This window comes from Haliotis cracherodii, unplaced genomic scaffold (genome assembly GCF_022045235.1).
Source record: "Haliotis cracherodii isolate W230 unplaced genomic scaffold, xgHalCrac1.p SCAF_1, whole genome shotgun sequence".
In the NCBI taxonomy this organism is placed as follows: Eukaryota; Metazoa; Mollusca; class Gastropoda; order Lepetellida; family Haliotidae; genus Haliotis; species Haliotis cracherodii.
In genome coordinates, this window is record NW_027266264.1 from 17,742,218 (window position 1) to 17,866,947 (window position 124,730).

Here is a 124,730-nt window from a genome sequence, read left to right on the forward strand (position 1 = left end):
TGTCCAGGGATTATAACATGTTCCTGATTATACATATTCCCCAAGTGAATCAGACATTCCACATGTTCCCTATAATGTCCAGGGATTATAACATGTTCCTGATTATACATATTCCCCAAGTGAATCAGACATTCCACATGTTGTCTGTAATGTCCAGGGATTATAACAAGTTCCTGATTATACATATCCCCCAAGTGAATCAGACATTCCACATGTTCCCTGTAACGCCAGGGATTATAACATGTTCCTGATTATACATATTCCCCAAGTGAATCAGACATTCCACATGTTCCCTATAATGTCCAGGGATTATAACATGTTCCTGATTATACAAATTCCCCAAGTGAATCAGGCATTCCACATGTTCCCTGTAATGTCCAGTGATTATAACATGTTCCTGATTATACATATTCCCCCAAGTGAATCAGACATTCCACATGTTCCCTGTAACGCCAGGGATTATAACATGTTCCTGATTATACATATCCCCCAAGTGAATCAGACATTCCACATGTTCCCTGTAACGCCAGGGATTATAATATGTTCCTGATTATACATATTCCCCCAAGTGAATCAGACATTCCACATGTTCCCTATAATGTTTAGGGGTTATATCAAGTTCCTGATTATACATATTCCCCAAGTGAATCAGACATTCCACATGTTCCCTATAATGTCCAGGGATTTAAACATGTTCCTGATTATACATATTCCCCCAAGTGAATCAGGCATTCCACATGTTCCCTGTAACGTCCAGGGATTACAACAAGTTCCTGATTACATATATTATCTGTTAAAAACACATTCGTTCTTTAAAACCCATATTAAATCTGAGTGAAGAACGTAAGACAAAAATAATTCAGATTTATTTGGTCTAAATTGTTTATTTGTTAAAGCTTGAATACATTACATATTACGGAATACATTTCATGTTATATGTACAAAGTATTGAAATATTGACACGTTGTAAAGCTAAATGTTTTCTGTAAAAAAGACACGTATTTACACCATTGACATATTACGTCGTTATATTTGATCAACAGCAAAAGTAAATGATTAATTTATGGAATATACAGAATATCATAATCCAATCTCATCAAATCAGATCTTAGTTCTGGCTATCGCTGAGCTTTGTTTAGCGGCAGGGAGAACTTAGATCTGATTTTAATGAGATTGATTATAATCAATAACAATAGAATCAACATTTTATATTTCTGTACATGATGAAACATCTATTATAGTTGCAGCAGCCAAGACTTCACAGTTAGGATACAATACACGATAACATTATCGTTTTCAGCCTACATTTGGTAAATTAGCAGCTACATATCATCCGTGGGCAGTGTGTGGCTGTTATTAATGTTATTCTTCATGTATGTGATCAAATGACAGTGGAACAATTAATTCTCTTCAGTGCTGTAAGGCGTGATTCAAGCCTTTGTAACAGATATTTTTGTGACACTTGATTGCCTTATATGTTGCTAATACATGTCCATGCAATTACGTGTCATGGTAAAACAGACCCAAAAGCATTCAGACTCTCAGACTTACAGACACACGGGCACTCAGACATACTGTCTCTCAAACTTTCAAACTCAAAGACACTCAGACATTCACATAACAAGACTCATAAATTCAGACTTTAATATACACAAACACTTAGATACACAAACTCCCCGAAAGTCAGAGATGCATACTCTCTAAAAGTCTTTAAAAGTCCAGTTTCCACCCTTGCCGAACTAGGCTGGAATTACTGGGCTCGATCGTAGCGCCACCAGTGGCTATTACCAGTTATGTCCCTTCTAAGCCTCCCATATGGACCAATCAGATTCCACCTCTCATATCACTTGCTTTTGTTTCAAACAAAACGGCTGCGCCTAGTCAAGACGATCTGATTGATAATCAAGATCTATATTGTGATAAAACGGGTCTTACATCGCAAAATGCATCAAATCAGGTGAGCACCTTGATTAAAAACATGAAAAGATTTGGAAAATATCTGCTGACAACGAGTTGGCGGTGCACATGCTTTGCAAATCCTGCAATCGACAGAAATCTGCACGACAGTTTATGAACAGGATTTTGATTTCGGTGCGCTATTTTGATTGGACTATGCATAGACTCGTTAGTCCAGCCAAAATGTAACTCCATAATACCAGCCTAGTTCGGCAAGGGCGGAAACTGGACTTTTATAGTCAGTTAACTCTCTTGCCTCGGTAAGATGACTCTCTCATAAACCAAGACACTCTCTACCCAGACACTCTGGGTATGTTTTAGGGTCGACTGATTGTCGCTCAAACGGTCTATGTAAAGATAAAAATATTATATACAACTGTACAGGAGCTTAAATCTAATGTAAGTGTTCAACAAATTACATGCATATGTTTTGTTCGGAAAAACAAAGTGGAGACGAAATATCTGTAAGTGACATCACATAAGCTGACATGCATTTCAACTTCTATATTACTTGAACTGTTCATAGTTGAAATCCACAAGACATCCCTGTCGTCATTGTAATTATAGTGTTATGTACTCAACCCCCTTCATGACCTTGTATTCACAGGTATCCTCTTGTCGATCTCATTCTGTCACACGTAGGAAGGGCTTCCATTAAGGCATCGTGTAGATATATGTACTGAGCCTACAAATAGATAGTAGTCACCTTTAAAAATCGTTATTATTATCCGTAACATTAATTCTAAAAGCGCATGCACATCTCTTCCGGTTCCTATGCACAGTCTTAGAGTTTGTCAGTCGCACTGGTTCAACCTCCGCGGTAGAATGACAAGTACATACTATACGTAGCCAGTATATGGGCGCCACCAGCCTCAGGCCCGTATTTACGATGGTGCAATACCCGCAACGGGTCGACTGTACATCTGTCTACCCGGCTACTTCTAATGGATGAGACCCATGACGATCCGGGGTGAATAGGCCTTCAGCAACCCATGCTTACTGTAAAAGGCGACTAACGGGATCGGTGGTCAGGCTCGTTGACTTGGTTGATGCATGTCATCGATTCCAATTGTGTGGATCGATGCTCATGACGTCAATCACTGGATTGTCTGGTCCAGACTCAATTATTAACAGACCGCTGTCATATAGCTGGAATATAGCTGAGTTAATGGCGGCGTCAAAACAACAAACAATCAAATCCTAATTGATTGACCACTGGTACCAACGCTGACCAGCAGTCGGCTTGACCACTGGTACCAACGCAGACCAGCACTCGGCTTGACCACTGGTACCAACGCTGACCAGCATTCGGCTTGACCATTAGTGCCAATGCTGACCAGCAGTCGGCTTGACCATTGGTACCAACGCAGACCAGCACTCGGCTTGACCAGTGAGCATCTCCAAAACAGAAATGAGCCAACTCATTGCACAATTGTCTGCTTGGAATTCATATCGTGGATTATGAGCCATGTTTTGCATCATACTTTCAGTTTGTGTGGAGGGAGAGAAAATACGTCTAGAAATCACAACAAAGTGATTTAGATTGATTACAAATACGACACTACTCCTCTCACAGAAAAGTTTATCTCCAGGACCTCTCACCTCTGTCTGTATGAGATCCATACGCTGGTGTCGGAGCTTGACAATGCACTCACAGACATCTACCGCGCCTTCCGCCTTGGCTTGTGCAATCAAATAATCCAGAGCAATAAATGTCCCCGTGCGTCCCACTCCAGCACTGAAAAAAACCCATGAAAAACCTAAAGGAAAACAACGCTTTGTGTTTGGATACCAACTAAACCATATCAAGGTACAAAGTACATTCATGAAAATAATCTTCTTTGGTTAGGAAGAAGCAAATATATGATAAAATTGCCCTTTGTCCCTCAATTTCAGTCTGGAATCCGGAGAGGGAAGTCCGGTTTAGTCAGAGTGTACTTGACAAAATAGCGTAGCATTCGGGAGGGTAAATGGCCCGGTATTGACAGACCAGGGCCCCGTTCCACAAAGCGATTGTAGCGCAAAGAGAGTCTTAAGTCTATGTTAAAGTATGGGAGTTACAATAACTTAAGCGCTACGATAGCTCTGCGGAGAGGACCCCAGGATTAGTTACCCTGTACATACACTAATGTAAATGTATGCTACATGCCTGCAGTGGACGACCATTGGGCCGTGGCTTGTTGAGGGGGAGTTCCTGACAAGTCTGTAGAACTCAACAAGTGACCCAACTCCTCGTGGCACCCCTTTGTCTGGCCATGCAGTGAAGTGGAACTGCGTCAGGGTCCTCGCGGACTGCCCTTCCTGTATAACAATGGTTGTGTATAAACGGAAATGACAGACAACACTGAGTATTGTTCCCTACAACTGTTGATTCAAGATGAGTGACTGGCGCCACGTTTAGCAATAGTATCATATCACGACAGGAGCCACCGAGACTGGCCTTCAAACACAGTACTCCACTTGTCTACCATGCTTTAGATATTAATGGCCTATACAGGCAGAAGAAAATACTCCATAGACATGTCTCTTCCTAATGCTTGATTTCTGTACTGGTCCGAAACTCTGCTATGCAGAGTTGCATTTCTTAGTCGCACCAGGATCAGAATGCAGCCTGCAACATGTGTCTATAAAATTAAACTGAGACGTCATGGTATGACTGAAATACTGGCACAAGCGGCGTATAAACAACTCATTCACTCATGCAAATGTCATTGAACCTTGTACCCTTAAACAAAGGAAACATATTAAATGAAGACCTTTACATAGTGCCATCGTGAATTCAATTTGACATCACCGTACACTATGTATTAAACACCATTTCACCTAACCGTAACCTGTGTATTAAACCCCATTTCACCTAACCTTACCCTCTGTATTAAACCCCATTTATAAACCCATTTTATCTTACCGTAGTCTGTGTAATAAAACCCATTTCATACCTTGTGTAAGTCCATTTCATCTCACCGTACACTTTGATTAAACCCCATTTCACCTCACCGTTGTTTGTCTATTAAACCCCATTTTGTCTCACCGTACCCTGTGTATTAAACCCCATTTCACCTCTGCGTACCATGTGTATAGAGAACGTCCTGACTGTGTAGTCCGCCATCTCCTCCTCGGCTAAACACTGAACATGGACATCGTCGTAGTTGGAGCCTTGGTAGCCGAAGTCGGGCCAGTACTTCTCACACTTAGCCTGGAAAACACATTTACCTTTGTGATTAACCCTTAGTTGCATCGAATGCAGTGATACGTGAATATGGATGTGAATAGTAAACGGTAGAAATCTGGCAATAACACACAATGTCTGACCTTTCTGTTCTCTACAAAGTTCGTCAGCATTATCACTTTACTGGCATCCGTTTCCCATATCATTCTCCAGAAATCCCACATCACAGCGGCATAGGGGCCTGGAATGTACGTAGGCAGGATGGATATTAAGTACAGGGTAGAAAAAAATAAGAATACTTTAATGAACGTTGAAGAACATTTAGCTTTACAGCTGTTGGTGAGTGTATATTCAGATACGAGTTACCTGGGATACTTTGAATCGATTTCAAACGAACGAGCGGAAATGTATTACCTTGGGTAGCCACAAATGCTCGCGGTTCCCCGTATCCCTGAAATAGGGACACATTATTATAGGCAACGGTCATATACACTAACATACCTCGTGACGCATTATTTATCGTCATGCATCATTATGAAATCAGATATGTTTTCTTTTAAAAAACAAGCATACAAAGGAATGTCATTGTTATAACGATTTGACTTCAACTTTAATTCAAATCACTTGATGTTAAAACGTTGGAAAGGATGATGCATGTATTAACATGTGTTCATGACATTGAGTTATGCGTGGGTCTTTTCGTTCTTACACATAACCTACATTGATCCAGTTGGCGTTGATGAAGTCAGAACCAGGTATACTCGGCACATGGGATAGTTTGACTCTGCTGTGATCATCTGGAGAAAGCAGGGAGGACTTATTACGATGCATGCAAATAATTGTCATATCAAATGCACATCTTGCACATAAAGTAGCAGCCTGGTTCCCTGGGTATGCTGCGCTGGCGCTTCAGTTTAGCGTAGAGCAGCATACCTAGGGAACCAGGCTGATGAAGTAACAGAGATACGAGATTTAATACTCCTTGGGCCTTGACGGTTTCAGTTAACACTGAGTGAGTGAGTGAGTGAGTGTGGTTTTACACCGCTTTTAGCAATATTCCAACAATATCACGGTGGTGGACACCAGAATGAGCTCAACACATTGTACCCATGTCGGAAATCGAACCCGGGTCTTCGGCGTGACGAGCGAACGCTTTAGCCACTAGGCTACCCGACCGCCCCCAGTTAACACTGAGTGTGCATATCACAGTTGATAACAAAGTCACCAGAATGTAGGGAGGTGACCGCTTACGACAGCAGGCTTGTGAAATAGACAGGCCACAGGAGCAAGTGAATGTCACCCAGAGCTCCCTTGACGCTCATATGGGGCACTATCTCCTACATGACATGACAGGTCAGTGATTTAAAAATTAGCCTAATTTCTTATGAAGGAAGACGTGTGAAGATGCATTCCAGGTGGTCTCGCATATTCTTAGAACATTAATGCAAACATTCCTACTATTTAAGTGGCAGACCTTTTGCTGTGGTATATGTAATGAAAGATAAATACTATAGACACTTACACGGTAGTATGTTTCTGTATCTGTTCTTGAAGGCATTTTCTGGCCATTCGGCTTGGGTACAGGAACCTAGCTTCCCACTGGGCAGGTTCTGAAACAATAAAGAGTGAGTGAGTATGGTTTTACGCTTATAGCAATATTACAGCAATATCACAGCGGGGGACACCAGAAATGGGTTTCACACATTGTACCCATGTCGGGAATCGAACCCGGGTCTTCGGCGTGACGAGCGAACGCTTTAACCACTAGGCTACCCGACCGCCCCGAAACAATAAAGAGGAAACAAATGGATGACAGACATATATATCCCTCAGGGTCCTACTATTCCAGGACAACAGGATTATACTCACGTAAAACTGGGAAGTAAAACCGCCTTCCCTCTTCATCTTTCCAACATATTGTCCTAGATTCTGTACTGTCACTTCCGTTGACCAAACCCAGTCAGGAATTGCGGTGTCAGTCACGTGACCCAATGCTAAAGAATGTGAGTGAGGATATCCCTGTCCCTCTCTCGTCCTGTGGTCAACACAAGGGGACATAACTGCGTCATCGACGGGGACCAGGGGTTCTAAGTCGACAGGGGTTGTAGAACCTTTAAATGATACACAGTAGGCTGTCACTACTACTTATCAAACAACGGGGGCAGTCACTCTCTCCAAAAGACTGTAATACTTATTTGCTAAATATCGATCAGTGTTTAACATATCAGTGGCTGAGATGAATATGTTGGAGATGGGGTGAAATTGGGTTCAACGTGTGCGTGTGTGTGTGTGTGTGTGTGTGTGCGTGTGCGTGTGCGTGTGCGTGTGTGTGTGTGTGTGTGTGTGTGTGGCTGCATGTACTAGTCCGGACTGATGCCGATGTATAGTGCTAGCCCACTGAGATATCAGGAAACAGTTTAACACGAATACCCCACCCCAATATACTGACTCCGAGCCGACCAGTCCTTGTTTCTGTCCCTTAATGCCGAGTGCCAGACAGGGTAACAACAAGTACCATCTTTAAACGTCTTTTGGTATGAACCCCGGACCTTCCGCTCTGCGGGTGGACGCTCTAACACAAGACCACGAAGGCGGACGGATATGTTGGAATGTAAAACAGAGACATGGTTAGTTACCCTTTGGAGATTCTTCATAGGATGGGTTCAATATGCACACTAAGGAGGAACTGCGTGGCCCTCCGAGTCTTTCTACTCTCCTTGAATGTCTCACATTACTTCTAAACAAGATAAAATAAAGGATATATTATATCTATAGAGGGAAATAGAATATTTTTTATACGTGACGACGTATATAATCTGGACCAGACAATCCGGTGGTTGATATCATGAGAAACGAAGACACACCATAAACCAATTAGATGAATCTGTCTAAACGATCGCGCCAGTCTTACTACCAGCATACGACCCGTGAAGATCCGGGATAGAATAGGTCTTCAGCAATCCACGCTTGCCGTAAAAGGCGACATTGCATGTCGTGAGAGGCTCTCTGACTCTGTTGATGCATGTCATCTTATCCCAACTGAGTAGATCGATGCTTATGATGCCAATCACTGGATTGTCTGGTACAAACCGCCGTCATATAGCTGGAATATAGGTTGTAGGTTGATAGGGGCTATTCTTATCAAGAATTGCCACGGGGACAAAAGTACAACAATTAAATGCCACCAGTTCTATCCCTTGGGATAAGTGACCCGTGAAGATTCAGGGGTAGAATAGGTCTTCAGCAACCCATGCTTGTCGTAAAAGGCGACTATGCTTGTCGTAAAAGGCGACTAACGGGATCGGGTGGTCAGGCTCGCTGACTTGGTTGATGCATGTCATTGATTCCAATTGCGTGGATCGATGCTCATGATATTAATCACTGGATCGTCTGGTCCAGACTCGATTATTTACAGACCGCCGTCATATAACTGGAATACTGCTGAGTGCGGCGCTAAACAACATACCAACCAACCAACCTTGGATATAAGTATTATTCAACTGACCTCCCCAAGACGACAGCGGCCATTATGACGAGGCTGGCTATTAGTAGACATGGGATCACAACCCACAGCAACTGCGTCTGATTTCCTCTGGGTTCTTTTCAAAGAAAACAAAGACATATTAGATATTCAGCAGTAAACCGCGAGCTCGAACTGTCAGTTGACCTTATCATAACTCTCAAGGAAAGTTGAGTGAGTGACTATGGTTTAGCGCCGCTTTAAACAGTTTTTCAGTTATATCATGGCGTGTCAGCTTAAGGTTGGAGAAAAGCCCTAAACGAGATGAAAGTTGAAAGCATTGTGAAATGAACAATTGATCACATTATGTTTGTATTGATTGTTGTTTTAAACCGCATTCAGCAGAACTCCAGCTATATGGCTCACCCTGTAAATAATCGAGTCTGGACTAGCCAAACATGTGATTGATATTGTAAGCACCTGTTTACGCTGTCTGGGTACGGTGACACGCTATAAAAGCTGTAAGTCGCCGTGCTTGACGAACCAATCCAGTAAGTCGTCATGAAACAAACATCACTGGGGACACATTCTTACGTGGAACCACCACTAGGGATTACATAGTGAGTTGTTATGGCGTTCAATTATAAATAACCAATACAAGTGTTTATACGCCAATACGTTTGTTACCAGTACAGTGTTCTCCCGTCCAGCCATCAGGACAAGTAAGGCAGGCACCATCATACAGACATGTGTTGCACACCATGGGGCATCTTTCAGAACAGACCGCCTCCGTGGTCTAGTGGTAGAGCGTCCACCCGAAGAGCGGATGGTACGGGGTTCGATCCCCGGCGCGTCATACCAAAAGACGTTAAAAGATGGTACTTGTGGTTATCCTGTCTGGCGCTCGGCATTAAGGGTGTAAAACAAGGACTGGTCGGCTCGGAGTATGCTGTGTCTGAGTGGGGTATTCATGTTAAACTGCGGCATGGTATCTCAGTGGGCTAGCACTATAAATCGGCATCAGTCCGGACCAGTACAAACAGCCACACACACGTGCATGCACGTCGCTATATAAGTGCAATAATCTTGGACGCGACGTTAAACCCAATCTCGCCTCACCTCACCTCACCTCACCTCACCTCACCTCACCTCACCTCACCTCTTTTAGAACACTGGCTTCCGTACCGCCCGTCCGCACACCCGTTTATACAGACTCCTGTCATGTTACACTGCGACTTCAGGCAGTCAGTGTTACAGGTCAAGTTACAGGACTCGCCGTATCTGTGGGCTTCACACTCCAGGCATTGGCCATGTTGTCTGTCACATCTCACACAGTGCTGTAGACACGTGTTGTCACAGTAGTCACCCCACCATCCGTCTTCACACCCCTCAGTGCAATGGGGCGTATCTACATCAGTGTTAACTGTATGACAGTTTCTATTGACACAGTGATCACTGCACGAATTGTTACAGTAATGGCCAAAGGAAGTTCCAATACATCCTTGTGAACATATTCCAGTTTGGTGTTGACATGTGCCTCCATTACATCCGGATGAACAACGTTTGTCACACATCTTGCCGAAATGTTGTTGTTGACAAGAGAGACATTTTTCAACATATTGCTCACATTTAGTACAGAACTGTGGACACGAAGCGTTGCAGTGGGAGCCTTTGAATCCCTGCATACAAGAATTACAGGAACCAGTCTCTCTGAGGCAGGACTCTGAGGCACATTGGTCGGGACATTCCAGATCACATGTATCTCCGTACCAGCCTGTGGTACAGCCCTGGATACACTTTCCTGACATTTGTTCACAGGCATGATTCAAACAGTTGGAACCACAATGTCGCTCACACATTTCCCCAAAGTTTCCAACTCTGCAAGATTTACAAATTCCACTCCTGTCACATTTCTGGTTACTACAGTGACTGCTGCATGGGATGTTGCATTGGTCTCCATGGAAACCGGGTTTGCATCTTTCACAGGTTCCGTTACGATAACACAGTTCGTCCTCACAGCTGACATTGCAGGCTTCGTCACACTTGTCACCAGACCATCCGCTATTGCACCCGAATGTACATATTCCGTTGAATGAGCATGTTCCGTTGACACAGTTATTGCACTGTTTTTCACACAAACGTCCATACCACCCTACTTCACATCCCCGTGTACACTCTCCTTCCAGACCACATACGTCATAGAGGCAGTGCAGGGGACAGGGGACGGTACAGCCATCTCCATGGAATCCAGCCTTGCATGTACAGTAGGTTCCATTACAACTCTGACAGTTCGCACAGGTCTCTGAGCACAACACACCCCGAAATCCTTCTTGACATGAACAGTTATTTCCTGTACACATTTCACAGTTTGAACACTCTTGCAAACATTTGTTTCCTCGTTTTCCTCTCTTGCAGCCACACAGACACCTCCCTTCTTTGTCACACGTCTCAACATTGTCTCTACACGACCTGCACGTGTCACAATTTAAATCACATGTAGGTCCATAGTAACCTGGCAGGCAGTTTTGAAGACAGTGCCCTTCCCACCGGTGACATGTTTGATTCCTGCATCCTGTACTACATGGAGCAAGACAGTCTGCACCCCACGTGTGGCTCTGGCTACAGGGAACACCACATCTATCTTTGTATTCGACTGACTGTACATCGACAGCATCCTTGCATTGTCTGCACGAGGAGCCATCCTCGAAATATCCCGATCTGCACTCTGTGGAAAGTATGTTTCAATATTAACAATGATTATCAGGTCGCTTAAAAAACAAATCCCAGATAAAGGGAATAGGCAGTTCATAAATTGACCGTTTAAATATTGAGAATATTGCACAGAACACTCTATCGATATGAGAACAGTTCAGCTATCTTCCCTTAGATTTGCCTCTCACCTTCTGGACAATGGCCGCATGTCCTATTGCACATTAATGTCAGTCCTGGCTGATGACAGTGCGACTCTCTACACTTGGAATCTATATCCTGGCACGGTGGAAAGGCTGCAACAATGAAGTCAGTGCGAACGATATATGTCTCAAACTAAGCTGTCAACTTGTAGGATAGATTGAGCATACGCGAATTGGTGAGATGCTAAATCAGGCCAGAACTTAAGCTGAACTAATGTTGTAAAGTAAACTTGAGAGGTCACGTATCCCAGATAATGTAATTCCTGATACCTTACCAAACGTTAATACTTCGTGATTCAAGACTCTAACATAACCTCTGATTAGTTAGCACATCTTTCCATATCTTATTGATGTGTCGGACATTTAACCACTGATAAAAATATTGATACTTCAAAGTTAACCACAATATATTCAAGATATGCCATGTGTGAAGGCGAACATGTCAGTTACATAATATATACGTTGGATAGGTGTTTAATATATTCACCAGTACATTGTGTGAGAGCCAGCCCGCACATTGCCAGCAAGAACGTGTTGTGGTGCCACATGGTTGAATGCGTCAATCCTCGAACCTGTAGTCGACAAGAAGGTTTCCTACAGAAGCATATCATAAGTCAACAAACAGATAGTAACCTAAAATAAAATTGCTTATATCTATCTTCAAACACAAACTAGAAATCACACGTGAAGTTATACATTCATGGCTTATTTTGGCGATGCTCTATCATGCTTTTGAATAAAGCTTGATTCTGATTGGTTAAAATGGGGTATTTTTTCCCCTACCGATACCTCTTTTAAATTAAGCCTTACAGCACACCAAAACGTGCGTATGAAAACACCGATTCATGGGCAGTCTTCGCATCGATGCATATAAAAATGGCTGCCAATATCACATTAGAATGTTGTTTACTTTCTATATCAGAACAACAACTTATCAAAGAAAAGGCACAGTTCAGTAAAACACAAACTAACAATTGTGCCAGCGATATATAATCAGGGGTCACAAAAATAATCTCTCGCGTTGTCGTCTGTTGTCGGGTGGAGAGTTAGTGTATTAGTGTTGACAAACTGCTACATGAGTACAGCTTACCAATAACTTAAATCTGATTATTTAATACGGTTTGATGGAGAAACAAATTTGTTTCTGCATTTTGTACACCATTTCAACATCCTGTCACTCCAACAATGGGATGTCGTGTTGATTTCTAAGAAATAACGAACGGGCGTTGATTTCCAAGTAATGACTTGGTTGAGTCCAAACAGTGCAGCTATACAACAGGTTGCGATGAAATTAGAACATATATCTGTGGAGGTATATTTGACAACTACTTTTTGAAAATCTATGCATTTTGAACCGTTATTTTAACCAGTGAAGACTGTGAGTATTTCAAACTTAAGCAATATGTATTACATTTATATACCGGAAACCACTTTTCGGGATGTTCTCAGATAACAGACCTTTGAACTATGTGTAATTACGCGTTCCAAGAGACCGCCGTTTTCAAAGCGTTTTGTCGTCACGGAAGAATGGAGAATAACCTTGTTTGTAAACTTTCTTTGTGTCTCACTGTGGATTACATACCCATTTTTTAAACATTTGAAACCCGATTCCAAATTAAAATAAGAGGTATCTAATCTACAGTGGGACTACATCAAATTTTAAAACACAGAAGGTTTATCTCTCAATTCACCAGTATATTCCGTGAAAGCCAATCCGCACATTGTCAGAACGAGTGCGTTGTGGTGCCCCCGAATAGTTGAATGGATCGATCGTCTAACCTGTAGTCGACAAGAAGGGAACCTACAGAAGTATTTCATGTGTCGATAAAGGGATTACCTAAAGTAAAATAGCGTATAGTTCACTGTAAACACAAATTTAAAAGAACTATTAAATCAGACGGAAGTTTGGCATTAAGTAATAACTGTATGGCATATTCTGACATTTTCTCAACACAATATGTTGGCAGTCAGTGGGTTGCGGTAATTTCGTAAGCCAAGCGAATCCATACCCCTAGAAATGTCGTACCCCGAGACAATTCGTAACCGTAAAAATATAAACATTGTAATCCCATTTCGTGTTTCTAAATATTCGTTTATAAGATAACATTATTGTTGTCACTAAAAAAGAAAACCCATCCTCATGACGATCAGTAGCTATCACTAAAATTCAAACTACCTGGGACAGCTGGGCCCATTTATACACTGATGGATCCAAGAATCCTATCAACACTGGTTACGGGATCCATGTCTATAGATTCAAACCCCAAACCAATTCGGTTCTCCTGCCTGACGGCCAGTCAATATTCACTGCTGAATTGGAGGCAATTCATCATGCACTCAAGCTCATACCGGAACTACCGGAAGCAAAGGCGGTCTATCCTATCAGACTAAGTGCACTTCAAGGCTTCATCGGCAGAAGCTCAAACTCTAGACCAAACACAGTCAATATTGTTCTGTACGAATATACAAAACTATCGGAGCAAGGGCAAAAGGCGGAGCTGTGTTGGATCCCGTCTCACATAGATATTCATGGAAATGAAAAAGCAGAACACACTGGCAAAGCTGGTTCAAGACAGAGCGAAGACACAGCCTATTCCTTTCAGTGAACTAGAGATAACAAGCAAAATCCAAGCCTCCATAGCTCAAAGATGGCAAGTCCAGTGGGACGCAAGTACAATCTACCGATACAAAATCCTACCCCAGATCCACCATAAGCCCTATCCATACTCAAATGAAATGAAAGTGAAAGTAGCCCTCTCACGCCGCAGTCTCGGTCGCAAAAACACTATACAAAGGTATGCCCATCTTGCAATCAACCTGAATCCATTGCTCACTTGTTACTGGAATGTCAAGACCACGCCCCAGCCCAGGCTCGGTTAAAACAAGAATTGCAGTTAGATCCGCTATCTGTCGTAGATCTCCTAAAGCCAAGAAATGCAATAGCGAAGGCCAATCTAACTCTACTTCAGGGAGTAACAGCTACTTGAACATATAAACAGAACAGACAAAGATAAAAAAAAAATGAAATCATATCAATATACGAAAATAAAAATCTTATAAATACAAAAACAGATATTTTATCAATACTAAAACTCCCAATCGATATGTGTAACCTACTCACACACACGTGTCCCAAAGAGGAACAAGTCAGCCGAAACTGGTAAGGCAGAAGGCAACCTCTAAAACACTTAAAGCAACAACACTACATCACAACATATACCCCGAGATCGGCTGACAACTCAGAATGTTCATGTTTTTTTCAAAAGCATGTAAGACAAAACTACTTTACCTTCTATTGTAGTGTGACAAGCAGGACTAGAATTGAGCAAAACACAGTGACCGAGTGAATCATACTTTCTATTTCCCTGTACGTAACAAACATCAAACAACCCGGAAGAAAAAGTTGGGAAAACTTGATTCTATTTGTATAGCTTGCAAAACGCATAGTCTTTATTCTTTATTCTGCACAGTTGTGTAGGTCATAGGTCCATTATGATGGACACAATGGTTACATTGAGAATGAGGGATGATTCACAAAACAGAGACAGTTACACTGTTTTTTGCACATTCCGTGATGGTTTGTTTTGTTTTGTTTTTTTGTTGTTTAATGCCGCACTCAGTAATATTCCATTTTAAGGACGGCGCTCTGCAAATAATTGAGTCTGGACCAGACAATCCAGTGATTGATATCATGAACAATTGTGACACGATGACATACATCAACCAAGTCAGCGTGCCTGACCACCCGATCCCGTTAATTGCGCCTCTTACGACAAGCATGGGTTGCTTAAGACCTTTTCTACCCGGGATCCTCGCGGGTCACATTGTATCACAAATCTCACTTAGAGATAGCAACGTAATACAAATGTATGCCTAGATTGGGTGTTTGTAATATTTCTCTTGAATATATGTTTTCCTCAGATCGCAATCAAAAATATAAATATACATGAAGTAATATTCATCTTCAATGTAAATCTAAATTGTGCTAAAGCATTCCTAAATTTATTATATAAATAGTATATATTTAAGATATGATTCATTTAAGAATTGACCTTCACTTTGTGTGAGTTCATTGGAGTATGAACCTGCATAGAGTGAGGGCCAAACTGTATGAACGTCGGAGCTTTTTTATCACAATTTCTTTCCTCAAAGGACGTAGGCCAAGATCTAAACACAATTTTATTTAGTACGTGTGACTTCATGTTTACACTGACAGCCAAACAACAACCAGCTATATCGCGGAATAAAATAGATCCCCCAAAAGAGAGATGACATGAGCGTATAGATGCAAGTAGATAACTTTGGATAACTATCCATCCACAAATCCACATTTGATGACGTCACAAGTGCACCTAGTAACCTCACGTGACTGATGACGTCACATAACCTTGACCTTGGGGGGGTGGGGGGGTGGTTGTTGTCAACGTCATTGCCTCATTAATATGCAGAATAACTCATTAATATGCAAATGTATGCATGACGTCACAGGTCAGTTAGGTTAAAAAAGGGTCAACTGACCAAATGCAATCATGCAATTAATGACTTGACCATTCGTTAACCGTAAAACACGGGATAGTAATGAATGTCCCTATATGGACATGTTACTACGACCGGGGTTGGGTTGGGTCTTGACTCACGCGGAATGGAATGTCATTGTGAGACCATTTTGGCGGGAGAACATGTGGTGAACATTTGAACCTTTCGCATTGAAGACATTTCTCTGTGGGCATTCGGTGGCGGGCTATGTGTGGTAATATTTAAAAGCCCAGGAACAGGTTCATGTAAAAAGATCTCCCGATATTCAATTACATTCATTAAGGGTCAACTGACCGTATGCAATCCTGCAATTAATTACTTGAACATTCGTTAAACGTAGAACAACACGTGTCTAAAAACAAGATGGCGGACGTTGCTATGAACGCTCACGGGTGTCACGTGTCCTCGGTTTGAATCTCGCGCCTGACCTACAAGTCAGTTCTATGAGGCCCCATTCCACATCTCAGGCTACGTTGATCCATAAGTGCAATAACTCATCCATTGTGAAATATAATCGTGACGTCACAGGTCAGAAAGAGTAATGAGGTCTGTTGTTCCAATGCAAGAAGGAAATGTGTTAATGAGTCCTTCATTAAGTGAGAACAAAGCATAGTAATGAGTGTCCCTATATGGAAGTGGCTACTACGAGGTTCAAATGTGATTCACGGGGAAAGGAATGTCATTGTCAGACATATTCCATTGATGCATGGATTTCGTGTAGTTATGACTGTCACATGTGGCAAAGAGGGGTGTGAGTTGAATTTCCATAGAAACCACATGTCCAGTTCTTAACTCTTCTAGTGTTACCTCTTATAAGTTCCTTTTAACATTCAGTTGCCATGACAACTAAATAAAAAAATAAGGGTTAACAGTCTTGACTCCAAGAGGTCAGCTCTGAGAAATATAGAGTCGGTATCGCGAAACCCGTGTGTTGAAGACTGCAAAGTATGCCAGTCTGGTCTGAGACGTTTTAATACTGTAAAATTACATTCTTTTTCTAAAAGATGTTTGGAGTTCAAAATGTCGGTTCAGTTTCCTTTTTTCAATGGAAAAATACTCGTTTAACCCATACCCAGAATCATTTTCATGAGAAAAAATAGAGTGAAATAACGTAGTTTAGTGGATAACTTCTAAGAGATAAGATTACTTGAGCATTCATTAACAAAGAACAATGGATAGTAATGAATATCCTTATATGGAAACTTAGGTCACCAATCCCTCATTAATATGCAAGATAACTCATAAATGTGTAAATGTATAAGTGATGTATCAGGTGAATTAGATGAATACAGGGTCAACTGACCAGATGCAATTTACTTACATTAACAAAGAACACTCGATAGTAAAGAATATCATCATATGGAAACTTGACATCGCACGCGAAATGGAATGTTATTGCGACTGAATTTTGCCACCTTTTTGCACCTTTTCTCCATGCTCATTCGGGGGGCTGCATCTGCTGAGATTATCAGCCCAGGAATAAGAGTGTGTTCTATGTCAATATGTGTTATAAAACTAAACGGTCGTGTTGAGTGACTGACATTTTCACTCTAACCTTGCTGACAGATAAGACGTCCGTTTTCAAAATGAAGAAAGTTATATCAGAGGATATATTTGGACCTACAGTCATTTTCACAAAGCATAGCAAGACCAAGTCGAGAAAAACATGTCGTTGAAAATCAATGGCATCAAAGGGGTCGCCGAAGAGATTGGTTGCATCTAAGAAGAAAAAGATGACAACCAAGAAAGCGAAAATGACTATAATGAAAATGCAACCCGTGTCGAAAGTAAAGGCTGTTGTGAAACGAATCCGACCTGCCTTGAAGCGTCGCATGGCTGAAGGAAATAAAAGAATGCTTCAGACCCTCTCATCAGGCACTTGTATTTGATCACTATGGAGGTTACCACCTGTCCAGACTGAGAAAAGAGTTTTACGCGAAAAGATAATCTACAGAGACATCAGAAGCAGGTGCACAGGTCAACTCAAGACTCGCCTTCTCTTCTTCCTCCTCTGGATAAACACCCTCCTCCTCCTCATCTGGATAAACACCCTCCTCCTCCTCCTCTGGATAAACACCCTCCTCCCCCTCCTCCTCCTCTGCATAAACACCCTCCTCCTCCTCCTCCTCCTCCTCTGGATAAACACCCTCCTCCTCCTCCTCCTCCTCTGGATAAACACCCTCCTCCTCCTCCTCCCCCTCCTCCTCTGGATAAACACCCTCCTCCTCCTCCTCCTCTGGATAAACACCCTCCTCCTCCTCCTCCTCTGGATAAACGCCCTCCTCCTCCTCCTCTGGATAAACACCCTCCTCCTCCTCCTCCTCTGGATAAACACCCTCCTCCTCCTCTGGATAAACACCCTCCTCCTCCTCTGGATAAACACCCTCCTCCTCCCCCTCCTCTGGATAAACACCCTCCTCCTCTTCCTCTGGATAAACACCCTCCTCCTCCTCCTCCTCTGGATAAACACCCTCCTCCTCCTCCTCTTCCTCCTCCTCTGGATAAACACCTTCCTCCTCCTCCTCCTCTGGATAAACACCCTCCTCCTCCTCCTCCTCTTCCTCCTCCTCTGGATAAACACCCTCCTCCTCCTCCTCCTCCTCTGGATAAACACCCTCCTCCTCCTCTGGATAAACACCCTCCTCCTCCTCCTCCTCTGGATAAACACCCTCCTCCTCCTCCTCTGGATAAACACCCTCCTCCTCCTCATCTGGATAAACACCCTCCTCCTCCTCCTCCTCCTCCTCTGGAAAAGCACCTTCCTCCTCCTCCTCCTCTGGATAAACACCCTCCTCCTCCTCCTCCTCCTCCTCTGGATAAACACCCTCCTCCTCCTCCTCCTCTGGATAAACACCCTCCTCCTCCTCCTCCTCCTCCTCTGGATAAACACCCTCCTCCTCCTCCTCCTCCTCCTCTGGATAAACACCCTCCTCCTCCTCTGGATAAACACCCTCCTCCACCTCCTCCTCTTCTGGATAACCACCCTCCTCCTCCTCCTCTGGATAAACACCATCCTCCTCCTCCTCCTCCTCCTCCTCTGGATAAACACCCTCCTCCTCCTTCTCCTCCTCCTCTGGATAAACACCCTCCTCTTCCTCCTCCTCCTCCTCCTCTGGATAAACACCATCCTCCTCCTCCTCCCCCTCCTCTGGATAAACACCCTCCTCCTCCTCCTCCTCCTCCTCCTCCTCTGGATAAACACCCTCCTCTTCCTCCTCCTCCTCCTCCTCCTCTGGATAAACACCCTCCTCCTCCTCCTCTGGATAAACACCCTCCTCGTCCTCCTTCTCTGGATAAACACCTTCCTCCTCCTCCTCCTCTGGATAAACACCCTCCTCCTCCTCCTCCTCTGGATAAACACCCTCCTCCTCCTCCTCCTCTGGATAAACACCCTCCTCCTCCTCCTCCTCTTCCTCTGGATAAATACCCTCCTCCTCCTCCTCTGGATAAACACCCTCCACCACAACCAACACCTCCTCTTCCTCCTCCTCCTCCTCCTCCTACTCCTACTCCTCAGGAAACCTGTGTCGAAAATAAAAAGCTGCTGTGAAATGAACCCAAGCTGTCTTTAAGCATTGCATGGGTGAAGGGTATTAAAGAATGGTTCAGACCCTCTTATTGCGCACTTGTATTTGTTCACTATGGAGGTTACCACCTGTCCAGACTGTGGCAAGAGTTTTGCGCGAAAAGATAATCTACAGAGACATCAGAAGCAGGTGCATAGATCAACTCAAGACTCGTCTTCTCTTCTTCCTCCTCTGGATAAACACCTTACTCCTCCTACTCCTCCTCTTCCCGATAAACACCCTCCTCCTCCTCATCAGGAAATATCTCCACGTTTGCTTTCATCTCGGGAACACCAGCGACACGGACGATTCAAGTTCCTTATACCCTCCAATAGCATCGTTGTTGGACCCAGTGGATGCGGAAAGTCGGTGTTTGTCTTCAACCTATTACGTCGTGGATTCGTTCAACGCCTGCCCGACTGTATTGTCTGGTGTTATACTGTGTGGCAACCGCTTTACGATAGCATTCTTCAAACTTTACCTCAAGTACGGTTTGTGAAAGGAATACCTTACAATCTCGAAGATGAAAACTTCTTCGATGCCCGTAATCAGAACATGATGGTGTTGGATGACTTTTTGTCTGAAGCAAAGAATGACAATCGGATTTCCCGTCTGTTTACCTAAACCTCCCACCACAAAAATGTCATTACATTTTTGCTATTGCAAAACCTCTTCCCGAGAGGTAAGGAATCTAGGGACATTGCTCTAAATTCTCATTATGTCACACTTTTCAATTCGCCAGTGGACAGACAGCAGGTGAAGTTATTCGCCAGAAGAATATTTCCTGAAGACATTGGTAAATTTATGACTCTTAATGAAAGGGCTGTTGAAACCCCTTATGGACACCTTACAGTGGATCTCAAACCCGGTACAAGTGAGAAGAATAGATTACATGTCAACGTCTTGACAACCAGCGACAATCAACCTGATCACAGTGCTTCACAACAACAACAACAACAACAACGGGTAAAAGATGTCTCTCTAGCATTAGACGTGCAGACAGCTCCTGACATTCGTGCTGATCACACTTCGAAAGAAAGGTCTCTAAGCTCTGACGACGACGACGTTGAAACAGCATCCATCTCGAGTGACGACACAGGACCTTTTGCCATGGCCACTGCGTGTACTGACTGCGGCGTATTGATAGACAATATGCACGATCTACAGCGACATATTAGATCATGGTGTCCAGCAAACAACAACTTGAAATGCAAAAGAAAATGTCTCAGATACGAGAGTGACGACAACGGTGACGACGATGAGGAACGACTTCCTGAACAGAAAGGTGGAGGTCTCGCTGTCAAACGTCGTCGCTGGAAGCCGCCAAACACCGACGTGGATGCGGAGGAGTGGCAAAATGTTGGTTTACAACGCATTTGGAATCGTGTGTACAACATCAAGCATGACGTGATGAAACTCAAGAGGAAAAAGTACAGACAACAGGGTCGAACAGAAGAATGGATTGACAGAAAAATGAAACAGATGTGGGAAAGCGAATTGACCGACAGTCTCAAAAGTGTCATAGAGTTCTCCCAATATTTTAGACAGGCGCCTCTATTTCAACCCATCCTAGACAGCCTGAGCGATATGGATCCTGGCACTGATCAGTCTATTATCAAAAACAAGATCGCTCGTTTCACGAAAACTGTGATGAAAGACATTCTGACTCGTGTAGACATACCTGAAGCAGATAGTGACACTGAATCTATCTCAGCCGCCGATGATGGCGATGACGAGCAGAGCGAGCAAGAATAAAAACCTTGCTCTCGTGTTACAACCCTTCAGTTGAGATTTTGTGTTACCCAAAGCAATGACACGGAAGAATCGGTCACCGAGCCGAGGTAAAGGAAGAAGATTTGGACTTATCCATGTATTGAAAACAGGACCTGTCATTAAGTCAAAACACATTTCTCTAAATGACAGCTCCCTGGCGTCAAAGAAACGCCTGGTCGTATACATCAGGAGACCGGTCAAGTTGGGACCTCCGGGACGCAAACATCTATAAATGTCACAAAGATGGGCGTCTCCATCAGGTGCATCTGAGTGGTGTATTTCATGTCGAGATTAAACACTTAAAACTTTTCTAAAATCATTGAACCGTCAAGGTTTTTAATCATTTTGTAAATCTTTGAAATCACTCGAACTCTACACTTGTAAAGTCAACACCATGTGCTGTTAATAAAAGCTTCATTACAGTTTACATTTTGTTGTTGTTTTAATTCATATTTCTATGATGTCATACATATGGTCAATATGCCTCTGGAAAGCAATTATCTCTACAAGCCGATCACACGACAGTTCGCTTGTGGTTTTTTTGGTTATTTTTTTTTTTAGTATCATACAGTTACTAACAAGAGCTTGTCTATAGTAAAACCACACTGTTAACACTTCAATTCAACGAGAACTGTGAACCTACAGTGAGTGAGTATGGTTTTAAGCCGCTTTTTAGCAATATTCCATCAATATCATGGCGGGGGACACCAGAAATGGGCTTCACACATTGTACCCATGTCGGGAATCGAACACGGGTCTTCGGCGTGACGAGCGAACGCTTTAACCAATCAGCTATCTGACCGCCCCTCCGTACAGATTCACATCATAGATCTATCCAACTTCATTCGAGGTGCTCTGACGTCAGCACTTACAAAAAAAGGAGCTCTTTTCAACAAATTGTCACAGGATAGGTTTTCAATAGCCTATTTAGGCTGAAATTTGATTGTTAAAACGAACAAATGTCCAGCTTGGCACTCAAGGGGTTAAACTTTTGGAACTATATTTAAATGAGAATCTTGCGTGCCCGGAGACTTTAGAAAATTGGAATCTTTGTAAAACGGTTTAGTGTTAAATATTATTGTTTAATCACGTTTGTATACACGCAATGAATAAATATTATTGATGTGAGTGTATTGTCATTTTGCTTGTTTTTTAACATATACCCAACCTGATACAAAACAGTCAATTAATCTTGTGATATTCGCTGCAAGAGGTTTTGAGTTAAAGGTAATGAACGCTGTGATGTGACATGGTGAAATAATAGAAAAAAATATACAATAATTGGTATCAATAAACTTAAGAAATTTTGATTTGGTAAAATACAATGTATAACACTTAGCATGGATTTTTAAAATTTTCCGACTTGCAGACGAACTCGCATTAGTCTTTTCGTTCAAAATCGAAATGGATATATTTATTAAATCCAAAAAAGTATGTACGGATGTACAAGTGCTATTCGATAACTAAACTAGGGAAAGATGCATATGAAAATCATGCACATGTTGCTGAGATGATCTCCTGACTTCTACATACTCTTTGGAAGATATTAGACATAATCACAATTAACGAAAATTATTCTTATCACTGCAAATTAACACGAATATACACTCATACTGTAAGCAGGTCAAGGGTCAGATGCATTCGGGCAGTGTTTGAAGTAAAATGCTCGAATTTCAACTCGTGAAATAGTCGTTCGTTGGTTTCTCCTGTAATTACAAATACTCTGAATCAGGCATAATAGACACATACTTTGGAAGACATCCTCTCTCCGACTTTAATTTCTCGTGCAAAACACTGTATTCTCCCACCGAATATCATGTTTCCCACTTGATTTTGTTATAACACACAGAGGTGAAGTTTCCAGCTAACACCCCATGTTCTCAATTAATTTCCAATAATTATCAAATTGACTTCCAAGTTATCAGGTAACGACCATTCCGTTAGCTAGCTATCGCGGTATTATAATATATATCTAGCAAACAATGGTTACATGGTCAGTTTGAAGTTAAAACTAGCATTAAATATTACACAATGATTTTGTAAATTCGTACTTTGCAGAGTTAAAGGATATGGTTGTACATTTCACACAGACGAATTGGTGTTTTTCATATAATTAGTATTGTTCTTTTACAAAATTAGATCCTGATATTCTTAGTATTCATCATGCCTTTATTGAATAGCATGTGTATAGTAACTCATACCATATGTGAACTTTCTACAACGGAGTGGAGCTGTGGTTAACCAACCCCCTCCATTCATAAGCAGGCTCATGATAAATGGCATGTGGTGACCTCAATTTCAGGAGGTTCTCTTGTCAGTATTTCGCAAAACAGCGACACAGACAAAACAAGGTGTTATGTGTATAACATATACCAACTCATTCGGAGTGTTGTAAAATAAACCTCACTTGTTACCATATAAGCAATATGATCTACTGTTAGATGCGTCGTCAACTGTGTACATAGTACCCTAACTAAATATGGAAATAGTACTATGCCCACTGAGCGTTGTAAAGATGGTGATCACGTGACTCCCCAGCGAATATGTACTTGGTGAAGCTTGCGTTGAATTGATCATCGGGTTATCTTCCTGACCACTGACAGAGGACACTATACACCAAACGATTAATCTTAAGGTTTTAAAAAACTAATCATGCTAAATTCAGAATATTCTAACTTTATCTCGAGTCATAGAAATGTATCATGACAAGGGTTAACTAACACGATGCTAAGATCACCTTTTTAAAACCTTAAGATTAATCGTAACTGTTTTGTAAAAAGAGATAAAAAAAGACAATATAAGAATACATTGATCGATGTCTGACTTTATTAAAGAGCACGTAGGTAAAGGTAACTACATCACTATGTCTCTTCATTATGATGGTTCTTCAATGGGACGTCATTTGTGGTGCACACATCCTGGAACAAAGGGAACATTGAATTTGTACTTGTACTCTTTTTTTTCCTAAATGAGAATTCGTTGGACTCATGATAACATAATAAACTCAATCAAGGTTTTTTTCATACACATCATACATCATGCAGAAACAGACTATAACATCTACAGCCAGGAATCGCAATGCCATAGCATGTACCCAAAAGTTATGCGCCGCTCGCACAACAAAGTATAGTCTGTATCAGAAATCACTTTGTTACATTTCATAAAAAGTGAATTTTCATAAAATCACTATGAGTATTCTATTTCTTGCTTTGTAAAATGTTTAACGAGTGATGTTTTATCAACAACAACAAAAAAAAAAAAGGAATTATATCTAATTTCTGTTGGGTATTAAACTCTACAAATGGATTGGTAAAATAAGAATCTGTTTTAAGTTTAACTGTTAAATAATATGAATTATTTTATCAAAAGCATGGTGTACAAATGCATACATAACATTACAAAAATACTTTACACAAATATGCATTAGAGGTAGACAGATGAGAAAGAAAGAAAAAAGATTTCAGTGTAACTAATTACATATCAGTAAATAATTTGTAAAAATATTTAGATTAAAATTATTACTCACCTAAGACGACTCTGACACAGTAGCACGTGACCTCCATTCTCCTCATTCATTCCGTCTTCAATACTGTCAGCAAGGTTAGAGTGAAAATGTCAGTCACTCAACACGACCGTTGAGTTTTATAACACATATTGACATAGATCACACTCTTATTCCTGGGCTGATAATCTCAGCAGATGCAGCCCCCCGAATGAGCATGGAGAAAAGGTGCAAAAAGGTGGCAAAATTCAGTCGCAATAACATTCCATTTCGCGTGCGATGTCAAGTTTCCATATGATGATATTCTTTACTATCGAGTGTTCTTTGTTAATGTAAGTAAATTGCATCTGGTCAGTTGACCCTGTATTCATCTAATTCACCTGATACATCACTTATACATTTACACATTTATGAGTTATCTTGCATATTAATGAGGGATTGGTGACCTAAGTTTCCATATAAGGATATTCATTACTATCCATGTTCTTTGTTAATGAATGCTCAAGTAATCTTATCTCTTAGAAGTTATCCACTAAACTACGTTATTTCACTCTATTTTTTCTCATGAAAATGATTCTGGGTATGGGTTAAACGAGTATTTTTCCATTGAAAAAAGGAAACTGAACCGACATTTTGAACTCCAAACATCTTTTAGAAAAAGAATGTAATTTTACAGTATTAAAACGTCTCAAACCAGACTGGCATACTTTGCAGTCTTCAACACACGGGTTTCGCGATACCGACTCTATATTTCTCAGAGCTGACCTCTTGGAGTCAAGACTGTTAACCCTTATTTTTTTATTTAGTTGTCATGGCAACTGAATGTTAAAAGGAACTTATAAGAGGTAACACTAGAAGAGTTAAGAACTGGACATGTGGTTTCTATGGAAATTCAACTCACACCCCTCTTTGCCACATGTGACAGTCATAACTACACGAAATCCATGCATCAATGGAATATGTCTGACAATGACATTCCTATCCCCGTGAATCACATTTGAACCTCGTAGTAGCCACTTCCATATAGGGACACTCAATACTATGCTTTGTTCTCACTTAATGAAGGACTCATTAACACATTTCCTTCTTGCATTGGAACAACAGACCTCTCATTACTCTTTCTGACCTGTGACGTCATGATTATATTTCACAATGAATGAGTTATTGCACTTATGGATCAACGTAGCCTGAGATGTGGAATGGTGCCTCATAGAACTGACTTGTAGGTCAGGCGCGAGATTCAAACCGAGGACACGTGACAGCCCGTGAGCGTTCATGGCAACGTCCGCCATCTTGTTTTTAGACACGTGTTGTTCTACGTTTAACGAATGGTCAAGTAATTAATTGCATGATTGCATCCGGTCAGTTGACCCTTAATGAATGTAATTGAATATCGGGAGATCTTTCTACATGCACCTGTTCTTGGGCATTTTTTTTAATCCTACCACACATAGCCGGCCAGCGAATGTGCACAGAGAAATGTCTTCAAAGCAAAAGGTTCAAATGTTCACCACATGTTCTCGCGCCAAAATGGTCTCACAATGACATTCCATTCTGCGTGAGTCAAGACCCAACCCAACCCCGGTCGTAGTATCATGTCCATATAGGGACATTCATTACTATCCCGTGTTCTACGGTTAACGAATGGTCAAGTCATTAATTGCATGATTGCATTTGGTCAGTTGACCCTTTTTTAACCTAACTGACCTGTGACGTCATGCATACATTTGCATATTAATGAGTTATTCTGCATATTAATGAGGCAATGACGTTGACAACAACCACCCCCCCACCCCCCCAAGGTCAAGGTTATGTGACGTCATCAGTCACGTGAGGTTACTAGGTGCACTTGTGACGTCATCAAATGTGGATTTGTGGATGGATAGTTATCCAAAGTTATCTACTGATGCAGAACTTGCTCTTCAGAAACATCTTACGCAACACATGTCTTCATATAATATCCCCATTAGATGAGAAAGGTCTGTAATGAACTACCTCAGTAAGTCAGTCACAATGACAGCGCGTCGTAATACATAAATTACATCAAGTACAAGACGTCAAAATGGCCGACACGATAAACGTAACGGGAGGATTTCCGAAGTTTTTAATGAACCTGTGGCGGTTACATGTGTTAGTCATAATTGATCAACTGACCGATTATTGAAAGGTGATTAAAGATGCGTCAAACAGACACCAAGGTAAATTCGTAGATTGCTGGAGGCGGTCACTGTCAGCCTAGACACAGATCGAGTCGATACTGACGATAGTTTGGATGTGCATTTTTCCGTTTGTTCATTAGGATGGGCCGTAGCGAGGAAATTCGTGAACAATCATGCAGTCAAGCTCTCTTACGTTTCTCAATGTATACTGAAATGCTGTGACCAAGATAAAAGGTTCTAAATGATCAGAAATAATGCTAATGTATGTTTTCGTGGTAGGGAATTCCCAGGGGTTTCCCCAGGAATGTGGAAGTAGTCCGTCAGTGTTTACGTCATTTCAAGAACACGTTCTCGTGAAAAACGTATGAACGTCAAATTGTGTCGTTCATACACTTATGAACGTCAATTTCGCGGTCATGTGACCGACCTCTCGTCCAATGGAAAAGTCGCATATCGTGTAAACGTCAAATTAAAAAATTATAGCAGGATGAAAGTTAAAAAATAGAATTTATCATCCCAAACTGGCTCCCACAGGAGATACCGTTTGGATGAGATCAAGCGATATCTACACTGTAGATATCGCTGCAATGAAATTACATCACAATGCTTTGCAGACCATTGTGACGTCACTGGTTACCATGACGTCACAATCAAATGACATCACTAATGGCTCTGCAAATGAAGCTGTTAGCAGTACTTTTTACTGTCTACAAATTGAAAAAGTTGGAAGAATGATATTGGATGATAAATAAAATCTCAACCTCGTGCCTTTTGATATCAAATATATCAACACTCGTTGATAAAAACGGAAAAAAATCCTCGGCAAGCCTCGGAATGTTTCCGCTTTTATCAACTTGTGTTGATATATTTGATATCAAAAGACACTCGGGTGAGATTCTCTATATGTATTTGTTTTAGAACTTTTAGCCAAAGACCTGTGCTGCTCCTCTTCATAAGATGAGATATTCTACTGTTGCAAAACCCTTTGGAGCATAGAAACAGCTTAACCTTGGATACCCAGTTCATTTTAACAGGCTGCAAAAGTAAGTTAACATAAAGTTTAACATATCTAAAGCCCATGAATGTAATAATCTTATCTAATATTAAATAATTCTTGTATGAAAACATATGCCCACATGCGCCATATGCCATATGATTAGGTGAAGAAGTTTTAACACCTAAAACCCGTTTACAGGCTGCTGTTCATATCTTGACAAAACATCACCATTCTTTAACACTACAACCTTCGTCTTGTCCAAAGTTATAGATAGCTTACAGTCTTCGCAAAATATTTTCATACGTTTTTGTAAGCCAAAAACAGTATCACATATGCATATCACATCACCTGCAAACAGGGGCGGTCGGGTAGCCTGGTGGTTAAAGCATTCGCTCGTCACGCCGAAGACCCGGGTTCGATTCCCGACATGGGTACAATGTGTGGAGCCCATTTCTGATTTCCCCCGCCATGATATTGCTGTAATATTGCTAAAAGCGGCGTAAAACCATACTCACTCACTCACTCATCTGCAAACAAAAGTGAAAGTAATTGGACCACCTCTGGATGAAAGTGTACACAAGGACAACGCTGATGTTCAGTATATTAGGCCAGTTCGGGGTCAAATGTCAAACTCTAATCGGCTCTATTTACACAATCAAATTCCTTCTTGAAATTGATTTCAAATTGAATAAATGTTTTCTCTTTACTAGAATATCTTTGTATTACGAACTGTAACACTAAAGCATCAGCCAAGTATCATGCCCTTTCCGAAACCAGGTGGTGCCTCGACTATTTTATTGTATGCATCGGGCCAAAAAACCAATCGTTTCTTCAAAACTGAAGTATATATAAACTTTACTAAACATTCTGGGAGGGAGATCCCTCTATAATTATTTGGCTTTGAAATACTGTCCTTCTTATACAAGGGAACAAACACACCAGTACAAGAGTTTGGAAAATGTGAAGTCGATACCGGGCATTAGACAAAACTTCGAAATAAGACACCATCATTTCATTGGCACATTAAAACAAATCTGGAAAGATCATCTGAACCTGCTGCCTTATTACTTCCATCAATGTTTGTTCTTGAGTGATAGAGTATTGTAAACATCACTAAATATTTCATCCAATTCATATGTTTACATTTCACAATTTTGAGGTACACAGAGCGTGACATAATATTTGCATTCACAGTCATACCAAGGTTGTGAAAAATATTTAAAAGCTCTAACTTCTTCATAAACATTCATGGAGCTGAAACTGCTCCAGTCAACAAATAACTCGCTCTATCAAAGTCTGTAATTGAAGAAATGTTTAAGGACTTGATCACTGAACGTTCCTCAAATTTGTCCATTTTCCAAAGGTCACAGACTCCTGCTTATATTACCGACTTGTCACAACGAAACAATATGCTCAATTGACTCAAGATTTTGCTGATGTGCCTCTGTGACAGCATGTGTCCACGACTAAAGATTTCACAATTATGCATGTTCTTCTTATAAGAGGCTAACTTATCAATCGATATTCGTACTGCGGATTGTAGGGTGGGCCGTATTACTGTTTATGGGCCGATGTCCCACTCCATCACGAATATGGATTGAATTATTAGAAATGATTCAACGTAAACGCCAGAGACTAACCAGTCTCGATTATCTGCCGAAACAGATTCCTCTTGACGTAAAAGGAACAATAGCGGGTAACTGCATAAACTGAAAACTGATTACAGTTACAGTTTCAAGTTCAACTAGAAGACACCGATCTCTATGTCCTACAGTGGGGCACGGTGACAGGTGTGTGATACAGTTATGACATTCTGCATGTATACGTGAGACCATATACTGGTGCAGTCGGGCCAGTCTTCATCCTAATGAACGATAACGCACGACCTTATCGTGCTAGGGCCGTTGAAACCTACCATTTTCCGTATGGAGTGGCCAGCCCAGTCACCAGACCTCAATCATATGGAACACATGTGGAACGAGCTACAGATCGCCCTCTCATGACGCGCTATCCTTCTGGCAACTCCGCAGGAACTCGGCAATGTTCTTACTTAAGAGTGGAACAATCTTCCCTTGGCAACCAAACCATACACATACTTATTGGGAGCATGATACGAGAATGCCAGGCTGTCATCACACCACATACGTGCTACTGAGAGTTGTTTTTGACAATGAATTCGTTTTTGTGATATTTTCATTAGGTCAGATACTCTCATTTTGACGGGTGATCTGACTGATCATTGGCCACATGTTGTTTAGTGGCATAGGGTGGAAAATGACAACGGTTTTTTGTTCGTTAAACATGTCTTCTCGCAATATTGTCTTTCGCTATTCATCAGATGCACACAATTTGACGTACTAGATTTAAAAGTGGTGATCCTCGGCACACTTTGGGGAGTATAGTTGTCTTTAAAATATATAATAAAACCAGAGTACCAGAGGTACAGAGGCTCACACTTTACGAAGGGTTAAAAACTGACGACTTTGGTTTCGAAACTTCATAATTGAAAACACGGAAAGTTTATCTCCTAATTGAAGTTACGAAACGGTATATATTATACAGCGATTAGACAATTGTACTGAATGTCATGGGAAACTTCAAAGCAGTAATATTTCATTAAATGCGACAATCCAGTCGTTCAAACACATTTTAATGTGAGTGAGTGAGTGAGTTGGGTTTATCGCCGCTTTTAACAGTATTACAGTTATGTCGCGGCGTGTCAGCTTAATGTGGGAGGAAAGCCCGAAGTGATGCAGGTCTCAGACGTTTACCACTTCGGTGAAACCCACGAGCACGGGTATGGTGCTGACAAATCTAGAAACATAATCGGGGCGGACCGGGATTAGAACCCACGATCATAGGTTTCTGGTGTGCCCAAGGGACGCAACTCTGCACAGCGAATCGCGGCGCCTTAGACGACTGGGCCACCCGTGCCCCCACATTTTAATGTGAGTTCCTACATATATACTAGTATTTGCATAAGTAAATCTGTTAATAATACACACATATATTCACACATGGTCTTATCGTGTATTTTATAGAAGCATTTAATACCTTGCTTATTTTCCTAACCTATCCTGTTTAAACTTCATCTTTCAAAAACTTCCATATAAGCCTAACAAACAAAACCAACAATTGTGAAAGTGTTTTTAATTCTATTTTTCAACATAATCTCCATACTTTTCAATACACTTCTTATATTGATAGTGAAGCTTTTCAATTTCAGTCAGGAAGAGGTTTTCTGAAGCCACCCTGAAATACCCATTTATACGGTAGCTTTAAGGTCATCGTTGTCGTCATAGCGCTTTCCACGAAAGTGTTCTTTCAGTTTAGGAAACAGGAGGAAATCACTAGGTGCCAGGTCTGACGAGTATGGAGGGTGGGGAAGCTCTTCGAACCAACATTGTCGCACAGCAGCTAGAGCGGTGTGAGAAGAGGCATTGGCATGAAACAGTAGAACTCCAGCAGTCAGCATTCCTCGACGCTTTTTTATAGAATCGCACAGGCGATGAAGCAAATCAGGCACCAGTAATGGTCTTTTTGACTTTCTAAGTAATCAACAAGGATCACACCTTTTGCATCCCAGAATACAGTGGCCATAACTTTCTTCTCTGATCTTGAAGACTTTAATTTCTTTGGTGACGGAGAAGTGGAATGGTGCCATTCCATGAATTGACGTTTTCACTGGGGATCATAATGGTAGACTCTAGTTTCATCACCAGTTATTTATCTCTTTTTGAATTTGACGAAATCCTCCATGTTTAGCTCTAAATTTTCAATGGCAATGGCACCCAACGAACAGATATTTTAATCATATCTAAATATGCATGAATAATATTTTCAATGGATCCATGGCTTAGACCTGTATCTGTATCTTAGACCTGACGTCATGAGCATCTTTCCACGCAATCGGGATACGATGACATGCCTCAACCAAGTCAGCGAGCCCGATCCAGTTAGTCGCCACTTACGACAAGCATAGACGCCTTTTACGGCAAGCATGGGTTCCAGAATACCTATTCTACCCTGGATCTTCACGGGTATCTCATACCTGCGTCTTCCTCAAATTCAGCAATAGTAATACGTCTATCGGACAGTATAAGTGTTTCTATCTTCTTGATTTAATCTTCATTGATGGAAGTTGAGGGATGTCCAGACCTAGGGTCATCATCAAGGCTCGTTCTCCAACGCTTAAATATAGCTGCCCAACGTTTAACAGTGAATAGCTGGGGCACTTGTCCCCATACACTTGTGACATGCGGTCATGAATTTCTTGGGATTACTTTTCTCTAAAGTCAAAACCTTGATGACTGCTCGGTACTTGTTCATTTTCATGTCTGTGACTATTTGGGCCTTTATCACGTTCAACTGACAGTCACTAATATACAAACGGCCTCAACAGACCAAATACACTTGCAATGAACTACTCAAACAATGTACAACATTGACTAGTTCACTTTGTCTTGGCCCATAGTTGAAAGTTAGGCTCAGAACTTTTTGACCAGCCCTCGAACTATATATACGTTAGACCACGAGGACCCAGCGTCTAATCGTTGAAATGGTTAATTAATTCACGAGGCGCGCAGAAACTTTTGAGAAAGGTAGTTTGAAATATATTCAGGAGCTCTATGCCCTACTGTGAGAACACTGTGTGAGTCGGCCCTGCGTGAAGCACGTGAAATGTGTTCCCCGAGCCTTTCGCACGTGCACCTCGCCGATTTGGGTTATGAAATGCATGTCCCGGGGCAAGTGTACTATTCATGTTGGACCAACTCGAGCACATTCATCAATGACCTAAATATTGCTTGCCCATGTTGATGGGCCTATATATAACGAGCAAACATCATGCCCTGATGATGATAATAGTTATTTCTTTTCTATCTGTTTGTTTGGATGAAGGAGAAGCTACAAAATCACAAGTACTGTACAAATACTATAGAATGTATAGAGTAACATACTGTATAAAAGTTGCATGAAACACATTTCGCAGTTCATAAACGGATAAAAAAATTGTCCTGATTTAATAAATATTTTAAATAGTTGTAAATTTCATACCATTTCTCCCATGTCGCCATGGCAGAGGACCACATTCGTTAGCCTTCAGTGCGAAGTTCGCGGGTTCAAATCCGGCTGGCGACAAACGTTTTTCATGAAATTGTTCTGTTAATGATATGGGGGAAAAAAAGTTCCGTCATTGCCAAGTGATGTTTAACTAACAATTCAGTTAGTTAGACCACGGTCAAAGACAAATGAGACATGGTTAAATGACTTCACACATATTTCAGACCACTGTCATGGCGGCCATTTCAAAAAGACAATTGAATGTGTCAAGGCTGAACTGCAGTGTTATTGTCAGTTGTCATATATATGCCAGTAACGTCACTGGAACAAATGCGGCTTCTGAGCGGCTGGTGATGAGCCAAGACCAGCAAATAATAAGACGGCTTTTAGCAAGTCATGCAATGTAACGGCACTAACAACGTCTCTTGATTGAATGTTTAACACAGCTTTTATCAAGATCTGGCCTCACAAAAACACAGGATTTAAGGCAATGTTCGATTTCCCTCCTCCCAGGCCATCTTGCCAAAGCATCCTTGGCCAATGGTACAGGCGCTGCAATGCGTGATTGAGAGATGCGTCCCTCAGTTGACACATGATACAAGGTTGCGAATCCCAGAATCAGACGCCTGATTAGAATCCTTGGTTTGTTAGCACTAACTCTACTGGTTTTCAGTGAAATGACCTTTCATCAACACTGTTGATGTCAATATGTTCCAATACTTTTAACACAAAAGTTCGGCTACTTTAGAGGAAACATTTCTGTACACCTCCAAGAGGCAACCTATCTAAACAAACACTTACAATGAAAATTCAGAATTGTGTTTTTTAATAATACATAATCTGACCATGGGCCAAAAACACGACAATATGCAAAACAACTGATTGTCACAAGGTTGTCCTCACTTGAGCTCGAGTTGATTAAGATCTTCTCAAACAATAAAACACATTTCATCCTCCTACTTTACAAAGTGTGAGTGAATGTACCACCTGCACTGTCCATGTCATCTGGACACACTTGTATCAAACCCTCATTAACCACTGGGCACATTAAACACGACTGGTTCATAAAACCCTTCATGTTTCATAAGTTAATGGCAACAGTAAAACCGGTACAAAGCGGTCATTAATCTATCATTAACTAATGATTTTTTTAGTACAAGATTTTCATGAATGTGTTGTTAAATTAGGGTATTTCCGTGTAATTTCCCAACAATTCCTGCCCAACTGCCCTGTTTGTTAGCTATCATCTGCAATGTGTTAGCTTGATAATGAAGATAGCACTCCTCGGCTCTAAATATTCGTAAGTCATAATTGCCATACGCATCACTTATGATGTTCACTTTGTGTTGTACACCTGTACTTCATTTTTTTTAATTCAAGAAATAAACAATAAGTGGGTGTTGTTTATCTTACAATAAAAAATTGCTGGGAGAATAAATCAGGAGATATCAACATCATGTACAGACTCCTTAAGGATGTTAATAAAATCTACAGGTTTTAAAGATATTTACCCTAAATTTGATTAAACTCCCTGAATATAATCTGACCTTGGCAATGTCGGACAAGTCCATTTTATGAGGTGAGGTGAAATGGGGTTTAACGTCGCATCCAAGACATGGTAACAACAAGTACCCTCTTTTAACGTTTTTTGGTAGGACGCGGCCGGGGATCGAACCCCGGAACTTCTGCTCTCTCCATTTTATGAACAGGGGGGTAAGTTAGGTATTTTCTGCATATTCTCACAATTCCCAAGTAGATTATCAGTACCTTTTCTCCAAATACCGAATGTCTTATCTCTCCCACTTTTGAATGCAATCGTTCAGCCAATGCGTTCATCTGCATTGCTACATCTGTGGGGATCAACTCACAAGACACTTCCCTCTCAAAAATAACGTCTTCCAATTTACGGTGTCAAGTTGCGAGCGTATGTTCGAATCTCCAGAACTGACGTCAAGACAAAGAACAATAAAGAATGCAGCATGGTTTATTTCACGATGAAACATTGCTGTAGAGGGGAGTCTAGCGAGTTGTTCCCAATAGATGTAGCTGGGCAATGCAGATAAACATGATGTCCAAATGATTACATCCAAAAGCAGGAGATATTTGACAATCGGAATTGGGAGAAAAGCTACACGTAATCGACGTGAGGATTGTAAAAATATGCAGGAAGTGTGCATTAAATGGTTGCTAAGGTCAGATTCTATTTGGGGAGTCATCATTATTAAAATACAAGTAAATATTTTGAAGCTTGTACATTTTATCATCATCCTTAAAGAGTCTGTACAAAATGTTGATATCTCATATAAGAAATAAACGACTTGTGGTCTTTGTTTATCATACAATAAAACCCTGCAGTGTTTTACTGTATGATAAACAACTCCAACTCGTCGTTTATTTTTTAAATAAACCATGCTTCGTTCTTCATTGTACTTTGCAGTTTATCGCACGGCTCTCTTAAATTTGTACATTTCATAAGGCAAGTTTAGTTTAATTACAGCCTAATGCTTTACCTCCAATATCATAATGGCTTTGTAATGTAAACATGGCGTCATAAAAAGTTTGATAAAACCGAAATTAATTAGTTAATGGAGGTTTAATGACAGATGAACATATGGTATCATTCCAGTTTAATGCAACAATGTCCTGGACAACTAATCCAGCAATACCAGTAACTATCAAGGGATTATCTCACCAAGTTAAGGATCCTGGAAACGTCTTGTTGTTTCCTAACACAATAGATCTAGCCTGGAAATACCCAGTTGCCAATGTGACAAGGCATAACTCAAGAAAAGATCATGAATAAATAAGTGCACATCCAATTTTCTCGATAATGAGTCACAATGAATCTTCCATCTCGAGAAGCAACAGCCTCGAGAAACTGCTTATCGCAACATCACCTCCTGGCTTGTGTAGAGGACATTACATCACTCCTTGTGCCCTCAAGTTCCTGTTTTCAAAACCCTCCCTTGGACAGAGTCCTTCAGGCTCAAAGTTCCCTGTAGTAGGGGCAGAAACACATAGTGACGCTGTCTGTTCTACCTGTTGGCTTATCTCAGTGACATCTGAACAATGCCTGTAGTCATGGCATGGGTTGGTTTGTTGGGTAGCTTTGATTGGAGTCCTGCACAAACTGTGTCCACCAACTCATCCTGCCTTGTCTCCATCCTCATCGGATTCTCCTGCCCCAAGGTCAACCCTTGGCTGGAGGTTGACAGTTGGGCCTTTCTTGAAGGAGAGGGTCATGTTGGTGGGTTTGCTCAGGTCAACAGGTTGATTATCCAGCTTGTTGTATCTCTGCTGTGCCTGCAGCCATCTCCGACTCTTCCCTGCAGTCTGCACATCATCCAGGCTCTTCTGAACCGCCGCCCCAGATCCTAATCCAGCTGCCTGATTGGTCCTCAGCATCACATTGATCTGAAACAAGGTCAAGGTCATATGTCCTTCAAAATTGAATGACTCCATGAACAGAATTTTTTTTATGTTTTCATCAGCCTCAACCCATAATTCACTCTGTCACTTGGTCAATTTTCTTATAATCACATCACAAACTATTTCACTGACTGGTTCTGCTATTCCTGTGTTGTCCTTGCCCAGACCTTGACCTTCCTTCCAGCCCATCTTGGCCAGCAGCTTGCGGCCCTTGTTCTCCGTGGAGATTGGTCTGAAAACATGACGAATGATATCAGTGGAACTATCAATTCAAGCCATCTGTTATCACTTATATGTAATGAGTTGCCATGGAGACAAAGCGGACAAGACTGCCAGCTTAAGGAGACAGGGCCCCGTTCCACAGATGATTTAACTCCCATTCTTTAGCATAGGCTACGATCCCTTTGTGGAACGGTGCCCAGGACTTCAGAATGTCACAACTGGCACATGCAGAGAACTCTATTTAAAGGACATTGACAGTAAACCTTACAGGATATCTTTAACTCGTTTCTGCTGTGGTTGTCATAAGCTCACAATGGAGACAGGAAGACATATAAAGGTGGAGATCCATGAATACCATTTCTTGTTAGTATGCCAACAATATTCAGAAGTACAAACTCGCATCATTTCAGTAATCCATCTTGAAGCAATTTTGTTAAGCTTATGTCTTTAAATCGTAAACGTATGATTAATCAATTGTCTCAAAATATACATATATATAGAAAAAGCACAGAAAAGTTCTAACTCTCAGGCACAATATAGTTATAATTAAATAAGTGGAGTAAGATTGAACGCAGTTTTAATTGGCTATATAATATATATATATCACGTTATGAAACTTAAAATGTCGCTTCACATGTAAGGATTAGTAAGTTATATGTATGTATTCATTGATATGCCAAACATCATGACTTTAAATATCTATGGGCCTGTGGCCTTAGAACTTCTGTATAACCTCTCGATTCATGCACAGAACTGCTGTAAATACTATAAAGGCAAACACAGTAATAGCTGCGTCTTACTGCATGACAGAGGCTGGGGCCTCGTCTGGAGCATGTGGGTTATCACTGCCGACTGTGCGCCGCCTGGATGCTGCCTTGTCTTCATAGGCTGGGTTGTTGATGGCTGTTGTGTTGTCTATGTAGGCACAGTTCTGAAACAGGTGATGGATGATGTAGCTCAAACCAACAGCAAAAGACTGACACGGGTAGACAAATGAATACCAAACACAGACAGTCTTGGATAAGTTCTATAAACCAGGAACATTTGTATACCATAGTCATCATTAATCTGTCTTCTTTGGTCAGACGTTTCCTGAGAATGTTTCCGAGTGATCAATTGACTTGCCTTTGCATGTGTTTGTGGGGCTGGATACACTCACCTTTTTGCAAACACCTGGTATCATCTCTATTTGATTATCCATCATAAACTCATATAATGACATAGTCGCAATCGTACACTGGCCTCTGCTTTAAGCAGAGAATTATTATGAATACGAAAATGGTTTTGTTGCTTTTATTTATATTCAGTTGACTTGATAAAAGCTTGAGTGAGTGAATGTTGAATATCCACGCGTAAGTCACAGCGGGTCAGTCTGGGTCACAGCGGGTCAGTCTGGGTCAGTCTAGGTGAAGCTAGGTCAGTCTGAGTCAGTCTGGGTTAGTCTAGGTGAATCTAGGTCAGTCTGGGTCACATTGGGTCAGTCTGGGTCAGTCTAGGTGAAGCTAGGTCAGTCTGAGTCAGTCTGGGTTAGTCTAGGTGAAGCTAGGTCAGTCTGAGTCAGTCTGGGTTAGTCTAGGTGAAGCTAGGTCAGTCTGGATCAGTCTGAGTCAGTCTGGGTTAGTCTAGGTGAAGCTAGGTCAGTCTGGATCAGTCTGGGTCAGTCTTGGTTAGTCTAGGTGAAGCTAGGTCAGTCTGAGTCAGTCTAGGTCAGTCTTGGTTAGTCTAGGTGAAGCTAGGTCAGTCCTGATCAGTCTGGGTCAGTCTGGATCAGTCTTGGTCAGCTTTGGTTAGTCTAGGTGAATCTAGGTCCGTCTGGGTCAGCTGGGTCACCCCAGGTCACACCTGGTCAGTCTGGGTCAGCCGGGTCATCCCGGGTCACACCTGGTCAGGCAGGACACCCATGTCAACTACCAGCATGGGGCCCTGGAATCCCCTCGTGGTGGACAGCTCACCTCCAGGCCATATCTCCTCTTGATCTGCTTCAGCTGCTGTCTGTGCTCCTTCAGCCGGTCTGCCCGACTCACAATCTTCACCTCTGGAACACACACATCACATTACTTGAAGACTCTCATCCCAACAATGCCAGCTGACCTACATAATCTACAATACGATACAATAACAATACAGACATCCTCCCAACTTTTCTCAGGTATCTTACACGGATATATTTGTAACATTATTTTGATCAATGTGGTTCTTTGCTTTCAAAACCAGGCAAGTCTCTCAAAAAAGAGAGGCACAGTTAGCCAAGTGGTCTAAAATACAGCAAATGTCTAGGCCAAGATCAGCTGATGTGTTTGAATCCCTGTTTTGCCCTGGTAATGATCCTTGCTGTCTCAGCACAATATCTGTGCACTTTTCTACCTATTTGTCACCATGTAGGATCTCTTACAAAGCACACAGTTTTACTTGTCCTATCCATCAGACTGCTCAATGCAGGGGCTATGACAGTGACTTCACATGCTGGTGTAGCACAGCTTTCTTAACTCAGAGTAGCATCCAGACTCCAAAGTGAACATTTGAAACACAACACTTAAAAGGCCAGACCATGACGTCAATACAGAAATGGCCAGACACTGACCACCACACAACAATGACTAGACACTGACCTTGAAAAAACAAGGTCCAGACACTGACCCCGACACACCACTGGCCAAACACTAACCCCTGACACAACAATGGCACGACACTGTCTTTGACACACCAAAGACAAGACAATGATACTGACACAAAGCTGACCTCAACAACAAAGGCCAGACACTGAGCTCAATACGCCAATGGCCAGACACTGACCTCGACACACCAAGGACTAGACAGAATAACGGCCAGACACTGACCATGGCACATGAATGGCCAGACACTGACCTTGACACACCAATGGCCGGGCATTCACCTTGATACACCAATGGCCAGACACTGACCTCGACACACCAATGGCCGGGCATTCACCTTGATACACCAATAGCCAGAAACTGACCTCAACACAACAAAGGCCAGACACTGACCTCGACACAACAACGGCCAGACACTGACCTTGACACAACAACGGCCAGACACTGACCTCAATACAGAAATAGCCAGACAATGACCTTCATACAACAACGGCCAGGCACTGACCTTGACACAACAACGGCCAGACACTGACCTCAATACAGAAATAGCCAGACAATGACCTTCATACAACAACGGCCAGGCACTGACCTTGACACAACAATGGCCAGACACTGACCTCAATACAGAAATAGCCAGACAATGACCTTCATACAACAATGGTCAAGCACTGACCTCCACACAACAATGGCCAGACAGTAACCTCGACATAACAATGACTGACACAATAATGGCCAGACACTGACCTCAACACAACAATGGCTACACACTGACCTCGACACAACAACAGCCAGACACTAACCTCGTTTAGCCTTCTCCTCGGCCTGCAGTCTGGCCAGGACTTGTCCTGGCTCACACTCATCACATGTGTCACTGCCAGGGTGGATGTGCAGGGACAGCGTCGTATTGCCCACTTGAAGTATATCACCATGTGATACCACTGTACCCTCAGCCTTCACCTTCAGGGGAGAATACCATGATATAACATTATCACTTAGACAGGTCACCATCCACTCCTACAGTCTGAATACAATATTCATCGTTTGGAAATCCCAGTACACATCTCTTATTTTGTTTCCATGGATAACGATGTTACCATGGTTACAGTGTAAGAAAAATTATTTTCAGTTTTATTCAAATTATCACAACATAAGCATAATGATAAGCTTAACATGCGTCAAAATGTCACAACTTGTAGCAATCTGACCTGTGATATTCGAGCATCATTGAGGAATGTTCCGTTCTGACTTCCAGAATCCGTGATGACATAACTCTGCAGGTTGTAGTCATACGTTATCCCAGCATGCACCTGTAAATAAAGATCTCATTCAGCTGTTGTCTAGAGTGTCAGTGGCGAGTGTGTAAGTCAGGACAACTGGCAATGATAGTGCTGAGTGACTGGTGTTGACACAGACGATAGTCAGCTGGACAGGAACTTGTGAGAAATTGTAAGGACACAGTAGTGAGTGAGTGAGTGAGTATGGTTTTATGCCGCTTTTAGCAATATTCCAGCAATATCACGGCGGGGGACACCAGAAATGGGCTTCACACATTGTATCCATCTCAGGAATCGAACCCGGGTCTTCGGCATGACGAGCGAACGCTTTAACCACTAGGCTACCCGACCACCCCAGGACACAGTAGCATTAATGGAAGCGAGGGGCTGTCTTCTTTGTCATAAGGTAAGCAGTAAATGCATCAAGGAGTAATGCAGGATAAGCAAAACATATGATAATGGAAGCTGTTTTTGACATGGCGACTCCAGTAAAAGTCATCCGCAACAAGCACAAAATACTTGAGATCAGAGATCAAGCCAAGCTATGACGGAAGTTGAAGGAAGTTGAATCATGATAGTTACGGACCTGACAAAACTAAATTTAAGGCCAAAGAATATAGGACTTGCGCAATTTCCTTAACAGAAAAAGGTTTGAGGTTTTGAGGAGTTTTCTTGATGATGAGTTAAGGATCTCACACATCAGACGGCACAGTATTACTGGTAAACTAGTACACCGTGATTCAAATCTTCAAGAATATGTACTGTCATTCGATATAAATGGGTTGGTGTGCTGAGAAAATATGTAATTATGTGTATTTATTTCGGTTTTATCTTTGAGATAAGGTATATGTGATAAAACACCTACCTTGAGACGAGATATGTGAGATCAGACACCAACCTTGGGACGAGATATAAGATCAGACATCTACCTTTATACAAGATATGTGAGATCAGACACCTACCTTGATACAAGATATACGTGATAACACACCTACCTTGACAAGATATATGTGATAACACACCTACCTTGATACAAGATATGTGAGATGAGACACCAACCTTGAGACAAGATATGTGAGATCAGACACCTACTTTGAGACGAGATATGAGATCAGACACCTACCTTGAGACAAGGTATGTGAGATCAGACACCTACCTTGATACAAGATATGTGAGATCAGACACCTACCTTGATACAAGATATGTGAGATCAGACACCTACCTTGATACAAGATATGTGAGATCAGACACCTTCCTTGATACAAGATATGTGAGATCAGACACCTACCTTGAGACAAGATATGTGAGATCAGACACCTACCTTGATACAAGATATGTGAGATCAGACACCAACCTTGAGACGAAATATGTGAGATCAGACACCTTCCTTGATACAAGGTATGTGAGATCAGACACCTACCTTGATACAAGATATGTGAGATCAGACACCTACCTTGAGACGAAATATGTGAGATCAGACACCTACCTTGATACAAGGTATGTGAGATCAGACACCTTCCTTGATACAAGATATGTGAGATCAGACACCTACTTTGAAACGAGATATGAGATCAGACACCTACCTTGCTGACATTGATGTCAGGTATTCTGATGAGGTTGTTCATGTCCTTCTCACGACCAATGCTAGCGCCATCACAGGTGACAATAAACAGCGTAGCTTCAGGCAGACAGTCCGACTCTGTGACCATCACGCGGATACAGGGCGGCCAGTTGGTGGAGACCTCTGACATGGAACACAGGAACATGACAATGAGGCATCAAGCAGGGCTGTACCTGATGTATTGGAGCACAACTAAATAATTGATTGATTGTGTGTTGTTTAATGCCGCACTTCAGCTATAAGACAGCAGTCTGTAAATAATCAAATCTGGACCAGACAATCCAGTGATTGGCATCATGAGCATCGATCCACGCAATTGGGATACCCTGACATGCATCAACCAAGTCAGGGAACCTGACCACCTGATCCCGTTAGTCGCCTTTCACGCAACTAAATGACAATTGAGTTACCGGGTGTTGTTTAATGCCCTGTCAGCTATTTCCAAGCAATGTCTCGACAGGCTGTAGATGTGTCAAGTCAGGGCCAGGTACACCAATCATCTGGGAATGGTGAGACACAATCTGTCTGTTTCAATTGAGGTAAGGTCAGGTGACTCTCTCTGCTTGTACTGGTGGACTGATGCCGATTTATAGTGCTAGCTCAGTGAGATACCATGCCGCAGTTTAACATGAATACCCCACTCGGACACAGTATACTGACTCTGAGCCGACCAGTCCTAGTTTTAGGCCCTTAAAGCCAAGCACCAGACAGGGCAACAACAACTACAATCTTTTAACGTCTTTTGGTATGACGCAGGCAGATGCTCTACCACTAGACCACAGGCGGTCGTTTCAATTGTGTGTGTCATGACAGGGTGTACTGCACAAGCCCCATTCTCAAGGCAATGCTACGTATGATGCACCCTTATAAAAGTGGCTGTCATCTTGAATAAGATACTTAATCAATTCAAAATACACAAAAATATGTTGATGGCATAATTGTTACTTGAATGATAAAAAGACGCTTCAACAAACTTGTGTTAAGCTCACATATATAAATTTATATATATCAATAAACTTTGAGAACTTTTCAACAGAAAGGTTCTGCAGTTAACTTTAGTGTCACCATGACAACCAATGCTGCCCACCCTCCTGCTCCTCCTCTATGATCTCCTCCTCCTCCTCCTCCTCCACACTACTCTCACTGATGGAGGAGAGGGTGGAGGAGGACTCCGTATCTGACGTCAGTTCCCCCGGCTCCAGGTCACACCTCCCAGAGGCGAAACTGTCTGACAACACTTCACCATCACTCAGATGCACCACTCCTTCTGACGAAGACTCCACAGACTTCATATCAGGTGGCTCCTGAGAAGATTCAACAATTTCACCCATCTCAACATCAGACTCGGGTTGATTCTTTTGTGCAACACTTAATTTTCCTGAGTCTTCCAATACTGTTTTCTTCCTTCCTTTTGAATGTCTACTTCTTTTCCGATCTTTATCAGCCATCCTCTCCCTCCTACCCCTCTCCTTGTCCCCATGATGTCTACTGATTCTACCAGAGTCAGACCCAGGTTCCTCAACAGATTGCATATCATCCTTCTCTGACCCACGAGAGTTGCCTCCCCTTCTGTGATGCGATCTATGCTTCTTTCTCTTTGTTTTCTTTTTTTCTGATTTCCTTCTCCTCGACTTGGATTTTTCTTTGTCATCTTTTTCTTTTTTCCTTTTCTTCCTGCTTTGCTCCTGAAAGAGAAAAAAGAGTTTGTGAGGTTTAGGTTTTACCTATTGCCTGTTGCCAACTGTTTTCTATTTCCAGTTTGTGCAGGGCAGAGGTCACTTCGTCCACGTCGGACTGGTTGGTGGGAATCTGGAGAAATACAAAGACAGAGGTAACAGCACAAATAGCAGCAGGACAAGATCAGGGTCACCACGGATCTGACAGAGATGGTTCCAGAAGTTCACTAAGAATGTCGTCAAACACGATAATTAACATCAACTATGGATTTTTAAGGGGGTGTCGTATGGTGTCATACTCTGCTATCCTCTATTTGGTAAGCTCTTATACCGACCAGATTTACTAGTAATCTAATCTGCCCCCCAAAAAACCCTTGGGGTTCTTGAAACATTGACGCATTATGAATATGTTACACATATAATTTCTCCTATCAAATACATTTATTAAAAAAATGAATTTCTTGGCCAAACTGTTACAGGTGAGGCTACAATTAGAATCAACAGATACATTTGACCTTTACAGAGAACCAAGACTAGTTCTCCCAGATTGAACTTACTGTCTCCTCCCTCTCTCTCTTCCTTTTATCCTTACTCTTCTTCTTCTTCGCCTTCTCTTTGCTACCAGAGGGCTCTGCTGTGGGATTCCTGGGCTGTGATTGGCTAGGGGGACACGTGTATTGGAGTGGCTCCACCTGGGAGTGGAACTTGTACTCTCCACTCGCCTCCTCGTAGTAGAAGTAGGTTCCAGTCGCTGGGTCATAGTACAGGCCCTGCTCCTGTGATAAGGAACACAAGTGTCATACAGGCCCTGCTCCTGTGATAAGGAACACAAGTGTTATACTGGCCCTGCTCCTGTGATGATCAACACAAGTGTTATACTGGCCTTGCTCCTGTGATAATCAACACAAGTGTTATACAGGCCCTGCTCCTGTGATGATCAACACAAGTGTTATACGGGCCTTGCTCCTGTGATGATCAACACAAGTGTTATACAGGCCCTGCTCCTGTGATAATCAACACAAGTGTTATACTGGCCTTGCTCCTGTGATAATAAACACAAGTGTTATACAGGCCCTGCTCCTGTGATAATCAACACAAGTGTTATACTGGCCCTGCTCCTGTGATAATCAACACAAGTGTTATACAGGCCCTGCTCCTGTGATAATCAACACAAGTGTTATACTGGCCTTGCTCCTGTGATGATCAACACAAGCGTCATAGAGGCCTTGCTCCGGGAAAACAGTAAAGATGGAGGTTTTGTGTCATGAAATTATCATGAATGGCTTATAATAGCCTTAAATTGGTCTGGAAATTAGGCGACAACCTGTTCCTGAGATTACCAAAGGGCAAAGCTACTTTTAATGCATGTAGTTGACAAGCAATGTTGTCATGGTTGTAGTAGCAGGTATTCATGTCCTCAGTGTATGTCTGGACCCGTGAAGATCCGGTTAGAATAGGTCTTCAGCAACCCATGCTTGTCATAAGAGGCGACTGACGGGATCGGGTGGTCAGGTTCGGTGACTTGGTTGATGCATGTTACCACATCCCAATTGCATGGACCGATGCTCATGATGTCAATCACTGGATTGTCTGGCCCAGATTCGATTATTTACAGACCACTGTCATAAAGCTGTAATACTGCTGAGTGCAGCGTTAAACAACAAACAATCAATCAAACAGTGTATGCATGATGACATGTGGCATGTCAGTAGACTTTCCTGGTTAGACAACCGACACTGGGAGACAATGTGAAATAACGAAACAGGATGTGAGGAACTATTACCGTATTCTCCGTAATGAGCACCCCGCTCTAACGGCGATAACTGCCAATATACTGGCTAGTGAACAATCCCAATTAGCACCCTTCCGACTGATCAATGTACACAAGACTTATTTATTCGTGTATGATACGCACTCGTGTGTTATATGCACCATTAAATTCTGGAAAAATATATCTGTCATGTACAGACTTTTCTTTTGTATCATTTCCGGCTGTCTGCATAAACCACAAAATTTACGTTCTTTCAACTCTTTCACCAAAATTATATTCTAACAAGAGCCCCCTATTTCTAATTTTGAGAGCTCCCTGGGTGTTTATTACGTCAAATACGGTATATGTATGTAATCATGCACAATGGGTGCAAGTGACTAAGGAAGGATGCATCCTTTCGCTCTTTGTTTGATGTGGGTCTCACTTTGCAAAATAACCAGGACATGAAACTTCTCTGCTCAAATTCTTATCCAGCTTTACAGTAACCATTGCAATTACAACACAAGCATGGTTGTTGTTACAACACAAGTCCATCTCTAAGTCAGTAGAATTTTTCTTAGTGCAGATATAGTATTAATAATAATAATAATAATAATAATAATAATAATGATGATGATGATGATGATGATGATGATGGTGATGATTATTATTATTATTATTATTATTATTATTATTATTATTAATATTTTATTGTTGTTGTTGTTATTATTATTATTATTATTATTATTATTATACTAATAATAATAATACACAACTGACCTAGATCGCGATGAACACACTGCTAAATATAACAGCTCTCAGTCACCTGACTGCCTAGCCTTACCCAGATTGTAACCATGTGATCAAAACTCAATGATGGTGTTATAAAAATCTTATAAAATAGATCATTCTTGAAAAGTGCATTTTGCAATCTTTTGCAAGTAATATTCTCACCGCTGGAATGGCTTGTTTCCAATTTATAAGTATTAGCACCTAGGCAGCTGTCTTAGCTATAGTCCGTTTGATTCCATTTGAGACCGATGAATTGCTCACTAACTCAAAATCTAATAATTGCAATAAAACCAAAATGTGCACAGCGACATGAATTGGACAGACCAACTCTGATGGTTTGTCTCATAATTTTGGACACCCGAATCAAAAAATTGTTTAACAAACGATCATCATATTGTTGACATTTTTTGCCATCCCCTACCAGGGAGGACCAGTTGCTCATAGAACAGCCAGGGGGGCGAGTTTCGTGTGCGAAAGTGACGTAAGGCTTGCTGAGCAAACCATAGATGCGTGATTGCTATACCTGAAACAATGAGAACATCACTCGACGCGAAGTCAATTATTTGCAACGTCTTCAATTTTTTTTGAAAAGAATGTGAAAGAGGTAGACCACAATATGCTTTGAAAAGTATCGTTTACGAACTGCAAGTGCAGTTGGGATAACAGAAGGGAAGTTAAAGACTATGTTAAAAAAGTGTACAGATTCAACCTGCAGTGACACACCTGAGGGGACCATCTCAAAAGCCTAGCGATGTTTTAAAGTCGATTCATTTCAACAAGAGATGGTTAGAAACGCCATTAAGACTCTGTATAAACAAAATACCTTTGTCTCTCTCCATACTCTAAAAAAATATATGGAGACAATTCATTCTTTGACCATTTCAAAATATCAGTTATGGAAATTGCTACACCAATTTGGTTTCCGTTACAAAAAAGTAGGCTCCGAAAATAGACATGCATTATGCGAGAGGTCTGATATTGTTCGACTAAGGAACCATTTCTTACGCACAATACGAGAAAAGCATTACGAGGGTTATGAGCCCGTATACAAAACATGTGGTAAACGCTTCCCATACCACAGGAACACAATGGTTCCATAGCTCCTCTTCTGATTTCTGTGCCAGGAAATTGCCACTTGGCAAGGGTGAGCGGCTTATTGTGCTCCATGCTGTCTGCAAGAGTCAGGGATTCCTACCAGGCTGTTCGCTGGTCTTCAAGGCAAAATCCAAGGACAACCGAGACTATCATACCGAAATGAACGGAGCGGTATTCCTAGAATTGTTTCGAACTCAACTGATACCGGTATTGCCCCCAAAGAGTCTGGTTGTCATGGACAATGCTCCATATCATGGCGTTCAGGTACCTAACACAAAAGCCCCCATGTCTAACAGTAGGAAGGGCGATATGATAGAATAGTTGACACACAAAGCAATACGGTATCCACAAAAAGCAACGAAACCTGTTCTGTATGATATGATAAAGTCTAATAAAACCACACCTGTCTTTAAAGTTGACATGTATCTTAAAGAACATGGCCATTCAGTTTTGCGATTGCAGCCCTATCATTGCGATTTAAACCCAATAGAACTAATTTGGGGTATCATTAAATCAGATGTTGCCAGGCAAAATACAACATTCAAACTGCGGGATGTACAGAAACTGGTTCAACAATCAACAGACACCATCACGCAGGAAACGTGGCAAAAGTGTGTTGAGAAAGTTGAGAATGAAATAGAGAGACATTATTGGGATCATAGTGGATTGGACCATGCCACAATCAAGCCAGTGATCATCAGGGTAGACCCTGACAGCGGCAATTCCGAATGCACTGTCACGGCTTCAGAAACCTCCAACAGTGACTCCGATTGAACACCCAAAACGTCTTTTGAGATGACCCCCATATACGGTGCACATGCTTGTTCATTACCTGGCTGTTCCATGAGCGACTGGTCCTCCCTGGTATGGGATGGCAAAAAATGTCAACAATATGATGATAGTTTGTAAAAAAAAAATTTGATTCGGGTGTCCAAAATTATGAGACAAACCATCAGAGTTGGTCTGTCCAATTCATGTCGCTGTGCACATTTTGGTTTTGTTGCAATTATTAGATTTTGAGTTAGTGAGCAATTCATCGGTCTCAAATGGAATCAAACGAATTGTAATTAACAATTGCGATAGTATTTTGGTATTATTTCAGCAGATTTTAATCTTGGTAGATAGATTAGCCTAAACTGATCTTCCTAGATCTGATTACATTTTACTAGACTAAGATTTGGACAAGTGGCTAAAGTCACAGACTGTGTTAGTCTCTTTAAGCTTGTTTGTTCTTTAACACCGCACTCCAGTTATATGATGGCAATCTGTAAATAATCGAGTCTGGATCAGACAATCCAGTGATTGACATCATGAGCATCGATCCACGCATTTGGGATACAATGCACCAACCCAGTCACAGAGTCTGACCACCCGATCCTGTTTGTAGCTGCCTTTCACAGCAAGCATGAGTTGATGAAGACATAGGTCTTAAACCCAGATCTTTACAGATGCAGCCTCATTAAGACCATTGCAGACAGGTTAGATCCGATCACCAATTCAGTCATATCCTAACTCTGCTATGCATGCCACTGTTGGACTCTTCCAATGCAAGCCTACTCACATGGTTGTAGTAGTATCCAGAGTTGTAATCATAGTAGAGTCCACTGTTATCATCGAACACAAACCCTGACTGGGACAGAGTTGCCTCTGCCGTCAGTTTCAGGGCTTCTGCTATAGAGACTGGCTTGTCTGTGCCCTCCTGTAACAAACACAGAACAACTGCATCAAAAACACAAGTAAGAGAAATGTCCATGTATTTCATGAATTTAGAATACAATCAAAACTGGAGTGAGTGAGTAGGGTTTTACGCCGCTTTTAGCAATATTCCAGCAATATCACGAAGGGGGACACCAGAAATGGGCTTCACACATTGTACCCAATTCGAGAATCGAACCCGGGTCTTCAGTGTGACGAGCGAACGCCTTAACCACTTGGCTACCCGACCGACACATCAAAACTGGAACTGACATACTACCATGGCAGCCACATTGGATCAGTACACATTGAGATGTGTTTGTTTGTTTGCTTGTTTGTTGCTTACCACCGCACTCAGCAATATTCCAGCTATATGGTGGCAGTCTGTAAATAATCGAGCCTGGACCAGACAATCCAGAGATTGACATCAAAGCATCGATCTACGCACATGGGATACAATGACATGCATCAACCATGTCAGCGAGCCTGAACACCCGATCCTGTTAGTTGCCTCTTACAACAAGCATAGTCACCTTTTACGGAAGGCATGTGTTTGCCGAAGACCTATTCTAACCCGGATCGTCACGGGTCACACATTGAGTAACATCATGAGTTGACTATGAATGCAACGATGTTCACTAGTCAAGCTGTTCCAGGAGTTAAAATATTTACACAGGCAATGAGATTCCCTCACTTGGGATTGCAGCACGGAGAAGCTACAAATGTTAAGCAGACAAGCATGAAGTGTACTTTAAAACTCACAGAATTATGACTTTATCATGTTTATACAGGTTGACAAAGGTTTTTGTTTGTTTGTTTGTTGTTTAATGCTGCATTCGGCAATCTTCCAGCTATATGATGGTGGTTACAAAGGCTTTCACTAAGTCGTGTTTGTTTGTTGTTTAATGCTGCATTCAGCAATCTTCCAGCTATATGATGGTGGTTACAAAGGCTTTTACTAAGTCGTGTTTGTTTGTTGTTTAATGCTGCACTCAGCAATCTTCCAGCTATATGATGGTGGTTACAAAGGCTTTTACTGAGTCGTGTTTGTTTGTTGTTTAATGCTGCACTCAGCAATCTTCCAGCTATATGATGACGGTCTGTAGACAGTAAGGTCTAGGCCACACAATTCAGAGATTGATAGTGTGAGCAAGCAACGATCCAGCCCTTCAGGGTTGAAGACACGCAGATACGTAGTCACCGAGTTAGACTACCCAATCCATTTAGTCACCTCTTTCAACCAGCACAGGTTGCTGGAGAACAAATCTAACCCAGAGTCCCCACAGGGAACATTGCCATACAAACTGTTGAAAAAACCAAACATGCTCAATGTGATCAAAATTAGTCAAATTACCAGTGTGGTAGTTCCTCCATTTTCCCAACTTGGCAGTGGCTTATCTCCTAGCTCTGTGGCAAATATACACACAAGACAATGACACACACATGACACAAGTACATCAGATAACTTACAGAGCAAGAAAACAGTGGTACTGGTAGATATCCTTCTACTACATTGAACAACTGATAAACTAGTGCTGATCAGTTGTTTATTTTATTTTCTGTTATATTTATCCTGATGCTGTGATATACAACAATACTGTTCAAATTGGTGTTCTACCCATCTATCCAGGGGTGTTGACTGACTATAAAAGTCCAGTTTCTACCCTTGCGGAACTAGGTTGGTATTATGGAGTTACATTTTGGCTGGACTAACAAGTATATGCATAGTTCGATCAAAATCGTGCAACAAAATCGAAATCCGGTTAGTAAACTGTTGTGCAGATTTCAGTCGATTGCAGGATTTGCAAAGCATGTGCACGGCCAACTCGTTGTCAACAGATATTTTCCAAGTCTTTTCATGTTTTTAATCAAGGTGCTCAAGTGATTTGATGCACTGCGTCATGTAAGACCCGTTTTATCACAATATAGATCTTGATTATCAATCAGATCGTCTTGACTAGGCGCAGCTATTTTGTTTGAAACAAAAGCAAGTGATATGAGAGGTGGAATCTGATTGGTCCGTAGCAAAAGGCTTAGAGGGGACATAACTCGTAACAGCCATTGGTGTCCACAACGAGCCCAGGAATTCCAGCCTATTTGGCAAGGTGGAAACTGGACTTTTAAAGTCAGTGAACTCTCTTGCCTCAGGAGGAGGTGTTCTACCCAACTAACTCACTACTTTCCTTTAAACCCCATTTCACATCACACCCATACACAACATTCAACAGTCATGTCAATCAACAATGATCAATACCAGTAAGAATCTCCTCTGCAACTGCTTGGAGCCCTATCTCCTTCCTAGTTCGCCATTTGTCTCGGAAGTCCTGAATCTCTCGACTCAAGGCTGTCATCTGTTCACGAAGATCATCATTGTATGTATTGGCTGTCTCGAGCTGTCGTTTTTTCTTTTCCAAAGCCTTTGCCCCTTTCTCTATTTCCTTGTGGGCATCTTCTAGTTCCTGCTTCACTGCTGAGAGTTCAGCTTCCAGTTCCAGGACCTTTGTCTTTAATGTCTCAATCTCCATATCATCACCTGCCATGGCTAGGTTTTATGGAGTCCTGAAATACTGTAAATATTTGGTTGATAGTTTCACATAGATTTGCTTTTGTCAGGTTAGCTAATGACCTCTGCATGAGCCTGCTAATGCCAATGAACTATTTCTACAAGTAGTGTTCAGGGATAATTCTGGGGTGGGGCTTTGTGCTTTTAGCCCCTAAGTATATCCAGACTGAGGACAAGAGGATCATTCAGTAAGTGGTGAGTGGAGTATGGGATTACCATACTTTTGCTTTGATAGAATATTTGTGATTCCATATCTATCACTATGAAAGATAACTGGCAGAACTGGCATATCTTTGGATTTGAAATGGCAAACTGCTTTACATGCAAGGAAGAAGTAAGAAAGAGACAACATGCATTTCTATGTGACAGTTGCTACCGTCTGTGTATAAGCCAACTTTTATTGCCAGCTAGTGAAAGATGACTTGAGTTAGGATTTCTTGTGCCCTGAGTGTCTGCTTACTCCTCCATTAGAACTATATCTTTGGATGTCCACTTAAATTTTAAGAATTCCCAAATCTATTTGTTTTGTCTATGAGATAACCATGAATTTTGTCTACAAATTGGGAGTGTCTACAAAATTATTTAGGTTATGAGTTCACATACAGCCTCGATTGGAATCTGAACATTCCAGTTGATGTAAAATTGTTGGCAAATACAAATTTATTGGGTTAACATGGTGCCTATGGTATTGCTTTGTTCGAGAACATATATACCTGTACCTGATACTAGGGCTAGGACGGGTAATTTGGATACTCTGTTCGGGTGGTAACTGTTAGGACACAGGTACACCAAGGGCTACCCAGACCCTGTGGTTAGTCATGTGATATATTGTTTAATGACAAAAATTCACTATAACTCCATGGTTACAGAACAAGTCACTATTGTTCGCATTTCTTTCTGACGACTTTTATTTGTTTGAATTAGATGATGATTCAATCAACTTCAGTGTATGTATGGCCTGATCGTTAAATATGTGTATCTAAATATTTTTTGCCCGGGCTTGAGTTAAACAATTCCCAATCTAACAATCACCTGTATCCGTGTAGAAAATGTGAGCTCGTCCCAGAACTACATGATATCTACCAACATGAATTGATAGAACAATAGACTGGGCTTGATATGGTTGGTGATAAAATACGTTTTTGTTCAAGGGGATACGTAATGCACTAGATTGTTAGAACAGTTGCGGATATGAAGAATGATTTAAACACCGTGCATGATACTGTTGACAAGTCTTGTGTTGTTGTTACTGCCGTGGACAATAACACATATTGCAAAATGGAGCCATGGTTTTCAAAGGTGAAATCCAGTGGATGTGTGACAATGTCGCTAAGACATGTATATATCATCTAAAATGTATTCACAATATCTTAACCAGAATTACAATCACAAAGCACTGTGTGCACGAAAATTGAAGGTCTATCTACAAACGAATTCATTTTGAAACATAGTGTTCACGGTGTGCTCTCTAACACTCTATAACATATGGTCTACAAAGTGAATCGTTCATAATTAATTAACTGTCTTTATTTGTCAAAACATCGTACCTGTTCAAAGCACGTTCATACCGACATGATAACATGTCGCTTTCATTTCGCCACAAACTCATTTGTAAGGGAGGTAACTTGCGAGCAATCAAAGGAATCACTCGCTAAAAATGTGACTATTTACGGTATTTACTGTTAAATCGACATTATAATCTTTCGTGTAACGGTTAATGTTCGTGACTGTTCATTGCGGGTACTGGTCAAACAAGTGACGGCAGTGGCAGGCTTGTGGCTTTTTCATTCTCTTAATATATTCTTAAACTAATTGCAATTATGCCAATGACAATACTGGACAATTCAGATGACTGTCAAAATGTTTTATATATAAAAAAAGTTTTAAATTCAATAAAATCAACTTTCAGAGGAAAGACAGATCAAACCAAGATATAACATCTCTAATCTTCATATTTTGTATTGCGAAATTTACAGCCTCCATCAAATATCTAAAAACAATTAGTGAAAAAACAATGAACTTAAATATTCCAAATCTGCTGTTCCACTTATTATTTACTATGTGTAAAGTACCTTCATTTAATTGTGGAGAACAATAACATAACAAAATTCACACTTTGAATGATTACTTTAATATGACATATTTCCATCATGTCCCAAGTCCAAGTGATTCCATCAATCAAATGGAATACAACAGTCACTGAAATTAATAGTGTGTTCATAAATGGCAGCCATGCCATGCCATGGAGATATGCCATGATGTTTTCTTCCCATATCAGAAATGTTATATCTCAAAGCATGAACCTTGAGACTGACTCTATTTGCTCATATTTTTGTATCAATTTCCCACATTTCTTCAGGTGAACAATTGACATGCCTTTGCATGTGTTTCTGATAAGTGCCACCAGTGGGGCAGGATACAATCATCTTTTCACGAACACCTGGTATAATCAATATTTTATAGTGATTCATCAACACATGCTAAAGTACAGTCGTAAACGTAGAAAATATTCTGCTTTTAGCAAAGATTTCTTCAGGCTCTGGAAAGTATTTTGTCACTTTTATTCACAAACCCAGTCCCCTTGACAAGAGATGAATAGGTGACATTTACACCATGATCACTCTGATGACATCATGTTGAGCCAAAATAAAAACAAAACATTTGCACATAAGAATAAGATTTATTAACAAAATCATGAAAATATAACCAGTTTAATACAAAGTGATATAGAAAAAGATGTCATTGACACACGTTAACATCAATACCCTTCCGAATCCTGTGCAAACACAAACACTTCAAGCTGGTGTAGTTTGGGATCATCATAAAGTTCAAAGTAAATTGCTACATTCAAAAGTTACATGGACTTCACCACTTCCACTGAATAATGAAGGGTAATGTGTGGCAGGTTATATATTACTTGGTAAAAGGATCTGCTGAATTTCACAAATGTTAACAAAATAATTATTCAGTGATAATAAAAACAAACCCAAAGTGCTTGGCATGGAAAGGGAGATAACTCTTTCATTTGGCAATCAGACACCCTCAACAGCACATTGAACGTTTCAGTTCTCTCAACAATATATAGACACAACATATACTTTTTTACAATCAAGCTTTATTCTGACCAATTAAAAAAGACTTCACATATAATATAACAGCTGAGAAGGTGAACAGGTGGACATACATGACCCGATGGATCTGCTTATAACACTGAACTTGTTTACGGGGCATACCAAGACATACACACGCCTTACATTTGATTTTAATTACAAGTAGCAGTATAGACTGTAAACTTCGCAAGAATCCCTCATACCATGGACATCCACACACTCCAACTGCATCTAGATATAAATTAAACACATTTCAAATCAAACATTTGTACAAATATTGTTTAATTACTTGTTGAATGGATACCATGTCAACATATAAGCTCTAGGTATTTAAAGTCAAACTTTTAAAAAACAACAGATAGTAAGCTGTAGCTAATTCAAAAACAAATTTAAATGGGTCAATTTTTTGGGGGGGGAATATCCTTTTGAAACAGAATCCATTGTAGTTTTGGAACCAATCTCATGTAAAAAAGATCTTTTCCATGAAGTGGTATCATATCAAAGTAAAAGATCTGAATTCAATGAGATTGTGTTTTTAAGTAATGTAGTTTTACCCTTTATTTCTCAGACTTTCTCCCCTTGACTAACACCACCACCACCAATAATGTCATTAGGCTCCATCATGTCAGGAATATGTTGTGGTTAAAAAAATAACAGTCATATTTGAAGTTTCGCTCGTCAGATACAAGAACTATTCACTCGTTTCACAAAATTGGTATTACACAGGAGCTTATTAAGTATTCTATTTATTATTTGCTGTTTATAACTTTTTTTTTAAAACACTTCACTGTCATGTGTAAATAGGTGGACATCTACGCAATCCAGAGCACAATCAAATTGAGTTTAAATTAACAGAATAATACTTCAAACACATTAAAAGTTGACACATATTAATACAATGCCATACAACGGTCACTTTTAAAATTAAGGAATGCGTTCCACAATGGTAACGCAGCACGAAGGTGATCGTAACTCCCATACTTTAACATAAAGAACAAACAATTTATTTATTATCAGGTGAAATCATCTGGTTAATGTTATTTAAGTGTACATTAAAATATGCAAAATTCCTTCAAAGAATGCATTGACTTGTTTCTGTTACCCAGGTAACTAGTAGCTTTGGCTTCCATAGTGTATGACTGAGAGAGATGATATCGTCCATTGTTGGATGATGTCACTGCATTGTTGGATGATATCATCCACTGTTGGATGATGTCACTGCATTGTTGGATGATGTCACTGCATTGTTGGTTGATATCATCCACTGTTGGATGATGTCACTGCATTGTTGGATGATGTCACTGCATTGATGGATGATATCATCCATTGTTGGATGATGTCACTGCATTGATGGATGATATCATCCACTGTTGGATGATGTCACTGCATTGTGACTATGTCGGTCACTGATGAGAAGACCATGTGATTATCAGACATAGCCCAAACATCATAAACAAATATCTCCACGTTTCCCATGCCTACATAATTGCTAGAAATACATTATGACATAATTACACATAATCTTTGTTTATTTGATGTTTTACACCAAAGTTAGCAATAATGTAGGTACATCACATTGGCCTGTAAATAATCCAATCTGGACCAGGCAGACCAGAGGCTGATGCATGTGTCCCATCTTCAATCTTCTTTCTATGCAAATTCAATATTCAATGAACATATAAAAAACATACACATAAAAGCATACTTTAAAAGATAATGTGTAACATAAAACATGTCAAATATGATCCACAGAATATAAACTACCTACATTAACTAAAACGAATACTGTTTTCATATACAGAAATGATCCTATATTAAGTCATGATAATCAATCAGCACTTCCTTCCAGGGGTATCTTACACACCAAAACTCTTATTTCAATTTCCATTGACTGCATCCTGAAGTATGACAAATGCTTTACCATCTGCTATGTACAGTGAAACCCAAGAAAAGCAGCAGGAATACAGTCATACGTAATCAAAGAGACATTACTCTGTATCCAGATTCCTAAATGCAAACAAGACAAACAGTGACCAGGGCTCACTAATACCTCCGTCTTCGTCTCCCAACATATTTCTAATTTCAAAACATGAAAAAAAATCATATGTGTTTCAGAAAATAACCTTTTCTAGTTATAGGTTGCACAAATGCACCTCTCCTATTGTTATAGAAACTGTAACCCTAATTGGAAAAGAATCCATGAAGTAGCTTTCAAGTTATAGATCGCACAAATGTTTAAGTTAAAAAATTCCAAATAAAAAAATGAAATAAAGTTGTTGTTTTTTCAGAAAATCCAAATACTGAAATCAAACTTCGCACTGCAAGTCTCCTTTAGATATAAAAAGTGTTCACCAAATTTGAAAAGTATCTATGAAGTAGCTTTCAAGTTATAGGTCACACACAAAAAATGTCCTCGGAAGGACATGATGGACAGAATTCCTTGGTATAACTATATACCCCGCCCTATTAGGTTGTGGGTATAATATATGTTAATCTTGGACTATGTCATGAAGATTAACAGGGCTCACTTAACTATGACATATTGTCCCCATCTGAATAAAGTGTACAGTTACACTGTATACATAAACTTGCAAATACATAAAAAAGTTCGGCTCGACTTCTGTATATTTCTTGGTAAGCAGATATTTATGTGAAATATCCTGGCTTGGAGGGAAACAGACAATAAAAAAGCACATTTCAGATTATTATGTTGGTTCTTGAGCAGTTGTCTGAATATGCTGCTGTGAAAGTTAAGCCTGTCACATCAGTCTTGCAGTTTAACCTACTGAGGGCCCTATGATCCTGTGGTGACAATGCACTCAGCATGTTCAGCGAAATATAACAGTGCTTTTCAGATTAATTTTTCCGTAAATCACATAAAAAGGTCTTGCCTTAATATTCAAACTCAAATATGTCAGTGCTGAAAATATTACTTCATAATCAAACACACGAAAAGATCTATATCAGGCAAGCATAGCAAAATAGAGATCATTAAACCCTCTGCATCGTCCTTGTCAACTTCATCCTACAATGTCACTTAGCCATGTAAAGTTTGATACATGTACAACAATCTGTTTCTGGGTCAGACTGAGCCTGATGGGCGAAATTGATCAAAATCAGCAGTAAATCATTAATTGTGATAGTTTTTGGTTGTTTTGTTTGTTGGGGGGGGAGGGGGGTAAAGGTGGACATGGTAGATGAGACTCCCTCAGTCATCCAACTGACTACTACCACAGTTAGGCACTTTATTTTTCATGAGTTTGTTACTAAACACAATTTAAACGTAAAACATGGTGGTTTTTTCATTAGTGATAGTTATCTAATTTGGAAGTTGATTTTTATCCCCAAACCACCCACATTGAATTGAAGGCCACAAGCTTTGTAAACCAATGAACAAATATAATGCCTATCAGTAGCAATGGAATTACTCGACCATTAGAACAGAATCTGCATAACACACAGAGAGGATTTCATGGTGAAAAACATGAATAGGAACAAACATGACAATGATTTTAATGTGTGTATGACAAGCAAACTTTCCTGAGATAATATACCTGGTACCAAAAGTAATTTTTTAAATTCTGAAGATGTCAAAACTCTTTAGTGTTGTGACTGACTATAACACATTGAAAAAACACACTTTAATTAGTAAATAATGTTTCTATCATGAAATCTGATCTGTTATTTCATATGGCAGTCAAAGTGCTAACGGAACTATCTAAAGTGCTAACGGAACTGTCAACTTAGATATATCAACAGACACGGTCACTAGTCCGTTAGTCTAAGACTCATGAACCCCCAAAGGGACTTGTTTTTCCCCAAATCTAGCTTTTTTATAGTTGGATATGTATCAAAATCCATTTGTCATATGTTCATTTACTATGCCTAATGCACGATTAACATGAACAATAGCGAAAGCCAACTATGCTACTAATGTGTAGGAAACAAACTCATTCACTTAATTCCTATGTTTTTCCATTGCCTAACTTGCTGTCCTGTGTTGACCGTAGATTCATGAAATTATGAAAATATTTTCAGCATCTCAATGCACACAGTGATATAAAGGCACATAAGTGAGGGAGTATTTACAAGACATACCGGTACACAACAGTTCTCACACATACACTGCAGATTTCAGATTTTATCACCAACATCTTGGAAGACATGAATGTGGACAGGGCTATGTCCCTTATTTACAAGTATTTCATCCTTCTCCCCATGTCAGACATTACAGGTCCGGTCATCTTACAAGTGTCATAAACTAACTTGTCACCAAATGTCTGAAGAATTTAGAAAACTATAGCATTAATTCCATACACCTTGTCATAAATAGGCCTGAAGTAGCTAACATCTTGTACACAAACGCCTAGGTAAACCAATACTCAATGTCAGTCTTTCTTTGCAACTAAAAGGAAAATGAACACCAGGATTATCCGTGTCACCAAGTGGTTTGTCCTGCAGTATTTACCATGCATAGGCACACAACAGGGTCAGTGGTATGTGGAACTGAAGTGTATTCTCTACAGGGGCAGTGGTATGTGTTTGTGGAACTGAAGTGTATTCTCTACAGGGGCAGTGGTATGTGTTTGTGGAACTGAAGTGTATTCTCTACAGGGGCAGTGGTATGTGTTTGTGGAACTGAAGTGTATTCTCTACAGGGGCAGTGGTATGTGTTTGTGGAACTGAAGTGTATTCTCTACAGGGGCAGTGGTATGTATTTGTGGAACTGAAGTGTATTCTCTACAGGGGCAGTGGTATGTGTTTGTGGAACTGAAGTGTCTTCTCTACTGGGGCAGTGGTATGTGTTTGTGGAACTGAAGTGTATTCTCTACAGGGGCAGTGGTATGTATTTGTGGAACTGAAGTGTATTCTCCACAGGGGCAGTGGTATGTGTTTGTGGAACTGAAGTGTACTCTCTACAGGGGCAGTGGTATGTGTTTGTGGAACTGAAGTGTGTTCTCCACAGGGGCAGTGGTATGTGTTTGTGGAACTGAAGTGTATTCTCTACAGGGGCAGTGGTATGTGTTTGTGGAACTGAAGTGTATTCTCTACAGGGGCAGTGGTATGTGTTTGTGGAACTGAAGTGTATTCTCTACAGGGGCAGTGGTATGTGTTTGTGGAACTGAAGTGTACTCTCTACAGGGGCAGTGGTATGTGTTTGTGGAACTGAAGTGTGTTCTCTACAGGGGCAGTGGTATGTGTTTGTGGAACTGAAGTGTATTCTCTACAGGGGCAGTGGTATGTGGAACTGAAGTGTATTCTCTACAGGGGCAGTGGTATGTGTTTGTGGAACTGAAGTGTATTCTCTACAGGGGCAGTGGTATGTGTTTGTGGAACTGAAGTGTGTTCTCTACAGGGGCAGTGGTATGTGTTTGTGGAACTGAAGTGTATTCTCTACAGGGGCAGTGGTATGTGTTTGTGGAACTGAAGTGTGTTCTCTACAGGGGCAGTGGTATGTGTTTGTGGAACTGAAGTGTATTCTCCACAGGGGCAGTGGTATGTGTTTGTGGAACTGAAGTGTATTCTCTACTGGGGCAGTGGTATGTGGAACTGAAGTGTATTCTCCACAGGGGCAGTGGTATGTGTTTGTGGAACTGAAGTGTCTTCTCTACAGGGGCAGTGGTATGTGTTTGTGGAACTGAAGTGTATTCTCTACAGGGGCAGTGGTATGTGTTTGTGGAACTGAAGTGTATTCTCCACAGGGGCAGTGGTATGTGTTTGTGGAACTGAAGTGTATTCTCCACAGGGGCAGTGGTATGTGTTTGTGGAACTGAAGTGTATTCTCCACAGGGGCAGTGGTATGTGTTTGTGGAACTGAAGTGTCTTCTCTACAGGGGCAGTGGTATGTGTTTGTGGAACTGAAGTGTATTCTCTACAGGGGCAGTGGTATGTGGAACTGAAGTGTATTCTCTACAGGGGCAGTGGTATGTGTTTGTGGAACTGAAGTGTATTCTCTACAGGGGCAGTGGTATGTGTTTGTGGAACTGAAGTGTATTCTCTACAGGGGCAGTGGTATGTGTTTGTGGAACTGAAGTGTGTTCTCTACTGGGGCAGTGGTATGTGTTTGTGGAACTGAAGTGTGTTCTCTACTGGGGCAGTGGTATGTGTTTGTGGAACTGAAGTGTATTCTCTACAGGGGCAGTGGTATGTGTTTGTGGAACTGAAGTGTGTTCTCTACAGGGGCAGTGGTATGTGGAACTGAAGTGTGTTCTCTACAGGGGCAGTGGTATGTGTTTGTGGAACTGAATTGTATTCTCTACAGGGGCAGTGGTATGTGTTTGTGGAACTGAAGTGTATTCTCTACAGGGGCAGTGGTATGTGTTTGTGGAACTGAAGTGTATTCTCTACTGGGGCAGTGGTATGTGGAACTGAAGTGTATTCTCCACAGGGGCAGTGGTATGTGTTTGTGGAACTGAAGTGTCTTCTCTACAGGGGCAGTGGTATGTGTTTGTGGAACTGAAGTGTATTCTCTACTGGGGCAGTGGTATGTGTTTGTGGAACTGAAGTGTATTCTCTACAGGGGCAGTGGTATGTGTTTGTGGAACTGAAGTGTATTCTCTACAGGGGCAGTGGTATGTGTTTGTGGAACTGAAGTGTATTCTCTACTGGGGCAGTGGTATGTGGAACTGAAGTGTATTCTCCACAGGGGCAGTGGTATGTGTTTGTGGAACTGAAGTGTATTCTCTACAGGGGCAGTGGTATGTGTTTGTGGAACTGAAGTGTATTCTCTACAGGGGCAGTGGTATGTGTTTGTGGAACTGAAGTGTATTCTCTACAGGGGCAGTGGTATGTGGAACTGAAGTGTATTCTCTACAGGGGCAGTGGTATGTGTTTGTGGAACTGAAGTGTATTCTCTACAGGGGCAGTGGTATGTGTTTGTGGAACTGAAGTGTATTCTCCACAGGGGCAGTGGTATGTGTTTGTGGAACTGAAGTGTATTCTCTACTGGGGCAGTGGTATGTGTTTGTGGAACTGAAGTGTCTTCTCTACAGGGGCAGTGGTATGTGTTTGTGGAACTGAAGTGTGTTCTCTACAGGGGCAGTGGTTTGTGGAACTGAAGTGTATTCTCTACAGGGGCAGTGGTATGTGTTTGTGGAACTGAAGTGTATTCTCTACAGGGGCAGTGGTATGTATTTGTGGAACTGAAGTGTATTCTCCACAGGGGCAGTGGTATGTGTTTGTGGAACTGAAGTGTATTCTCTACAGGGGCAGTGGTATGTGTTTGTGGAACTGAAGTGTATTCTCTACTGGGGCAGTGGTATGTGGAACTGAAGTGTATTCTCTACAGGGGCAGTGGTATGTGTTTGTGGAACTGAAGTGTGTTCTCTACAGGGGCAGTGGTATGTGGAACTGAAGTGTATTCTCTACAGGGGCAGTGGTATGTGGAACTGAAGTGTATTCTCTACAGGGGCAGTGGTATGTGTTTGTGGAACTTAAGTGTATTCTCTACAGGGGCAGTGGTATGTGTTTGTGGAACTGAAGTGTATTCTCTACAGGGGCAGTGGTATGTGTTTGTGGAACTGAAGTGTATTCTCTACAGGGGCAGTGGTATGTGTTTGTGGAACTGAAGTGTATTCTCTACAGGGGCAGTGGTATGTGGAACTGAAGTGTATTCTCTACAGGGGCAGTGGTATGTGTTTGTGGAACTGAAGTGTATTCTCTACAGGGGCAGTGGTATGTGTTTGTGGAACTGAAGTGTATTCTCTACAGGGGCAGTGGTATGTGTTTGTGGAACTGAAGTGTATTCTCTACAGGGGCAGTGGTATGTATTTGTGGAACTGAAGTGTATTCTCCACAGGGGCAGTGGTATGTGTTTGTGGAACTGAAGTGTATTCTCTACAGGGGCAGTGGTATGTGTTTGTGGAACTGAAGTGTATTCTCCACAGGGGCAGTGGTATGTGTTTGTGGAACTGAAGTGTATTCTCTACAGGGGCAGTGGTATGTGTTTGTGGAACTGAAGTGTGTTCTCTACAGGGGCAGTGGTATGTGTTTGTGGAACTGAAGTGTGTTCTCTACAGGGGCAGTGGTATGTATTTGTGGAACTGAAGTGTATTCTCTACAGGGGCAGTGGTATGTGTTTGTGGAACTGAAATGTATTCTCTACAGGGGCAGTGGTATGTGTTTGTGGAACTGAAGTGTATTCTCCACAGGGGCAGTGGTATGTGTTTGTGGAACTGAAGTGTATTCTCTACAGGGGCAGTGGTATGTGTTTGTGGAACTGAAGTGTATTCTCTACAGGGGCAGTGGTATGTGTTTGTGGAACTGAAGTGTGTTCTCCACAGGGGCAGTGGTATGTGTTTGTGGAACTGAAGTGTGTTCTCTACAGGGGCAGTGGTATGTGTTTGTGGAACTGAAGTGTATTCTCTACAGGGGCAGTGGTATGTGGAACTGAAGTGTGTTCTCTACAGGGGCAGTGGTATGTGTTTGTGGAACTGAAGTGTATTCTCCACAGGGGCAGTGGTATGTGTTTGTGGAACTGAATTGTATTCTCTACAGGGGCAGTGGTATGTGTTTGTGGAACTGAAGTGTATTCTCTACAGGGGCAGTGGTATGTGTTTGTGGAACTGAAGTGTATTCTCCACAGGGGCAGTGGTATGTGTTTGTGGAACTGAATTGTATTCTCTACAGGGGCAGTGGTATGTGTTTGTGGAACTGAAGTGTATTCTCTACAGGGGCAGTGGTATGTGTTTGTGGAACTGAAATGTATTCTCTACAGGGGCAGTGGTATGTGTTTGTGGAACTGAATTGTATTATCTTCCAACAGATTTGTACATATTGCAGTTTGGAGATTGATTCGTCTTATCACAGAATGTCACTGGGTGAGATTTTAGCAGAATAACTTCTCATAGATATAATATTCTGCATCCTGTTATACCATAATCTTCCTGTCAAATGACCATCTTGCTTGAGCATCTTCTTGACAGGCCCAACATCACTTTTCTTTCACAAAACAGGCAGCATCCTCAAATACTCTCATACGATGAAGATTCGACTTGACCGCAGCGGAATGTAAATAAAAACCCATCCTGAAACAAAAGAAGCAAGATATTTCCCTGAAAATATGACACAATCTGATAGCTGGATCAATTTCCTTATTTCATAAATATGTAGCGGACATAGAATTCTCATGATGGGATTTGAAACACAGACATTCTGATCTGAGGTCAGATGCCATGTCCACGTGACCAAAGTGTCAACAAGCTGACTAGATAAGGATCTCATCTGTGGGATGACTCCACACCCTGCTACATACTCCACTGTCAACAGAAGGCACGTCCCGGACCCAATAGTAGGGTATTGAAACTTATTTTGCTACAATCTAATATGTACGTGCGCAGCCCAACGTTCATGGCCAATGTAGAGGCCATAAAATTTACCAGTCCCGTGATAGGATTTGAACCACGGACCTTCTCATCCGAGGTCGGACACCTTGTCCACATGACAAAGAAGGTTAACCCCATCAGCAAGCTGACAAGGTGAGGATGTCATTTGTGGGATGACTCCATGCTCTGCTACAAATGTCACACTTAAAATCATTCAGTGAAACTTATTTTTTATTTTATTCTGTCAGCCCTAAAGTTATGCTAATTAAAAAAGACACCCTACCATTTCATCCTGACAAATTGTACAGTAGGTTTAATAGCAAGGTGAAGGAGACAACCTAACAAGCACTGCTCACATGGCAACGTAGTTCCATAATGTTTGAAGAAGAAAAGAATATCTGAAATATCTGATTTATTTTCTGTATGTTCATCATAACATTCCAAAATAAGGATTTGACCTTGGAATGATCTGTGAACAAGGAAACAAAACAACACTTGACTTAGATTTGGATGTCATATCATGACTTCAAAAATCATGCCAATGTCACAACTACAACTGGACTTGATACTAGTAATCCGGTCTTGACAAACCCTGCCACCCTTAACAAATTATGGTAGAGGAATTAATTTTGTAAAGTTTGCATTTAATTGTTTAATGTGTATATGTTACAGGAAACAAGTATAATCAGTGATTAAGTCTAATAACTGGAAATTTCAGTGATTATGTCTAATAACTGATTCACTCGGTGGTTATGTAAGTATAAGTGGATCATGGTTTACCAAGATCATCTTACCAAGTTTGTTGTGTTGTGTCCCCTTGCAGGAATATGGTTTCAGTAAACAGGTATAAAATCCCTTGGTTCATTTCAGTGATAATGTCTAATTACTGAAGATTTCAGTAATTAGACATAACCACCGAGTGAATCAGTTATTAGACATAATCACTGAAATTTTCAGTCATTAGACTTAATCACTGATTATACTTGTTTCCTGTAACATATATACTTATCCTATCTCACTCGATGCATTTTTTTCAACATGCTTGAACAGTTTCCACCTTGGAAACAAATCACCTGAACACATCCCAGTTTCACCATGGTTACCTCCCAAACAAAGGGTCATGCACTGTAATCCCGTGATTAGCAACCTACACAACCTGATCATGTGAACACTACTGCCACATCATTCTCTTTCTTACAGCTAAAAGGCTAGAGTTTCTGTGATGCAGGGATTTGAGGGCAAATAGGGTGTGCGATAAGATAGGTACATATCCTGTCTCCCACTATGCATATATCCCAAGGTTGGATGATGGGATGCATATGCCCCAGCCAGTAGTAGACTTCAACCGTGAGACATACACTAGAGACAGTGAGTCACAGAAACAGTGGGAAGCGACAGAGAAGGTGTAGGCCCGTAGGATCTTTGAACGAAGCCAAAGGAGACTGTAGTATGGGAGACTTCCATTGTAGCCACCGTAGAAATAGTCTCTTCCGGGATTGCAAAAGTGGTCTCGCAGCCTCAAGGTAGATAACAGTGCGTGATACATTTGTTTGGGTGGTGACCATGGTGATGCTTGGATGTGTTCAGGTGATTTGATTTTAGAAGCTATTTATTTATTAACATGTTGAATTCTAAAGATCACAACATTTTTCTTGACTCGGTGATGTCAACATGGTGACTTGTACATTAACCGGAGTATATTTGAATTATCTTTGAAAGCTGTTACAATTCAATGGCGTATAGAGTGTAAAAAAATATCTTAAGTCCTAAACAAGACGAAGGATTATTTTAAGCAGTGTAAATCTCTGCTAATAACTTACAGCAATATACACCGGCAGATCTGTCCAAAACTCGAGGTTTGGCACCGCCTCCTTCCCTCGGGCCCCACGACAGGCAATATTCCACATGGCACCAAACACAAAGTAGGAAACCATAAACACGAGGAATCTGAAATGATATCAATGTGAGTGAGTACAATGTGACCATGTGGGGAATCGAACCCAGGTCTTAGGCGTGACAACCCGATGCTTTAACCACTAGGCTACCCCACCACCCCTGATATCAATTTAAACATTAGCATATCAGTTATATATTTGCATTTCAGTAAACAGTTCAATGGAACAAAATCTATTTCAATTTTCTGTTTGATGACGTGGCTGTGTGACTATTTCTTGATCATTTTTATGGTACATTCTAAAATAATTCATGTTCACATGGAAAACATGAAAGCCATGTGATTGATATGCAATCACCTGCACTGGCCTATACAAGCTGTCAGAACAAAACAGTCCATGACCCTCTTCCACAAAATGATTATCACCATGGTCACAAGACTCACAACTAACAAAACCTCCACATATTATGGTGTTATGATCATTTTGGGAAATGGTATTGTGGAAATCTATGTTGCCATAATTACAAAAACAGAAGACAGAAATGAAATTGATAAAGCTCTACCATGAACTGTCTATAAGCATGACAAGGAGATCATAAGATGCCTATTATCCTATGACGACAAAATGGTCAAGAGATCCACAGCTTACATTATAACCAAGACCGACCCGGCGCTCATTTGGTTTGTGACTGTTGCAGGAATACTTCTGAGACATGCTCCAGCAAAATCAAATGTAACGTTGTACTGCCAAAGAAACAATTCACATGATCAAGGTTATTTCATTCAATAAAAAGTGAGTGAGTTGAAATGATCCCCACTTTTAACAATATTAGTAAAATCTAAATATTTTTTTACATTTGTACACTTATCCTGCATTACTCATGTTACTCATTACTACATCATAATTCATATAAATTCTAACTTGTGCTAAGCTGTGTTTGCAAAAACATTTAGTTTTACAAGTCAGAGAGTTCTATGGATATACAACTTTTTTATCATATTGAATGCGATGTTTCATTTTAGTTAACTTCATTTGCTTAATATCAGTGTTATTACAGTGAACTATGTTTAAAATGAACACTCTTATAACTAATTACAGTCAAGTCTCATTAATCCGGCAATCAGCTATATCTGACACAAATGATGGTAACCGATTGAATCAGTTCTAATTAGATCTGTTAATCCGACGGTCTCCAGCGATAGAAACTAACAGTTTTAGTCCACTAGTCCTTATAATGATTACACATACATGTAGTAAGACCCTTAAAAAGGGATACCTTAACTATTCGGCAGTTTGGCAAGGACTACAGGACTAGTGCCAATTTCTAACGCTGGACTCTTCCACTCCGACACATGTCAGAACGACCTTTCAGGAACTTTGACCGACCAATGAAATGACTAACAGGAAGTCAACATGAGCCACTAAATGTGAAGCTTTCTTGAGCTTGCGGGCACTAGTTTCAAACTGGCGACTTCCATTCCAGACTTTCGCTTCTTAACATACAGTAAACTATGTTTATAACAAACACACTTTTAACAAACTGACAGATAACTGTTTTTTTCCTCTTCCATTTTCTGTTATTATGCTGTACATGTGCTTATAACGAACTACAGTTATTACAAACAAGATTTAGTGGTCCCTTTAAGTTTGTTATAACCATTGTTTACTGTATTTTGATTCAGTCATACAGCTCATAACCGCAGTTTTGTGTTAAGCTTTAGAGCTTGCATGATTAGAGTGAGTGAGTGTGGTTTTACGCCGCTTTTTGCAATATTCCAGCAATATCACGGCGGGAGACACCAGAAATGGGCTTCACACATTGTACCCATGTCGGGAATTGAACCCGGGGGTCTTCGGCGTGGCGAGCGAACGCTTTAACCACTAGGCTACCCGACCGCCCCTGCATGAATAGAAAACATATTCCGCTAACAATATAACATAACAACATGAATATTTGATTATTCGTGTTTGTATTATCTATCATGTAGCTGTTCAGTTTTCAATCACGAACGTTGATACTACTTAATTTTGTTTATCCGACATACTCGACAATCTGACATAATCATAGGCAACCAACCATGTTGATTAACGGGACTTGACTGTATATGTATCATACCCCAGACACACACATACAGCCGCAAAGAAAACATTACGGTATACATATACTGATATTGAGCTCTATTTCAAAACAAACAGAGACTTAAGTCTTTGAAAGGCATTTAGAAGCGATACACATAGGAAGGAGAACTTATGGATGTCAACTTCTTTGTTATGAGGATCGAAGCCAAACCTTCCTTTTGTCCATTACTAATCTCCTATCAGCACCAATTATCTGTTGGCTTCCCTTGTTAAGTTTCCACCTTTGTTATCTTATTAATTTTTGTTGTTCTTACAGGCACATATATCTGTTCTCTGCTTCATAGCATTTATTCACCTGATGGAGTAAGTATAAACTCCAAAACGTTGTGTCCTCGATCATAATAAAGAAGTTGACATCCATAAATTGTTGATAATATTATACCATGGGGATCGTTTGGAGATTTGATTGTGTGTATATTCACTTCCAGTATAACCTACCAGGCATTTCTCATGTAAGAAGTTAATTTCAGGTTCATATGGAACATTCTGTTTGCCTGCACCTGCTGGCCAAGGCTTCTGTAAATTGCATCGGAAATTGATGGTGGTATTCAGCTTACAGGAACTGTTATTGAAGGTAAAGTCATCTCCGAGAGGGAAGTTGGTCCTGAACCCAAGAGAAGCTGAGAACCAAACACAAGCAAGTGAGCTGAACATCTATTAAACATCTACACAGCTTTGTCCAGAATTTCATTTGTATCCCTGAGTGTCAGCAAAAAAAATAAATCAAAACGGACTGCTGACAACTATGGAGGATGCGACAAATTGCACTACTGACAAAGATAATATTTCGGCTAAAGATTAAAAGTTATTTGGCTGTATTAAACTTTAGGTACAGACAATGAAATAAGACCTCTGTATTGTGTATGAACTGATGACATTGTCTTGATGAATGACCTGAATAACAGTAAATGGTCACACTTGCAGCGGCAGTAACTGGCACGAGTTAAGTTTCATGTCATACTCACGGTCTGGTAATGTTGTGAATGGTGTCGTTGAGAAACCAGCCAATTTGTAGTCATTGCCAACACTGACTTGACAAACACTAGCATCTTGACAACTTGTGGTTCCTGTCAAGGGTTGGCAGAATGACATTTCACTCACACAGCCCACTTCTACAGTTCCATTTGACACGCATCTGGTCCCATTGCTGCTGAATTTCCATAAACTGAAAACAAAAGCATGTCCAAACCTTCAGCATGTTCAGTGATAGGGTGAGTGAGTTGGGTTTAACGCCGCTTTTAACCTTATTCCAGTCATATCACGGCGTGTCAGCTTAATGTGGGAGGAAAGCCCCAAGTGATGCAGGTCTCAGATGTTTACCACTTCAGGGAAACCCACGAGCAAGGGTATGGTGCTGACAAACCTAGAAACATAATCGGGACGAACCGGGAATCGAACCCACAATCATAGATTTCTGGCGTGCCCAAGGGACGCAACTCTGCATAGCGAATCGCAGCGCCTTAAGACGACTGGGCCACCCGTGCCCCCTGTTCAGTGAACACTACTTGCCAAAGATGTCCAACAGGATTACCTCTATTGGTATAAAAAATATCATCTGTCTTTTTGAGTGTTAAACTAAAATTGAACATACTATGAATTATCATTCATACCAGGTTCTTTTTATGGTATTTAATATATATATTCATACTGTTCGTTTATCTTTGTTTAACGATACACTCAGCAATATTCCAGCTACATGGCCGCGGTCTGTATAATAATCCAGTCTGGACCAGACAATCCAGTGATTGACATCATGAGCATCGATCCATTGGGATACAATGTTTTCATACACTGACGGTCATATATGGATACATAAACACACAAGGTCTCATATAAAACAACACAAAGTTCGTGAATGTTGTCTGTTTGTGTGGAATCATTTTTAAATGTATTTAAATGCAAGCTTGAAGCTGGGAGGGCTAGACAATGGAGCTTATAATATCGGCCAACACCGCCCATAAGTTGGTTGGTTGGTTTGTTGTTTAACGTCACACTCAGCAATACTCCAGCTAAATGACAGCGGTCTGTAGATAATTGAGTCTGGACCAGACAATCCAGTGATATATATTATGAGCATCGATCCATGCAATTGGGATCGATGACATGCATCAACCAAGTCAGCGAGCCTGACCACCCGATCCCGCTAGTCGCCTTTTACGACAAGCATAGTCACCTTTTACTGCAAGCCTGGGTTGCTGAAGACCTATTCTACCCCGGAGTCTTCACGGGTCCCGACCATAAGAACAAACACAGGTGCTATCATGCATATGATGCATATATGTGCACATTTACCTAATGATCAGCTCCTGATTACACCACATGTGCACAAACACAACTGAGTCATGAGCTTATGCACAGTAGGGATGACATTCACTTTTTACCTTGATAAAAAAACATTGATTTAACTCGGGTTACACTTGATGGATTACTTTCTAAAACATTTATTAAAAGAAGTGAAATAAGTAGCCCAAACTCACAAGTAACTTTAAGGCTTGGCAAGGGGTGTTTGAATGATAAGGGTACCTAACCCTAATGATTGTAAAGGGGTAACATTTTGTATCCTCAAATTCACAGCTATTCATCCATGATATTACTGTCAGCAATGAGTGGATATCATATATTAAACATGGAGCAGTACATCGCAATGATTTCGCAGCTGAGAGTAACCAATATCATCGTTGTATATACTAGTGGTGTGACGATACTGCGATCTAGTATTGTGTCGCCAAACAAGGCCCACTCTAAAATACATTGATTTACAACCCATGTATTGCAATAAGGAAGAGAATTTATGGATGTCAACTTCTTCATTATGAGGAACACAACTTTTCGGAGTATATGCTTACTCCTCCATACAAATACAAATCGTATTGCACCCACAATATCTTGATACATAACATATTGTGACCCTGGCACCATATCATTAACCTCTAGTATATACCTTCGTATATTGTATACCCATAACCATGATTTAATATCTGCATATAAAACAATGCCAAGCAGAACAGAAAATATAGGATACTGCGCATAATATGATAATGATCATGTATACACTAATCGACAACAAAAACACGTCAATGTGGCTGCTGCTCAGATAGGTGTCGTTTGGCGCAGCAAGAATAGAGCGGAACCGCATTCAGGCGCATTTATCATAATGATTAAGCGTTTCTCCACTGCCACAAAAGGCTAAATTGTATATCACGTGATCGGACATTTTGATAGTTTTTCTTGTAATATCGCCGAGGAACAATTATCGCCCCCGCGGTTGCATCTCTTTTTAGTTTTGAGAGTCTTAGTTTTCATAAGAGGAGAGAAATATTTATCCGAAAACAATGATCAAAAGGACTCTTGTGCGGAAATATTTTTCAAAACCCGCCATAATCACCTTGCTCAATACAACTTTAGAAAAGACACGTCTGGGTGTCACATGACTAATTCACGCGACATTATATGATTCCCTTTCAGTTCTGTTATTGCTTCCTATCTTCCTCAAAATACAATTCTGAAATCTATTTGAGGTACACATAGGGATAAGCAAGATCGAATAAGGGCAATATTGTCAGTTTGCAAAGAACAAATTGATAATAGCATTTCTTATTAATTTTGGTGAATTAAAGTAATATTGAGCGCGATAACTGAAATTTCCCCAAAATGTAATTTGTAAACTGGAACTTTGGGCGTGATCACGTGCTGTAAGGCGATGGCGAGAGCTGGTACAATAAGTCACCGGTAAAGTTTCAACTGTTCCCTATCGTAGCACAGACAGACATCGTAACAATATAACTGAAATCAACTGAATCTTATTCAAGAAAGCGCATATGCTCACAGTTTCACAAAAATTAAAGTTATTGGTACATTCAACTTTGTAGCCTGCAGCCTCGGGTTTCGCGGTACTTGTCATAAATGGAACAAATTGCACTCACTAACATTTATGATTATTCGTGTTCTAAGTATGGTGATATCAGACTTCAGTGATTTGTCCAAAGACAACACAAGTCAAATTCTGAATGTGTTATCGTTAATACATATTCAAAGCATATTTCCTGAAAAGTAACTGAAAAGTTAGAACAAAATATTGAAAACTAATAAAATATCAGAAATGATATTTTAAGATTTTTTGGGATAAAAATTGGATGAAAATAAATTGTAAAAAAATAGAAACAAGTTAAAAATATATATAAAGCACTCCTGTTATGCCAAAAGTATGTATTTATGATTTGGCTACTAGTGAAGAAAGTACTGCTAAGTATGACATTTTTGCCCTAATTATCTCCTAATATATCCTGACCACAGCGCGAGAAAATGTGCGGGCTACGTAACTTCCGTTACCTTATTAGTCGCCATGAATATGTAGATGAGCTAGTTCAGGTCGAGAGAGAAAGTTTATTTGGGAAACTGCCGGTCATATCGCTGTCCATTGACAGATGGGGGTAAGGCAATAATAAAAAAATAAAAAGATACCAGAAGTAAGTATCAATGCGATAATGACCCCTAACTTTCAGCAGACGGAACATTCCGAGGAAATTGAAATTGTTTACGGAGCGAGCACTTCCTGGTTACTGATTGTCATTAACAGACACCCGCTAAAAGGCGTGTCCCACGTGAGCGACCGGAAATCACAAATGCCGCGATACGATGAATGCCGCGGTACCACGAGTTCAGAGTATACACGGAATATTCCAGAAATAACATGAAAAAATGGCGATAACTGGTCGCTAGCTTCGACGTGTACACTTTCAAGTGTATCCAGTCCAGAATGACATGTTGACATGTTTTAACTGTTCAAAAATAGGGTATGTGAAAATAGGAAGGCGGATGCCCCGATGCACACGCGACCCGCCAGTCACGACCTTGGGTGGATTGTTGTGGTCCCTCTCGGCAGTGGATGATTTTACATAGCGCTTTAATTACTTTCGCGGAGGTCGCGGGTGACAGCACAGCCACGGTGATTGAATTAATTAGTATCAAGCGCTTCACTGAGTACTGCGGACCGCACCCATCTCGCGTACAAGAGACGGCAGAGCCGTCACGCGTACATGTTACGTCTGCGACTGATGATAACAGCTTATCCTAAAGATTGGCCATATCATGTATATAGCTGGTGCCAGTAAACTGCAATCTTGCCAATGTTTCTTTAAGGGCTGGGACGGGTAACTTAGGTTCCTTGGGTTGGTAGGGTATCCACAGGACTACCCGGACCCGTGGATAGTCATGTGAGACATTGTCTAATGACGAAAACTCAATATAATTCCATGGTTACACTACAAATCACTTTCTGACTATGCACACATGTTTGAATAAAGATAAAGCTTCCGTCAACCTCAGACAATGCATAACTAGATTGTTTTATACATGTATCTAAATACCTTTTAACAGGGCTCTGATAAAACAATTCCCAATCTGACATTTTGTACCCAATTCTTGAGACCAACAGCAGGTACCCAGGTAGGGTCGTATAATAGGGTGTTGGGTACCTGGGTAGTAAATTTGGACTTTTCCCTGCCCTAGTTTCTTCCAATGTCATTGGACTGGAGACCAATAAATGTAGGATAGTAAAAGAGCTGTCTATCATTGTGAGCTTTACTTCTTTGCTTATATCAGGTTTAGGCTGCAATGATATGCACTCACTTACAGAACAAGTTGAACTACTCCAACTTCTTATAACAACAAGCAGACACATTTCCACTAAAACAACTGAAACTAAATCAAATTTGTTAATGGAGATAGCACCACAATCAGTGGTCAGATCTGCTGCACTGGGGTCGTGGTTTCGAGAGTTAGATGAGCTATAATGGCCCTCTTAGTGGATATACTGCCTACATATGACAACAATTAATAGGTGAGTTAAAAAAAATCAAAGTGGTAGAACGACTGTTACATCAAAACTTCCGTCCGGACTCTGTAACAGAGAATATGTTGGGAATATCCTGCTAAAAGCAATCGACGTTACTGCAAATGTGTTGATTTACCTGGCACCAGTCAAATTTAGCATGTCGTATCCCATTAGGCCTGAGGAACAATCATTTGCATCAACTAAACAAAACAAGCAAACAGAAGATAGAAATAGCAGAAGTCTGCATTCTCGTCTACTTTTCATTTGCACCGCCATGTTTCATCATGTGACAGCTATTTTTAGAATGACCTTATTTTGGTTGCGTTTCAGTCATCAGTTTCCGGTCAGAATGCTCGCGAAAACGGCGTTCTTTTTTCTCTTTGCATGTATAAATAAAAACGACAAAAACATTTTCCACATTCATAATAAATCCCTGCCAAAAGCAGAGTCCATTGTACGATTCTACGACTGTATCATGTGCATGTGTTTATGAATCACTATCAAATATTTGAGTGTTCGCGTAAAGATGAGCGTCACAAACACACGAGAAGCAATATTGCAAGTCATTTGCCGACATGACGAAACACGGGAACATATGGTACAAGTCAAAATAGGGAATCGAACATCATTAGTGTCATTTATGCGTCAAATTTGCAAATTTGACATAATTGGTGTCATTTATGCGTCAAATTTGCAAATTTGACATAATTGGTGTCATTTATGCGTCAAATTTGCATATTTGACATAATTGGTGTCATTTATGCGTCAAATTTGCATATTTGACATAATTGGTGTCATTTATGCGTCAAATTTGCATATTTGGAAATGCCCTCCATATGTCTACCTTAAAATGGAAGCTGTACTTGTAATATTTTTTTTAAGCCCTGTTGTATTTATGAACCTTGATTAAGCAACTTTGGACCAGTTGTACGCTCTTTGAAATCGTGGTAGAAAGTGCATGTTCGATTGTACCTCATGCAGACGTTGTGGAATTTACACTAAACCACAAGAGAATTAGTGTGAAGCCCATTTCGGGTGTCCCCCGCCGTGATATTGCTGGAATATTGCTAAAAACGGCGTAAAACCCAACTCACTCACTCACTACCAAGAGAATTATATGTCAAGACCGAGTGCGTAGGATTAATATAACGCCGTTTTGGACAATATTCCAGTTATATCACGGCATATCAGCTTAATATGGGAGAAAAGCTGAAAGATGTTTTATACGTTGGTGAAACCAACGCGAGCACTGGTATATGGTGCTGACAAACTTAGAAACATAATCGGGGCGAGCGGATTCAAACCAACGACTGGGCCACCACGTCTTCTCGAGGCAAGGGTATCCACTAGCCTATATTTAAGCCTATAGTTTCAGGACTTTGAATGAAAGGCTAGTGGACGCTCTTTCCTCGGGGAGATGGGTCCACTACTGCCCACTATACATCTAGGGAAAGTTTTTGTTTTCCCCAATCTTCATGGAAATGGTTTTACTGCCAGTCCCAGCGTGTGTGTATATGGTGTATATGTTGGGTTGACAAAACGTATATGTTGAAAAGGTCACATATTTATAATTATCACTAACTAAACGTGTTTATAGTTATGTTTAAGTCCCCAAAAGAACAAAGGCTTTGCGTGTTTTATTCCCATCCGATATGATCGGAATGGTGTCATCAATTCTTAACCGACCCGTGAAGATCCGGGGTAAGAATAGGTCTTCACCAACCCATGCTTGCCGTAAAAGGCGACTATGCTTGTCGTAAGAAGCGACTATGCTTGTCGTATGAGGCGACTAACGGGATCGGGTGATCTGGCTCGCTGACTTGGTTGATGCATGTCATCGTATCCCAATTGCGAGGATCGATGCTTATGGTGTCACTCACTGGATTGTCTGGTCCAGACTCGATTAATTACAGACCGCCGTCATATAGCTGCATGGAGTGCGGCGTTTAACAACGAACAAACAAACAAACATTCTTAACCCTCCCTTACTTGCCGTTCTTGTGAGGCTTGTGAGGAATTTAATCTCAGGGCAATGAAAATCAAGCATTATTCAGAAAAGAAATGTCGATTGTTGTGCAATTCCATTTAAGTCTTCAAGTGACCAACCAATTATTATTATTTTGATACTAGAAATAGCGTCCGATCTAACACATTTATATAGACATTATAAATACTGGAGTCTCTGAATAATGTATCACTTCGCTTTGATTATAACAACAGCGAGTTAGAGTTAGAGGTGTACTTATATATATATAAATTTGAACTGATCTGTGTTTTACTTGGAGGTGAGGTGAAATTGGGTTTAACGTTGCGTTCAAGATTATTGCACTTATATAGCGACGTGCATGCACGTGTGTGTGTGGCTGCTTGCACTAGTCCGGACTGATGTCGATTTATAGTGCTAGCTCACTGAGATACCATGCCGCAGTTTAACATGAATACCCCACTCAGACACAGTATACTGACTCCGAGCCGACCAGTCCTTGTTTTAGCCCTTTAATGCCGAGCGCCAGACAGGGTAACAACAAGTACCATCTTTTAACGTCTCTTGGTGTGACGCGGCAGATACACAAGGTTAATGTCTTGGTATTGGTAAGTGTTTGCATTTAAAACAATTCTAAAAAGTTTTGGGATACAAACATATTTTGGGATCAAAATACGTTTGAATTATCTAACAAGAATTAAACATGTTTTCAGAGTAGTTACTTCAGTGCCCACATCTATAATATAGAAAGACAGATTTTGGGTCATATCCGATGACTAATTATTAGCTGAGATCATGATGAGGCTGAGGTCGAATGAAAACAATTTCAACTCACAATTATTACTTAAAGATACACTGGCACCATAACTTCAGTTTTTTTAATTCATTTTCGAAACATTAGTTCTTGAAATGGAAAAGGTAGTTTTCTGAGCTACTTAATAAATGCCATTTTATCAGTATATTCAGTCGGCATTTCACAGACATTGATAATTAAGCACTGTTGTTCTCACACACGCTATACATGCTTAGGAGGATAAGAGAAAAAAAAAACACGTTTTCTTTGATAAGTGAAGCTAAAAGATAAGACAAAAGAATCACATGCGACATGGGCTTGAATAATGAAGAAAACACATTAAACAGAAAACACTTAATATGTACCCAGTCACCTGGAATAAACATAATACGTCAACAATTACTCTCGATTATCGACCGAGACGGATTCCGTTGGGTCAAGATATCCGTGAAAAGGATATGAACGTGGAACTAATAAGCAGTGATGACACCAGGTGTTCGCGAAAAGGGTCAGCACGACCTTCCCTACCGGTAGCACCCGCCACCCACACAATGTGCAGAAGAGTTAAGTGTCAATGTAAATACAATCCCATACATTCTTGTACGTATCATCTCCTTCGTCGAAGTGAAATTTCAAAGAGCGTCATACGACGTCCAGGGACTCAGTAAAGCATTACAAAAGGTTTTATGGTAGACATGTGGAGAACATTTCCAATTTGACGCATCGGTGACAAAAATAATGTCCGATGCAATTACCTTTATTAATGTGAACCGTGGTGAACAACCGAGTGTGTCAGAATACATTAGAGTAGGTTTACAAAGTATGATATATTTATTTATTTGAAACATAAAAACAATGCAAGACAGTTTTTTAAAATATGTGTTTATGTTTTGTCGAAATGTTCTGGTTCAATAGTTACATCATATCTTTGTTATCATGAATGTTTAGTGTTTGTTAAATTACTCGAGATATTTTTTTAAACGATGTAATTTGGATAAAATTGCAACGTTTAAGCACATATAATCTATTTAAAAGGCTTCGGTCCTGCCTCACACTGAAGCACATTAAACACATGTGGCGTCTCCTTGGGCAAGTGACTTTGTTCGAAATTTGCCTCTGTTCACAAAGCAGTGAATGGGTACCCGGTAGGATGAGATGGTAATAACCTATAAGCGCCTAATAGGCAGAGTTGTATACTCCCCAGGGAGCTGAGAATTATTTTTGAGTGCATTTTGATCCAGTGACCGGGATAATAATAGCGCTTTGAGCATGCCCCTGAGTGGCGTGGAAATATGCGCAATATAAATAGCCTGTTATTGTTATTATTATTATTATTATTATTATTATTATCGTCGTCGTTGTTGTTATCGTATGTGGTGTAGAGTACAGTGTGACATATATAAAAGTAGCTTCCTCCTACATCTCCTTCATATGATGAATATCTTGCGTCAGTTATCAACTTCCATCCTGTTAGTGTGATGATTTATAAGTAACAGATCCGTATTTGTCAGATTGGCCATATCAAGCCTTGCATTATTGTGACACGAGTACTGAGAGCTCTGCACTACGCCTCTACGTTATCGGTATAAAAGAGCTCCTTACAGAGAATAGGGTCCACTCAGAGTGCATGAGCTATATATAAGTCAGTGTGGATTTTACTGGCCATACCCTCACATATCGGTGCCAATGGAGAGAAGATCAGCATGTGCCTGTCATTGTCACAGACACTTATTTGGATTTCATATAGAAGAACAGAGTAAAACAGAATTCGTCTTGTCTCAGGTAAATCAATACGTATATTAGAAGCAGGGGTATACAAAAGTACGTTCAAAATAGACAACACGGTCGCCGGTGTCAATCTCAGTGCTTCTAGATACTAATGTTGTAGTTATGTTAATAAATAATGTCCGTGTAATTAGGTTATTCATAACTGACTGATATATATAAAATATGAGGTAAAATACCAAATGGGTTTTAACTGAATTGAATCAACTTGGTTCCTCATATCGTCTTAATGCACGATATGGATCTACCGGTAATTCAGCTTTAACGGTCAACTTAAAATTGTCAATCTATTGTCATTTTATATATTATTAATCTTATTAAAGAGCATGTTAAAATGGCGGATGAATTATTGAATATTCAACGACACTGTAGCTAGATGTATTGTTGGTTGGTTGGTTGTTTTGTTGTTTTACGCCGCACTCAGCAATATTCCAGGTGTGTGGAGTGAAATTGTAATATAGGATAATGGAAATATTGAGCATGTCCCTCAGCGATGTGGATTTTGCGCTATATGAATAGCATTATTATTATTATCATTATTATTATTATTATTATTATTATTAAATATTTGGGTATTGTTAATTGCCATGAAATAACAAGTGTATACACATATACCATAAGCGGTATTAGGAAGAGCAAGTATCTTGTCGACATTCCTCCATTAATAATACTGCGAGTGTGATAACAGCGTATACGTGATAGCTCTCAGGTGATAGGAACTTTTTGGGGTGTAATCAGAGGGGCTATTTGGGTCAGAAAGATAAATGAAAAATTCAAATATCAGAATACGGATATAAAAACGTCCCATATCTGTGAGAAGTGTTCAGATGGGGTTAGATTGGATAATAAACCCGCTCAACCCGTGGAGTCCACTGTCACTTCATGTACAGCTGTCTTAATTGTCTGGGTGCGTGTTTTATTTCAAAGGAATGTGCATTTGTCATAGTGAGACGCTGACATGACAGAAATAAGAGGAATGAATACTTAAAAAAGAAGGGGAGATTACAGACAGGGGGGGGGGCGAATGTGGTCGGGGGGGGGGGGGGTGGTGGGGTGGGGTGTCAAGAGAGTTATTGAATTATTTCAGGTAGCGGTTTGGAGAGAAGGTTGTATGAGCTAGTGGCAAGAATACTAACATGGAAAGAAGGATTACCCGTGAGGCGCTTTCGACAGTAGTAATTAAAATAGAGGGGGGTGGGGGGTTGTCGGAGAAAATATTTATTCATCATATAACTAATTATACAGCATGTAACTCACACAGTTCACATTATATTCCAGCTTCCTGTCATCATATCACAACCACCTTCGCAACTATCTATTTATTATATAAACATGGCAGCGAAGTGCTGACATTTGCGACTGTAATATCAATGGTTAATAACATTTGGATAAAATGTTTGGTTGTATAAAACACCCCCTGAAATGAGAGATGTTGATTCACTCGTGGGTGTGCTACGCGTGGACATATCTGCTTGTTTTTTAGATATTTTCTGAAATCATTTGATATGATTAGCTATGTTGAGCATATATAACCACACACACGCCATTGCTCTGCCTCGGTACAGCGCGTGCAACATGGGCCACGTGTGGGGGCAAATCAAGACGGGGACTGGATACCATACACACGTAACATTCACAAGTTATTACAGGTATCAACGTTACAAAAAAAATCATTTATCTTGTGTTAAGTATAAAAGTAAGTAGTGAAAATTCATAACGGGTTTGATGGCAAGACAAAAATAGTAGGAACATATTTTTCTAAAATTTCACAAAAACACGGGATCAGTGTCATGCCCCGCTGTGTGAGAAGGACTGGACTTCGAACTTTTTGTGTTAGCGTTTGAGTTATTGGTTGTATAACTGGCCACCTGTTCTCCGATTACGCCTACACGTTACACATTCACCACCTGCCACGACAGTCCTCCCTTCTCAACAGACACTCACTTACCACCTCATATATCTGTACACGTGTATACTCTGTAGCGTGATATTAAGTGGTACTACACACGCCCAATTAAATACTTACAGCTTTGGAAAATGCTCATAAATCAAGAGCATTGACCAATAAACGCGTGCTCGAAACGGATCAACGAAATATATTCGTGGAATGTGTGGTATTCTAAGGAACGCACGAGCTTTGGGTGTCACGCGATCGAGATAAAGAAAATGTTTTGGGCATTGCAACGTTGATTGATAGTTATGTACTGTAATCTTTGGTCTTGTTGATATTGATCGTATATGGTGGAGTTGGTACATACAATTTAATATTACTTGTTTACATCCGACCAAATCCAGCCATTATAAGGGAGCAATCTTTATTTTTAATGGGGTGGGGGGGCTTTATTATTTTTATAGAAAATATCCCGCTCGTCCCCCGAAAATGAAATGCTCCCTAAGGTAAGAACACAAGAAATGACCTTGATTGAACGACTGAAATTAATACAGGCATTCCATACACAATTTCAGCGTTCAAATTCATACCTACGAGGGCTGAGCTAAAAAGTTCTAAGCCTTACTAACAAAACCAACAATTGTGAAAGTGTTTTTAACTTTACTTTTCAACATAATCCCACTTCTTTTCAATACACTTCTCATACAGATAGTAAAGCTTCTCAATTCCAGTCAGGAAGAAGTTTTTCGAAGCCAGCCTCAAAAACCCATTCACGGCAGCTGTAAGGTCGTCATAGTGTTCTTTCAGTTTAGGAAACAGGTGGAAATCACTTGATGCCAGCCTGGCAAGTATGGAGGATGAGGAAGCTCTTCGAACAAAACATTGTCACACAGCAGCCTTTGCAAGTGAGAGTGAGTGAGTGAGTGAGTGAGTGAGTTGGGTTTAACCCCGCTTTTAACTTTCTAAGTAATCAACAAGAAGCACGCCCTTTGCATCCCAGAATACAGTGGCAATAGCTTTCTTCTGATCGTAAAGACTTGAATTTCTTTGGTGCTAGAGAAGTGGAATGCTGTCATTCCTTGGATTGACGTTATGACTCGGGATCATAGTGGTAGACCCATGTCTCATCATCCGTTACTAATCTCTTTTTTAATTTGACGCAATCCTCCCCAATTAGCTCAGAACTTGTCTAGCAGTGTCAGATACTTTTTTCATTTAGAAACTTTGGGACCCAACGAGCAGATATCTTATTCATCTGTAAATGTTCATGAATAATAGTTTCAATGGATCAATGACTTGGGCCTGAGTCGGTACTGGCTGTATACTGTTAAAAGCGGCGTTAAACCCAACTCACCCACTCACTCACTCAACTGGCTGTCACTAATACACAAACGACCTCAACAGGCCATATACACTTGAACTACTCAAACCATAAACACATGAACTACCCAAACAATATATTACACTGACTTATTCACTTTGTTATGGTCCATAGTTGAACTTTTTTACCAGCCCTCGTTTAATCGGAGATGTTTAGTTTCAGCTAAAGGAACTGCGTTGTTAGAACGAGTACATATTGACACACACTGTTGTTACCACGTCATGGTTTAGTACTTGCTCTTCCTGATTGATTCGCTCATTACAAGTGCACGACGCTCCCCACTGCTGAACTGTAGGATAGGGACGGACGTCAGTGGACGTCGAACGGAAAGTTGCCGTCAACGTATCGTGAGTGAAATCGGAAATAAACACGTGCATACTAAACGTCATTTGGGTAATCTGAACATACAGAACGTTTCGTCACATCCGAGATTTACACTTACTAAAGTGTAACAAGATACCAATTGTATAACATAATTGATATGAATACATTATTACGGAGATAGCAGCAATGTGAAATCTTATGACACCTATCTGTCAGTTTATTAAAGAGTGAGTGAGTGGGTTTGAGTGGGCTTTGAACAGTATTCCAGTTATATCACGGGGTGTCAGCTTGATGTGGAGGAAAGCTGGAGATGATACAGATGCCAGACATTTACCTCGTTGGTGAAACCCACGAGAACGGGTGTATGGTGGTGACAAACCCCAAAAACATAATGAGCCGACTCTGGGATTCGAACTCACGATCGAAGGTTTCTTGAACGCCTTCGGTACACAGCTCTGCAGAGCTAATTGCAGCGCCTGTGATTACTGGGTCACCTTTGCACCTATTTATCAAACAGTAAACCGATAAGTACTTGTGGTGTCAATGGCGTCAATGGTGTTTGATTGTATGTTCTTTAGTCACGCGGTCAACTGTATGTACCGTGATGTGAACGGTCGGCCAGTTCAGTTACCATATAGATGACGAAACATCTCATTTGTCAGTGATTGACATGTATCAAGACTTGTATGTCATGAAGGTGTTGATTGACAGGCATCAGGAGTACACATTCCATGTCACGTGATCACCCTGCCCAACAAAGGTCGATCACATTATAAACATGCCATAGTCAGTGAATTGTATAAAGGTCCGTAAGTTCACAATTATCCATGTTTTATCTGCACCAAGTGTTACATGTTTAGCACCTGCATCTTTTCCCTCCACGTATTATTTGTTTGTTTGTTTTGTTGTTTTACGCCGCACTCAGCAATATTCCAGCTATATGACGGATGTCTGTAAATAATCGAGTCTGGACCAGACGATCCAGTGAAAGACATCATGAGCATCGATCCATGCAATTGGGATCGATGACATGCATCAACCAAGTCAGCGAGCCAGACCACCTGATCCTGGTAGTCGCCCCTCACGACAAGCACAGTCGCCTTTTACGGCAAGCATGGGTTGCTGAAGACCTGTTCTACCCCGGATCTTCTCGGGTACCCGTATTAAGCTGATAGACATGTGTTGATTGTCGTATCATATAATCATAACATCTTTTAAATAACTCTAAATTTATGCCCAACCAAAAACATTATGATCAATAATCCACACTTTAGTGCAACGATGGGGTTAGAGCCTATATTCACCAAAGGGAAGAAGAAGAGCGCTTCTGGAACTGTTAACACTATAGTGGTCCTGAATAGTGTGCGAACTATAGAGTGAGTCCCGTTTTATCACGGCGTGCTTAATGTGGGAGGAAACCCCGAAGTGATGCAGATATCAGACTTTTACCACCTTGGCGAAACCCAGGAGCACGGGTACAGTGGTGACAAACCTTGAACCATTATCGGGGCGAACCGGGATTCGAACCCACGATCATAGGCTTCTGTCGTGTCCAAGGTACTCAACTCTGCAGAGCCAATTTCAGCGCTTAAGACGACTGGGTCGCCCGTGCATCTATTTTTGAAACAGTAAACCGATAAGTACCTATGGCGTCTGGTGTTCGATGTTTGACTGTACGTTGTTCATTCCCATCGTTGACTGCATGTACCAGGATGCGAACGGTCAGCCAGTTCAGCTACCATGTGTAGATGACTAAATTCTCATTTGTCAGTGACTGACTGCTTGGCTTCCCGTGCCCCCGCGAACTATAGAGAGGGTGATTAGTAAGTATAAAGCCAAACAACAGAAGGAAATGCTTCTCGGGAGTAGTCGCTTCACTTTTCAGCCTTCACGCCCGGCCATGTTGCCTTATCAAGACGATCAGTTTCATCAAAGTAGAGAACTATATATACTTGGAACAGGCCCTGGGCCCTGTTTGAAACAACGATCTGCCTAAGTCTAGTGCCCCGTGAAGATAAGGGTTGTTGTATAAAGTGGCGACTAACGGGATCGGGTGGTCAGGCTCTGTGACTTGGTTGATGCATGTCATCGTATTCCAATTGCGTAGATCGATGCTCATGATGTCAATCACTAGATTATCTGGCCCAGGTTGGATTATTTACATGCCGTCGTCATATAGCTGGAATATTTCTGAGTGCGACTTAAACAACAAAGAAGGAAAATTACAAGTCTGGTATGTTGAAGTCGGACATTAGCGCTGCATCTTCCCAAGGCAAGGGAGTTAACTGACTGTAAAAGTCCAGTTGGATATTTATAGTGAGTTAACTCCCTTGCCTCGGGAAGATGGTAGTGCAGCGATCATACCTGAAAAGGGCCGGGCCCTAATCAAGTTTTTATGCTGACACAGCTTGACACAGTGAGGGCCTGGTAAATGATAGAATATCATGTAATATGTTCTTCCTGTGTGTATTGACAGTGGACTGACCGGCCTATACTGTTCGCCCTGTACAGAAGCCTTGTGAGCCTCTACACTATCGGCGTGGTGGTGTACTCGGCCATCAACAATGAATATGGGGTGAAGATCTTCATCTGGCTGACGTACTGGTCATACTTCATCCTGGCAACTGGCTTCCTCATCCGGGCTCTCACCGTTTGGCTCCATGTCTATGGACAGAAGGATAAAGGTGATTTATATCTCTCACACGCGCGTGTGTGTCTGTCTGTCTGTCTGTGTCTGTCTGTGTGTTTCTGCTTGTACTAGTTCGGACTAATGGCGTTTTTATTATGTTTTGTTTTGTTTGTTCTTTAACGCCGCACTCAGTAGATAATCGTGTCTGGACCAGACAATCCAGTGATTGATATCATGAGCATCGATCCACGCAATTGGGATTCGATGACATGCATCAACCAAGTCAGCGAGCCTGAACACCCGATCCCGTTACATTTTGGCTGGACTAACGAGTCTATGCATAGTCCAATCAAAATCGCGCACCGAAATCGAAATCCGGTTCGTAAACTGTAGTGCAGATTTCGATCGATTGCAGGATTTGCAAAGCATGTGCACCGCCAACTCGTTGTCAGCAGATATTTTCCTAATTTTTTCATGTTTTTAATCAATGTGCTCACGTGATTTGATGCATTTCGCGACGTAAGACCCGTTTTATCACAATATAGATCTTTATTATCGATCAGATCGTCCTGACGGGACGCCGCCATTTTGTTTGAAGCAAATGCAAGTGATACGAGAGATCATCTGATTGGTCAACAGGGGAGGCTTAGAAGGGACATAACTGGTAATAGCCACTGGTGGCGCTGCGATCGAGCCCAGTAATTCCATCCTAGTTTGGCAAGGGTGGAAACTGGACATTTATAGTCAGTGAACTCTCTTGCCTCGGGAAGATGCAGTATACTGACTCCAAGCCGACCAGCCCTTATTTTAGCCTCTTAATGCCGAGCGCCAGCCAGGGTAACAACAAGTACCATCTATTAACGTCTTCTATTATCAGTAATGCTAGCAAGGTCCGGAGAAGCCCAACCTATGTGATCGCGTGACCATTCCTCCATTCCCATAGGGCACAGTGACACGCCCATGCTGACACCAGTCGCGGACGATTGTCTCCCCTGATCCTCTCCCAACAATGGTCCACGGTCACCCATTGACGTTCGTTCGACGAACAGTTTTATTCCAAGCATAAACACACAACTTGAGTTAAATTTCTCCTTCCCACAGATCGTCTGCGTCTGCGTCTGCCGGACCGACTATTACAATTACAGTGGATATTACAGACGCTGACGTGTGCAGCAGCCCCAATAGTGTCTGTGCTCTTCTGGACGGTGGAGTATCAAGGTAAATATTCTCCATTTACATTTTGCGCATCATTGAAAGTCAAGGTTCGTGTTGTGAGTCAGTCACTGAGTCGCTGTGGCCCAGGGATCCAATGCGCCGCCATGTTGACTCTTCGTTTGTACCTACCAAACCCGTGCTCGTGGCTAAAGTTTTCATCGAAATGATATTTAAAACTCCCCCTACCACGACAACCTTTCTAAATTAAGCCGACACGCAATGAAATATTTTTCAAGACCAGGCACTCTTCCTCACTCACCGCAGACTAAACGTGTTTTCATCAAGAACGCTTTATGTAGGCATATAGCTAGAAAGATGAGACCACATCTGCTTTAAAGGCTGGACGGTCCCAATAATGTTGGCAAAATATAACATACATATATGATAACCACAAAGTTGATCCACGAACAATATTCTCTTCTCCTCGTATTTCTTTACCTATCGCCACAGGGCCCGACTTTAGCCGAATGACTACTCGCACCATTTGTCTCACGTGCAACATTTGTTATTTTCGTATCTGCATAGACGTACGACAGTCATAATGATCAGGTCGCTTTCTGGGACTGGCGGTTGGTCCGACACAGATGAAAGTTCCCAACACAGTGGATACTGTTTTTCCAAAGTAAATTGTGTGAATGGCGGGTGCTGCCGGTAGAGAAGGACCTGCTTATCCTTTTCGCGAACACCTGGTGTCATCACTGATTTTCAGTGATCCATTCATATAATTGTCACCGCTATTTTGCCTATAACGCCCAATGGAATCTGTTTCGGCGGATAATCGAGACTGGTTATTCTTTGGCGTAAATGTTTAATTTATATTTACAATGTTTTGACATTTAGCGCCGTGAGCCATATATAACATCGACGTATAAAGTTTGGTTGTTTGTTGTCGCAAGGGACTTTTGATCAGCCATTATCTCAGGTCGGTTAGTTACTAGTGTTTTTAAATCAATAATTGTTTTACTATCTTTATATCTCCACCTTCTGTTCCAGGTGGAGGCGTGGACTTCAAGAGCGTCAACACCCACGCCATCAACCTCACCCTTGTTGTCGTCGACTTGTTTATATCTCGCTATCCAATCAGAATTCACCATTTCTACGTTAGCATGTGCCTATTCACGACCTACTCTGCGTTCACCGCCATCTACTGGGTGACAGGGGGAACTAACCACCTGGGTCGCCCCTATGTGTATTCTGCCCTTAACTACTCGGAGGACCCTGGCTTTGCCATGATATTCGTGTTCTCTGTGACTCTAGCAGCGGCCCCCTTCGTCCACTGCCTCATGTACGGGCTGTACAGGCTCCGCGTGGCCTTGTGGAACAGATGCTGCCGCGCAGAAGATGCTGTCCCGGAGACATTGGTAGCCCTTACAACCCAGTCGTCCGCTACCGATGTCTGAATATTTATGTGTTTGTGTTCATTTGACTCTTGATCAAAAGTTGTTTGATCAAAAAATGTTTGATCAGGTTTACAACATTCATGGAATTAGTAAAGCTTTCAAAAATACGGGATAACCTCACATTTTTGCGAACACCTGGTATCATCACTATTTGACAGTGATTCATAAAAACGAGCCTATGATAGATATACATAGTCGGAATCGCACAATGGACTAGACTCTAACAACAAAGGATGTATTAAATACCTTGATACTCATTTCAAACCCATGTTCCGGATAAGTGACGTTTGTAATATCAAAGTTGGCGCAATAGGGAAAAACATTGAAACTGACGTGTTCCAAATCATGAGCACAGCAAATGCATCAAAAGGGCTGGTCTTTAATGATTTCGGGGGCCCAGTCGACCAAGGCGCCGTGATTTGCTGTGCAGAGTTGCGTCCCTTTTGGCACACTAGAAACCTATGATTGTGGGTTCGAATCCCGGTTTGCCCAGATTATGTTTCTAGGTTTGTCAGCACCATGCCCGTGCTCGTGGGTTTCACCGAAGTGGTAAACGTCTGAGACCTGCATCCCTTCGGGCTTTCCTCCCACATTGAACTGTAATATTGTTAAAAGCGGCGTTAAACCCAACTCACTCACATTTCAAATTAGAGGGAACAATTGACTCAGTTATGTAGATAATTGGAAAGTCTTTTCAACTTAGAGACAATCTGAAAAGAATACTGCACTTATTCTCGTCAGATACAATTATATTTTTAGGAACGAGTGGAGTTTCTATTGAAACTGACCGAGCGAAAGCCAAGAGACAGGTAATGAGATAATAAATCCGTACGTCATATGTGTGTCATACAAGGTTGAACTCATTTAATCCGTTTTGATTGGATAACCTTGACCTCGCTGAGGTCACACATGAAAGCTCATGCTGCAACTTCTACATAAACATTCATAAACAATAACGATATATTTTTGACAATTTAACACTTTATTAAACCAAACAAGCTCGTCACATATTCGTCATGCATTTTATATTAGTTGCGCGTTGAACCCAACTCACCCACCCATGAACTATATTAATTATGCATAGGTATACTACAGACATTATATAAATCTTGCTACATACATCTGCCATGTATACTGCCGGAAGAATGTAACTGTATAAAGTTCAATAAATATATATTTATTTTGATAGTAAATTTATGAGTATTTTAAGGTTGTCATTCTCAGTTTGTACCAACATGTTATTGCACGGCGTACAATTTGGATGTTAGAGTGTTTGTGTGGAGCATGATACTAACACACACGTGGCTTCATAATGTGAACTGCACAAAATGATTGTTTAGCTATTTTCACCCATTGTTGTTTAGCCGTAGATACCGCTTACAGAATGCAACGGCTTGCTGGAAATCAGCGCTGTGGGTATGCTGCAAACAGAAATGGCACAAAAAGAAGTTGCCAGACATTTTAATGTTCATCTGAACACAATTTTATCTTTTTGGAGACGGTATCTACAGCAGAGTAACACTCAGGACTTGTCACGGGCCGGGCGACCACGCGTGACGTCACGTCAACAAGACAACCATATTCGGTTGGTGCATCTACGGTTTCGAAACAATACTGCCACATTAACTGCTCGGACAATTCCTGGGGTGGGAGCAATTAGTGGTAGAACCGTCCGCAACCGGTTGTAACAGAGTTTTTGAGGCAGTAGAACATTGCTATACTGCCATGGCCGACTGTTTCTCAAGACCTCTCCCCCATTGAACATGTCTCATCCTCTCGAGGCAAGGGGGTTTACTGACTGTCAAAGTCCAGTTTCCACCCTTGCCGAATTTGGCTGGAATTTCTGGGCTCGACCGTGGCGCCGCCAGTGGCTATTACGGGTTATAGGCCTTCTATGCCCTCCTATTCCTCAAATCAGATTCCACCTCTCATATCACTTGCATTTGCTTCAAACAAAATGGTGGCGCTCAGTGAAGACGATCTGATCGATGACCAAGATCTATATTGTAATAAAACGGGTTTAACTTCGCGAAGTGCAACAAATAACGCGAGCACCTTGATATAAACATAAACAGATTTGGAAAATATCTGTTGACGGTACACATGCTTTGCAAATCCTGCAATCGATCGAAATATGCATGGCAGTTTACGAACCGGATGTCGATTTCGTAACGCGATTTTGATTAGACTATGCATAGACTCGTTAGTCGAGCCAAAAAATACACAATAATTCCAGTCTAGTTCGGCAAGGGTGAAAACTGGACTTTAATTGTCAGGTAACTCCCTTGCCAAGGGAAGATGAAGATGTCTGTGAAGAGAAGGATCGACGCCTACGACAGGACCAGAACCAGACGGGCCAATCTTCGATTGACATTTGGAACATTCCCCAGGCTGTTTTCAATGATATAGTGTCTTCAGTGCGCCGCCGTTGCCTCGCCTGTATCAACGCAAATGGTGGTCACACCCCTAATGACATTGTTTTGAAAGTGTGTTGGTTGTTACCCCACACTCCAGCTCTGTGAGAGTGGTCTGTAAATAATCTCTTTCTAGGGACCAAACAAACGGAGATAATGAAAAGGGAGATATTAGTTTGAATGATATTTCAAGCTAACAACTTATTATCAATAACTCACAATCGCCATCTGGTTATTTGTACATGTTTGTTTGTATGTTTGTTGTTTAACGCCACACTGGGCAGTATTCCAGCTATATGACGGCTGTTTGAAAATAATCGAATCTGGACCAGACAATCCAGTAAATGGCATCATGATCATCGATACACGCAACTGGGTTACGATGACATACATCAACCAAGTCGTGACTTGACAACCCGAACCCGTTAGTCGCCTCATACTACAAGCATAGTCACCTTTTACCGCAGGCATGGGTTGCTGAAGACCTATAATTCCCGGATCTTCACGGGTCGGTAACAATAAGTATAAGAACCATGGTTTAACGTCTTTTGGCATGACGAGGCCGGGTATCGAACCACCGACCTTTCGCTCCCCGGGCTGACGCTCTACCACTAGACCACAGAGGCGGTCCTCTGAGCTCTGTACGTGTAGAGACTGGTTATGAGACACGGAGGTCTGAGCATATTATGACAGGTTGTGAGATCTGGAGGCAGAGAGATCCGTGACCTTATTAACCTCTGTGCGGGATGTAGAGCGCAAGGCCAAAACCGTCAGTGTTATTACCCCTAGGGACACACATGAATATTCAGTGACCTCTGACCTCTTCTATATGCATGACGCCGGTGTGCAAACAACTGCATTCCTAAATCATAGACCGGAGTGGGTAGGACTTGGCTTCCGCAGATGAAGTTTTGTATGGCTAATGGCTTTATTTCTTGTCAGGGCATACCAAGGCGTGGTGGCCTTGTTGGTTGTCAGAACAAACCAAGGTGTGGTGGCCTTGTTGGTTGTCAGAACATACCAAGATGTGATGGCCTTGTTGCTTGTCAGGACATACCAAGGCGTGGTGGCCTTGTTGGTTGTCAGAACACACCAAGGCGTGGTGGCCTTGTTGGTTGTCAAAACATACCAAGGTGTGGTGGCCTTGTTGGTTGTCAGATTTGTTGTTTTTTTTGTTTAACGCCGCACTCAGCAATATTCCAGCTATATGACGGTGGTCTGTAAATAATCGAGTCTGGACCAGACAATCCAGTGATTAACCTCATGCGCATCCATCCACTTAATTGGGATCGATGACATGCGTCAACCAGGTCAGCGAGCCTGACCACCCGATCCCGTTAGTCGCCTTTGACGACAAGCATAGTCACCTTTTACGGCAAGCATGGGTTGCTGAAGACCTATTCTACCCCGGAATCTTCACGGCAATTTGGTTGTCAGAACAAACCAAGGTGTGGTTGCCTTGTTGGTTGTCAGAACACACCAAGGCGTGGTGGCCTTGTTGGTTGTCAGAACATACCAAGGTGTGGTGGCCTTGTTGGTTGTCAAAACAAACCAAGGCGTGGTGGCCTTGTTGGTTGTCAGAACATACCAAGGTGTGGTGGCCTTGTTGGTTGTCAAAACATACCAAGGTGTGGTGGCCTTGTTGGTTGTCAGATTTGTTGTTTTTTTTGTTTAACGCCGCACTCAGCAATATTCCAGCTATATGACGGTGGTCTGTAAATAATCGAGTCTGGACCAGACAATCCAGTGATTAACCTCATGCGCATCCATCCACTTAATTGGGATCGATGACATGCGTCAACCAGGTCAGCGAGCCTGACCACCCGATCCCGTTAGTCGCCTTTGACGACAAGCATAGTCACCTTTTACGGCAAGCATGGGTTGCTGAAGACCTATTCTACCCCGGAATCTTCACGGCAATTTGGTTGTCAGAACAAACCAAGGTGTGGTTGCCTTGTTGGTTGTCAGAACACACCAAGGCGTGGTGGCCTTGTTGGTTGTCAGAACATACCAAGGTGTGGTGGCCTTGTTGGTTGTCAAAACAAACCAAGGCGTGGTGGCCTTGTTGGTTGTCAGAACATACCAAGGTGTGGTGGCCTTGTTGGTTGTAAGGACATACGAAGGCGTGATGGCGGCTTATCAGGACATACCAAGACATGATGGCCGCTTGTCAGGACATACCAAGACGTGATGGCCTTATTGCTTGTCAGGACATACGAAGGTGTGATGGCCGCTTGTCAGGAAATACCAAGGCGTGATGGCCTTATTGCTTGTCAGGACATACCAAGACGTGATGGCCTTATTGCTTGTCAGGACATACGAAGGTGTGATGGCCGCTTGTCAGGACATACCAAGGCGTGATGGCCTTATTGCTTGTCAGGACATACCAAGACGTGATGGCCTTATTGCTTGTTAGGACATACCAGGACGTGATGGCCTTATTGCTTGTCAGGACATACCAAGACGTGATGGCCTTATTGCTTCTCAGGACATACCAAGACGTGATGGTCTTATTGCTTGTCGGGACATACCAAGACGTGATGGCCTTATTGCTTGTCGGGACATACCAAGACGTGATGGCCTTATTGCTTGTCGGGACATACCAAGACGTGATGGTCTTATTGCTTGTCAGGACATACCAAGACGTGATGGCCTTATTGCTTCTCAGGACATACCAAGACGTGATGGCCTTATCGCTTGTCAGGACATACCAAGGCTTTATTGCCTATTATTTGCAAAACCGTTTAAAATAAATTAATTGCAGAGAATGTTAAATTTGTGGTTCGAAATCTTTTCTAAATATCCCAAAACATGGAATCTAAAATAACGATTTGAAATCGACGAATCACACATTGTGTTGTTTCATTTGTAGAATTACAAATCTACTTCGTAATCGGTTAAAGAAAACTTGGAAGGTAGAACATACTCTTTTCGAATAAACTTACAGTGAATTCTATCCCTTGAAAATAACTTCCACGACCAAAAGGATCTCTGACCCGATTCTCTCATGTTGAAGGTCGGACAATGATGATGCACATGACGAGACATGGGTTAACGTGCATAGCGACGAGAGAACACTGTTTGATTCATAAACACGACCGTCATGCTCATGATACAATCGGAATCGTACAATCGAGATTTCTTGTGGCTTTAAAGTGTTTTATCGCTTTTATTAACTTGCAGAGAGACGAGAGAACGCGGTGGTATTAAACTTTGCAGTTGCTGCAGATAACGCTCACTGTACCTTATTGGTGTAATCCTGCGAAATACATGAATGTAGAATAAACGTATTGAGGAGTGAGTTGACTTTTCCCACGTTTAGCACAGTTATTCCAACCATACTGAAACAAATGGGTTTCACACATTATGCCTACATTGAAAGTATAAACCAGTACTGTGTAAGTATTGCAACATAAACTGACGGGGAAGAGAAAGTATGCTCTTGAAAATTGTTTTTGACCAAACAATTATAACCGTTATCAAAACGTCACTAGGCTGAAACAGTCGCCGAAACACTTCATACTTAACACAAAACACAACTAGGATATCCGTATCAAATAAATCACCGTCAAATAACCATTTCTTGTTTGTTTTTGTTTTTTTCAGTAGCCACCAAAAAACATGCGTGTATACTTTCTTTTGCCCGGCAGTTTATATATCGTTCAGTCTCACAGATGACCATCGATTGTATTTGATTATTCTGAATTCACGTGAAACATTCAATAACTCACCATGACAAGACACGTGTTTCTAGTGTTATTTTATTGTATGGAATTGTTTATTAGCCAACTGTTGGGGTTTGTATGTGTTTGGAAATATCAAGGTAATATTGCCTCATCGCGCTGTGTGACTGTAGCAGCTGCGCCGTCCATAACCTGTTCTCCATGCACTGACGTATGTCTCCATGCACTGGAAGTATGTCTCCATGCACGGAAGTATGTCTCAATGCACTGACGTATGTCTCCATGCACTGGAAGTATGTCTCCATGCACTGAAGTATGTCTCCATGCACTGGAAGTATGTCTCCATGCACGGAAGTTTGTCTCCATGTCCTGAAGTATGTCTCCATGTACTGAAGTATGTCTCCATGCACTGGAAGTATGTCTCCATGCACTGAAGTATGTCTCCATGTACTGAAGTATGTCTCCATGCACTGAAGTATGTCTCCATGTACGGAAGTATGTCTCCATGCACTGAAGTATGTCTCCATGTACTGAAGTATGTCTCCATGTACTGAAGTATGTCTCCATGCACTGAAGTAAGTCTCCATGCACTGAAGTAAGTCTCCATGCACTGAAGTATGTCTCCGTGCACTGAAGTATGTCTCCATGCACTGAAGTATGTCTCCATGTCCTGAAGTATGTCTCCATGCACGGTAGTATGTCTCCATGTACTGAAGTATGTCTCCATGCACTGGAAGTATGTCTCCATGCACTGAAGTATGTCTCCATGTACTGAAGTATGTCTCCATGCACTGAAGTATGTCTCCATGTACGGAAGTATGTCTCCATGCACTGAAGTATGTCTCCATGTACTGAAGTATGTCTCCATGTACTGAAGTATGTCTCCATGAACTGGAAGTATGTCTCCATGCACTGAAGTATGTCTCCATGTACTGAAGTATGTCTCCATGCACTGGAAGTATGTCTCCATGCACTGAAGTATGTCTCCATGCACGGAAGTATGTCTCCATGCACTGAAGTATGTCTCCATGTCCTGAAGTATGTCTCCATGCACGGTAGTATGTCTCCATGCACTGAAGTATGTCTCCATGCACTGAAGTATGTCTCCATGCACGGAAGTATGTATCCATGTCCTGAAGTATGTCTCCATGCACTGAAGTATGTCTCCATGTACTGAAGTATGTCTCCATACACTGAAGTATGTCACCATGTACTGAAGTATGTCTCCATGCACTGAAGTATGTCTCCATGTACTGAAGTATGTCTCCATGTACTGAAGTATGTCTCCATGCACTGAAGTATGTATCCATGCACTGAAGTATGTATCCATGTCCTGAAGTATGTCTCCATGTACTGAAGTATGTCTCCATGCACTGAAGTAAGTCTCCATGCACTGAAGTAAGTCTCCATGCACTGAAGTATGTCTCTGTGTACTGAAGTATGTCTCCATGCACTGAAGTATGTATCCATGTCCTGAAGTATGTCTCCATGTACTGAAGTATGTCTCCATGCACTGAAGTAAGTCTCCATGCACTGAAGTAAGTCTCCATGCACTGAAGTATGTCTCCGTGCACTGAAGTATGTCTCCATGCACTGAAGTATGTCTCCGTGCACTGAAGTATGTCTCCATGCACTGAAGTATGTCTCCGTGCACTGAAGTATGTCTCCATGCACTGAAGTATGTCTCCATGCACTGAAGTATGTCTCCGTGCACTAAAGTATGTCTCCGTGCACTGAAGTATGTATCCATGTACTGAAGTATGTGTCCATGTACTGAAGTATGTCTCCATGCACTGAAGTATGTCTCCGTGAAGTATGCCATATAGTACAAGGGCGTCGACTACAAACACGTGCAATATTTAAATCGCATGACGTTTTGTTGTAGGGTTGCTCATAAAGAAACACATTGATGTCTCACTCGACCCTGCTTTATACAGCTCGTGCGTGTTGGAATCCTTCCTCTGTACCTGACATTACACGGATGAGTGTCGAGACTGGCTTAATGTATCCTGTGATAGGACTTAAACGCACTCAACCAGGAAATGCACTCAGATCATGACGCGGGTCTCACCCCTCGGGAGTCGGGATGTTTACCACGTGGAGGTGAGGTGAATATCGTTGCACCTATATATAGCGACATGCATACACGATTGTGCGCGTGTGTGTTTGTTTGTCTGTCTGTCTGTCTGTCTGTGTGTCTCTGTGTGTGTGTTTGTTTGCTTGTTGTTTAACGCCGTACTTAGCAGTATTCCAGCTATATAACGGGGGTCTGTAAATAATCGAGTCTGGACCAGGCAATCAAGAGAATGTCATCATGATCATCGATCTACGCATGTTTGTGTGTGTGTGTGTGTGTGTGTGTGTGTGTGTGTGTGTGTGTGTGTGTGTGTGTGTGTGTGTGTGTGTGTTCGTGCGTGTGCGTGCGTGTGCGTGCGTGTGTCTTTGAGTGTGTTTGTTTTGCTTTGTTTGACAATCAAGAGAATGTCATCATGATCATCGATCTACGCATGTTTGTGTGTGTGTGTGTGTGTGTGTGTGTGTGTGTGTTCGTGCGTGTGCGTGCGTGTGTCTTTGAGTGTGTTTGTTTTGCTTTGTTTGACAATCAAGAGAATGTCATCATGATCATCGATCTACGCATGTGTATGTGTGTGTGTGTGTGTGTGCGCGCGAGCGTGCGTGTGTTTTTGTGTGTGTTTGCATGTTTAACGCCGCACTCGGCAGTATTCCAGCTATATGACGGCGGTCTGTAAATAAATAAATAAATAAAAATTACCAACAGGGCGACAGACAAAAAGGCTTATTGTTTAATCACCTTATAAATCAAATGCTGACTGCATGAGACTAAAATAAACCTTCACAGCCCTCACAAAAACTACGATCTCAGGTAAAGTGTTTCATCGTCATAACTTCAGCACTTTGGTCCTCGAGGTTCTGATGATGATGATGATGATGATGATGATGATGATGATGATGATGATGATGACGATAAAAATATTCCGACATTGTCGACAAAATCTGAAGCTGACCATGTTGACTGCCGCCAATGATGATTTTTGTTGTTTTATTAAAGAAAGTACTTAAACCAATTATCATTTAATCTAAATTCAGCTTTCAGAACCATTTGACTTAATTTTGGTGCCATCGTTGGTAGGAACGTCAAAGTTCAATCGTCTTTGTTCCAGGGATTCAGAAGGGGATTGTTCCGTGATTCCGCACATCTAAATGAAAACATCCTGACGCCGGCCGCGGCCAATGCATAATGTGGTCGTTATCACTGTTTGGTTAAACAAACAAACATGCCCCACCGCCCACGCCGCGTGGCATTGGAAGCTAGTTGTCAGTCATTAACTTATTTCGATATGATCGCACCAGCTATCACTACTCCTCGCATAGTCGCCATCGTGGCTGATTAGTAGATGAGCGCAGCTTAATTAAATGCCTTCTCTGCAGAACATTGGAGTAGACTGAGTAATCGACTGTACCCGGGACAATGTCCCGATAGCGCTGTAACTCAGCGTCTATGCTACTCTAAGCGATACAAAAGCATCAGTATTGATCCAATTGGGTAAACATATTTATAATTCCCGCCGGTGTCAAACTGGTGAATCTGTAGATCACTATAGAAGCAGCTGACTGACTTCACATCCTCGCTGGAGCTATCAGTACCGGGCGTTGGACGTTACTGGGTCCGGGACTGTAGCCCACCATGTTCCGTGGTGTGCGTCTGTGAGACTGTTCCGAATGTGCTTTATCGACGACCATTTGAATGTTTAACAATGTACCAACGATTTAAGTAAGTTGGAATAGTTTTACTACGGCTGCTATGTGAGAGTCATTCGCATGAAACACGCGGGAAGGAACGGCTGTGGTAACTGCATTGGTCGAGGATAGAAGGACATTTTAACATGATCTGTTGCTGAGGCGATGACGCCGATGTTGTCAACGTTTCTGCGATGTGTCTTTGTCACGGGTACGACAAAACTGACGTATAATTGACAGAACGTAAATTAATCTATTCCCATCAATAGATCAGAAATATTTCTCTTCGACATGGCCTGCGTATGGTGATTATATTAGCTACCTTGAGTGTAATGGTAGACACTCTGTGACGTCTCCGCCAAGTGTTGTTACTGTCGGTGTCAGGACGCAGCATCATGGGCAAGTTACAGGAGTTCTGTATACGACTTGACAACTCGAGGACAGTGTACACGTCGGGGGAGGTGGTGTCGGGCGTGGTCGTCGTCACCATCAGCGAGCCCATGAAAATGAGAGGTATGTTCTTTGACGGGTCCCGAAGTTCTATCTACATCCGACGTTACTTAATTTGAATAACAATTAATGTTTTAAATACGTATATCATGTGTATTAACTAAACCATTAATTTGTGTATGATAGAATGTTTGAAACAAACTATTTATACTATCATAAACAAATTATCACATCTTTGTCATTTCGATGTTCAGTGCGACACATGATCCTTTCTATAGAAAAGGGGTTGACAGCAACTGTTGTATCAAAAGCACGCCCATGTGGGCACCGTGCGCTAATGTGACCCCCGGCGCTAATGGCAACGCGCTTCCATCGCTATTTCTATGTAATGTAACTGGAATATATATTTTAAAACTATTTATCGACTCAAATCCTGACTTGAAGTACCGTTAATCGCGGCAGATGACTAAAATGTTTGATAATTTTTACATCAACAGCGGACCGGTGCTTGGTCTGTCCGACAATGGTTCTTTCTAATGGGCCTGTCACACACTACCGATGTACCTCGCCGTGACTAAACGGAGCAATAAATTTAACAACGTTGAAAAAATCGGCGGAGCTCCGGCGAGAAAGCGCTTTAAAATTTAAAATTGACCGTAGCAATACCGATGTAGTACCGGCGTTCCCGTTGTTCTACCGTTGTAAGAGACGATGTGCGTCCGAATACCACTTTTTCTGTCACCTTAGTGTTACCGATGCGCCGCCGATGTTATACCGATGTATCACCGTTGACCGGAGCTCTAGCGGCGTGATGTCGTTGCGGTGCCGATGCACTACCGGAGCTCCGGTATCACATCGGCGGCGTATCGGTACTACTTCGGTGGTATTCGGTAGTACTACGGTATAACATCGATACCAGTAAGGGACACATTGAGGCCACCGGAGAGCCGCCGATCCATTACGGGACGCTACCGATGCTCTACCGACATTAACGAAGCCATACCGAATACGCCGTTGGACTGCCGTTGTAGTCCCGTTGCTCGCTCCGGCAGCGAAAAAACTACTACCGTCGCTTGCCGTCGCTAATTTTTTTGCCGATGTTCCGACGATGTCCTGAGGATGTACTAGCGTTCTTAGCGATATGATACTGTTGCGCTGCCGTACTAGTACCGATCCCCTAAAATCGCCAAATTTGTGCTCCGGTATAGCTCCGGCGACCCAAATCGTCCAGGTGTGACAGGCCCTTAACTCATTGACTCAGCAATAGGCCCAGGACAAAGCGCTATTGATTTGTGAAAATGGCCTATTTGTAAACATTTATAAATCACTTGACTGTTAATAATGAAGATTACTCTTGCCCTTTAACTAGCACTTATTCTAGATATGCTACTCAGAAGAAGTTAAATTTGGTTGGTTGTTTAACGCGACACTCAGCAATATTCCAGCTGTATGACGGCGGTCTGTAAATAATCGAGTCTGGACCAGGCAATACAGTGATTGATATCATGAGCATCCATCCACGCATTTTGGATCGATGACATGCATCAACCAAGTCAGCGAGCCTGACCAACCGATCCCGTTTGTCGACAAGCATAGTCGCCTTTTACGGCAAGCATGGGTTGCTGAAGACCTATTCTACCAGTTAAAGATCACGGCCTTTCTTCATAGAGTTAATCTGGCATGAATCATTAACTGTACAGTCATATAAGAAATTCGGGTGCTCTTTAACTTCTTTTGAGTAGTTTATTGAAAAAACCCCAAAACATTTCAATGTTTATCAACGCACCATGAACGTAAATATTTTAAGAAAATAATCTGTGGAACTACCGATTATTTTTAGCATATATTGCAAAAAAATGTCGACACATTTGATCATATCAGCCACGATTCTGCAAACTGTAGTTATTGCAAAACATTTGCTTTAGTCGAGATGCATGGTGCGTCTGTGTAGGTAGCGTGTATAGCTTTTTAGCTGGAGCAAAGACATACTGGAGCCAATACACACTGCACCCAAATACACACCCACCCACCCCACCCCCCACCCCACCTTCTCCCTCTCTCTCTCTACCCCCTCTCCCACGACCCAACCCCGCCACATTAAGCGTTGTTACAGACGTACCACCTGATCGCTGGATACTGAAAGGTAGCACCGATGCGGTAGGTCGCAAGCTGGAGCTTTGTACGTTGGATGCCGTTCCCGAAAGCCAAAACGATAAAGTGATATAAAAGCTGGGTGTTAGGAGTGAGTCCTGGCAACGTTTTAATTGAGCACTACAGCCAATGTCACAGTTTGATTGAGCTTAAGTTGAAAATATGAAGTACCCTTTGCTCTCACACTGACTCATTAACTTTTAAAGAATTTCTTGATTATACTTCAACCTGGATAGTATCATAGTGAATAACACCACTCAGATAAAAAAAACCCGTAGATTCATCGTCGAACAGAGAAATACAGTATACTACGTTTATAAGGAACACGCTTATAACAAACTGACCGATATAACGAACTTATTGTCAGTCCCTACCATTTGTTTCATAAATGCTGTATACATGCTTATAACAAACTACGGTTATAACGAACAAAAATTAGCGGTCCCTTTGAGTTCGTTATAAGCGTAGTTTACTGTAGTTATGGTTTATGTGAATTTATTATCGGGCGAATGGTTGAGGTAGAAGTTTATGCGTTAATCCATTGATTCCCTATATAACTACATGAATCATTTATAGAATAAAAGCAAATCTACAAGCCTGTTAACGCCAGCTCCCCCCCCCCCCCCCCCCCATGTTTAGTGTGTCACGCCAGTGTTTATCGAGTGTATTCTCAGGAGAACGCTATTAAGGTATTAAATCACCACTCTCTCACAATCTCAACACCACATTAATTGCACGCCACCACACACCAGTATCAGCGGACATCAGGGAGCAATATAGCAGCATAATATATAAACCTTATCACAGATCAACTCAACAGAATAAAAAAGGACAGTATTGAACAATTGTGTAGACATCTATTTCTATCCCATGTGCTGTTTTCCCCTTGCCTGCGAATATATACAATATGGATTAGGAAGCTTCAGGTCATGGCGTTTAGTGGACCGGACTTAAACTTGATTGGACTTCTGATTCAGTTTCTCATCACTCATCAATTAAATAGATAGCGTCCTATATCCATGACATTAAAACGAGTAAGATTTATTCCGATATCAGACTTTACTACTGAAAACATCCGATAGCGAAACCCTTATCGCTACTACACAAGTATAGGGCACTCAGCCAATAACACGTCTTCCGGTAAAAATCAGCTCGTTGTGAACGTGTTCTGATTGACAAAATCTCGGAAACCGTTTATTGATAGACAAAAAACTGCCATGCGTGCCTTCAGTAATCTCTCTCTCTCTCTCTCTCTCTCTCTCTCTCTCTCTCTCTCTCTCTCTCTCTCTCTCTCTCTCTCTCTCTCTGAGGTGAGGTCGCCTTTGGCTATAGTTCTAAAACACCAGTACACAAATATAAGTATGTTGTTTTTAAATAAATCCTACATTATTATCTGGCATATATGTCCACTATGACATTTATTGTCTTCTTGTCTATTATGGGAATATGTCATGATGCCGATTGTGTCAGCTATCCACATATATACAAAGTACCAAGAAGCAGCTGTTATATTTCAAGGAAGGACTGTCCAATTTAGTATTGGTCCACGCAGCATTAGAGTAGTATGTCTCCCAGACCCTAGAGAATAATCTAAAAAGGGAATCCAACTCAAGTTAGAATAATTTGGTAAGTCTAGATTGCCCCAGCTAGAAATTTAGCCATGTTCTGGGATTCATTTGGATTATATTTTTATTTTGTAGATACATATTTTTTAACTCAGATAACTTTATTTCTGGGACTAATTGTTAGTCTATAGTAATAGTCAACAAGTGTAAAAGAGACAAGAGGACTCTACAATTCAGGGATACGAGTGACCTTTCAAGGCAAGGCAGGGGTCAACTGGAAGGAGACGGCCAATCAGGACGACGACGACAGTAAGAAGACCGTCGTGGTCCACTTCAACGCAGAGGAGATCTACATCAACCACAGGAAGCTGCTCTGGGGAGAAGGTAGGTGCATCTAGGTTGAGAGGAAGATAAAACTAGATATATCACGGGGTAGGTGCGTCTGTGATGGCAGGAGGATAGAACTAGATATATCACGGGGTATGTGCATCTGGGGTGAGAGGAAAATAAAACTAGATATATCACGGGATATGTACACTCTTCAAAAAAAGAAACGCATAGTTAAAAAATAACGATATATATTAAGCGGATGTAAAAGTATCTACACAGAATATGCGTGAACACAATCAAATAAAATTAGACACAGTGATCGAAAAAAGCATTGTCGTCATTGTCAGCATTAATTCAGTTCAGTCATTGCACATGTGTAGCCACAAGGGGGCGTCATGGTCAGTACCTGGTCACACCACCTCTTGCAGGCGTCACTGCTCGACACCTCCTCGGCACAGATTGCACAAGTCGTCGGATGTTTTCGCGGGGAATTCTTCGCCATTCCTCCTGTAAGGCGTTGTAAGTGTGTGGGGACGCTGGGGACGTTGACGGACGCGTCGATCAAGTTCGTCCCACAAATGTTCAATCGGGTTGAGATCAGGCGATTTAGACGGCCATGGAAGGGCATTGATGTTCTCATTAACAAGGAAATTAGCTGTTGCACGTGCTGTGTGGGGCCGAGCGTTGTCATGTTGGAACCGCTCCCTCTGGCGGTCCAAAGTTGGGAGGAGGTGGGGACGCAGAATTTGGTCTATGTATCGGTTTGCCGTAAGATTGCCCTGGACAACCACTAACTGTGATGTACCCGTGTAGGATATGGCTCCCCACACCAAGACACTCCCGCCACCAAATCGGTTCACCTGTCGAATGCAGTTCGTCGCAAAACGTTCATGTCGACGTCAGTATATACGTTATCTTCCATCCCGTCGTTGAAGAAGAAAACGTGACTCATCGCTGAAGCAAATGCGTCGCCAGTTCCTGCAATCCCATGCCTGTACTCTGTTGCACCACCGGACACGTCGTTGACGGTGTAGACGTCGCAAGACAGATCCAACTTTTGGTCGTCTCGCTCGAATTCCTACTTCCCTCAGACGAGTTCTGATGGTTTGGTCGGAAATTCTTCGCATACCAGGCACCTGTCCTGCAGTGTCAGTTGCTGTAGCAAATCGATCCCGAAGGTGATGCAACCGGATGTACCGATCCTGCGCAGGGGTGGTCACTCTTGGTCTTCCACCTCTGGGATGATCTTGAGTCGAATTAGTGCGGGTATATCGATCCCATAGTCTAAATATGGTGCTTTGGTGAACGTTGAAGTGTCTTGCAACGGCAGACTGGGACTCCCCTGCTTCCAAACGCCATATTGCGGTATTTCGGTCAGCTGCAGTTAATCTTGGCTTTTTTCGATCTCCGTTCACGTCAGGAAATTCGTAATGAACTGATGAATTTTGTACGGTCTTTTATAGTCAGTGTCTCTACTCTTGTTTCCAACATTTTGCACGTGCATTGTGCTGAAAACTATTTCTGAAAGCAATTTCCGTGCATCCTTTGCATTTTTGCTGACAAACGTTTACAAAAAACATTTTGAGATGTGTTTGCGCGCAATGCACAACAAACATGACATGATTAACGGGAATCAAACATAGAATTGTCTTTATGACGATTGCCGGGAAAAATCTAATTGGAATTCTCAAAACACCTATGCGTTTCGTTTTTTGAAGAGTGTACATCTGTCATGGGAGGAAGATAAAGCTAGTTATATCATCAATGATGGGCGTATAGTAATACTAGATAGGGGCACAAACATCTGTGATGGGAAGAAGATATAACTCGATATATCACGGGGTAGGTACATCTGTGTAGAAGGAAGATGAACCTAGATATATCACAGGGCAGGCACATCTGTGTAGAAGGAAGATAAACCTAGATACATCACGGGGTAGGTACATCTGTGTAGAAGGAAGATGAACCTAGATATATCACAGGGCAGGCACATCTGTGTAGAAGGAAGATAAACCTAGATACATCACGGGGTAGGTACATCTGTGTAGAAGGAAGATGAACCTAGATATATCACAGGGCAGGCACATCTGTGTAGAAGGAAGATAAACCTAGATACATCACGGGGTAGGCACATCTGTGTAGAAGGAAGATGAACCTAGATATATCACAGGGCAGGCACATCTGTGTAGAAGGAAGATAAACCCAGATACATAAACGGGGTAGGCACATCTGTGTAGAAGGAAGATGAACCTAGATATATCACAGGGCAGGCACATCTGTGTAGAAGGAAGATAAACCTAGATACATCACGGGGTAGGCACATCTGTGTAGAAGGAAGATGAACCTAGATACGTCACGGGGTACATCAATGTTGAGAGGATGATAATACTAGATAGATACGGGACAGGTATATCTGTGATGTGATGTGATGACATCATTAGCCGGAGCAGTGTGTATTCTAGCAGATATGATACAGCCGTGGCGAGACACATTCATTGTTTGTGTGACAGCAGCTATCAAATGGTCACTCGCCTATTCCAGATTCTGACAAGGACTTCTCGGCACATCTCCCCGCCGGACATTACGAGTTCCCGTTCAGTGTCCCCCTCCCTAAAAACCTCCCATGTTCCTTTGAGGGAGATCATGGCTGCGTCAATTACAAGGTCAAGGCCACAATAGACAAGCCGTGGAAGAGAGACCACAACGTCAAGATATTCTTCACCGTCCTCGGCATGTACGACCTCAACGACGACCCCCACGCCAGCGTCAGTAATCATATTTACCTTTACTCTCACTAATCACAAAAGTCGTACTCTATGGAGTTAATGCCATCAATGCTCTCTCGATAAATGCAGCTACGAATCCACGGCGTTTAATAACTTGACTTCTAAGTTTTTAATCTTAACCAATATAAAATTGAAATGTCAACGCCGAAGAATAACCTGCCGAAAAAGGATAACAGGGGCGTAAAAATCAAAATAGCGGTGAAAATTATATGAAGAGATCACTGTCAAACAAGAGTTAGCGAACAGGGTAAGCGTGTCCTGAGATGCTTGTCTCAGGTACTTCCGGTTCCGGTAATGGCTAGCTTTTGGGGGTTATCACGCGTCACGGAAACACATAGAATTCCATACATGGGCCCAACCTGCTATAGAGAGAAATTAACTCCAGTAATCTGTATTGTGGTGTGATAACATGACATAACTCATGTCTCGGCCAGGGGACATGCATTTCTTTATTCAGCATATGTGTGAGTTAAGTCTCTTTTACACCGGGTTTAGCAATACACAAGCACCATACATCGTCCTCACGCTGTGAATCGACCACGAACGCGTGTCGACCACCGCTTTAACCAATGAGTAAGCCCGACCCCGGTACTAATTCATTGAATCATGCTGTTACATTCCATCTTCGCGAGGCAAGGGACTTAACTGGCTGTAAAAATCCAGTTTCAACTGGACTATTATAGTCAGTTACTACCTTGCCTCGGGAAGATGGTTAAATTCACATTGTTTGAGATCCAACGTTTGGAGAAAAAATATTTCCAATATGGACAGTATTTAACATCCAAACAGCGCATCTACTTCACAAACTTGAATAGAGAATTGCATCCGAGGGTTGATATCAAATATATCAACACAAATCGATAAAAGTTTAAAACTCCGAGGCTACCCGAGGATTTAAACCTTTTTTTATCAAATATGTTTATATCAAAAGATACGAGGGAAAGATTCTATAAAGTATCGAAAATCAATCTTTTTCATTTTGTAAACAATAGTCTTAAGTCTAAATCGTACAGCTGACCAGCTTCAGTGTCAGAGAGATTTCATTGTCATTGTAATCGGTGACATCACAATATTCTGTAAAGCAGTATGACGCAATCTCATTGTAGTGGGGGCGGTCGGGTAGCCTAGTGGTTAAGCGTTAGCTCGTCACGCCGAAGACCCGGGTTCGATTCCCGACATGGGTACAATGTGTGAAGCCCATTTCCGGTGTCCCCCGCCATGATATTGCAGGAATATTGCTAAAAGAGGCGTAAAACCATACTCACTCACTCACTCACTCACTCATTGTAGTGATATCCCCTAGTGGATATCGCTTGATCTCACCCAGATGATATCTCCTGTAGAACACAGTTTTGGTTTAAAGTCCTTCTAAGCACATATCTACCAACTTGCAGGAGCCCATCGTGCACACTGCGGAACAGACGGTGTGTTGCGGGTGCTGCAGGGCCGGCTACTTCTCGCTCAACTACCACATCGACCGCCGCGGCTTCGTCCCCGGAGAGGAGATCCCCCTCACAGTGGAGGTGAAGAACAAGTCGAACAGCAGACTCCTGTCAGAGGTCAAGTTCAAAATGGTTTGTACTATGACCGCCAGTATGATTAATAGTGTAAGTGAATGTCCGATTCATATTATTGATACGACTCGCTGTGTTATGCACTCTACCCTATTGCCCTTAGCGATAGCCCTATCCAGCATCTTGAGCGTCTTCAGCGTTGTGTGAGTAACCGGTTTATGATTTTGCGCTCTAAGGCTCCTAAAACTACTTAATGCGCTAGTATACGGTCAAGTATAATGTTCTTTATATAGGAAGTACGCTCGCTCCTTCAAGGGCTCACAAGGTCGTATGTACGTACTGGGAATGGGGTCGTCTGGTGGTTAAGGCGTTCGCTCGTCACGCCGAAGACCCGGTTCGATACCCCACATGGGGATTCAATGTTTGAAGCCAGGTCTCTGATGAAGCCCATTTCTGGTGTCCCCCGACGTGATATTGCTATAATATTGCTAAAAGCGGCGTAAAACTATACTCACTCACTAACTGAGTCATAATACGTATGTGACAAATTAACCAAATGATTCTGACTGTTTTCGTATACACTGAAACCCCGTCCACATTAACGATAAGTGGTTGGGTGAAGACGTTCCAGTGGTTGTCATATATATAATGTGAATATATACTGTCTTGTACAATGGGCCGGTGTCCTCATTACCGAATAAACAATACATACAGTTGTCCGGATAGCGGGGTGTCCGTGTACGACAGTGTACTGCACATAAACTGCGTGTTGCTAGGTGACGACGTATTTCGCCCACGATGACTCCAAGAAACAGGAGGAAGAACTGGACAGGTTCGACATGGATCCGGTGACCGCCCACAGCTCGGGGATGCTGAAGACCACGGTAGACATCCCACCTACACCACCCTCTCATCTCATGGGCTGCAACATCATCGACGTGGACTACATCATCAGGGTACGGTCGTTTGTAGAGTAGCAAGTCAGAGCTGTAATGCCGTAGGTGGTTGAGGGGTTGAAGAAGCAGCATCTCATCTACAATATATTTTCCTGATGCTGGTTGGATTAAAAGAAATACATATAATACACAGTGATGGTGCACGACTACAGCAGTGGTAACAGTGGTCTTAGTGGTAGTAGCAGTGACAGTGGATGTAGTAGTAGTAGTAGTAGTAGTAGTAGTAGTAGTAGTGGTAGTAGTGGAAGTTATAGTGGCAGTAGTAGCAGTAATAGTAGTAGCAGTAGTAGAAGCAGTAATAGTCGCAGTAGTAGTAGTAGCAGTTGTAGTAGCAGTAGTAGTAGCAGTTGTAGTAGCAGCAGAAGTAGTAGTAGTAGTAGAAGTCATAGTAGCAGTAGTAGTAATAGCAGTAATAGTGAGGTGAGGTGAAATGGGGTTTAACGTCGCGTCCAAGACTTTTGCACTTATATAGCGACGAGCATGCAGGCGCGCGTGCGTGCGTGCGTGCGTGCGTGTGTGTGTGTGTGTGTGGCTGCTTGTATTATTCCACGGAGGCGGTCCTATTAGTAATAATAGTAGTAACAGTAGTAATAGTAGTAGTAGTTGCAGTAGCAGTAATAATAGCAGTAGTAATAGTAGCAGTAAAAGTAGCACTAGTAGTAGTAGTAGCAGCAGTAGTAATAGTAGCAGCAGTAATAGTAGCAGTAGTAGTTGTAGTAGTAGTAGTAGGAGTAGTAGTAGTAGTAGTAGTAGTAGTAGTAGTAGTAGTAGTAGTAGTAGTATAGTACAATTGAATGGATGTATGAACAACGACGGTCCACGCCATCTGTCGGACGGCCAGGTTCCCAAGTAGTTTCCTCTTGAGGTGCTGGGGATCTAACCTGATCCGGACTCCCTACAGAGAGTGTGAATGTATGTGTGTGTAAAGGAGGGGGGGGGGGGGGGGGGGGGGAGTAGTGGTAGTGTTTGTACGTGTAGCAGGAGTTGATGTAGTAGTGGTAAACAACGTAGAGATTCCGGGTAAGAATAGGTCCCCAACATTCTATGCTGTGATGGACTTAATGGATCGGGTGGCTTGTCATCTTACCCCGATGGCGTGGGTCGTTGCACTCAATATCAATATCAATCACTGGATTGTCTGGTCCAGCGCGGTTATTTACAGGCCGCCGTCATACAGCTTGAACATTGCTGATTGCGGCGTCAAATAACAAGTGGTAAGAGTACAATAGTAAAATACGTAGTGCCTCACAGAAGGAATATGGAAACGCAATAAGGATGTAAAGGAATTATATACTATGCAAAAACGGTAGGGGTATTTTGTTTTGAGGTGAAACTACAGAAAAATACACACACAAAAATGTCTGGCAATGAAAGAAAGTGATTTACATGGCAAGAATACTTCAGAGGAAATCAAGCTCCGAAACACAGCATGGTGACAGTCTCTAGTATTTCATAGTTGGACATACAAAGTATAACATTCACAATGCCTTCTACCAATATGTTTCTGTCAATATCCCATCTTTGATCTCTTAAGATGTAATAACAAATGTTTCAGGGCTGTGATTCACTTGCAAAAAGAAAGAATATCAACGATATCTACTATAACTATAAAAGTACTGTATTGGGATACGAATCGTATCACAACCATAGCATCGGGATAAGTATCGTGTCGCGACCCCACCGTATCGTTACACCTCCACCTTAAAGTTATAGTATATATGTATCCGCTTTGGATGAATTATTTCAGTGTTGTCTTATACTGTGTTCTCTACTCAAAATACAACAGATTTTTTATCATTGTCTATTTTGTATATGACTACTCCGGCTTCTATAGTTGAAAATAGTCCCTGACGGCTGCAACTGTGACAGCATCGAGTTCCACGACGAGATCCTCATCGGCACAATCCCACTACGACACGTGGTTGCCCGGATGTTGGGTGGAGAAGGATTATTCAACCTTACTGGTGACCGGGAGCAAAACGACATACCCTCACCTGGCGCCACGCCCTTTCCATGTAACGGCACATCGGGGCCGGGAGCCACGCCAATCCAGGACCCAGGTTCTCTTACTGTGCCAGCAGCAACATCGAGTCTCGCCAGCATAGCAATGCGTAAGTTCCATCTTCGTGTCTGAAGCACATGATGAGTGTGATATATCAATGAGAGTTAGGGTAAAAACCTCTTCCAACACTACATCACTTATCCCATGGCGCGTCAGCGTGAGAGGAAAAACCTAAGTGAAGAGTGCAGGCGTTAACTATTTGGGGGGAAATCCAAGAGTTCTGACAAAATGTCACATTCGGAAAAGATTCTGAGATTCGAACACACGACCAATGGTGAACATTTGTGACCAACTTGTGTTATTCCGATCCAAGCCCATCTTTCCGAGGCAAGAGAATTAACTGACTATAAAAGTCCAGTTTCCACCCTTACCGAACTAGGCTGGTATTATGGAGTTAGATTTTGGCTGGACTAACGAGTCTATGCATAATCCAATCAAAATCGAGCACTGAAATCGAAATCCGGTTCGTAAACTGAAATGCAGATTTCGGTCGATTGCAGGGTTTGCAAAGCATGTGCACCGCCAACTCGTTGTCAACAGATATTTTCCAAATCTTTTCATGTTTTTAATCAATGTGCTCATGTGATTTGATGAACTTCGCGATATAAGACCCGTTTTATTACAATCATTATAGACCTTGATTATCGATCAGATCGTCTTGACTGTAACCCGCCATTTTGTTTGAAACAAAAGCAAGTGACACGAGAGGTGGAAGCTGATTGGTCCATAGGAGAGGCATAGAAGGGACATAACTCGAAATAGCCACTGGCGCTACGATCGAGCCCAGGAAATCCAGCCTAGTTCGGCAAGGGTGGAAGCTGGACTTTTAAAGTCAGTTAACGTTCTTTCCTCGGGAAGATGATCCAAGCCTTGTAATTTACGAGAAAAGGCGAGGGAAACGAATGGGGACGTTTCGGTAAGATGACGTGAAACTACTTGACGAAGATACGTAAGGTATGCTTCAACAAGCAGGATGAGATCCTGCAATGTGAAGTGGAATGCATTATACGCGTCTTGTTCATTTCGTAAGAAATGCTAAATGTGTTAAAAAGGTTAGTTAAAAAGATTATATTTAAACGTATACGTCTTATACTAACGCTGACACATAACGTCAAAGGGGAGATAATTGCAATTGATACAGATATATTTTTAAACATTATTTTTCTGTTTACAACGCAGCACCCCCTGTGTATGCTAAATGCGTCCACATCAAGGGTAGCAAGCTTGATGACGACGACGTAGCGACGTCGGGAGACGCCTTCACGCCTCAGTACACGTTCTACAACTGGAAGCAGCTGATGGCACGGATGAAGGAGCAGGCGCATCGTCCACCACGTGACCAGATGATGGAGAGGGACGAGACAGACGGCAATGTCAACACTCAGGTCGTTATTGAAAACGGCGCAACACCGGAACCGGAACAGCCTAAGGATCCTGGGACTTCAGAAAGTGACGTAAATGTTACACTCAACGCGAGACAAGGCACAAACATGACCGTGAGGTTTGACACTAGTGTCAATGAACTACACGCAGATGACGATGGGAGAGTATAGGGTGGACACATTAAATCTTCCCTGTGACCTAAAGATGACGATAAAAACGACTGAAGAAAAAACGCTCCCCAGTCAACTATCTTAACAATCATAGTCCAGTGATCGTGGTCGTACAACATGGAGGTCAACACGGTTGAGTTTATTTCTATTCGCATCGGGCAGCTGCTGGTTATGTGTCACAGTTACCCAACGTACGCAACACTTTGTAATGAGACCAACATACCCAACCTCCCTTTCCCACCCCCACCACCACCCCAGTAAATTACAAGCTTGACATTCGGAGCTCATAGGAACTGCATGTACTCTGAAGATCCGGGGTAGAATCGGGTTTCAGTAGCCCAGGTTACTATGCTTGTCGTAAGAGGCGACTAACGGGATCGGTGGTCAGACTCCTTGGCTTGGTTGATGCATGTCATCGTATCCCAATTGCGTGGATCGATACTCATGATGTCAATAACTGGATTTTCTGGTCCAGACTCGATTATTTACACACCGCCGTCATATAGCTGGAATATTGTCAAGTGCGGAGTTAAACAACATACAAAAAAACCTCGTATAGTTCTATGTAACTATATGTATGTAACTACAATGACATGTCTCAATTGATTATGTCAGAACAGTGTTGTTTTCAAAAAACTTTTTGGCGAGCCTAAACACAAATGGATTGCATTATAGCGGCCAAAACCAAGTAAACCAACATCTTCCTTGCCTCTCTATTTCTTGAAAGTTGACCTACCCCTCCGGATCAGAATTGGCCCTCAGTACCTCATGTTTGAGGTGACAGACTTCTAAAATGGGTATTCGGTGGTCAGGTTTGGCTGATTGTGTCATCGCACCCCGACTCCACGAGGCGTTGGTCATGCTATACACCACAGGCCCAGACTCGACTAAATACAGGCCGCCGTCGTATTGGGGACACCGACGGCATCATAAAACCACAAACAAGTGAGGCTTCCGCAATATGTGCTGCTGATTGCCTTGTGGCTCAGAGGGACAGTACTGGATAGACACGCAAGTGGCAGTTTAATGACAGTACTCGTTTTATCTTACTTGTTATTGTGAATCGTCAATACGTTTGAATGAACACACTATTTACGGGTCCTTTATTAGTGTTAATAACAGATGTGCTCCTGTCGTGGTGGAAGAACCTGCTTATGCAATGAACAATATGGCAATGTTTCTGAAATGTGTAATCTATACCTTTCTGATTTTCCGTGTTTACACAGGCAAATGTTTCATACATTTTATACTATCTGTGTGTAGATATATTTGTATTGTGTTTGTCATTAAATGCTGTTGATGTAGCAGCCCTGTGTTACAGGATATTTCCCTCACTACACTGTACATACATATTAGATCCGTAAAGATCCGGGGTAGAATAGGTCTTCAGCGACTATGCTTGCCGTAAAAGGCGACTATGCTTGTCGTAAGAGGCGACTAACGGGATCGGGTGATTGGTTGATGCATGTCATCATATCCCAATTGCATGGATCGATGCTCATGATGTAAATCACTGGATTGTCTGGTCCAGACTCGATTATTTACAGACAGCCGTCATATGGCTGGAATATTGTTGAGTGTGACCTTAAACAACAAACAAACCAAATGACCCAGTAAATACAAGGATAAGGAACGCTTGATGTCCGACTATTGGGATCAGACCACCCGATCCCGTTAACGTTAGTCGCCTCTTACAAGCATAGACGCCTGTTATACGGCAAGCATGGGTTGCTGAAGACCTATTCTACCCTTTGTGGTAAACAAATGTAGTCTCGTTAGCTACTTCACTGGATGTGTCGCAATTTAATTGTTTATTAAATGATTAAAAAAGAATACCATAAAACAATATAACCTTGAATACTGCCGTTATCCTGGCTAAAGAAAAAGCCTTAATGGTCAGGCAGTTACCAGAATAGAGTACAAAAACACAGCACGATATGGCGGCGACTCGGTGGCGTTGCATACATACAGCTAGGGGACAGACCTCAACTATTGTGATAGTCGACTCACGGGGGCTAAATTTTACCATGACGATGTTTGGAGACCAGTAGTGGTACCGTCTGCACGGTAGGTTGTTGACCGTAGACGCCCAGCCGCACACAGCTCGTTTGTCAGTATGCTATTAAGATTGGGAACATCCGGGTACTGCCTTTTATCAAGCAAATGACCAATAAATGGTTTATCATCCTTAAATACGCTTTTGGTTCAGACAATATGATCGCGACAGACACTCTCACTCAGTTTTACTAAGTACATAATTGGCCTGTATTGTCGTTTACCTCGACGTTATATGGCTGAAATAATTCCGATGCGACGTTAAATTGTAACTCACTCACTCAGCAAGCCCAAACAGTTGCGGGCATATATCTCTATAATTTGATATTGATACGGTAGATGAATTCCACCCATTTACATTTGGCAGATTGAAAAAGCCTCGAAACGCTATCTTGTCGCTCTTACATAGGTACAGCTAGCCTTCAATTAACTGTCCCAACCCGAAACGTCTCCAAAGATCAAGTCTGCTGTGTCAGGTAATCAGCAAGGGAAAGATGACATCTGGAAGCTTCTCTCGCCGCCGCTGTTGGCTGCAGTTCAAATCTGGCCACCACAGCTTTTGATATTTTGTACCAGTATTTCAATATTTTGCTGCCACTAACAATTACATGTACTACAAATAAATATATTTACACAAAACCTACTTTGACGTAACAAGGTGAAATAGTTCCATGCACAGCATGCAGACTGGACGCGTTGCCAGATCGTGTTAAACAGTGCATGCCTGTCAATACACACAGACAGGGCGTACATTGTCCATGTTAAACCGTACCTGCCCATACGTACGGACGAGCCACATTTTGATCACGTCAGAAATAGTCAAGTATTAATTCGGAAATGTTATCAACATTTCTCTTACTGCATAATGCTTTTCTCTAAATTGTATTTCGTATTTCATTTCTGCGCGGAGTTAATGAGGCCAGTTTAATGACAACAGAGAACATCAATAATGTAATGGAAAAGAACTCGAAAGCTAAATGATTCTGACTGCTGTGTGACTCTGTGTGTGTGTGTGTGTGTGTGTGTGTGTGTGTGTGTGTGTGTGTGTGTGTGTGTGTGTAACTATGTGTGTGTGTGTGTAACTATGTGTGTGTGTGTGTGTGTGTTTGCCAGTGTGCGTGAGAGAGAGAGAGAGAGAGAGAGAGAGAGAGAGAGAGAGAGAGAATGTGTATTTGTAAGTCTGTGTGTATGACTGTGCGTGTGTGCGTGACACTCTCTGTGGTTAGCTGAGTGTGTTTCCGTATCATGACTATGACGTATTAGGGATATAAGTTGTATTATGCGAACATGTGGCGAAATTATACGTATTTTATATTCCTAGTAGATTATATAGGCCACACATGTGTGTATGTGTATTTTCTAAAGTACACATTTCTAATATATATATATTGGCTCGTTGACTACGATATGTTGTTTCGATCTATTTTATAAGCCAAATAGTAACCAATAGTAAGTATCATTATATAACACTAAAGAAAATCTTTGTATAGACCCTCTGACCGAATACAAAACGCTTCAGGTTACAGAGCAAACGGTAAAGAGTCTCTCTGAGCCATTGAACCGTTCTCACATTCACGTATTTAGCCTAATAAGGTCAAATGCATTAGACCGCCTCTTTGGTCGAATGACTAGAGCGTCTGCCCGGAGAGCGGAAGGTCGGGCATTCGATCTCCGTTCGTGTCATGCCAAAAGGTGTTAATAGCGGTACTTGCTACGCTGACATCACCTGGCGCTCGGCATTATGGGGACATCAAACAAGGACTGGTTGGCCGCTACTGGTCTCAACAAGCATCAGGGGAAATAATCCTCTACGGGTACCCTATACCTACAACCAAGTCAGTCAAGCATGTTGGTGTTATGCTGACTGATGACTTCACCTCTATGGAGAGGACGCTGGAAGCAAGCAATAAGCTAAGGTCTTGTGTGTATTCCATGTCACGCAAAGGACTAGGTCCAAGTTTTGTCAGTCTCGTTTGAGATTTATCACGGCTGTAGCTCTACTGAGGTGTCGTTTTGGATGCCAGTTGTGGGACTCTACCAGTTCTACTGAAATCCTCATACTTGAGTGATCCCATCAACATGTGACCAAAGTCACCCAAAGACAATATGGACTGATGTATGCATTTGCCTGTTGGAACTACTACCCTTTGAGGCCGAGATTGATAAATGCAAACCTTTCTTTTTGTAGATAACTTCATCAATATGAACCAGACATATCGTCTTCATCAGGTATTCATTATCAGACTACTATGTTATGTGCAGGGCCTATGTGAAAGGCCACGTGGATATACCTGATGTGGTGACAGTCATGCAGAAGTACAATCTGCGTAATGGTTGGTTGGTTGGTTGTTAAACGCCGCACTCAGCAATATTCCAGCTATATGACGACGGTCTGTAAATAATCGAGTCTGGACCAGACGATCCAGTGAGTGATATCATGAGCATCGATCCACGCAATTGAGATCGATGACATGCATCAACCAAGTCAGCGAGCCTGACCACCCAATCCCGTTAGTCGCCTCTTACGACAAGCATAGTCGCCATTTTCGGCAAACATGGGTTGCTGAAGACCTATTCTACCCCGGATCTTCACGGGTCCTGCGTAATGTACTAGATGAGTCCAGTACCTGTCCACGGGCTCCTTTCCCAGTCAAAAGATGCGGAAACAAAGTGTAAAAGCTGCTGTTATAAGGTTCCATGAGACAGCTTGGTGTGAACGAATTGCAAAGGATGGAGAACAATTTTGGTTCTCATTGATGCGCAAGAAATTTGTGGTTCACCCAACATGGGAGCTGGCCCAGGCAAATCCCAGGCAAATCCTGCAGGACTCCAGGCAGGATTCCTGCAAAGTTCCTGATCCATATCTGTGCCTCTATATGAAATCCTAACGACGTGGCATTCCTTTGTGAGAAATGTGGTAGAACCCACACAGACCCATGTGTCCAGGCAGTTGTTTACTGTGATGACCTTAATGATATACGGGATCAACTTTCGTGTGAACTGATCAGTATTGGACCAATAGGCTTTAGTGTATATCCCCACAGCCTCTCTGTTATTCGGCTTGTGTTATGCATCTGTCCTGTAAGGCCTGACTACTAACTGAACAAAGACGAGCCCGAACAATTCATCTCTGTGTATGGCAGTTATGTACAACTGATGTGTAGAGGAACTCGCTGCACTGATATAAAGTATAAAGCATTGACACAATGTGCCAGTAAGATAAGTCACATCCAAATTTGTATGTAACTACATAAACTCCTAATCATGTTATTGTAATCTCCCAACACGGGGGATTAATGAAGAATATATAACACTGTAAAATATCTCTGTATAGACCCCCTGAACGAATACAAAACGCTTCAGGTTACAAAACAAACGGTAAAGAGACATTGAACCGTTCTCACATTCACGTATTTATCCTAATAAGGTCAAATGCATTAGGCCGCTTCTTTGGTCGAATGAATAGAGCGTCTGTGCGGAGAGCGGGAGGTCGGGCATTCGATGCCCGTTCGCGTCATGCCAAAAGGTGTTATGGTAATAGCGGCACTTGCTACCCTGGCATCGCCTGAATTGACTGGTTGGCTCTGAGTCAGTATCTCAGTGGGCTAAAAGCGTAAGGAGATTAGTCCGTACTAGTACAAACGGGCAAATACATACGCGCGCGCACGAGTGCTTTCGCGTCGCTATATTAATGCGATAATCTTGAACGCAACGTTACACCCCATTTCACATCGAAACCTCAAATACATTAATTATTTATTACAAAATATCTTTAACAACACTCAGTATAAGATCGATGAACCACCTAAACAAAACATGGATAAATTGACGACGCAATGAAAATGAAATTTTATTGACACACTTGAGTCAAAGATGGTCGAATAAAGTCAAGACCTCATAATTATTAAATGGACAGGTAATCGCTTTTGAAAGTATATTATGAACGCTTCAAACAACTCTAAACAGTTTTTAGCGGTGTGCACTTACAATATTTAGAGTTACCGTTCACAAATGAGTACGCATGCGTTTCATTCATCATGGCCGATAGCATAACAAACAGCCTGTCAAACTGCCTCCTATCTTGACATCGAAAGGCGTGTTGTTTACAGATATAAACACTAAAATGGCGTCCGAATTTTCGCCAGAGATGGTGAAGTCTCTGAAACAAAAGGTATTTACATCTGCAAGAGATGGAATGGCTATCAGCATTTTCGCAATGCTGTGGAATCTGGATGCCAAGATCGTCGACACGGTTCTCAATCATTACACAGAAGAGGACGGGCAGAAAACAACGCCCCTCATCATAGCAGCCAGAAACGGTGAGGACAAAGTTGTACAAGTTCTTCTCAGCAACTTCCGTGTAGATCACGAGCAGACGGGAACTGTCAAGTTCGAAGGTTATGTGATCGAAGGTGCGACAGCGTTATGGTGTGCAGCTGGTGCAGGCCATTTTGGCGTCGTAAAGTTTCTTGTGGAGCACGAAGCCGACGTGAATCACCCAACGCTTACAAATTCAACGCCACTCCGTGCAGCATGTTTTGATGGTCGCCTCGACATAGTTCGGTACTTGGTTGAACATGGTGCTGATTTGACCATAGCTAACAAGTACAATAACACTTGCTTGATGATCAGTTGCTACAAGGACCACCGTGACGTTGTGACGTTCCTGCTGGAGAAAGGGGCAAACCCAGACTGCAAGGCTCATTGTGGGGCAACCGCTTTACATTTTTCTGCTGAATGTGGTCACTTGGAAATTGTTAAAGAGCTCATCAAGTTTGGAGCATCCATAACTGAAAATGACCATAAAATGACCCCTCTTATTGTTGCTGCAGAATGTGGAAAGAGTCAAGTTGTGAAGTATCTCATCTCTTTACCTGAGTGCTCAAAGAAAGATAAGATAGATGCTTTAGAGGTTTTAGGTGCATCTTTTGCTAATGACAAAGAAAATTATGATATATCAAAAGCATATCATTATCTTAAATTAGCAATGGAAGAAAGGTACAGATATCCACATAATATTGTTCATAAGCCACACTACCCTCCTGTCCCAGCATATGACAACTGGGTAGAATGCAAAACAATGGATGCACTTGAGGCGATAGAAAAAAATTATGGAGCCCTTCACATGGAATCATTGGCCATCCGTGAAAGAATTCTTGGTGCAGATAACCCAGAGGTTCCCCATCCAGTGATATTTCGAGGAGCTGTATTTGCAGACAGTGCCAGATTTGACAGGTGTATTGCATTATGGATGCATGCCATGAAACTAAGGCAGAGAAATAACAGAGCCATTCCGAAGGATCTACTTCGTTTCTCCCAGGTCTTTTCACAGATGGTCCATATAGGAGTAAGACTTGAGTTCTCCCCCATCCTGGAAGTGCTAGACCATGCAGGGAAGGAGATTGAGAGAGATATGGAGAGAATGGGAAAAGAGGATGAAGATTATCTGGCCCTGGTTGAAATTTATCAAACTAACATCCATACTTGCCTCTATCTGCTTGTAATAGCACTGAAAGTAACCAAGACCAAAGAAGAATTACATCAGCTCCACCAACTGGTGTACAGGTTTTTGAGACTGAAACCTGCTCTCAAGAATGGCTACTCGGCTCTTCACATGGTTGTTGATAGCGCAAGCATTGTTGATGATTTCCATGTCAACGATGTTGTGTCCTTTCCAAATTCACCTCTAGCAGCTTTGTTAGTTCGCTGTGGAGCGGACATCAATGCACAGGACCATGTAGGCAACACACCTCTCCATGTTATAGTACGCTACAATGACCCCATAGATGACTTTGACACGCTTCACCAGATAATACTGTCTCTGATTCGTGGAGGATCTCATCTAGATATGCGTAATTCGGAAAGGAAAACACCAATGCAGTGTTCCACAACTGGAGTGGCAGAGGTGATTCCCAGACAACACAATCAGATATTTCTCAAATGTTTAGCAGCCACTGCTGTAAGGGTTCACAACATCTGTTACAAGGGTCTTATTCCTCAGTTTCTGGAAGAGTTTATTGAACTGCATTGAAACTTCGGAATGACTGTCTTCATATTGTGATACTGGTGTAGTAGCTGAAAGTGACTGCTTTAGTTTGACTGTTTAGTTTGTTAAAATAGCCATGAATTACAATATAAACAGACAGTGTTTATTTCTGCACATGTGCTGTTATTGCCACTTTAAACACATGTGAATGCAACTAGTCATTAGCATATCTGAGTGCTCCTAATGTCATGGAAAGTTTGTTGACGTTGTTGACAGTCTAATTTTAGTTTATATGGACTATGTAATCTGTTCTAACTTTCTAATCTTTTTCTGATTCATATTGAATTTTAAAATTTTAATATGAATCTGACACTCCAATATAAATGTTAAACCGGAGTGCATCTTCCCAAGGCAAGGGAAAGTGGACTTTTAAGTCCGTTAACTGACTTAAAAGTCCGGTTTCCACACTTTCCGAACTAGGCCTGAATTATTGGGCTCTATCATAGCACCAGCAGTGGCTATTATGAGTAATGTCCCTTCTATGTCGATTTCGTTACAGGATTTTGATTGGACTCTGCATAGACTCTTTAGTCCTGCCAAAATGTAACTCCATAATACAAGCCTAGTTTGGCATGGTGGAACCTGGACTTTCATAGTCAGTTAACTCCCTTGCCTCAAGAAGATGACCAGAGTGTACATGGTGTATATTTCCCCAACCTAATAGATTTCATGTCAATGTTGTTGTCATGTTTGGTTTATGGATGGTGCTAGCTGTATATAGACAGATGATATGAATGTTAGACATAACAGAAGACAATATTGGACAAGAAATGAAATACATTGCTTGGCATTACTCTGCCGTGTCTTGTAGAGAAACGGTGCTTATTGTTGTTACCATGGTTACAGTTTCAAGACCCTTGTAGTGCAGGGTTCAATAAACCAAATTTTTCAGGAAGCCAACATGACAACACTTGTCCAACAAATAATTGGCTAGACTACAAAACATCACGCAAAGTTTTCACACCTTTTCCTACACTTTCCTACCAAATATTGTCTGTCATTCTGTTATGTGTCAGCAATAAGCATGACAATGAGATGGAAAATTCATATATTTTCCACTAGCCCATTTGCTAGCTAGTTGGACCACCTGAAGTATGGAGGGGGGGTCGGGTAACCTAGTGGTTAAAGCGTTCACTCGTCACGACGAAGACCTGGGTTCGATTCCCGACATGGGTACAATAAGTGAAGCCCATTTCTGGTATCCCCTGCTGTGACATTGCTGGAATATTGCTAAAAGCGGTGTAAAACCATACTCACTCACTCACTCACTCACCTGAAGTATGGGATTATTGGTTCCATTAAGTTTACTGTACTTGACTATTATATTGCTCTAAGCAGAATAAATTTCTCATTTGATACACATGAATTGAGATGTAGATTTACATGTATGAATATACATTCATTATATTTGTAAGTTGTAACAGAATTATGAAGTTATCCAGTTCAATTGTCTAAGTATTGAACTAGAGGTTCTCTGTATCTGGTTCCATGCTGCAAATCATCACAATATGATTGTCTAGACACACATTCTACATACTGTACAGGTCATGTTAGGCTTGATGTCAACATGATGCCAAATACGATAGGATTGATTATGAAAGTTGAGCAAGACTGTATATTGGGCACAGCAGTTTATAATGCTGATTGGCTCTGGGTGCAGGCTGTGGCCCCGAACTCGCATGCCACTTTGATCCTTGGGGTTAGTTGTGTTAGGGTTAGCATTGATCAAACACAACATTTGCAATCTGGGGTTAGTTGTGTTAGGGTTAGCATTGATCAAACACAACATTTGCAATCTGTAGATTTGGCCGCCCATTGCCAATCAAACACACCTTTACAATCCTTAGGATTGGCCACATATAGCCAATCAAACATGCCTTTACAATTCTTAGGATTGGCCACACATAGCCAATCAAACATGCCTTTACAATCCTTAGGATTGGCCACACATAGCCAATCAAACACGCCTTTATGATCCTTAGGATTGGCCACACATAGCCAATCAAACATGCCTTTACAATCCTTAGGATTTGCCACCCATTGCCAATCAAACACACCTTTACAATCCTTAGGATTGGCCACACATAGCCAATCAAACATGCCTTTACAATCCTTAGGATTGGCCACACATAGTCAATCAAACACACCTTTACAATCCTTAGGATTGGCCACACATAGCCAATCAACCATGCCTTTACAATCCTTAGGATTGGCCACACATAGCCAATCAAACATGCCTTTACAATCCTTAGGATTGGCCACACATAGCCAATCAAACATGCCTTTACAATCCTTAGGATTGGCCACACATAGCCAATCAAACACACCTTTACAATCCTTAGGATTGGCCACACATAGCCAATCAAACACACCTTTACAATCCTTAGGATTGGCCACACATAGCCAATCAAACATGCCTTTACAATCCTTAGGATTGGCCACACATAGCCAATCAAACACACCTTTACAATCCTTAGGATTGGCCACACATAGCCAATCAAACATGCCTTTACAATCCTTAGGATTGGCCACACATAGCCAATCAAACACGCCTTTACAATCCTTAGTGGTTAATTGATTGGGGTGTGGGTAAACTGTCTCAACTCTTTTAACGAAGTAATCAAAAATAATTTTGTAATCAATTGGGTGCTAATTGCTATGTAAACAGTCACTAATTATATGTGATAGTGTGATAAAGTGTTGGCTAATTAGATTACTCATTAGCCTAGCTGAGCTTCAAGCTGGCACTGCAAGTTCAATCCTCCATGCAGTGCTAATTGAAAACAAAAAATGTATGCCTTGTTGGTTGTAAGGTGTAGTTTTCCGAGAGTTATTGAGATCTGAGCTTAATAAGTATTGACTGTCAATTGGATAACTTCTTTGCAATGCTTGTCTAGTTCTTTACACAGAATATTGAGTGTATATCTGTATACCATTGAAACATGTCTTCCCTTTACTGTGTTTGTCTTCCTGAACATGTATGTACTGTTCAGTGGTGAGTGCTATGAGACATGACCATGTCGAAATACCCGACACAAAATGTGGCAGAAAGTATCAGACCTATTCACATTTCAGTGAGTCATTACAGTCGGTACAATCTGTCAATGTCATTACTACTTATTATTTACCCATTCCAATGTAATTTGAAACAAAATATTTTGTTGTTGATGTCCATGATGGCAGATAATGATGTTGGTCTGTTGTTTGTATGCAGCCATTGTCTTACTGTGCTGAATGCCTGGAACCAGGCACTAGAAGCTTGGACAGTGAGTCTTTCATATTCCAAGAAACACCGTATTTGACTTAATAAGCACCCAGGGCACTCTCAAAATTAGAAATATGGGTCTCTTATTAGAATATTAATTTGGTGAAAAATACAGAGTTGAAAGATAAATTTCGGGGTTTATGCTGACAGCCTGAAATGTTTACATACAACAGATATATTTTTCCAGAATTTTATTGCCCATTATTAAGGGTGCATATAACACACAAGTTTTTATTATACATAAATAAATAAGTCTTTTGTGCATTGATCAGTCGGAAGGGGTGCTAATTGGGATTGTTGTTCCCTAGCCAATATACCGGTAATAGCAAATATCGCCGTGGGCGCTTATAAGAGCGGGGTGCTTATTACGTCGAATACGGTAGCTGGTTTTCATCATGTTCACAAGAATTAACCATCAGTGTGAGTTTATGATGGGACACAGGTTAACAAGGTGAGCTGGAAAGTGCTTGCAGCCTCTGAGGAGGAAGTTCGACATGCTCAGGTAGTAGGCATTTGGCTTGTTAAAAAGCTGTCAATACTCCTCACATGTCCAGTGCCAGAGCATACATTTCATAGTCATTAGCCTTCTTTAGGATGGAAGCGAAAAGACATGGTTTGTTTGTGTTTGTTTATATGACCTTATGAATCATTGAGTACCACTTTACAGTAGCATAATTGGATTAGGCCATAGAAGAGGTTTGGCCATGTTGTATTTGTTACAGATTTATCATTGTGCGTTGCAGTTATTTACAATTAGAAAACTAAATGTAGAATGGAGTAGAAACCAAACCTCAACTATGTTGAGTGTACAAAAGTATTTCATGATGTTCTTCATGCCTGATGATAATTGAAGTCCTGTGCATGTTTAATTTGACAAATCCACATGTTAATGCATTTCAATGATTCATCACTTGTGATCGTTGATGGTGTGTGGTATAAGTGTCTGTATGTGTTCACTGACTGTACTTCCTACATATCCACCTTTGCTCAAGCTCTGCTCTCGTGTTCCTGCTCAGTCTTTGTTATGACTGTTATCGACTGATTCTCCATGATTTTTCCAGGACTGCATCTCTTTTTGTCTCGTTCACTCTCCCATGATGAGCATGATGAGAGTGAGAGTCGTGCTTCACATTACGGACATATGAACATATGCCATGTTTTGTTCCTGTTCAGTGGTACAAGTGGGTTCCTTAAGCATTTAAAGACCCCGTGTATAGGGTCATTATCACCATTATCACCACTTTCTTCTAAATGAAACGGGCACGGGTGGCCCAGTCGTCTAAGGCGCTGCGATTCGCAAAGTTGCGTACCTTAGGCAAGCAGAAACCTATGATTGTGGGTTAGAATACTGGTTGGCCCCGATTATGTTTCTAGGTTTGTCAGCACCATACCCATGCGCATGGGTTTCACCGAAGTGGTAAGCGTCTGAGACCTGCAACACTTCGGGCTTTCCACCCACATTAAGTTGACGTGCCACGATATAACTGTAATACTGTTAAAAGTGGCATAAAACCCAACTCACTCACTCACTCTAAATGAAAAGTGTTCTATATCACAAAATAGTTCAACTGTATTGAGCAGCTGACTTTGAGCCAATTTCATGGCCCTAACTAATGAATTTGGCCCCAACCAGACCAGTATTACTATTGCCTGCTAAAAAGTTTGTGGTTATCGTGGCTCCAGACTGCATTGTCTGAGCAATTCAGTATTCATGTTTGGAAGAATTGAGAACTTGTTCCTTCCTTGAATCACCTCCCTTCCTGGAAGGCAGTATTTCCAGACTGATCAGGTTAAAATTACGAGGTAATGTTGTTACCTTGAATAGGGGAGTAGTGGTATATGTGGAAATGATTTCATGATTATCACATTTTAAGATAATAACAAGCATCTTCAATGTCTCCAATCTTTTGACTTAAGTTTTAGGAGTTTAAGGCAGAATCTTCCTAATTAAGATTCTTAATTGTATATTTTTCATTGGCTGGGGATGATGGTGTGTGGTTGGTCAGCTGCCTCTAGTTTGTGATACATGTATCATGTAAATGTATCTTCAAATACAGGGCAGTCGGGTAGCCTCGTGGTTAGAGCGTTCGCTCGTCACGCCGAAGACCCCGGTTCGTTTCCCGACATGGGTACAATGTGTGAAGCCCATTTCTGGTGTCCCCCGTTGTGATATTGCTGGAATATTGCTAAAAGCGGCGTAAAACCATACTCACTCACTCACTTCAAACACATAAACATCTCTGTAAACGAAGCTGTTAATACAAGTTACGGCTGATAAGTTCTATCAAGGGTTGTTCCATTATATCTATTGCCAGCACGGGGAGTCGGTAGGCCGCCTCGTCCTAGGTGCTGCAGTTCAATTCCACTCCCTAGAAACCTATGATCAGGCGTCTGAATTCCATCTTCGCTCTGTGTTTTTATTGTCAGCGCCATAAGTCATGTTCATGTTTTTCACCTAAATGGTGACCTGCATCAGCCATGATTGAACTGAAAGACTGTTCAAAGCAGTGTTGAAACAAATTCAGTGACTCAATTACCAGTATTATGAAAACCAGTGATATCCATCAGCTTGTTTGAGTGCACTACTAACTTTATGTCAAGGAGTTTACGAATAGGTAT

General features: G+C 41.6%; 6 protein-coding genes across 7 annotated transcripts; 3 read left to right on the plus strand and 3 right to left on the minus strand.

Moving 5' to 3' along the window:
- Positions 1 to 1,028: 1,028 nt before the first annotated feature.
- On the minus strand, positions 1,029 to 19,882 carry LOC139454458 (uncharacterized). The gene is made up of 18 exons (XM_071236176.1): positions 19,840 to 19,882; positions 19,278 to 19,475; positions 18,960 to 19,070; positions 17,986 to 18,098; positions 11,985 to 12,069; positions 11,486 to 11,590; positions 9,745 to 11,310; positions 8,631 to 8,724; positions 7,762 to 7,862; positions 6,995 to 7,236; positions 6,648 to 6,735; positions 5,846 to 5,922; positions 5,540 to 5,576; positions 5,269 to 5,366; positions 5,027 to 5,152; positions 4,106 to 4,257; positions 3,559 to 3,694; positions 1,029 to 2,641 (listed from the first exon to the last, which is right to left on the minus strand). The coding sequence occupies exons 1-18, from the start codon at positions 19,880 to 19,882 to the stop codon at positions 2,558 to 2,560; spliced, it is 3,456 nt and encodes a 1,151-aa protein (XP_071092277.1). The 3' UTR covers positions 1,029 to 2,557.
- A 15,571-nt stretch (positions 19,883 to 35,453) lies between these two features.
- Positions 35,454 to 53,427, minus strand: LOC139461196 (angiogenic factor with G patch and FHA domains 1-like). 2 transcript variants are annotated; one of them, XM_071242793.1, is made up of 13 exons: positions 53,368 to 53,427; positions 51,512 to 51,824; positions 50,612 to 50,664; positions 49,124 to 49,261; positions 44,483 to 44,701; positions 43,337 to 43,934; positions 42,212 to 42,372; positions 40,560 to 40,661; positions 40,155 to 40,311; positions 38,695 to 38,777; positions 37,543 to 37,673; positions 36,653 to 36,752; positions 35,454 to 36,505 (listed from the first exon to the last, which is right to left on the minus strand). In XM_071242793.1, exons 2-13 carry the CDS (start codon positions 51,795 to 51,797, stop codon positions 36,236 to 36,238), a joined length of 2,298 nt encoding a protein of 765 aa, XP_071098894.1. In that variant the 5' UTR covers positions 51,798 to 51,824; positions 53,368 to 53,427; the 3' UTR covers positions 35,454 to 36,235. The 2 variants fall into 2 exon arrangements, with proteins under 2 accessions (XP_071098894.1, XP_071098903.1); XM_071242802.1 differs by lacking the exon at positions 43,337 to 43,934 and adding an exon at positions 43,974 to 44,058.
- A 9,183-nt stretch (positions 53,428 to 62,610) lies between these two features.
- Positions 62,611 to 74,401, minus strand: LOC139473745 (uncharacterized). Its single transcript, XM_071256480.1, has 6 exons — positions 74,257 to 74,401; positions 69,253 to 69,452; positions 68,726 to 68,907; positions 66,797 to 66,891; positions 66,074 to 66,200; positions 62,611 to 63,956 (listed from the first exon to the last, which is right to left on the minus strand). The coding sequence occupies exons 1-6, from the start codon at positions 74,394 to 74,396 to the stop codon at positions 63,894 to 63,896; spliced, it is 807 nt and encodes a 268-aa protein (XP_071112581.1). The 5' UTR covers positions 74,397 to 74,401; the 3' UTR covers positions 62,611 to 63,893.
- Positions 74,402 to 78,463: 4,062 nt separating this feature from the next.
- Positions 78,464 to 88,668, plus strand: LOC139461210 (protein rolling stone-like). Its single transcript, XM_071242814.1, has 4 exons — positions 78,464 to 78,679; positions 84,755 to 84,962; positions 86,009 to 86,125; positions 87,116 to 88,668. Exons 1-4 carry the CDS (start codon positions 78,584 to 78,586, stop codon positions 87,520 to 87,522), a joined length of 828 nt encoding a protein of 275 aa, XP_071098915.1. The 5' UTR covers positions 78,464 to 78,583; the 3' UTR covers positions 87,523 to 88,668.
- Positions 88,669 to 97,773: 9,105 nt separating this feature from the next.
- LOC139473851 (arrestin domain-containing protein 2-like) lies at positions 97,774 to 111,728 on the plus strand. Its single transcript, XM_071256625.1, has 7 exons — positions 97,774 to 97,891; positions 101,782 to 101,928; positions 104,416 to 104,639; positions 106,055 to 106,234; positions 106,951 to 107,130; positions 108,965 to 109,241; positions 110,372 to 111,728. The coding sequence occupies exons 1-7, from the start codon at positions 97,774 to 97,776 to the stop codon at positions 110,743 to 110,745; spliced, it is 1,500 nt and encodes a 499-aa protein (XP_071112726.1). The 3' UTR covers positions 110,746 to 111,728.
- Positions 111,729 to 116,856: 5,128 nt separating this feature from the next.
- LOC139473753 (protein fem-1 homolog B-like) lies at positions 116,857 to 120,588 on the plus strand. Its single transcript, XM_071256492.1, has one exon. It carries the CDS (start codon positions 116,924 to 116,926, stop codon positions 118,829 to 118,831), a length of 1,908 nt encoding a protein of 635 aa, XP_071112593.1. The 5' UTR covers positions 116,857 to 116,923; the 3' UTR covers positions 118,832 to 120,588.
- Positions 120,589 to 124,730: the final 4,142 nt, after the last annotated feature.

Bases quoted from the DNA above. Each gene is read 5' to 3' on its own strand.
- LOC139473753 (XM_071256492.1), top strand. From the start codon at position 116,924: ATGGCGTCCGAATTTTCGCCAGAGATGGTGAAGTCTCTGAAACAAAAG.
- LOC139461196 (XM_071242793.1), bottom strand. From the start codon at position 51,797: ATGGCAGGTGATGATATGGAGATTGAGACATTAAAGACAAAGGTCCTG. The intron at 42,373-43,336 runs GTGGGCAGCATT...GTTCCATGTCAG, and splicing joins CATAGAGGAGGAGCAGGAGG to AGGTCTCCACCAACTGGCCG. The intron at 36,506-36,652 runs GTCAGTGAAATA...ACCTTGTTTCAG, and splicing joins ACACAGGAATAGCAGAACCA to ATCAATGTGATGCTGAGGAC.
- LOC139461210 (XM_071242814.1), top strand. From the start codon at position 78,584: ATGGAGAGAAGATCAGCATGTGCCTGTCATTGTCACAGACACTTATTT. The intron at 84,963-86,008 runs GTGATTTATATC...TCCTTCCCACAG, and splicing joins CTATGGACAGAAGGATAAAG to ATCGTCTGCGTCTGCGTCTG. The intron at 86,126-87,115 runs GTAAATATTCTC...CTTCTGTTCCAG, and splicing joins CTGGACGGTGGAGTATCAAG to GTGGAGGCGTGGACTTCAAG.
- LOC139473851 (XM_071256625.1), top strand. From the start codon at position 97,774: ATGGGCAAGTTACAGGAGTTCTGTATACGACTTGACAACTCGAGGACA. The intron at 97,892-101,781 runs GTATGTTCTTTG...TCTACAATTCAG, and splicing joins CGAGCCCATGAAAATGAGAG to GGATACGAGTGACCTTTCAA. The intron at 106,235-106,950 runs GTTTGTACTATG...GCGTGTTGCTAG, and splicing joins CAGAGGTCAAGTTCAAAATG to GTGACGACGTATTTCGCCCA.
- LOC139473745 (XM_071256480.1), bottom strand. From the start codon at position 74,396: ATGGCGGTGCAAATGAAAAGTAGACGAGAATGCAGACTTCTGCTATTT. The intron at 66,892-68,725 runs GTAGGTTATACT...TTTCTTTGGCAG, and splicing joins TCTTACATGAGAAATGCCTG to TACAACGTTACATTTGATTT. The intron at 63,957-66,073 runs GTAAGTTATTAG...CTTTTGTTTCAG, and splicing joins ATCTGCCGGTGTATATTGCT to GATGGGTTTTTATTTACATT.
- LOC139454458 (XM_071236176.1), bottom strand. From the start codon at position 19,882: ATGAAAGCAAACGTGGAGATATTTCCTGATGAGGAGGAGGAGG. The intron at 18,099-18,959 runs GTGTTTATCCAG...GTGTTTATCCAG, and splicing joins TTATCCAGAGGAGGAGGAGG to AGGAGGAGGAGGAGGGTGTT. The intron at 3,695-4,105 runs GCATGTAGCATA...GGTTTTTTTCAG, and splicing joins CCAATGGTCGTCCACTGCAG to TGCTGGAGTGGGACGCACGG.